The sequence below is a fragment of the Semicossyphus pulcher genome, unplaced genomic scaffold, assembly GCF_022749685.1.
Source record: "Semicossyphus pulcher isolate SPU_LCO1_2020_fin unplaced genomic scaffold, fSemPul1.0.p SCAF_18, whole genome shotgun sequence".
NCBI lineage: Eukaryota > Metazoa > Chordata > Actinopteri > Labriformes > Labridae > Semicossyphus > Semicossyphus pulcher.
The window spans coordinates 3,481,023-3,625,201 of NW_027211691.1; the positions used below are offsets into that span (position 1 = coordinate 3,481,023).

General features: G+C 43.6%; 3 protein-coding genes across 5 annotated transcripts; all 3 read left to right on the top strand.

The window, feature by feature from the left end:
- Nucleotides 1–9,462: 9,462 nt before the first annotated feature.
- On the top strand, nucleotides 9,463–76,886 carry nrp1a (neuropilin 1a). Of its 2 annotated transcripts, none has more exons than XM_069667172.1 (18): nucleotides 9,463–9,951; nucleotides 11,197–11,618; nucleotides 13,020–13,194; nucleotides 28,717–28,898; nucleotides 38,643–38,870; nucleotides 41,457–41,612; nucleotides 44,344–44,510; nucleotides 57,607–57,762; nucleotides 60,226–60,370; nucleotides 64,357–64,688; nucleotides 66,718–66,862; nucleotides 68,805–68,915; nucleotides 69,575–69,625; nucleotides 71,949–72,092; nucleotides 72,221–72,498; nucleotides 72,611–72,707; nucleotides 72,836–72,889; nucleotides 73,746–76,886. In XM_069667172.1, exons 2-18 carry the CDS (start codon nucleotides 11,552–11,554, stop codon nucleotides 74,030–74,032), a joined length of 2,775 nt encoding a protein of 924 aa, XP_069523273.1. In that variant the 5' UTR covers nucleotides 9,463–9,951; nucleotides 11,197–11,551; the 3' UTR covers nucleotides 74,033–76,886. The 2 variants fall into 2 exon arrangements, with proteins under 2 accessions (XP_069523273.1, XP_069523274.1); XM_069667173.1 differs by having other exon boundaries at nucleotides 68,805–68,894.
- An 8,341-nt stretch (nucleotides 76,887–85,227) lies between these two features.
- Nucleotides 85,228–124,693, top strand: itgb1a (integrin, beta 1a). 2 transcript variants are annotated; one of them, XM_069667017.1, is made up of 17 exons: nucleotides 85,228–85,538; nucleotides 106,805–106,871; nucleotides 107,247–107,332; nucleotides 109,348–109,567; nucleotides 109,660–109,830; nucleotides 111,465–111,703; nucleotides 111,996–112,151; nucleotides 112,273–112,368; nucleotides 113,286–113,375; nucleotides 113,587–113,727; nucleotides 115,572–115,774; nucleotides 115,897–116,135; nucleotides 116,224–116,446; nucleotides 119,376–119,611; nucleotides 119,804–119,970; nucleotides 122,133–122,210; nucleotides 122,711–122,798. In XM_069667017.1, exons 2-16 carry the CDS (start codon nucleotides 106,805–106,807, stop codon nucleotides 122,208–122,210), a joined length of 2,412 nt encoding a protein of 803 aa, XP_069523118.1. In that variant the 5' UTR covers nucleotides 85,228–85,538; the 3' UTR covers nucleotides 122,711–122,798. The 2 variants fall into 2 exon arrangements, with proteins under 2 accessions (XP_069523118.1, XP_069523119.1); XM_069667018.1 differs by lacking the exon at nucleotides 122,133–122,210 and having other exon boundaries at nucleotides 122,711–124,693.
- Nucleotides 124,694–125,554: 861 nt separating this feature from the next.
- On the top strand, nucleotides 125,555–140,031 carry rab18a (RAB18A, member RAS oncogene family). Its single transcript, XM_069667345.1, has 7 exons — nucleotides 125,555–125,711; nucleotides 127,831–127,886; nucleotides 133,264–133,325; nucleotides 134,611–134,683; nucleotides 136,279–136,397; nucleotides 136,933–136,999; nucleotides 138,171–140,031. Exons 1-7 carry the CDS (start codon nucleotides 125,644–125,646, stop codon nucleotides 138,338–138,340), a joined length of 615 nt encoding a protein of 204 aa, XP_069523446.1. The 5' UTR covers nucleotides 125,555–125,643; the 3' UTR covers nucleotides 138,341–140,031.
- Nucleotides 140,032–144,179: the final 4,148 nt, after the last annotated feature.

Genomic DNA, 144,179 nt, shown 5'->3' on the forward strand with positions numbered 1-144,179 from the left:
GGTGTTGGCACTCCTAATCATGCCACTGTACTGGGATTGATTCTGGTACATCATTCATCACTGGATCCAGCAATGAGGCATACTGCATTTAGGCTGCCATTAGTCTTTAAAAGAAAAATATGTCACAGGCCACAAGTTGTACTAATCTAGATAAAGGAAGGATGGTTATCCATAACTGGACAACATATTCCTCACTGTAACCACACTTTTAAATCCAATTTGTCCGTGCTGAGGTGTCAGGAGAGCCTATTTTTCAGGTTAAAGCCAGATTAATTTATAAACTGTATTTCACAAAGTCTTTCCCGTACGCAGCCTGAGGAAGGTGATTCATCCTGAGCAGCATCTGATGTGAAATGTTGTGCATCAGTTAGCTGCTGCAGGAGTTCCAGTATTGTTGACACGTGAATCTATTACTCCGACTGCATTATTGTGGTATTTTGTACTTTGCCTGTTGGATTATTCAATTTTGATATAAAGTCTATTTTACATTATTGTCACTACAACACATTCTTCATGTGCAGCACAAATACATGTGATGTGAAAAATCCCCTCCGTTGTTCTGCTTTCCTGGAAAAACAACTCCAGATAGTGAGCGTCAGTCTTGTGATTCATGTTTTATGACAATGAGTTATTATAGTTTAACTGCTACTTCCTGTCCGCGAAACATCAGCTGTCATCTCAGCGGCTCAGCCTCTGAGGTCACTTCCTGTCTTCTGTCACATCCTTCTGTAAACAATCCAAGACAAAACCACCAGACCTGTCACATGGTGCAGCCTCATGACAACAGTGAGGCCGGGTGACAAAGACTCACAAAGGTGTTAAAATAGCCACATGAAAAATGGAAATATGTATCTCAGCATGAGTGTGACGGCCCACTCACTCAAACTCAGAGAGTAAGACTGATAAGGTACCTCCCATCCCTCTAGCAACACACACACACACACACACACACACACACACACACACACACACACACACACACACTCATGTACAAAGGGCAGCGTCTCATGTTCCTCAGTAACCCATCTCACTGTTTCAGCTAATCTTTACCATCACAGGCCGGCCGCCATTGTTGGGATTTCCTCTTCTTAATTACTATGACACTGGGCTTTGTGCTCATTGAGCTGCTGTTTCAGGCTCCATTTCTGACCCTGTTGTGTGTGTCTTTAACCCTCCGTGAGGGCCAGAGGGGCAGCTAGGTTTACCACCTGTTGTGGCAATTACTAACTGAACAAAGCTCAGAGGGCAGGGAGGGGCTTTAAACTTTTTGCTTCCTATTTTAACAAGAAAAAAGGCAGAAAAAACGTCTTTATCCAGTATATAAAGCAAAGTGTAAACAGCAAGGAGGGAGTGCTTTAAAGGGAACAATGACACGAAAGGGAATATTTCACCACCTTCAACCTTCACCATTCGCAGAGTTCTGAGGTTAAGGGTGTGAAGTTTATTGGTGTCGTGTTTCATGATTTTATAACACTATTAATATAAAGGCCGAAATAAAAAGCAGTTTCATTGTCCCTGACAGTTTCAACCTTGGTGTTTGGTCATTTAAGTTCAAAGCAGAAGAGAAGAAGCAAAGCAACTCAAAGAGAATAATTCATGAATAATTTCCAAGCCAGCAAACATCCGTTATTTATATTCTGTACTTCTGTTTTCTGTTCTGCTCTAAGTACTTTGGCACTCATCGTCCACCTGTTGTCCAATATCCTTTGAGCGGATGTATAAGCCAGGCTGATGTGGTGCCTCTTGTTTGAACCTTAAATCCTTTTAATCATAACTTCCTGTTGCTCCTGTTTGTGCAAGCTCCTGATGTTTGTTTGCATTTTTATTTCATACAGGTTTAAAGATGAAGACCCTCTCTGAAAGAAAACTACAGTTTGTTTCTTGACTAAAAGACACAGAATCCTCTTAGTGTATTTGTGTGAAGGGCATCTAAAAGGATTGGACAAAGTTCCCAGTTATAATTTCAGCTTTCTGGTTTTATGTTAAGCAGACTGTTTCTCGCTGCTACCTTCTTGCCTATGATGTGGCCTCGCAGATAGAATTACCCCTTGAACTCACTATTTTTCTTCGGAAAAAGAGTTTGGATTCAACAAAAGTCATTGGGAATTAGATTTGTACTGGGTTATTAAAGTAATAGTCTCTAAAATTTTCATTTAGGGTCACTAACCCACAACCCTCATTTAGCGTTCCAGTTAGTGACGCGTTTTCCATCAGCCAGCAGTGGTTGGTCTGCCAGAGAGGGTAGTTGGAGCTAAGCGGCTGCTTTTCCGCTCTCTGCAAGTGTTGCGAGTAAACAGTAATCTACTATGGCTGAACAAACAAAGAAAAGATGGATGACTACAGATACAACTTCAACAAGAAGTGAAAATCCAAAGAAAAAGAAACAAACTCGACGCTCAGATGAAGCAAACAGTCTAAAAAGGAAAGCGACCGTCAGCCAGGAAAATCAAGAGTTACAACCGGAGCCAACCGTGGACGTCACACATGCAACACTGTCTGGATATCTGGGAAGCGTGCTCCCGCAATTACTGTTTTGTTACCATAGGTGCCGCTGAAGAGAACGAAACTGACAACTTTGAGATAAAAACTTGCTCACATCCTGATTTACAAGAAGTACTGTGATCTAATGCCCAGTTTAACAAAACGCTCTAAATCTTCCCCTGAGCAAACTTTAGTTTCCACACAGAGATGTTGTTGCAGGAACAAGTTTAGGATTAGCTGTCATTGACTTATTATGAGGTTTTGGAGAACAGACAGTGTTGCTGTCTGGCCATAGAGTTGCTCTTTCACTTGCCTTTTTAACACAGAGATCCCACAATTACGCTGAAAGGAAGGCCCATCATTATGCCAGCTCTGCTTATTTAAACCGAATGTCAGCGTATTGCTGCCTGAGTGTGCGATTTTAGACTCTTCTGCGCTCTGGAAGCAAACAATCCACCTGCAACAACAGCAGCACCGGCATCTGTGCTAAAAGACAGGCAGCGACACTGCTTTCTAAACAACACTTATGGTCCTTTACAGTGGGGGACGATCTCGCCCTTGGACCTCTTCTCAAACCATTTTCAGTTGCTGTTTGTTAGCCTTTAAATGCTGCCAGGTCGCACATACAAAACATCCTCAGAACTTCATCCCCTTGTTCCGCCCTTTTCACAAACTGGGATTCATTGTCGCCATTCCATCTTCATCCTCTTTTTTCAGCTTGACGAGGCAGAATACAGGTGCCACATTCCCGTCTTGATCAGGCTAAAAGCGGCTTGTGACTGTCTATCTAATATAAACACAGTAGGAACGTAATATACATACAGATGTACACCAGACATCCTCACCCACTACATGCCGGTGTATATTAGGACACACCTTCCCAATAAGGAAACTGTCTGACTTGGCATCCTTTGAAGAACTTGGACTGACTTTAAGGATATATATTAGCCAATATGCTGGTATAGATTTCTATGTATAGATCCTCCTGAGAGCAGAGGGTGTCTACTGCAGTCACCAAGGTGATTTTAGGAAGGGTAATCTCTCATAATTCAAGTCGGATGGATCCACCGGAAATCAAATCAGCTTCCCAGACTGTGAGCTGAGGAGGCAATATCCCAGTGCAATTCTTCATTGACCTACATAGCATTTCTCCCTGACAGTTCCCTCCCGCTCTGCACCTCCCTCCCTTCCTCTCCTCCATTGCCCTGATCTCCGGGGCTTCTCCCTCCGCGTTTGATGATGAGCAGCACAATATTCATCGTCTCAGCCTCCCGACTGGGAAAAAAAAATAAGTGGAGAAAAGAACATTAACCCACCCAAAGAGAAAAAAAATGTATCTACACCCAAAATGTGAATTTGCCAGGCGGCTTGCACCCGAGCTTTCCAGAAATGTAATTAAGCATCAGAGACAATCGCGAATCTGTGTGCCTCCAAAAAATGTTCGCTTGATTAGGTATCGAGGATTGGGTAATTTCCATCAGTGATGATGTGAAATTGGGGTGCTGCTAGAGTGAGTTGGATACGTGTGTATGCCCCAAGTTCACACACACACACACACACACAAATCCATTTGCAGTTAAACGCTGTCACATGTGCAGACACTCATACAGACCCACGAGCACACCCAGAGACAGACAGTAGGCTCCCTCATCATTAATTCAGGAGCCATCACTCTCACCCTCCTTCTGCCCCTGAGAAGCTCTCGATGCTTCCCGGCAACATTATGCATATTTATTCATACATCCCCGCTTCACTAAATGTCACTGTAAATGTTTCTACTTCTAATGAAGCCATTTCTTTATGTTTTTGTTCTATTCCCTCAACCCCGCCCTCCTCCTCCTCCGGCTCCGTGTTTCCCCACGCCTCCGTTTGAAACAGGAATATCCCTGAAAATGTTTCAGGTTCGTTGTTCCTTCCACATTACCATAATGTCTCTAAACTTCACAAGCGCTTTATTCAACCCACCGCTAATTCCACTCACACTTAGTTTCACCTCGCACCAAACGCCTCAGAGGACAATTGCTGCCTTTGTAGCAATTACTCCAGACCTTGATCTGACTGAGCCCCGTCCCTCCACCAGCACCCCGCCCCTCCAGAGTCAGCCGTAACGGGAGTTTTCCTCCTCACCAGCAGCGTCAGAAAGTGAGTATAGGAGAGCCAGCTCATTTCGGCTTATGTTGGTCTCCCTCGGATTCCTTTCACCTCTCCCTTCCCCTGCTACCTCTTGCTTCACACAAACACGCACATGTGCGGTTCACGCTCCTGCAAACAAAAAAGCCCAGATTACGACACACTGACCGAGTTAGAAGGTGTATCGTTTGTGCAAGCATGCCTGTTCAAGAGTGCATGAAACATTCTTTGGCTGGTAATTATCAACAGCTGCAGAAACTGTGAAACAGGTAGAGCAGCTTGTATACTGTGGGAGCTTTTTAGCCCCTATTCATGTGCACAACAACCATTCAGCCCGTGGCTGTCTTTAACAGCGGTTGTCATGGAGGACAAACTGGAACACTCCAGTAGGTAACAAGGTCTTTTAAAAGTTCATGGTCTGCACCTCTAATCCATTTTGTAATGCAGTGGAACGGGAACATACATTTAAGTATTCCTGATGGTGGATCTGTCATCTCCCATGGAACGTATGAGTCCAGGGTATGTGCTGCAGTGATGTCCCTGATGCACTCAGTCAGAGGACTTGTTGTTTTTACAGAGAAAATCCTGCCAACATGGATATGGTTGAACTCAAACCAAAGGTTGGGGTTTTTTGCTCATAAATCCATGGAATTAAATGGTCCATATGATACCAGCAAGAAAGACCCAGTGTCTGACTGAGATCAGTGCAACATGCGTTGGATGATATGACATCAGGACTGGCATGTTGCACCCAGTCATTTTGGGCAGCAGGGCTGAAAATATCGAGCCTTGTTGTGCAGCTGTGATTGGAAAATGGACAAACTCTCTGTATGGGTGGCCGAGCTCGCTGGATTGATTCTTCATCCGTAAACTGTTGGATACAGTTATGAACTATGAGGGTAACTAGGAAAGTTATCAGGCAAGTTGTGATGGGAGCTCGTATTCTGCACTATTGTAATTCAGTGTTTTAGTTGGTTCACTGAAAGCCACTTGAGGAAGTTCACTCAGCTAATTGGTTGAACGGGTCTGTGGCAGAAGAACAAGGTAAAAGTTTTTCATTGCTTGTCCAGGCCAGACGCTGAGCCATGCTTCGGCTAGCTACTAGCAACTTGAGATTTTTTGGCTTGCAGAGTCCACCTTACAACTGAACCATCCAGGTGCAAAGGGGAGTGTTTCAGAAGAATCACAGATCAAAGATCATACTGACACAATTCCCATTTGATATCCTGCCTATAGTTGTCCTAATATCCTTGTATTCCACTGGTCCAGTCTCTCAAAGAATCCCAAACCTTTTACGATTCTGCACTTGCCAAAACCAGGATCTTTCCCAAACCTTAAGCATACCATAGCTGCCATGCACAAAGGTTTTAGACAGCCCGATTAATGTCCTCATTCTGAACTTTGTAGATCCATCCAATATTGTAATGACTTTATCCCATCTACCAGTGGGGTTTTCATTTCCAGATTCCGGTACACCACAGGCCTCAAGAAAAGCTTCAGTTCTCCTTTTCATCGATTCTACGAGTCTCTTGACCTGAACCAGAACGGAACACCTTTCTTCTGAAGTGTACTTCCTTATTTGGTCTTTTAATATTAGCGGACAGCACTGTCTCACATGATGATGCACAATGTCTCCTGCAGTTGTTTAGTTCTGAAAGTAAAGGCCATAACTTCAAACTATTCAGATGGATCTGGCAACTTGTAAGAAATCAATCTTGTTTGCTGCCTCCTGGATGGATTATAGTAACTCTTATTATCAGGCTGCCTGAGCAAGTCTCTAAGAACCCTTTAACTGGTGCAAATGCAGCTGCAAGTGTACTGCCAAGAAAATACATCATATTCCTCTCATATTACCTTCTCTGCTTTGGCTTCCTGTAAAACATTTAGTAGAGTTGAAAATCCTTCTTCTTGCCCAATTTGCCCTTCATGGTCAGGTATCTAATGCCCCTTTCCCACCAAAATGAGTGCGTTGACGCAGGTTTTTCAGACCCGGGAAGACCAGCTAATAAATGCTGATTGTCTCTTTTCCCATTGCCAGTGGAATATACTCCTGTCGGTCTCTTTTCTGCTGCATCACCTACTAACGTCTAAAGCCAGAGACAGTTAGTAAACAGTGAAGATGTTACGGTGGTTAGGTCTTTATTGTATCTATTACTCATTCAGTCTGTGTATCAAACCTGGCGCCAACAAATTTGGAACGATGTTCTAGCGCTGCTCGGACGGAGACAGGTGGAATTTGTAGCTGAGATGACGAGTCATTTGACCCTTGTCTGAATGCAGATTGTAACCTTTCCCAATAAACAAAAAAGCTCGGTGTTTGCAGGTTTTTTTGACCAGTGGGAAAGCGGCTTCAAAGAGCCCATTGTTTCATATTCCCATACTACAACTTTGCGTTTGCAGAATGAGGACCTGCTTGTGGTACCTAAAGTCTACAAAAGCAGTATGAGAGGCAGAGCTTTGATTTTCAGGCTTCTCTCTGGTCCAACCATTTACAGGTTTAGGTCCAATAGGTTGACACCCTCTCTTCTGATATATTAAGGCTTAAAAGCGCCCTTTTAAAAGAAGCTGATTGTTTGGGATGGCTCAAGCTTGGGCCGGAAACTATGACAGGGCATACAATTCTTGGCGAATGACTCCAACAACAGACGTTTCAATCAGAAAGTGAGAGGGAATGGTCGTAGGGACTTTGTGCCAAATGGTTTGAACCTGTACATTTCACTCTGACTCACTCACTCACTCCGGTGAATAAAGGCAGAGCTAATGAAATCAAGTCAACTGCTCACAGGAGCCATAAAATGTCTGCTTTTGTACCAGAACTAATTATTCATCAGGGCTGTACTAAAGATTAGTGCGGATATATATGAAGGAGCAAATCCTTTAAATGGCTCTTTTATTGTACCCCTACAATCCTTCCCACCCTCATTTTAGATACGGCGCAGGCAGGGACCCTTGTGAAATGACTCCCAGCCATTGTTCCTGTGTTATCCTGAAGAGACGAAAGGCTAGTTAGTGCTGCTTTTGATAGAGATGCCCGGCACCGTTTTTACATTTGTGCTATCTGCAAGACAAAGAATTACCAGGGCTGGAATGGAAATAAAGCCACTCAATCCTCTGTCTGCCTCTCTCTAGGAATCAAAAATAATAATGTGAAAGGATTGTGGGCTTATCTTTCTCTATTGTGTCACAAAAACTTGTCAGGAAGGGGACGTCTCAATTTACCATGTGCATAATGCATGTCAAACGTATGTAGTGACATATTTCTCAACAGGCAGCACAATAAGTCATTTCTGAGAACAAAAGATCAAAACAATCAGCACATGAAGATTATTATTTCACCCAAACCACAAAGAAGAAGAATGCAGTTCAGTCTGACTCAAATGTTTACTGAATTTACTGATGAAGTCTGCTAAAAACCTTCAATCAGCACACTTGTTTGCAAACCCAGCTGTGCAATCTCATAGACTTACAGTAAGGTGAGCCAGAGGAGCAATGGGTGTCTCTCTCTGAGCCACTCACCAGCTCTGACGCCCCCTACAGGGCAGAAGGCTCCTAACCACAGAGAGCTGCAGCTGGAAGCCTCCAGTTACTGCCATCAATAGAGCTAAAAACAGCAGAGAACTCCGGCAGTGTGTGTGTGTGTGTGTGTGTGTCGGGCTCAACCCTTCAGGCCCAGTGACAGTTGTTAGAGAAACATGGTCGGGGAACTTTCAGCTTTATGAGAAGGAGGCTGTTTTAGTTTCAGTTCCCTGTTGGACAGTTGCACAACAGGAGAAAATATGAATGGATGTTTTGACCAAATGTTTTGCTCTTTCCACTGTTAGTTCCAAAGAGCCGTCAGGTTCTGCTAACAGTCGTTTGTAACAGCAAAAATCAATTGAGACATTTCCTGGATTACATATTTCAGATGTGGATTTGTGATTGCGTTCATTTACAGCGTGATAGTTGCAACTTTGAGGACAATCGCTCACAAGTTAGATCCAGAATCCTTCATCACAAAGTAAAGACACGCCAATCACAACAAAAGTTTTATTTTATCACCGTTAATCCTTTTTGAATCATCAATAAAATCACAAACAGGCACTTTTACTGCATCAATCTGTTTGCTTTGATATTGTTTACTGATATTGTTCTCACACCTACAGTGTTATGCCACTGACAAGATCCTGGTCATACTGACATGCTGCTGGGCAATCAAATGTTTGTGTGTTTGAGGTACAGGCAAATACTATGTGTGACTGATATGCGACAGATTTCCGAACAGAGGACAGCTTGTTTGTTCAAAACAACACTGCACACTCGGTGACCCCTTTGGGCCCCTGTGGACTCCCAGAAAGGAGGGCATCAGCCCACATAGCAGCTCTATGAAATTCTTCTGATAGCTCTGTAGGAACACATGGTGTCCTTCACAGGCTTCATTGTTTATGTTTTACAATCCAGTTCTCCTTTGCAGTCACTGATTCACAGCTTTATTCCTGTTGCACCCTCACATAAGTCGTTATAAAAGTAGAGCAGTATATTTTTCCAGAAGAGCAAATCTTTTCTTTAACTCCATAACAGAAAAGAAACCTCATGTGAGATGTCTTTCTGCGCATCCGTCAGGTCAGCGCATTTTCTGTCTAATGTGTCTTTCTGATGCGTCCACTAAAGGCTTCAGGCTGATAGTGAGCGAGAGGCAGCTGGGCGAAATCTGCATCTCGATTGCAGACACTCTTCACCACACACACCACCACACGCACGCACGCTCACTATCACGCGCGCCCGCGTACTCATCCCTCGTAAAGGGGCGTGTGGGGCTGGCAGGGACTCAAACCTTCTGCATTTGCATCCGTGAAGCAGCGGAGAGCGGTGGCGCACGGAGAGACGGACGGGGAACAGAAACTTGAATCATATCAACTCGGACTTTTCTGTGTCGTTACATTATTCTTTCTACGCCTTTGACATTTTGAGGACTGCCTATTTTTCCCCGCACTCCGGCCGGATTTGACTTGTGACAGCGCTGAATGAAAGGCAGCGAAACAAGGAGAGAGAGACCCTGAGAGATCGGCGGGGAGGAGACTAGTCCGTACGCGGAGAGGAGAGCGAGTCTCCGGGCATCGGCTGTGCGTCTTAGCGCGGTGTGGACCCAGCAGGGAACAGCGTTTTGGTTCTCCCCCAGAGTAAAGGACGATTCGGGGCGGGAAAGGAAATAAGTTGACTTTCTTTGTTGGGCTCTGGAAAAAATCTGATGTGATTTTCACAGAATCAGGGGAAGCCCATCGGATCGTACACTCTGCTCCACGCATGCTGGAAGTGGCGAGAGGAGGGCTGGATGCCTGCGGGGTTGCGATCCTCAAGACGCAGGTGAATGCAGCTGTTTTTATTCGAATTAGGAGTAAAATAAATATTAGTAATAAAATACATGTTACTGCTTTGGAAGGCGCTGACATGATAATAGATTTTTAACCATGTTCATGAATAACTTGACTGACAAATGTTCAAATCTTGTTGATTTGATCCCATTGTTGTTTTACAGTTAAATATATTAAAAACCTGAAGTAAAATGTGCATATAAAACATTTTACATAATTAAGTACTGCTATGCGCTGCGTTTATGAAGGATTTGGGTTCGTTAAATACAAGCTTGCTCCGTTCCTTTTTTGTGCAGTGTGACCCACTAAGGGCAGCCTCGAGGCGACTATAATTTACGCTTTAATTGATTTCCCCTAAATTTGCAGAGTGCCGGTTTAATGGTGTCACTGTTGTGGGGCAGGCTTTAACAATCGGCGCATCTGGAGAGCTACTGGTGCATTAAAGAAATCCACAAGGACTAAAAGGGGGGAAAAAACACTTCTATTATTTAGCTCCTGAGCAAGAAGTGGGCCTGTAATAAGCACTGCAGTACAGACAGGCTTCTCTGTGAGCTGGGGGATCTGTGTGAGGGGCAAATGGATTGGAAGACACAAAGGGGAAGTTAGGTGGTTCAGTGTGTCAGATGTTGTGATCAAACCCAAACAGAAGCGGACATCCCGAGGAAATACCCCGACAGTGTTCCTTAAAATTCAGCCTTAAAATTGCAAAAATTCGTGTGATGATGTGGTCTCAAATATAATCCTAATATCATATTTGTTTTTTCCCCAAAATGTTTTTAAATGTTGCTGGAGGGAATCCTGTTCGTTTACTACATGTCCCATGAATGTCTCGCTCCTTTTTGTAAGAGAGTGAGGGAGGGGAAGAGAGAGTAAGTGCGTAAACGAGAGAGGGAGAGAGAGGAAGAAAGAGAGAGAGAGTCATGTCACTTAACGGACTGCCGGTGCTCTGTGACTCAGTGTGCAGCTCCGCTTACATATAAAGACACTGTGCGTTTCCCCACATAGGTTGGCTATAAGTAATCAAGCCAATCATCATCCTCTCCGACTCCCCACTCTGAGCCTATAGAAGCAAAGTGGTCACAATTTTGGGGGAAGGGGTGTACCCGTGCCTTTATAGTCGTGTTTGTATCAGCAGCAGCAGCGCGTTAAGACAGACTGGGGATCCGTCCAGAGCGCATAAACGCAGCCAGCATTCCTAACCTGCTCACATCTCCTTCTATCTCTTTTCCCTCCACAGCCAATAAGGATTACCCCGCTGCCTGATCATTTGACGGAGTAAGAACGAAAAAAGGGAGTGAGTCATTTCTTCATATATCTCGCGCTTTTGGCTTCTTTGGAGAGGATATGGCACGGCTGACGACGGAGAGAGGAGCGCAGCCGGCACAGGCGAGAGGAAACAGGAGCTGAATGACAGGATGCCAGCGACCTGAGCCCACTCTCAGATCAACTTCGCTAAAAGAGACACTTCTGCTTTATTGGTCGAGGAAAGAGGAGGAGAAATAATACTTTTCCCCACGACACTTTGCTGGAGGAGTTTAATTTCGGAGTTTTTTTTATATGCGTAATTTTATTTTTTGGAAGAGAAAACAAGGATGCATTGTGGATTAGTCTTTATCCTGTTCATGGGAATCCTTTTGGTGGTCAAGGCTTTCAAAAACGGTAAGTTTGACATGTGATATCTATATAAATAAGCTTTTATGTACTCTGCAAAGCTACTAATCCCGCTATTTTTTTAAGAGATTAGCCTGCCCTGATCTCCGCTGATCTTTTGGCAAACTCGCAGGCGCTCACCTGCCCGTCCTACCCACACAAGGAAAATCCCTCTTATGATATTTTAACAGAGATTAAGACATTATTGCTCACTAGTGATTTTATAGAGATGATCGCAGCCTGCTTTAATTGTGGTTCCGTCTTTATTTCATACCTTTAACTAATATTATCCCTCCATTTTTCCTGTTATACACTTTATTAAATTGAGTAGTGGGTTTTTTGTTACCTTATTGCCGCATGTTATCTCCTATGATCAAATTTAAATATTCCTAAATAATTCCCTTTTTGTATTTACGCAGGTACAGTTTCTAAAGAAACTTATATTCTATAATATTTTTGAAATAACTTATAAAATTAATTAATTTCTGTAGGCTAAGCGTTCGGTTCAGAAGTTTTGAGTTTGTGCGCTCTGATGAAGTTCAAAAAGTCAGCCCGAAAGCGCCACTCACAGCTTCCCCTTGTTTTTCCCACAGCAGCAGTTTCGTTTCTACTTTTCGCTTTTATTTCGTTTTATTCCGATTTAATTCACATTAAAGAGGTGTGGGAGTGTTTAGGTTGGAGCAGCAGATGGTGGAAGCCTCTGTAATAAAAGGATGTTTAAAGCGCAAATGAAGATAAATGTGAGAAGCAGGCCCGTGAAAAACAAAGCTTTACTCCCTTTAATGATGAAACTGAACAGATTGTAGATGTCTGAACTTTTAACTCCGGCAGAACTGAACTTCTTCTGAAGCTTTTTCATTCAGACTTTTTATTTGTGTCGCTCACAGAAACACCCTCATATTTACACTATTCCTTTGTGTCGGTGTAACTGAAGATGAACCCATTGTTCCACTGCATGAAGTATCATTGTCTACTTTTTAAGAGCTCAACAAAAACAATATTCTTTCCTATAAGATCCAATATTTATATTTTACTACTTTATACCAAAATGCACCCAAATAATCTATGATTCTTTAATCCTGTTAAACCTCGTGTAGACACTTTAACATTTGTAGATAGATAGATAGATAGATAGATAGATAGAAAGAAAGACAGATAGATAGATAGAAAGAAAGACAGATAGATGTGTACTCCCCTTGTTAACATTGGAGTTATGTTCTCTGTTACTGACATTTAATTATGTTGAAAGTATAAAGTTTAAGATTGTAATCTACTTTAATGACAGTCTGTCCTGTAACAGCCTGTTTTTAATAACGCTCATGTTACCAAGTGCCGTCCAGCTGTTCACTTAAGCTGTAAGATTTGCCTGCGTTGCGAAACTTAAAGAAGTGTTTCCTTCCCACTCTGCAGACAAATGTGGAGGCAACATCAGAATCTCAACCGCCAACTACCTCACCTCGCCGGGATACCCCATGTCTTATCCCTCCTCTCAGAGATGCACGTGGGTGATCTCGGCGCCTGGTCCTCACCAGCGGATCCTCATCAACTTCAATCCGCATTTCGATCTGGAGGACCGGGAGTGCAAGTAAGTTAGACAAACTGAGAGTGAGTTGTCCTGTGTGTTAAAAGACAGATGTGCTTTGGGTCCCCCCCAAAACAATTCTTCATTAAATCTGATTGGGCCTCGAGGCCTCTCTCTGATGTGGTTAAAAAAACTGTATGTAAATAATGCTTTTGTTTTCATTCTGCAAAATGGGCGAATGAAACAGCAGAAATATTCAAAGTAAACTCTGGTAAACGTTGTGGCCCACTGACCTCCACCATGACAGGCTGCAGGCCACACAAACAAACACACCTATAGATTTATTCAATGTGATAGCATGTATGCATGTGTGCCTGTGAGTATAGCGCTTGCCGGTATGTGTGTGTGGTTGTGTGACACTCACCTCCCCCCCTCCCTCATGCATATTGCACATGAAACTGCTCCATCTAGTGTCCGCAGGCTCACTGAAACCGTGTCAGTGCAGCTCTCGCACTACATCGAGCTGCAGGAATGTCTCGCCCCAGCCGCTTGGTTTGGGAATGTCCTCACTTTCCCGTCCTTGTGGAGTGAAGTCACTGGGGTAATGGGCTGATTTGAGTTGCCATATTTCAGCAAAAGGCACTGAGGGAGAACTAAGAGTCCAAAAACTCACAGAAGGCCATTAACTGTGGAAAACAGTCGGGGGTTTTTAAGAGGGCATCTAAAAATAAATGGCTCCTTTAAAGCAAACAAGTGAGAATACAAAGAAAGGGACATTAAAAGTAGTTGGAAACAAGTGAAATTATCTGACTCGTGTGTTTTTCCCACTTTTATTCAAACTCAAAAACATGGTGAAATGACCCTTTAAAGGTGGATCCCTCAGTGACAGTTACTTACTGATCCTGATTTGACTTGTGAGCCGCGAGCTGTCGCATCCAACAAAAGGCTAAGCGGCTAACCTGTTGTCAGATAGATAGTTTAAGCCGATGAAACCGGAGACAGACAGTAATGTGATGAGCCTGTGTCAGTGTGTGCGCCCTGAGGTGAGCCTCGCCTGGGCAGACTGCCTCGCTCTGATTGCCTGTCTGTGTGTGTGTGTGTGTGTGTGTGGTTTTGTGCGTGTGTCGGTGCCTCTGCCCTGCTCTGTCTCAGCTGTTTGTTTACGCTGCAGGGCTCGGGAGAGAACAGGGCTTTGCTGGATCCTGTTACTGTATCTACCGCTCCACCCTAAACCTGGACCCTGCGCTTCTTTTGTGCTCCCTCCCCGCCCCCTCCGTATACGTTTGCAGGCTTTGGTGTTTTAATCCCGGATTCAATCCCACTTTAACCTTTCTTTACTGCTGTCAGAGATTTATGGCCGGCTGAATGCTGCTGTCTTTTAAAGGCTGGATGCTCCTTGACACTTCTTTTGGGTCAGATTTCAGCACCAGAGGGACTATTAAACCATCCAAGATCCACAGCTAGAGAGAGAGAGAGAGAGAGTGAGGAAGGGCAAGAGGAGGGGGGTTAGCAGTAACAATGCTCGTGCTAATCAAATTAGTCAGGAATGAATTTCCTGTGTCTAAACACACGCAGTCAAAAGAGTTTTAGGCTGGAGGAAGGAAGCTTTTTTCTGGTCTGAAGAGAAGGCGGGCTTTGGGTTAAGTGATCCGTCGATGTATCATTTACAAATTAGCGCCGCTCTTTCATTTGGCATCCTCTGAATTAGCAGATTGTGGATCACTTAATTGGGTGTTCATAAATGTTAGCAGCTGAAGTTTGTGGAGCGGATGTGTTTGCATGTCTCTCTCCTTTACATTTCTTTCAGTTCTATCTGCTTATTTACTGGATGTGGAGCCACACAGAACATCAAGAGTGATCCGTCTAGAGGACATGCTAACAAATGACACTGGTAGATGCCAGTGAAACCTGAGTAAGCCTCTGATTCATGTGGGCTATGTCGAGATCGCACCGGAAAACGGGGTCGACCTGACCCACAGCCTTTTCCTATTTTTAGCTCGGTGCACTGTTTCATATTTAATGTTTTTAATGGAGTGCTTTTCATGGGACCTTAGTTCCACTTCACAATGTATTCCACCTTTTCTGCTTCACTTTGGCTTCATCCAGCGAACACGAGCCATGAGGCGAAATCCATTTTTCCTTCTTAATTTCAAATTACGGCTCTGTGTAACTTGAGCGCGGGTTATTGTGCTAATCGCTAAGGCATGTCAGAGCTAACTTAATTATGGGAGGGGGGATAGTTACTTATGTTCTGAAGACAGTAGTTGGGTGTGATTTGTGTCGGAGCCGTCAGACTCCCTGTCGCAGCTCCACTCACCAAATCTGGCCCTTACATAATGGAAACTGATGAGAGCCAGAATGGCTTCCTTATCTGATGGACTGGCAGAGTGGGTGGAGGAAGGGGTGGGGGTGGGGGCTACAATGCATGCTTCAGTGCACTGCCTTGCAATCTAATTAGTGGGTAAATGGAACACACATGCACCACATGTTCCTCAACATGGCTGTTATCAGCAAACCAAACAAGAAGCACTCAGAGTGGCGCTCGTGAAAAGAAAAACAGGGTTTGCTGAGTGGAGTCTGGCCGCGGCCGTGTTGTTGCACGTGTGCGCTACCCTTGACAGGTTTGTTTGGGGAAGTGCAGAGGCCTGTATCCTGAGAGCTGGGGGAGGAAAACACTTCATCACAGAGATAAGGAGACTAAGTGAGCCCTTGCCATTCTGAATGCAGAACGTGTTTACCTTTCACGCACCGTTGTAGACTTTCACAGAGTGGAGTTTCAGGGGCCGCCTTCGCCGCTCTCACAGCTAATGAAGTTTGAGGGAAAGGCGCCGCCCGCATCAAGGCAAATATTTGAAGTCAATTCGGCTCTGAAAATCAGTGGAATGAGCAAGCTAAGCTCTGTTGAAAAAACAGAAGTAAATAGTTATTCTTTTGCTCCGCACCCTCCCGACCCGACCCGACGCATGCGTTCTCTGTCTGGGATCTGATAAGGGCTGTCAGGCTCGTCTGACTGCGGCGGCTCTGCCATCTGACGGGAAAACGGAGGTTTTAGTGGATTTGAATCTAAACAAGTGACAGAAAGGTTTCACGTGAAGCAGATTGAAGAGAAATATACCTGATTTTTTTTAAAGTTTGTAGACAAGGAGAATCTTTCATCCTGCAGGCTGTTCTCTGTATCTCCTCCTCTGCTGCTGACTCAAAGAGAAGAACCAACTTTCTATACACATGATGCACCGCTGACAACATTATGAATCATTGATGGCATCAGATTTGCTGACCAGACCAAAAATCAGTTCCTTCTTCAGCTCAGCACACTGAAATCCCTTACAGCGAGCCAAACAGTCAGTCAGTCAAGGCTGCTGTTTGTTCTGGAGGAGCAGAAGAGGGAGAACGAGGCTGTCTCCTGTTTCGTAGCGCTCCCTCTTTTCTTTGCTTTTCTATCTGTCTGGATTGTATTTTTCTGGACCCCACAGAAATTCCGGTGTGACAGTGTGTGCAGCAAGACAGAGGGGGGTTCAAATGAGATGTATGGCAGGGTGGTACTAGGCAGCGGAGATATTTGAAGAATGCCTCCTCAAGCGAGCCTTTGTGTGGGGGAGACTGAGGGGAGAGTCAGGGGAAGCCTCCCGCCTCGCCACGCTTCACAAAGTCTTCCAGCCCCCTGCCTTCAGGTGCCTGTAACTCAAAGCTTTGGGAAAGCACTCTTTTCCTCTTTTTAATTGTAGGCCTCTACTTTCTCCGTCCACCCGGCTCTCCCACTGAGCTGCCCCCGTGGAGCTGCTGGGCCTGCTGGGAAGGCAAACATTCTCTGCTGTGTACCCTCCACAATAGACATCCTGCCCCTCCTGGCATTCCTGTGCAGGCATGGACTCCAGAGATGACTAACAGGAGCTTGGGAAGGGGGAGCGGGGCATGATCCTGTCCTGGATCTACAGTTGGCTCTTTCTTTGTCGTGTGGAATCCCACTTACTCCACTGCATGCCCGACAAAGAGAGCCACCTGTTTCTAGGAAGTGAGAGTGCAGGTCAAAAGGGGCTTTAGGGAATAGTTCCATACTTGGCCACTTTCCCTAATTCCCCTGATACCCTTCCACCTGAATAGCATGCAGCGGCTCCATGATAAAGAGCAGTGGAGCTTCACAGCTGGAGAGGGACAGGCGATAACTCTTTAGTGGATCTGAAAACCTTCTCCCCCCCTAAATCCACTCTCACGCTCCTCTGCAAAGCAACCATGGGCAAATAAGGAGAAATAGGCCGAGTGAACGTTTATCAGCGGTTGTCATGGAGGAAAATAAATAAGGCAGGAATGCAACAGGAACTTTTAGAGGCTTTTAAAGAAGGGAAGTGCTGTGACCTTCGAGGCTTAGGGGACGGGGCTTTGGAGTGACAGGGATTGTCGGGGATACTTATGGCCTGTTAGAAGACATTTATTTCTGTTGTTGACGGGTTGCGGCTTTAAAAAGCTGGTGTCAGAGAAGCATCTGTGCAGGCGGAGTTCAAAGCGACGCCGCCAAACAGGCACAGCAAAATAAAGAGTGCGCAGGGCGACGCTGCTTCTTTTAACTAGCAGGTTCGACAAAAGCAGCTGAAATGATGCACCTGGTATTTTCCACAGCGATAGACTCCCACAGTTCAGAACAATGGAAATCAAATTACAGCTAAGATTACATTGAAACATCACGCCTTGAAAAACTAGCTTGTCAGCAGCGTATCAAAGAGCAATCCACTTTGAATATGTCTTGTTTGCACTTCACAGCAATTATGCCAAACCTTATTTTGTCAGCATGATAAAACTTCCAGAGACAAGCGCTCGGCATGCTACATTTCTATTTGCAACACATGCACACGCCAAAATAACAAGGCAGATGAGCCGTTGAAGGCGAATGAGAAATCATAAATGTTAAGTGTTGACCTCGTTAATTAACACAGGTAAGAAATGGCAAGACACAAGACAGAGACGTTGCATCAGAAAGCCGTTGACCTCCACTCTCATTCAAGGGTTACTCCCCGGCTAATGAACAGGATTAAAGTAGGTCCATGCATATGTGTGCTCGCATGCATGCAGCCCGTGTGCATGTGAGAGAGTGACTGTGGGGTTGAGGGTCTTTTTTTCATCCACCGGTGAAGTGTTTCACCTTGGCCGCGGCTTGGAAGGGCAGCCTGATTGAAAAGCTTTCTGGCCGTGGCATCTGCCATCCTCCCCGCTGCTCTGTCACCACTTTGATTCATGCACAACCTGACCACAACCGGGAGGCGAGCCACTCTGCCTCACAGCGGGAGGGCGGTCCACTTCACAGCGGAGGAGTAGGGAAAAGGGAGGAATGAGGGAGGGAGAGGAAGAGAGAAAGAGACGAGACAAAGCTGGTGCTCATAAATAACCCGCTGGATTTCATCCGCTGTGTCACATATCTGCTGCGGCACAAAAGCATCGTACGCGCTCACGTGTCAGCATGTTTTGTTTCTCATCGTGATGTGGGAGGAAGCGGCTTGTGTTTGCCAGGGATTCAGTGTCACCATCCGTTTCTGGCACACAGCTGTAGAATTCCTCTTTTTATTTCTCTCTTATTATTCTTCTTCTTTTCAGCGCCAAACCAATACAAGCGTCCCTATATGGAAGTTCTTGTGGAGAGGAGCCGTCGCCCACGCGGCTTGGATATCTCAGCCGTATGCTCAGAGCAGATTGTTCAAAAAGGAGCCGTGTGAGACACTCGTGATTAGAGGACAACATTTGGTTTTAATCTCGGCTCTCTATCTCCACACACATCTTTTCACTGTAAGGAAACTCGTTGTCGTTTTCCTTCCAGCGCCAATGAAAAAGCATTAACACTGAGGCTATGATTCAATTATGGGTTTCTGTTTCCAAAGGACAGTTGGCAATAAGCACCGTCTCCCCCCCTCGCTGCCTCATATAATATAATTAGCAACAGGTTTTCATCTGTCGTCTTTTTTTCTCTCCATCAAATGCTGATTTCTCCTTTTATGAGGCTGTATGGAAAACAAGAAGTGATCGGGAGGGCGCAGGAGTAAGGAATTGTTTGAGTTCGCGATACGTGGGTGGCAGAGCGGCAGTGAAGGGGGGATTACTTGGAAACAGTACCTCCCAGTGTCTCACTTATCCACCCGTCCCAGAGGAGAAAGGGAAGAGAAGAGGCCGTTTGGATTGATGAGGGAGTTCTGGACACTCTAATACAGCGTGTCCAGGCTTGTCAGACATGTTGCGCTCAGTGGTCTAACCTTGAATGGGGCTCATGATTTTGATTGATGTGGCGGTGGTCCTACGCGGCCTGTTTGTTGCCCTAACGCCCCGGTGCTTACAGATCCACAAGAGGTGGAAGGCAGGAGGAGGGGGGCTCAGCGTCCACAGGGTTCTTTATTCAAACAATCAAGCAGGTCCCAAGAGGCGCTCAAAGTTTGTTTGCAGTGGATAAGAGGGAAGGTGGGTAGCAAGTACAGCCAGAGACCCTCCTGTCTCAGCGCGTGATCCCTGGGGTCATTTTCGGTCACTGTGTTCGCGCTCAGCAGGCCGTCGACTAGCTGGTGTTTCTCCGGCACTCAACTCGGCGTGATTCGGCCGGCGTAGCAAGCAGACAGTGATTGATGGGGCGGTTCCCCACTGCTCTCTGATTGAGTTAGAGCCACTCACAATCGCTTGCTTTGTCTGCTCTTTGCTTGATCTCTCCTCACTAAATTGGCAGCATTAGTTGTGGTCTTTCTTTTTTCCTCGCACCTACCACTGCATTATTTTTTCTCACGGCTTTATTCCTTTTGTTACATGGCAGTAATTGTCAAAAGGGACTGTAAATTCATCCTTTATGGCAACCTTTAGTGGCATTATCACAGTAGGGTAGTGCTGGAAGTGTTATTAGCAACCTGTACCTCTGGCGCCTGCCTTGCCGTTCCAGGATGACCCCTGCCAGGGCGGAGATAAGTGACAAGTAGGCCCCTCTCTACCATGCATACTTACACAGTCTCCCAGGGGATTTATCCAGAAAGCAGAAAGAAAATCTGGACTGACCGCCTTCAAGTTGGCAGGAAAGTTTGATTGTAGGGCCAGTAAATGGAAGAGTCACCTTGCCCTCCAAATGTTGGCAAGTGCTGGCTGCCCATCAGCACTTAGATCAGCCCTGTAAAGCCAAGCATTCAACCTCTCTGCCCAGCACCACGGAAGAGATGCACCGCCTGGCATGTGGCCCTCACAGCACGCCTTATTTGGCCGTCAAAGTGCTGCATCATTGGAAAATCTGACTTCTTTGCACGCAGCGAGAACAATGCAGCCATCAGAATAAAATAAAGGATGTGGTTTTTAAATACTAGACACTGCGTCCAAGGGCTGATCCACATTCAAAGGAAATCTGGCAACAACTAATCAACTGGCTCCGCTCACAAGTATGTGCCTGTTGTAAAAACTTTCCCTTTATTTATTTTTACCACCATCCTTTTCCTCTTCCTGTTAATAAGCAGAAATAGCTTGTCTTGTCTGAAGGTTATTGTGGCTTAAGGTCAGGTGTGTGTGCTGCTGGCTGTTTATGCATATTGTATACACTCAAGAGGACAATCCAAGTTCTCCACAATACTCTCCCAGGGCCTGTTCACAGCCTCCCCTGCCCCCCCACCGAGTGGCTGCATGTCCAGCCAGATGACCGGGTCATGAGCGCCCAGCCCAGACTGCTCAGTGACCCCCCTCCACGACCCTGCAGCCGCCTCCACAGACTGCCGGGAGGACGGAGAAAAGGAAGAGGAGGGAGAATGCTTTGGGGGACGGATGGGCCGTTTAATTGAATAATTCCCAGTGCAGTTATTACCACCATTGCCCTCCAGCTCCCTCGCCGTTGTAGAGTCATGTAAAACAATCTCAGACGGAGAAAACATGCTTCACGCCACTGAACCCTTTTGCTGGATTTATGTTGGCACCTGTTTGCCAGCCACCTCTATCAGCTATTTGCACTATTTCTCCCGATTGTTTCTGTTCCTCCTCTCCCTCTATCAGCCCCTCAGCTTACATGCCTTCACACTCGCTCTCTATCTCCCTCACCAGTCTGTTTCCTTTTAACGCTCCAGCACCACCAACCCCACCCACAGCACACTCCTTCTTTCTTCCTGCTCATTGTGGAGATGAGAGTTTTGAATAGCACCCAAAATGTTTACCTCTAGCTGACCTCAGCCTCAGCTCCCCTCCTCCCTCCTCTTCCTCTTCTGCTCTTCTTGCCTTCTTTGAAAGCGGCATGCTCCCTGCACACACAGCTCATTACGCGGCGGGGAGCACCGTTGCCTCCTCACAGCATCAGGAACAGACAGATGATTGCCTTTGTATATTCCACTCGATTATTTGGAGAGTGGAATAGAGTCTTCTTCCCATGAAATGTGAAGTTATGTAGCGTTCAGTCGGCTAATTTTAGTCCCATGTAAAGTTCAGTAGGTCACTGACTGAAGGTTGTTGACAATTATCTCAATGTTTCCTCATGTTTGTTCTTGTCACATGGTTGCAGCATGCCGGATCATGAACATCCTAGACATGCAGTCATGAACAGGATATCCAGTAATAGTTTGTCCCCTAACAAGAACCCCATTTTGTGCAGTCAAAAGAAATGGGGCACTGTTCTTGGACTCTTTTGATTAGTGTCACAAGTCTGCTTTCTTAAAGTTTAACTCTTTGGAGGTGACGATCGAAACGTTTTTTTCAAAGTTATAACGGGATGATTTCAATAGATTTGAGCATTTCCCATAGTTTCTTCGAAGTGTTTGTCTGTAGTTTCGACACATTGGACCAGAAAGTTTCGTGCTCTCAGATGATGTAAGCACGCCCCTTCCCTGCAGGGTGTTCGTGTATCCTTGCCACAGAGTCCCATAGGTTTCCCGTGAAGCCGTGTACGTGACAAGAGCAGGGCAGGGACCGTGTGTTTAAAAAGGACAGTATACGCGTCTGCCCCGCTGTGCCGCATCACACCCTTTCTCCTCGTGCCCTGTTATTTTTACCCTTGACTTCTCATTGTTGTAAGGACGGCGTATCATCCGAGCCGCGCCACAGACCCCTGTGGAGGACTCTCTCTTTGCTCACCTCTGCCTGCCCCTCTCTCCTGTGTAATCAGAGATCCTCTCAAATGTCAAGGTGGGACAAATGGGAGCCATTCCCTCCTGTAATGGCCCCAGAAATGGGCTGGAGTGCTCCTCTTCCCCCTCCTCTTCTGTCTGTCTTCCATCTTTAAGAAAACACTCGTGCCTTTTCCTCTTTCCCATCATATTGGCTTTTATTTCAATACTAACTTCCTGTTTTTCTCTCTGGCCCTTTGTATATTCTGGCTACATTGTGTTAACACTGTAAACCCTTTCATGATAGGGTGTATAACTCACACATTGCATAATACCTCTGACTGCATAATAAAGCCAACGCTGTGGCTTCACTTCTAGTGTTTCTTGGAAATGTATCCGAAGGGTCGGTTGCTCTATCTGCCGCAGTATATTTCATGTGTGAATATTCATATCAGCATAAGGAGCGCTGCTGTATGCTAAGCTATCTCATTTCCAAAGCTCACTCTGTGGGGAAAAAGTGCTAAATGTGTGTTTCCTTTTAGCCATGGGCCGTCTTCTCATTAATTGTAATTACTTATTCTCATTCTCTCACTGAACTCGGATGGATATTCTCAACTCTGCTCACAGCCGCACCTCTTTCATACAGCTGAACTGTAGCCTTGAACTTTACACCCCTGCATTGCACCGCAGGACGTTGTTTTTTCACTGATAATTTTCCTTTTTGTTAAAATAATTTAAAAGTGGTGTTTGGAAAGTGAATAAGCATAAAGAGGAAATTTGATTAAATGTTGAAAACGGCAAAATTCTTGGTATAAAAAGGAGAAGAAGACTGTCTTTGTATATTGGAACCAAAGAGTGACCAATAAACCAATCAGACGAAAAACATAGCTCGTTTTACACTGACACTGACAAGTCAATAAAAAGCAAATGTACTGCTTTTTTTGGTTACGACTGACGTAAATTCAAATCTCTATAATCATGTTTTTGTTGCCCTTTTTTCACGCTTTGCAATTTTAATGAGCAAAGAAGGTCAAACGGTTCCAAACAGGATGTGTGATGTATGCACGGCTCCGCTCGGCCCTGCGGGCTCGTCACAGTCTCCCGGGGGAGCACGAAACTAGTCAGTTAAACATACTTGAGCATGGGCAGGGTTCAAAGTGCAGCAGGCCTCATGTGAGGTGAGAGCAGGGGGGGGTTTCAGACGGCTCGCTAACAGTTGCAACTATTGTGGTCAGTTTTATTTCCCCTGCTTGTTTTACTCCCCCCCCTCCAGCACAGTGTGGGCCTCCTCTGTGCTGAGCAGCAGAGATCCCCCCTCGGGGCAGAATTCTCCCCCTGTCAGTCTGTGCTCATATTTCCAAATAAAGGATTATTGTGCTTGTTGCAGCGGGAGGGGGGGATGCAATAATTGAGCCTAAATAGCCAAATTCATTAATTTGATTGTTGGCGACAGCAGATCTCTCGACAGTGTAATTAGGAAAGCTAATGGATAGAGGCACGCTAAATCCATCAATGCTAATGATAATTGCTGCTCAGGAAAGCGAATATGCTTTACAAACGTGTGGCCAAGGCCGCCGCAAAATCACAAACAGCCACAGATCTAAAAATACGAGCGAGCTGAGGGGAACCGTGTGGGGGTGACACCCAAAGAGGCCACTCGGACGGCTGCAGCTGAGCCGCTGGGCGGGGGAATATCCATCTTTTCATCCATCTTTTTTTACATCCCCTCCATCCATCCATGTGGCAGCGTGGTGGCGAGCAAAGCAATCATGCCCTTCTCCCCTTCTCTGACAAGTAACCACTTCTGAACCCATCAGCTCTGATTGGTTGGTGGTTTTTCCCGCTGGGTGGGTTCCCGCGTTCTGAGGCCTTCAACTCCTCCAATAATTTTCTGCAGATTCAGAAGTGGAGACACATCAGCGGGGAGGGCGATGGCTAAAAAAAGCCTTCATGCTTCGTGGTCAAGCTTCTGTTCTAACAATGAGATCTTGACCTTCAGTGGGAATCTGTTGGGCGTAATGTCTTTAGCTGAGGACATTAAGATGTAGAACAAGTTTACTGCTGCTTTTTTCTTTTCATGTGTCCAGGCACGCCGACGAGAGGCTCATTACAGCTGGACTGGGCCCTAAGAAAGAGGGAACCTGTTATTCTAGTGTGGGTTAATGAATGTCACATGAGGGAGGCAGGACGGGAGGGAAGGCAGAGAAAGACAGAATTTTATTTCAGCGAGGTATGTCCCCTCCAGGCTTGGAAAAAAGTAAGGCAGAGATCAGCTTGTCTTGTGCCCTCTTGTACAAATGTTAATGATGTTTTTCCGGAGCCCCAAGTGACAGTTTGTTAACCGAGACTCTTAAACACGTAAGGCCTGCAGACCTGAGCTTTCTGACAGCTGACAACTGAGTCCGCTGAGCTTGTCCCGTGTATGTTGTTTAGGCTTTTCCTCTTGTGTTACCAGAGATGTTTTGACATGTTGTAGGTGACATGTTTTCATGAAATAGCAGGCTCTGCTGTGACAGTCAGAGAAAGAGCCGGGCATTTTGCTCCTTCCACAGCTGAACTAAAGGGAGTAATAGCAGAGAAAGCGCTTTTGTTCTGGGGGGTTTCCACAGCTTATAAATGGTCTGATTAAGAAGTCTAACCAATAGTAGGAGGCTTATACAGTCTGTCATAGCGTTATTCTGTTGCCTCGCATTGTATTGCTTTTGTAGAAGCATATCAAGCAGACATTTATAGAGGGAGGACAGATTATTTCCATGGGAAAGCTTCAGGCAATATAAGTGTTATATTGTTAGGCCGCTGGTTTGTCGCCTTCTCTTTGGCTTTGCAAGGCGGGCTAATGTTCCTGTTTGACACTAGCGGATTGCTTTCTCTCTGTGCCTGAAGAAAGGAGGCAGGCTAATACATTTGAGTCGGTGAAGCGAAGGTCGTTGAGAATTACATTCACCCCCCTCGCCCCCTCTCTTTTTTCCCTTTAATTTCCCCACTGGATTGGCAAACCGTTTTCACTATTAGCACTGTGGTAGGCAGCTCGCTGTGTGCATGTGTGTAATCGTCTGTGTGTGTGTGTGTGTGTGTGTGTGTTGTGGCGTGCTCTCAAGCCCACCCACACCCAGAGCCGACGAGACGGATAAATAGGTGCATGGCTCAACTGGATTGTGTTGTCACGAGGAATGAAAAGTACAACAACAGCAGTGATACGACATAAAGAAAAATCACTGAGAGGAGGGATCGAAGTTGAACTTGGCAGGTTGGGAGGACGTAGATGAGAGGCAAACCCCAAAACTGTAGGGTCTTAAAGTAGGCCATGTTCGTCTCCCCGATGGAGGCTTAGAATGGAGTCCCTACAGGTGTTTCAAGTAATCGATTACAGCTACATTTAACTCTGCTGGCAACAGGAGATCCTTTTGGATGCATCAAACCGCCCGGCCAAGCGTTCCCCATAATGTCTTCCAGATGATAAGGGACTGGATGGATACGTGTTAGCAGAGCGGAGCACAGTGTGGACCCACCGGTGCAGAACTGCTGGAGCTCAGGCTCACACACCAGCCATTTAGGCACAAATAGAGACACTTTAAAGGAGGAGGTCTCTTTCTTTTCTTTCTGTTCCTCGCGCAGAGAGCGCAGTGAGAGGACCCCCAGGGCGTTTTCTCCATTCCATCTGCATCCTCTCTCCCGCTGCGCCGCCTTTTACGAGGGCCATCCGAGCTGATGGTGCGCCGGAGTAAAAACGCAATAAACAGCTTTTCCGGAGGTGTGAGGAGTCGAAATGGAAACAAAAATAAGATTATTTCTCTTGTTTGGAGGAAGAATAAAGAGTATGTGAGGACAGGCAAAATAAGAAACATTGGCTGACTGTCATCGGTTTATGCCGCACATAAAAACAAGCTTTACTAATGCACACATATTCTTCATGTACACGAAATAACACAGCCAGACACACGCTCAGCTCCTTCAGCTGTACTGCAGCCCGCTCCCTTCTCCTTCTTCATCTCAGTGATGCATCTCAGCATCAATTTTTTAAGCGTCTGGCAATGCTCAGCTTTTGGCTGTGGCGGGGTGGGATGGGTCGGTGGTGGTGGGGGGAGTTGTAGCTGCAGAGACAGAGGCTCTGAGGTGAATTATAAGTCGGCTGATAGAACAGAGCAGGGCCACAGAAAGATTGATGCTTTCTGTTGTGAGCGAAAGGAGGTGAGGAGAGGAGAGGAGAGGAGAGGACAGGAGAGGAGAGGAGAGGAGAGGAGAGGAGAGGAGAGGAGAGGAGAGGAGAGGAGAGTTGAGGAGAGGACTTAAACTAAATTGTTAAGTTTTACAGTGGGAAAATGCTTTAACAGTTCTCATGCCTTCTTTTTATTAGCAAGGATGAGTTGTGTAGCTTTGGTTAGGAGCCATAAATATTTATTCTCGTGACTAAACGAGACGATGATTTCATTGCGGAGGAAAAAATAACTCCTTCACGGGACTTCAGAGACAAACTAAATAATGCGTGACTCCAGGGTCGTGTAGCCGGAGGTAAACATCGCAGCCAACATGTGAAGCGAGTATTTTTACTCTGCTGCAGCTGAGAAAGTAACTGAAACAAAGTGGTTGTTGTGTCAGGAGAGGGGAAGAAGACCTGCTCTGGAATCACAGAGAAATGAAGAGAAGCCAAACAGCTCGAGGACTTCAAAATAGACGAGAGCAAAAGTGGACGAAACCAGAGTTTCAGCCTGTTTTTGATGAGACTTCTGATCTAGTATTTTTTGGACTGCAGCTTTCTGTCCGTGTACCAAACCTTTTACCAAAGAACTAAAAGTTTAAAGGAGAGATGAAGAGAAGGCACTTGATGCACGCTGACAGCTCCATATCACCTCAGATCACTCTATCCAAGCAGAAAGACAAGTGAAGTCATCCATCTGCCGCACCTCCTCCGGGGACCCAATTTCAAGGAGCACCAGCTCTACATTTCTCCGTCCTTCTCTCTCGCTGGCTCTCTCCGGCTACTCGCTGTAATACTGTGCATATAAAAAACCCAGCAGGCACCCCTCCCACCTCACCGCATATCACTTCTGGTAACTCAATTTCTGTTTTTACAAATACATTTGAGGCGAGGAAAGGAAACCGTTTTTTGAAGAAAAAGGTGGCAAAGAGTGCGTGTGGAAACAAGTCAGGCCCCACCTGAGGGACTGAGCCCACCCTGAGCCATCATTCAAAGTGTAAATCGCCTTTTTGTGTGAAAGCCGGCACATTAAGTGAATTCTGAATCGCTAAGGAGACGTGATGTTTTGACAGTAATTTGGGAATCAAGTAAAACTATGAAAACAGGCCCCTTTGCCCAGAAGGCACATACCTTCTGTGGATACAGAAAGAGCGTGTGAGTGTGGCTGAATGTGCCCACACACCTGCGGCAAATTACACTTTCATTCAGCACAATTCATTTCTGTATTTACTGCGCGGGCTCAGATGGAGATGGAGGACCATCGCTGCAGGTCATCTGGGTTTTGGGCAGGAATATGTTCGCTAAGTGGCCTCGCAGATCTGAAAACTTGGCGTGAACGAGGCGTTATGGGCAATTAGGAAACTGTGGAAACCTGAACTGAAATCAGCGTTTGGACCGAAGCTCGGCCCCGTCACTCAGAGTCAGAACACAGCACGGAAAAGTCATCTGATGCATCATGCAAACTTACACACACACAGGCACTGAAGTAGAAACCACAAATCAAATCATTTCATATAAAAACTGCCTGAACACACGCACACACTTAGGCTGTTTGGACCACCCTCATTGGCCAGTCACTCTAATTTCTCCTTCACCAGCTTAAGTTTCTCATGCCAGATTCCATCCGTGTGTGTGTGTGTGTGTGTGTGTGTGTGTGTGTGCGTCACGGCTCCTGTTCCCAGTCCTATTTCAAAGCTGTTTTCCTCCTCTGCCCCTAAACTCTTCACTGACTCAATTAGGCGGCTGCTCCGTTCTGTAGCCGTGGGTCTGAAATTCCATTTCAATGTGATGTTGGAGTGTGTGTGTGTGTGTGTTTAACAGCTTTAACACCTGCTCTCTCTATACACAGGCCTAAGCCAAAGGGCGAGATATTATCGCTTTCAATTCCCATTTTGTCTTATACAACAGGCCCACACACACTGTCAGTGTTGTGCTGCGGTTAAACAGCAGATAGACAAGTGTTGGGCTGAAGTTCAGTGGTTGAAACAGTTACGTAAACCGACCTCCGTGCAGCTCGGAGCACAAAACCTCTGCAGCAAGCCTGTGTGTGCGTGTTTGTGTGTGTGCCAGGTCGATATAATGAAAGCCCACCTGTTCCCTGAGTTTTAACCTGAGACCTCATTAGAACACAGTGTTTCATTTCCACTACATTACCTGCACAATATGCTGTGTTGCTCTGTGTTCATGTGCTCCTCTGAGTATGAATGTATGTGTGTTTATCTGTGCGTGTGTGTTCATGCACAACATGAGCCTAATTTCCAACAAATCCAATTTTCCTCGGCAGGATCCGAGCGAGAAAAGAAGTAAAACTAAACCTGCGGGGATAAAAACTTTGACTAACAATGCTGCTCTTTCTCGTCTCAGGTATGACTACGTGGAGGTGCGAGACGGTGTGGACGAGAGCGGTCAGCTTGTGGGTAAATACTGCGGGAAGATCGCTCCCTCCCCGGTCGTCTCTTCAGGAAACCAGCTCTTCATCAAGTTCGTGTCTGACTACGAGACGCACGGCGCAGGTTTCTCCATCCGATACGAGATCTTCAAGACAGGTGGGTGGCCTAACGCAGCTGGAGCTTCACTTCATCCCTACCTGACGTGTCACATAAACCAGTAATATAAATATAGACCTGCAGCCACATCTGTATTCATCTGACATAATTGTTCATCTTCAGTTTATTTTTATCAAATTAAGTGTGTCACCTAGTTATTATTCTAATCTGAAAACCCTGCAGACACAACTGGTGCTCTCAGGGGTATTGCTCTTGCTAATGCTGTGTTTCTAAGGTTTAAGACCACATTTCTCATTAACCTGTTAGCTACTTGTTTCAAACAGACAAAAGCTTAGATATTGAGGAGATTAAAGTGGCTGGCAACCCTCACCACAAGGTCCATTAAGTGGCTGTTCCAGAGCTTTTGATCGTATCACAAAAACGTCCTCAGAAGCGGAAAAAACATCCAAATTCCACAACAACAGCTCAGAGTCTGACGACAGAGAGCTACAAAGCAGCGACCGAGTGGCACTTGAGGTTATTTTCCTCCCAACTCCTGTTTAAAAGCTTAAGAATAGACAATTATTTTGAATTAGATTATCTCTCTCTGGTTCTTCTGTCATTTTAGAAAACACTGTTAACAACGGCCTTGTCTGGTTTTGTGCAGAAATAAATTAGCAGAATTCCCTCAAAGTGAACATGAAATGCAGTGGTGACACTTGTGACGGTCTTTGTGAAGGTCCTTAAAGTTGTAATCTCAAAGATCTCAGTTTGTTCTCTTTGGCGGCACCTATGGCGATACACGGTAATTACGGGAGCACACTTCCCCGATATCCAGACAGTGCTGCATGTGTGACGTCCACGGTTGGCTCCGGTTGTAACTCTTGATTTTCCTGGCTGACGGTCGCTTTCCTTTTCAGACTGTTTGCTTCATCTGAGCGTCGAGTTTGTTTCTTTTTCTTTGAATTTTCACTTCAAGTTGAAGTTGTATCTGTAGTCATCCATCTTTTCTTTGTTTGTTCAGCCATAGTAGATTACTGTTTACTCGCAACACTTGCAGAGAGCGGAAAAGCAGCCACTTAGCTCCGCCTACCCTCTCTGGCAGACCAACCACTGCTGGCTGAAAACGTGTCACTAACTGGGCGCCGCTTGTGATTTGTTCCGCGAAAGTCACTCCCAGTCTGTAATACTGCGAATGCAAAGGCTTTCATCAGTGGGCCATCGGCTCAATCACCATTGTGTTACCTCATTCGGCGATAGACAGAGACTTAACAGACATTTATTTAAATAAAAAATCTTCGAGATTATGACTTCAGGGCGCTGGTTTGGCTTAGCGGTTAAATCGGTGACCATATACAGAGGCCATAGTCCTCAGTGGGGCGGTCCCAGGTTCAACTCCCGTCTTTGGCTCACTTCATCCCCACTCTCTCTTCCCCTGTTTCCGGCTCTGTCCACTGTCCTCTCTTCAAAATAAAGGCATAGAAAAATTGTTTTTAAAGAGATTATCACTTTAAAATTGACTCATGCCTCGTCTAGCTTTTATTATCCACTAACGGTGTACTGATGCTCACAGCCCAATCAAACATAACAGATAAAAAATAGACAAATATAGCTAATCTACAGCATCGCCCCCTCACCTCTGTGCAATAGTCATAATAGCGTCCACCACCTCCATGATTCTGTGCAGAGCCGAGTCGGAGCCGATTGTCATGTCAGCTCCACAGAAGTCGTTATCATTAGAGCCGACCCTCCCCATGATGTGGAGGGCCGAATACTTCTGAACAGCACCTGCTTCGATCAACTTTAACTGCACTTATATCCAAAAGAAGGAGTAGTTGATTTAAAAGATGTCCCTGACCTCTGAAGGTAGCGATCAGCTCATGTCACAGTGTTATCAGATTAGTCTAAACATGAAACAGACATACACACTATGATTAGATGAAAGCGTCGGGATTATTTCTGATAACCAAAAAAAGAAGCTCTCCGTCTAATTTCATGCTTTGTTTGTGATTCAGTCAAAGCAGCAGAGCGTCAAATTATGCAATCGCAATATGGCAGGCAATATGCTCCATTCAAAGCAATGAATCATGGTCCCATATGTTCCATAATCATAGCTGTTTTTATGTGCTGTGAATCACTGTACAATAAGCAAGGGCATAATTTGCTAAGCAATGAATCAACAAACATTGTTTACTGTCAGATGGCAGTCCACAGCAAGCGTATAAACCTGCCACTATAACCACTGACGAGCCTGCTGTGGAGAATTCAAGCCACTGACCTGAGATCAGGGTCAGAAAACGCTTTCACCTCCGAGTTTCCTTCCCGATGTTACAGCTAAAAATAAAACCTGTGAGTAATTTTAACCAGGAGTCAGGCATGAGAAACCCCAAATATCCTCACGGGATGTCTATCTTATCAGAACACAGCATAACATAAAGAGAATTTCCTGTCGTTGGCGGCCGCTCTTTGTTTAGACTGCAGGAAGGAGGAGGAGGACAGCACATATCTGGAGAGTGACTCGTAGGCAGACAGGTGCTACGGACTCCACTTTCATTAATTAACCTCAGCAGCAGTCTATGGGAAGGCCTCCCGTGACCCTCGGAGACATGATGAATGGCCCTGCAAGGTCCCTCCTTCCTTTTAATCTGGGATGCTGTGTTTGTGCTTGTGTTTGTGTGAATGGGGCGGTGCGTGTTGCCATCACAGCAGGGCAGCTGGTGGAGTGTGGGTCCATTTACGAGATCAAAGCGACGCTCCACCCCGACAAACTCATCCGCTCACACTGCCGCCTCATTCCTTTTAATAAGCATGTTGAATCAGCTACATTCTTCCCATGATTAGCTTGGTATTCCGCCGTCTCATTTATTAGCCAGGACTTATAATAAATGAGGCGTGTTGGGGATGCTTTGGCGATAGGGGAGGAAACTGCTGAGCACACTTGTCGGGCGATGAGATACAAGTATGAGTCTTGCAAGAAATCCAGATGTTGGTGTGAAAAACAGATTAGGGATGTGCGTTTTTATCAGAAGTCAGAATCAGAAGTGATGCTTCAGGACAGGACTTTTTCATCTGGATGTTTTGCACCGAGGGCTGTCCCCCTGTGGACAAGAGCACCATGGGTGTGCCGCTGCTTCCTCAGTGGATCCAGGCCCTCGTTCTGCTTTGAATTCACTCGGTGTTTTGACTATGCTGCACCGTTTGCCGCCAAGAGCCGGGTTCTGAGATCAATTAACATCCCTGTTTGTTAGAGCGAGAGAGAGCGAACCAAACAGAAACGAGGAATCCAAGCTAGCTGATTAGTACAGCTTATCAACAAGCAGGGTATTAGCTGGGAAAACAATGTGTTGGCTAACACATGTAACGCTAATGATGATACACAGATGCTCTGATAACGCATGGAGGAATGGGAGGCTCACGCTTGTGCATGCCAATGAGGGGAAATGCAAAGAATGCAGGCTGTTTATCAGTGTGATGAGAGGCCTGCAGATCACAGGAAGTCAACCCCTGGGATTGGTGCTGCCTTTCATCTGGGGTTAAACACAAGCAAAGGTCACGTGGAAGATAAATATACCCACAAAGCAAACACATGCACTCCCCTAAGGGATCATATTCCAACTTATACAAGTATGTTTACATGTGCAGGTTTACCCACTTAAGCCGTAAACTATGTAAATACACTTTCACACGCGTACGTCAACAAGCTGGCATTTGCAGCTCTGGCTTTCATCGACGGTCGCCTGCGAAGTGTCTAATTGGAAGAGAACAGGTTGTTTTGCGGCTCACTATGGCCGCTTCCACATCAGTCTCTGCCCCTCTCCTCTCCTCGCCTCAGTCCCAACCAAGCATCTTAATTAGCATGGGCTATTTATTTTATAGCCTGCAAATTGGCAGCCTCGCTCCGCCGGCTGAAGTCTGGCAGGAGACGAGGAAGAGCGAGATGGTGGGGGAGAAGGAGACAGACGAGAGGGATAAGTCAGGGGAGTGAGGAAAATTTGAGCTGAAGGGAGCAGATTAGGAAGCCGGTTGTGTTTGTGTTTGTTTCTACGGAGGCCTTCAGCTGGCAGGCACTTATAAAACTGTGAATAAAGAAGTCGGGCAATCTATGGCCTTGACTTGATGAATAACTATAGATGGGGAAGTGCCTTCAACCTGCATTCTGCCTCGTGGCTGGCAGGGGCCAATTCCGCTTGTTGCAAAAGATGGCCGACTATATTAAAGCAGATGAGACATAACCTTACTTGGTTTACCTCGGGGATCATTTTCCTAAAGAACTGATGGCCTCAATCTCTAGTTTCAAGAGCTTCTCAATACAGCATGATGTTCATTAAGTAAATTATGGCCCCGTTTAGAGTAATTCACCTCGGCAACCTGTCAATCAGCTCAAAGGCAAAGAAATGCATCCACCTTCTAGTCCAAATATGGTCCCTGCTGTCTCCAGAAAAACCAAGATGGCGACAGAAAGTACAAGGCTTCAAAACGGTTGTCCACAAACAAATGGGTGACATCATGGTGGCTACATCCACCTCTTATGTACTGTGTTTGTAAACAACCACCAGTATGAGCGGAAACCTCTTATGTCAGCCCTAAAGAGTCGAGCAAGATGAAATGAGGTGGGGTTAACCTCGAACCGAATCCTCACTGAACGCTGTATTTATCTGCTCAAGAGTTCCTGGAAAGATCTGTCCTCTTAAGTAGATGCACATGCACGACATGTGTTTTCTTTTAACAGCTCTGAAGTTTGCTTAGAGCCACATCAATGCTGTCAGAGGATGCATTGAAGTAGGCGAGGAGGCAGAGATAGTGCCACTGGTGCCTCCCTGCTACCCTCCCCCCCTCTGCCTACTTCCATGCACACACAAGCTCATCTCCGCCTCTTCACAGTTACTCAGCAAAAGACCAAGCCTCAACCACAGCTAGTCAGTATTAATTGGCATTTTATAATGATCAACAACAAGACACACAGCACAAAAAACAGGCACTGGTTTCTGCAGCCACAAGAGCAGTGCTTCCTGTAAGACTGATAAGAGACTCTGGACACTATCTGTTGATTAATGGCTTTCCTCCTGTGTGTGTAGACAGTAGTAGCATAATAAAGTAGGGAGCTTACCTGCACATCAGCAGCTAGCGAAGACAACAGAGTAAGCAGTGCCTTTAATTAGTTATTCATGCAGTAATAACCGCTGCTGTCGTTTTATTGTTTCCCCAAAAAAAGGTAACGTGATAGGGTCGTGACAAAGCAGGGGGGGACACGTTATGATTGATAAGACCAGATCGTCAAGCGATTGTGGATGTCTTGATCATCATTTCCATAAGTCTCCTTTTTGGTTGGACACTTCCAAAGTCTCAGAGTCCAAAGTCTTGAGGAGCTCACCAAACTGCTGTGGACGCTAGGTGTGATAACAGCTGTTTAAAAACATTAAAGGACCAGTTCGCCGGTTTTCAACCTCAGTCCTATCATACTTTTATGAGGAGCTAATGCCAATGTGGTAGGGAAAAAAATGCAATTTCGCTCTTTGCCTTTGGAGGACGCTATCCGCTTCTCCAATGGGCCCTGGAAAACCTGCCAGGCAGCTCGCTAAACTACACTTCTTCAATCTAGGACGGCCGCCTCCGACGCCGTGCCTCGTTCAAAATCATCAGGTTTGAAATGTAGACTGCAGACCTGAAGATGTTTCAGACGATCCACCGGTATATTCCCCCCGTATTTTGGATTCTGTGCCGCTCTGACCCATTGCCTGCAGCGATTGATGTCCTTGACTTAAAAACGGTAGTATTCACTCCAGCATCTCTCGCTGGGCCGTTCCTTTCAGAGGGAGGGCCGCAATGCACGCTGGGTGTTGTAGGAATGTAGAATGGGCGAAACCACAAGCTGTTTGTACAACTTTCTCCACAGCTATGGCGCCAGTTTCAAATATTTTTGCTTCTATTGATTACAGAGAACACCAGCTGTGACTGACAGGGGCTTTTTCCAGGGCAAATGTCTTCTTTAACGTGAACGTCGACTAAGTCTATGGGATCGAGGCCTATGGTGTCATTTTGTAAGCAAAAGCTCCATTTATCATGTCGCTGCGATGTGGGCGCTTTTACTCTAATCACACACCTGAGAAAACACTGTAAAGTTGTGTGCGTGTGTGTGTGTGTGTGTGTGTGTGTGTGCGTGTTGGGTGAGGCCTAATAGGGGGCACGTTCTGCTTTCACGGACGGCCCGCCCTGATGGCATAGGTCACATCTGGCACGGAGACATACTGTCATCACACACACACGGCCTTCGTGGAAACCTAAGACAACAAATCTGTTAAAAGGGAGCAAGAGAGAGACTGTAACCCCACCCCACCCCCGCCCAACCAACCCACCAGCAGTGTGTCATCCCTCATTGGATGGAGGGAGGGGACATCACAGGCACAGTAAATGCTATGTCAGGAGTGCCTGAGGGTGTGTGTGTGTGTTTATAGGTGAACCTGCCTTTCCATCTGTTTCAGTGCCTGACGCTCCGCAGGCTTCAGGTTAATGTTTGATTTAGTGTTGAAAGAGTTAATTCTCCACCGACGATTAACCCTTCTGTGAGTGTGGCATACGGTGAAGGGGAGGGGAGGGGAGGTGTGACAGGGGCTGGGGGCAGTAATGTGCGGTGGAGGGCTGTGAACTGGGCTAATGATCAGCCAGAGAGCGGCATGGAACATAAACAGTGGTGATTTACTTAGCAGTCCAAGAACAACACCTTCAACCCCTATGGCTCCGGCCACTAATGACCCTGACTGAGGAGAGAGAGAGAGAGAGAGGGATGTATGGATGGAAAAAGGAGCGAGAGAGATCTGAAAAGAGAGAGCGAGACAGATTTAAAAATGAAAATACCAAGCGGCTGACACGTCTAACGCCTGCTCCGTGGCGCGATGTTGTTGTAATGATTAACGCCCGGCCTCTGGTCTGCTCTCAGCACTTAGAGCAGCAGCTTAATAGAGGCGCAGAGGACAAGTCATCAGGGAGAGTAACAGTTGAAACTATATTTATTTAACACTTATTATTATCGATTGCTTACACTCACAAAGTTGAAATCAGATCTCCATTAAATATCATTTTGTCTGCTACAACATGTCCCGTTAAACAAACTCTAATCACTCAGCGAGCGAGTCGGAGTGACGTTTGTTTACTCCCCCCTCCAGAGGAGAGGGGCTCAATATAAACAAGAGTTAAAGGAATCCATTACTGCCAGCAGTAAATGTTTGAGCGACTGGTTGGAGGTTGTCGGTAAATGTTCGTGCGTTCAAGGTTACTTCTCTTTCTCTCCTCAAACATCCTGCCGTAAATTCGGCTGTTTGTTTTAAAGCAGTGGTTGGACTACCGGGTGCACTGTGGGCAAACAAGCTGTTTTATCACGGATGAAATGGAACAATCTTTGTTTGTGTTTTCCATCAGCCTTACCGGAGTCAAACCTTTCATATTTACAAAACCCCTTCCCCATTGAGGCGATAAATCCACCAGGAAAGACAGAACAAGGGCGAGACAGAGCGAGTTAGCATTTGGCTGACAACGGCATGTATTTGTCTCCTTGTGAGCTCCTTGTCAACACAAATGCATGCACACACACTCTACGTATGGACGCGGTCGCAAAAAAGCGTGATGGCTGTCGCTGAATGCCTCTTGCACAGACATCAGCACAAAGCATCCTGGGCGTAGCGAGGGGAGCTGGGGACAGACGGCCTCCCATGTGAAGGCACGAGATAAAAGAGATCTGTTGGATGATTATCTCAGCGGCGGGACTGACCAGAGCGCTCTGTCTTCTCTTGCTGCTCTGTTTTTGTTGTCATGTCTTTGCGCTGTCCTTTTCTTAGGGGGGGAATTAAACACAGTCAGGAACACAGGTGCTGACGAGAGGGAACTTGGCTCAGCCTCAGTCATGATCATTCAGAAAGAAAACACGGACAGGAAGACGAAATGGTGACACCATTAGAGGAGCATTGTTAAATGTAGATCGTAAAAGAGCTTTAATATCAATCCTATCCTTGTAACTTCTGATTTTATGTAAGGTATGTATGTATAAGTGGGTTGGAGGGTTTGGTCATCCTAGTTAGGGCTAGGGTTAGTACTACTACACTTTTTAAAGCCTACCCAACATCTCACAAATGCATCTGCAGAATAAACAGTCATCCCATTGTAGGATTAAGCTCCAAACTGACGAAACATTATATAAAATGTGCACCAGTCCAGGCACTATACTTGTTTCTGTGCCAGTCTAGTGCCTGGATTAAGACAGGTTTTCAGAGTGAACCATTTCCAATCACCAAATCTGTTCTGGTCAACTGCTGAGCTGAGATAAGGGTCATGGTGGAGGCTGATGAAATGGACGGAGAGTGGTGCCTTGAGCCAATATCTACAGGAAATGCAACACACTGACCTAAATTGCACTTTGGATCCTGCGGCTGTCTAGAGCACTCAGCGACTGCAGGCGCCTTTCTCCGAAAGAAGTGGCTTGCATCTGTTTTTCGAAGCCAAACTGTCTGACATTTCTCCCAAAGATGGCGAGGTAAAGTGCAGAACTGCAGCATCCAGCAACCCTGTCATCCTGGGGAACACTCGCTCTCTCTTGTCAAAATCTCTCAATTTTCCGGGGGTAAATAGGAGGGGAAGCTGTGAAATTAATGGTGCCCACTGTTCTCGAAAGCCACACTTTAGCTGCTGCACTAAATGTCAGCTCTCTTTAGAGTCAAAACGCCACTCGCCATGGCTTTCAACTTGGAAAATCAACATGGCTCTCCCTCCCTTCGCTCGCTCCACCTGTGGACGGGCTGAAGAGGGGCTGATGGTCTTGAATTACGAGCCCAGCAAGACGCTTGAGTAACAGTTTGCCACATTCATTTAAGCTACAATGACTGCAGAACGGAGGCACTATCTCGTGCAACTCCCTGCAATTTTGGTTTCGATCGTCTCCATCTGCGCCCATCACGCTGGCTGTCAGACTACCATGAAAATGACATTATCCTGGGCACATTTCTGCCACTAATGGCTCCAAATAATTGCATTTGATGGCAGCAGTCCTCTTTTCCCTGATGGTGCATATAGGGGAAGCCAGGCTTGGTTACATCTGGCCCAGTGCTTGAGCATGCAACATGTCTTAATGTGAATTTCCCGCAGCTGTTTGCATCATTTGTTATCACATGTCACTCATTCTGAAATCGTTATCTCCTGATACTCTGAGAAGTGGCTAACATGGGAAATGTGTTACAGCTCCTCATTAGCTGAAAGCCAGCTCTCCGGGGAGCTGTGAATAAATATTTTGACTCTCCCTCGTGTAAAACAGTGTGTTTAAGTGTGAGTGTACGTGTGTTGATGTATGCGGAGTCACTGCCCTCACCTTCCGTCACTGACGCTGTAATTTTGCCTGAGCTGTCGTATGTTTCACAGACATGTCTTGATGAGAGAGGGAGTAAATCCGGCTGTTTATTCATCGTTCCTTGATTCTGGTGATTGAAACCTTTCAGTAAAGTGTACACTCACAGTCCAGATGTTCTAGGAGTTATAGATTTAACACAAATACAATGATGAATGAGTTTGTGACCATAAAGGAAAAGAAACCCAGATGTAGCGATGGTGAATAGAGGTGCTATCAAGGTGGTCTCTCCTCGATGGGCCGTAAACTGTCCTCCACTCAATAGACCAGCTGCGAGGCATAGCTCCACAGCACCCACCACACAAAGCCTCCTGAAACAGATCACTTAACCAACAGTCATTCAAAAGACCCGTCCCCACCCCTTCCTTTGTCCCTGCCTCGTCTCATCTTCTCGTTTCCTTCCTCCTTTCTTCCCGCAGGTCCCGAATGCTCCAGGAACTTCACCTCCAACAGCGGTGTCATAAAGTCGCCAGGTTTCCCGGAGAAATACCCCAACAACCTGGACTGCACTTTCATGATCTTTGCCCCCAAGATGTCCGAGATCATTTTGGAGTTCGAGAGCTTCGAGCTGGAGCCTGACCAGACTCCCCCTGCTGGTGTTTTCTGCCGCTATGACAGGCTGGAAATCTGGGATGGCTTTCCGGGAGGTGAGCAAGCAGTGCGAATGATGATAGCTGTATTTAAAGAGACACTGTGTTACGTTTTAAAGAAGGGAAACAATCATTCCATTACGAATGAAAATATGTAGTAGAAGGATGTGCATGTTCGGACGTTTTCCCCTGCTCAGAAATCTGCTCTCTGCAGGAAAAGGGGAATGCAGGAAGAGATGAGTTTCAGCCTCACTACTCTTCTACTTTTGTCAGAGGAAATGAACAGTTTGAGACAATATGATGGCATTATCCGGGCCAGTGGGCTAACTGCTTTAACCAGACTTGGCGGGGGTCCAAGAGTCGTCATGAGCATAATTCTCTGTCATCACTGAATGCTACACACTTCCTGATCACAAGGGCCGCCCGCCCTTCCGTTTTCTGTCACAGGCTGCATTGTGCCCGATGATTTGTTAGCGTCTATACACTGGGGAATTTGAGGTCTAGTCTATGCGCCATGATGCATAGAAAACACAAGGAAATTATTGTTAAAGGACGGTGCTTTGAAAGTTTCCCTCTGAAGCGAAAAAAGTGCTTAAATTTGCACTGAATCAGCTCGGGCCTGATAAGAGCCAACATCACCTCGTCCCCGGGCTAAGCAAAGGTTGCTGCTCTTGCAGAGATTCATGCACAAAATAAAAAAGCATTCGCAAATCTGTTTTAAAAAATCAGCAGGTGAGAAACAGAGCCCACGAGGGCGAGCCGCGTTCAAAGCGAAGCTTCCACGGCCCAAGATGAGGCTTTGAACTCCGTGAACAAAATCACCTCTTGAAGTTTTGAGTTTTTCTCCTGGCTATTCCAACACGGGTGCAGACAAGATGAAAGCTTTTCTCACCCATCAGTGGCTGAAAATTGAAAGAATGTTACTTAGTAGTATCAACCTGGAGCCCATCAGTATTCTAGCATTTAACGATAAGGTTGAAGTGTAAATCACTGCGCCTTTTCCAGTGAGTTTGCTCAAAGTTGTTCTTATTCTGAGCTCCCCTCCAAACATCTTTGATTCAACAAAATATTTCCATAACTCATTTGTGAGTTCTCCCCTTGAGGTGGGACATGTTTAATTTTCAAGATTTGTGTTGATTAAGGAGACTTGCAAATGCTTTGAGAATATGTCACATTATTATCACCTTTTAATGCATAAATTACCTCAGGGGTCTGTAAAAAAGAAACTTTTCCTGTGCTGCTTCTCAGCGCTGATTCTTTTGTATGATACAAATGAAAAGTAAGATACTTCCTGTTCTCCTTTCTCTAACAGTGAGCCTTTTCAGGGCAGAAACTGTACCGACATGGCATCACACTCCTCAAGTGTTGTTGTATGTGACAGACAGCCTTGTATAAAAATAAGCCATGGGAGGAAAACAGTGTCGGCTTTTGCCAGGCGGTTCCTGTGGTGCCTGCTGGATCGATAGTGCATTAGCACAGAAGGCTGGAGGCATGCTAGCTGTCGGCGAGGTGTGCAGAGGCGGGACATGTCTGGGCAAATGCAAATCTCTGTGAAACACTAGGGGAATTACACCTCTGAAAGCACACCTCGCTGGACATGTCCTGTGGAGGATGAACCTCCATTCCCTCATCTTTCTTCCCAGAGGAATGGAGAGGAGGGCAGGAGGCAGAATTTATAGCGAGGTTCTTTAAAATTTCATAGAGCTGGCGAGTCATGCAGATAATCCAGTAGATGGGCTTTTTTTGTACAGCCAAGGCCTTAGCGGGTTTAAAAGCACACATATTTTCCCACGCACATACATGGGGTTATGAAGATTAATCTGAGCCATCACACACCTGCCCTGTAAGTCCCTGTGGTCTGGCCTTTGCCTTTCATGTCGGCCTGGGCTGGAAGAGGCATGTTCTGGATGACAGGAGGCCAGAGGGAGGCAGGACTGTCACTCAGCGCTGATCACAGCGTTACTAATCACAGATAAGCTGCCGGTCCCTGCACACTAACAGGAACACACAACTGTGCATGGATCATAGCACACTTAGGGCAAGGTCGTTGTGCTCCCTTGTTACCCCATGACTTTTTTACCAATGTTTCTCCACCTCTCTGTCTCCCCCTAATGACCCTCCTCCCTCCAACTCCCATTTTCCATCCATCCTGCTCTCTCACTCCACTGCTCAGTGAAACATGTCCCTCTCATGCTTTTATTACTCTCTGTCCTCCAAAGCTGTCTTATTGTCTCTCTGCCCAGTCTTTACTTGTCTGGTCTCCTTCATAAAACTCACTCAGCCACGGCTGTGTCCACCTCAATTAAATAAAAACGAGAAGACGGGATGTCTAAGGAATTTACGGCCAGCAAATAGACAGAGACCGTGACCCTCCCACAGCAAAGATCCCCCTTCCGCTCTGCTCTTTTTGTGTCCAACAGGCAAGCAGGCAAGAATGTGGGGAGTCTTTTCTCAACCATTTTTATGGGGTCAGGTTAAAAAAATGCAGCCGCTGCCATACCTCACTGACACACTAGTTTTCACAGCTCCACAGGGGGAGGTGGCAGTTAAACCAACGTGTGACATGGCTGTGGCAAAGAAACAAATATTGAGTTAACCCAAGCGACAATGTTTGCTCTTTTCTCTCCTTTCTGTTGCCTACAGTTGGTCCCTACATTGGGAGGTACTGTGGGCAAAACACCCCAGGCAGGATCATCTCCTACACGGGCATCCTGGCTCTGACAATCAACACTGACAGCGCCATCGCCAAGGAAGGCTTCTCTGCCAACTTCACAGTCATCGAAAGGACGGTTCCAGAGGGTAAGCTGGCACTCAATCGGTTTTTATTTAAGTAGTGTCGAGTTGCAACAAGAGTTATCTCATGACACCTAACAGGCAGGTACCTTGAGCAAACACTGACTCATAGGTAGATAGCCATCTGCCTCAACAACAGCTCAGTGTCCAGTCCAGCAGCAGTCTAAGGCTATAGCAGCAGAACTAGGGGCTGATCTGGAATGGAAAGTTTTAACCCTTATTTCAAAAGTAGAGAAGGCGTCTGCTGTTAGAAACCAAAGTGGTTGAAGGTTCTACAGAAGAGGAGCCTGATAAATGAACGCTATTCCTCCCAAAGTACTTTTGGAGAACATGAATCCAGATTTTTTAAGGGCAAGACAGTTTTCACAGGCTGAGCCAAACCGGGTAGTATGAAGCAATCAGTAGAGGAAAACTGCTCAAAGTAAGAAGCAGATGTTGTCCTATTATCACACATTCCCACACATTTAACAGAGCTTAAGAGTTATTAAATAAACACCTCCTGCTTCTTCATTTGGTGAATGTGTTACAGGGCACAACTCTGCCCCACCTCCTGTGGTTTACAAGACTTTTTACACACTGCGGGGCCGGGGCTGCAAAAGGAAGCTTCCCCACCAGTAACCACCCAGGACATACGCTCAAACACACACACACACACACACACACACACACCCCTCAGGGCTTTTACATGCAGCCTCGTCGTCACAGGGCTCGACCCTCTGACCCCATTTTGCAAAACGCTCTGACTAAACATTTCATTAAGGAAGACGAGCGCTGGTAGGAGTCATAAATCTGTCCAGAGGCTAGACCACCCCAAACGCACGCAGTCTTTGAGCAGCAATGCAGATGGATGACAGTCAGCAAATCCACTAATCATCTCCAAAAAAAGGGGCTTTGTCTTGCCCAAAGGGAAGACAGACGCTAAGTGGATACGCAGAAACACACACCACGAAACGAACAGTAATGAGCACAGCCGTTGCTGTTGATGTCATTTGTTTTCTCGGAGTTACTTAAGTCGCTTTAATCACACATCTAAGATCAGGTTACGCAAATCAACTTTTCACATTCCCCATTAAGAGGCATGGTGAAACATCTGACCCACGATAAGTAAATGCATTCATTTACATGAGTTTCCCAGTCTTACATCACCAACTGAGATGAATCCAAGATGGAAAAAATAATCCCCAAACTTTGTCTGCACTCCTCTAGACTTGTACCGCTTAAATCATTCATAATCCCCTTATGCATAATACACGCTGGATTTTCTCGCTTCGGTGAGAGGAAGGGTACGCTCTGATGAGAGGTGATAAGGTGATGAAAGGAGGCTTTGTGTTTTGTTCTTTCCCTGTTTCTCTTGCTCTAATTCTCTCCAATCACTCTCCTCACACATCCCATATCTACTTGGGCTATCAGCCTCGCTTTGGTCGGTAACCCACATGATCAGATAGCAGCAGACAAACGCCTTATTGTGTTTCTGTTGATCAGGATCTCCTAATCTAGATGAAGTAAGTACAAAAGTTTGACAAGAACGGGCATTCATCTGAAAGGGAGCCACCAATGATAGTGGAGAGGTGCGAGACAGTTTTCTCAGCCTCACACTGAGACTCTGACGCACTCAAACGCATGAGTACATACATATAACACACGCTGACCCAGTGACTGAGGTGTGTTAGCAGTGCGGCAGATGGGGGGACCATCTGTGTTAGCTCATAGGCTGCAGCCACATAGCAGTTCCACACTGCTCCTCATCCTGTGCCCTCTGATTGTGTTTGTGTCTCCACGTACACACAAGCACATGATGGCTTTTTTGGCAGTTTTAGTTTAAAGAAGCGGACTTGTGACCAATGGTTTAACATTTTTAACCACAGACTGTATAAAAGGAGTGGATGTAGCCACTGCAACATCAACCATTGGTTAGTTAACTTGCGTTTTGAGGCCTGAAGTTGGCGCCACCATGTTTGAGAGAGGAGTGACCATGTTTGAAAGAGAGAGTGTGAAAGTGTGCCTTCTCATACTTCTGCTTTGTTATGGAGACGTCATATGACTCCTGCCCCGACCAAAAGGTCATGCCATTCGTTAAGACCGATGTTTAGGCCTCGTCCACTCTGGTGTCAGCATGTCTGACCACCGGGGGTTAGAGAGGCCGACCCTCAGCTGACCCAGCTGAGTATTTAACCACAGAGGCAAGAATGCCTCAAAACGGCTGCCCCATGTCAACACAAACAAGGGAAGCCACCTCCTACCATGGGTGGTTTGGCCATTAAGTGTGATATATTGCCCCAAATACAGATACTAAACACCTAAACTCCCCCGAGAGACCAAGTTGTGGAAAAAAGTAACTGTGTGCAAAGAAGATAAACTGCCCATAGGGAGGTGAGGGAAATGAATCCAGTCAGTAGAAGACATAACTGGAGGGGAAGTCACTTTAACGCCTAATACTGGTGTAAACTTAGCCCAAAATGAATGTTTTATGAAGACATTTTTATATCTTAATGGGAACACTTCCATCCTCCTTCCATTAAAAAGCCGAAGAGAGAGAAACAGAAGGAATTTACTGAAGCGTCGCTGATGTGCAGTTACTTTCCGCCCAGCAGCGCTGAGTGCCTGTTGTATGGTGTCCCCTTCCCCAGAGACGAGCTCTGATTCTGGGGACACTGAAAGAGCGCATTCTGGTTGATTTCCGGTGCCTTCAGGGCTCTGAACTAAACATCTTCTCATCTATGTTTTTTCCTCCCTTTAGACTTTGACTGTAGCGACCCTTTGGGAATGGAATCAGGAGAGATAACATCAGACCAGATCATGGCCTCGACCCACTACAACCCAAGCTGGGACCAAGAGCGCTCCAGACTCAACTACTACGAAAATGCATGGACGCCGGCAGAGGACTCAAACAAAGAGTGGATACAGGTACTACATTGCTTCTTATGCCCTTAAAAGGTCGTTTCAGTTGCTGACGATGGATAGGGAACATCACAAAGTAAGACATGGCGGTGTAGAACAAGTCGCCATCTGCCTGCAGTATTTGGAGGTGAGTCACAGTCTGAGGGTGTCTGCAGTATTAGAAGTGACTCCTGCCTGCTTGAGCACAGTAGGAGTGTTCTGTGTTCGTCCTTCAGTCTCTTGTGGTGCTGAGTCTCCACACTTTGACGAGACTCAACAATTTTGATGATGAATGTCCGTCGCCCTGATGGACCACCGGGGGAGTTGGAGTCCACGCCTCACAAAAATTGCCTGTGTCCACTCTCTCTGTCACTGTCTACCTATCAGTCAGTTTCTCTTCTCTCCCTTTATCTTCCTGTCTTACCTGTTAACTTTCCCTTTCCTTGATAACAGTGGCCGCCTCCGGGGATGCTGGGATTTAGTCCAGGCATCCTGCCTAGCTGCGCACACACAAACACTCTGAAACACACAAACAGGCTCTGTCATATTTTTCTTTCTGTCGGCTTATCTTCACAAAGTGATCATCGCCCACCGGGGGAACTTTATGTGAAAAGATTAAGGATTTAGTTCTTCCATTCCCAGATGGGGATAAGTCACGTATGCCAAGTCCACTCACAAACCCCCCCAGTGCCACCACCGCAGCGGCACTACAAGATGCATGTTTGATTTATTAACCGAAAGCCTCCAGGCCTTGTAAATGCCCAGACTGTTTTTCTTTTTCTACTGTTTTTCTTCAGTCTTTGCTTCACTGCTGAAAAGTTCGGCCCCCACATATTCCTCAGGGGATGAATAACAGAGCTGACCCAAAGCCAAATATTTGCTCGGGGAGGGCCAAAAGCAAGCTTTTCTTCATTATTGCAATGAAAATATTGTCCCGAGGGTCTTTGTTGCTCCTTTAGACTAATTTAATCAGCGTTTGAGCATGAATGTGTGCAGGTTTGCACGCATTCTCCCATGATACTTTGCACTGATGTGTGTGTTCTTGACTTTGTGGTAGGGTCCAAGTTCTCCTGTAGAGAAACCAACACGCATCTGAGTCGATCCGTGGGACACATGGCCTCCCTTATCACTTAAAGATGGACAGTAAAAGTATTTGTCTCACGTACAGTACAGTCAAATGTGCTCTAGCAATGAAATAAGTAAAGCCTGATAAATACTTCTGTGTGGAAGATAAGCCTTTGGTATGCTTTTTTCTTTAACTAGGACGTCACTGTGCTTCACTGTAGTTTGTAGCTAGCTGCTGCAGCCTGTTAGCTTCAACATGAAGCTAAACCTCGAATGGTTATTGCCAGTCTCAATGTCTGAAGGCTTATGGGTATATTGTGTTGGCTTCCTGTCATATATTATTATCACCAACCAACATGATCCACTTAGTTTCAGTTGTGTTATTCTAAAGTACATGAAGAAGCTAGGAGAAGCTGAACACAGTGGTAAAGTAACCCCTCAGTCATCTAGCATTTTGGTGGTGTTGTTGCCGAGCAACACCTGTGCACAAGTATAAACACTCATAGCGAGGTAGGCCCCTTACAAACCCTTAAAGCTCTGGCACATACGTATAAATCAGGCTTCACTCTACCCTTTATATGTATGCCTTTATGTCAGCAGAAATTACAAGCGATCACAATGATTTGTTCCCACTCCCCGCCCGAGTATTGATCATATTGGAGATTTGATTTAGCAGTCAAATCTGGACGTGCTCTAATGGTCATGCTGTTTCCCCAATACTAATCAGATCAAAACCTTGAATGGTGCTCTTCTCATTTCTAATTTCAAACACAGTGAAAGAGCCAAGTCTGTGGTTGCCACATAATTTATGTTTTCTGAGGAGTGCGATGCACTTGTGCCGAGCACTCTGAGCAGAAGCCCAATTATCACAAGTGGTTTTAAAAGTGGAGAATTCTTCATTTCGCTTTCATTAAGCCTGTCCGTGGTGCTGCAACATGCTCAGGCCCCCTCGCGGCACGTACAAATCATCTCCCTGCGCCATCAGATGCATAGTAATCAATTAATTATTTATTTCATTATCATACCCCGACTGCAGTTTGAGGCAGACAGTTTTATTATTCATGACAGGCGGCCTTTTGATTCCTGGGCATTTCTCCTTTGCTCTGCTTTCCTTCTTTTTTACCGAACATAATCCAGATTTGTCATCCATTTTAATTCTGCCTCGTTCTGAGGCAAGCAGAGGGAGGAGGGCAAGAGATGCTACTCCGTGTGCTCTTCTCTGGGTAATTAGATTGGTGTGGTGTGGTTCAGCATTGAGTGCTGGGTTAGCCAGGTCATTAATCAGCTCCTTGGTGTACACTGAGATGGACAGATGTCCTTTGAGGGGGTTTGTGGCTTGAGGAAGGAGTAAAGAAAGAGGCAATAATCCTTCAAAACGGGCCTTCATTTCAATTTCTCCTTGCCCCTTTCAAATCTCCTCTCTTCCTCCCTTCTTCTCCTCCCTCCTCTTGAAATTCAGGTCTATAGATCTACATCAAGGTAGAGGGATCTTTCTGCATATTATCTGCCTGTGTGAGCCTTGGCTTTCTTTGAAGGATAAGAGGATGAATAGCGGGGGTCTCTGCAGAAGGTTGCAGCAAAAATAAATTAGGGTACCCCTGCAGACTACCAAGCTTATAGCCTGATCCCTGCCTTATCAACATAGACTGTTTTTCACAAGGAAAACCTGAACACTAAAGATTTGTGAAAAAATATCTGCATCTGCATTACAGTTTAGATTCTTGAGATATAACTTGTACTATTAAGACTAAAGTGAGCATTCATTTTCAATAACTGCAGTCTCATCCCTGCTCACTTGTGCATGTCTGAAGGTACAATTCAACAGCGACACAGCATAGCTTCTGGTAGCCAATGTTCTTTTAAAAACTCTGACGCCACTGCTAGAGTCAAAGATGATGGTGAAATAACAGAAACAAGTTTAAGAGAACTCCTCCTGCATGAAGGATACGCAGTTATCAGGCATCACAAACATCTTTAAATAGAAAAAGGAAGCAAATCTTGACTAAGGCAGGGTTTAAAATCCCAATTCTACTTCGATTTTTCTGATTCAAATCGATTCTCATTTGAATGACCCAATATCGAATCATAAATCCCGAGATTGATCTTTAAAAATATGTCAAAACCTGTCTGATCACTCACGTTTCTGAGCGCCCTTGAATGCAGCACGACTCAAGGCATCCCCTTGAAACACGGCAGTGAGGGAGACATGCCTAGACTTGTTTACTGCAGCTACTACAGCGACATCAGTGATCGCCGACAGACTCTTTTTATCGTGGGTGCGTCCATGAATATGTAACTTAGTTTTGCTCTAATGTTTATGTTACTCTCTGTTAGCGTCGGATTTGGCCGCGAGTGTATTTTCAGCATGTTGTTATACAGTATGCCTTTCCCCAGAACTCTCATGTGGCTTTTTTCTTCGCGCTATGAGATCTCGTGGCCAAATCTCGCGCAAGTTGAACCCCAGTTGGTTTAATCAAAACCATGAGCCAGATGTTCAGACTGAAAATCTGAACAGGAAAAAAAGTTAATAAGCTGTCTAATTCATAAAGCTGTTAATATTGTGTTGACTGCTGTGTGTTGGTCATATTAAATAAAAAGTACATGATGTAACTTCTGTGGGGTCAAATCTAAAAATTTTGATAATGCAGGTGCAGTGATATTGTAACTGAAATACCCCCAACAAATGAATCGGATCAAGACCCTTTGAATCGAATCGAATTGAGAACTCCATATCGATACCCAGCCCTAATCTTGACCTCAAAATCAAAATTCAAATCCAATCAAGATCCTGGAAGACCGTGACACCCCTAAGCTGCACAGCACATTCATTTCTGAGGGGAAGGTATATATGTTTAGACTGGCCTCAAAGTAACCGTCCCTCTGGGACCATGACGGCGGTAATTGTTAAGAAGCTATCATAGTGTGGAAAAGCTTTGTCAAATATGTGGGAGAAAGTATCTGATGGCCTCCAACAGTCACCACAACATCTGAGTGATGCAACAGAAGCAAGGCTGGATCTGTCGGGGGGCAGCTGCCATTGATCGCACACAAACATGAATAATTTAGAGACTTGGAGGGAACCCAACTGTCAATACCTGAAAGCCTCTTTATTGAGTATCTCATAATGGAAATATACAGTACAGTACATGTTATGCTTTTTTATCCATATGAGCCTGAGTGGATTTTGCTCTTCATATCTATAATTTAGCTTCATTGGCATCTGCCATTATCTTCCATCTTCTTGCCAGGAAGCATTATCCCTGATTACTTCATTGGCATTTATGTATTTATCAGCCTCTATATGCGAATGATAACCACACTTGTTTAATCACAAGAGGCTCTTACTTATAATGAGAGAAATGCTGTAATCATGCTCGTCTGACAGATGTGAGCCCTAAAACATGATCAGTGTTTGTTTACACTGTTTGCTCCTTTGCCTCCAGCATGTGATACCTATCTGAAGGTAAAGTCAACCATGTACAGAGGAGCTTGCCACAGTTTTCCAGGCAACTTAAAAGCGTTGTATTTCCTCTTGCGATCAAAAGCAAACAGCGCTGTGAAACCCGGACCACTTAGCAAAGATAACAGGTGTAGTTCCACCGCCTGACCAACCAAACAGCCACTAATTGCACACTTCCTTGATGAAGACACCGCTCTGTCCCCTGTAGCGTTTATCTTTTCCACAGCCCCGAGTGCAGAGACTAACGCTAACGCTAAACAAGCCTACTCTCCTGTATCCTGTTTTCCTTTTCATCCAAATGTGCTTTCAATTACCGCAGGTCAGTGGGTTGCAAAAATGCCCCCTTCATCGCCATTGTCTCTCTCCCCACTTCTGTCCCTGTTCCAGGGCTTACCGCCGCGCAGTGATGAGTAATTAAAATATGGACTGGTAATTAACAGCAGCTTCTCAGTTGATGAAGTCTCGTGAAAAGCAAAAGGAGCGAAGGCTGGCATGCGGCCGCCGGTGAGATCATCATCATGTCGTACAAATGGAAACAATGGATGCCGTCTGTGCCTCGCTGCTCCCAGGCCTCAGCTCTCAATTGGAAAATCAATGCCAGGATAGAGACCCACACTCGAGTGGAGTTACCCAAAAGTGGGACTAGAAATCGAAACGTGAAGTATGGCATGATGTAATGAAGAGAAACAGTGCTGCATAAGAACCCTGAGACAAAAAGTCAGTTAAGGCGTAATCAGTGTTTTCAGTGTCTGCGCTGAAGACGAGGAGGAGCGCTGTAGTCACTTAAGGCTCATCCGCAGCTGTATATCCTGTGATATGATCATCAAGCTGCTTCCAGACATGACCGCCGTCATTTCCCTCCTGATAAGTGTTTCTTAGTTTCAGAATCATTACTCACAGCCTAACAGACGGTTAGTCATGTGTGTTGCAAGCATGGGAATGACCCTGGAGTTAGAATCTTTGAGGTGACTCAGAAGGAAGGAAACCTTAAAACCTGACTGTTCCACTGCTTCCTCTAACAGAAACCTTTAATCATGCAACAATACATATCCGGGCTTGAACACTAAAAACAACACAAGACAACTTTTATTTTAGCTGCGGTCTGACCTATACATGCCTCTGTGGTCAGGAAAACAGAGGATGGATCCATGGGAAGACATGCATAATTTAACGCCACCAAGGAGGTGTAGGGGGCTAAAAATAACCTGTAATTCTGTCAGGAGAATATTGTGATAAATGGAAGGTCGTGAGTGGAGCTCATAGGTCCTGCAGCATTTGAGTAATACAATTTTCATGAAAGGAGAATTAATTACACTTTCAGGTAATGGAGCTATTCCAAAAGAGCTTCCGTTCCCGAAGTACTGCAGGTGAAATTGGTGAACGGATAACCAAAAGCTAGTTTAGAGATGCAGCATCTGGGGCGGGAAACACGTCGTTTCAGCTGCGTGGCAAAGCAGCTGTGTGCATTTCAGCGCACAAAAATATCACACAAAAGACGTTCTAATCATATTTTATATGCATAAAAACAGGTGACTAGAGGCTCTGCATCTGTCTGATGGCCCAGAGTAATTCCCGGCTATCTTTCGTCTAACTATGAGATCCATCAAGCATTACCAGAGGTTGTGACGTGGATGGGGGGTCTCTGTCTATGTTTACCAGCTACTCTTTGACTCTGGAACACAGAGGAGCGCTCCTTCCTTCTCTCACCCTCGGCATTTCTCTTGCTGTTGTTTTTTAGTGAGGGAAAACGAATAAACCCATTCCCCAGAGGCCTCAGTTATTCACTCAGCGGCCCACACGCACACACAAACGCATGGGAAGCCTTTTTTTCCCACTCTTTGTCAGAGGAAGCAGAGAAATGGATTTAAAAGAAAGTATTCAGTAAAGTTCTCCCAGAGAACGGCCTGCTGCATACTTCTTGGCAACTCAATTATAAGCCAATCAAGCAGCGAGAGATAAAGCTTTTGAGCCTTTGCTGTTCCTTGAATGCCCCTCCTCCTCCTCCTCCTCCTCCTCCTCCAGCCTTATAAACCACACGTCTCCTCCCTGCACCCACACAACAACGACTAGACTCAAATACGTATCATGTGGCCCTGCTGCACATCTGAGTCACACAGCACTGAGACAATACACTGAGTATCGGATAGACCTAATGATCACGCCCACCGCTGCCACTGCTGTTGTGGGATAATTGGAAAATTATCTCTTCAAACTTGTACAAACAAGCATAAATACATAAATACACTGTCTGTGTGTCATTTATTCCCACAGTTGCGCACACGCCTCATTCAAATTCCTGATGTGGATTTTCAGTATGTTGATCTAATTGCATGCACACCAGGCTTTAACTGGCTGATGTTACAAGCCCGAGCACGACTAATTCTTTTTCTGCCTCTCTGGTTTCATTAGTCTGTGAAACGACTGGAGCCGTGTACACTGGCTGTTGTGAGGAAAGGGGGCTTTGACTCATCAGTTTGTCTCACAACAGGAAGTTAGAGCACACCCTAAACAGTGAAAATGTTTTTTTGAGTAAAGCAGGAAAAACTCAGGAAAGTAGGAAAGACTCCTGGGAGGCAGGGACACAGAACCGGCAGCAGGGATATTGGAAAGGGGGGGTCTGGCAGGAACAATAAATGGGAACAGTAATTTTTCTCAGTAACCAAATCAAGTCCTACCACATATGTCGTCTGCAGCCTGCAGGCTTACACACTTATATAAAAGTAATAAAAACCAAAGAAAGGAATGAGCTAACGTTTCTGCTATTTTCAAATTGTTAATGCTTCCTTCATGTGATCCTGAAAGATCGTAAGCAATTTAAAAAAACATATGTACAAAGCAGTTTACAACAATATACAACACGCCCTGTTAAAATCAATGAAGCAACAGGCAAAAATAAAGGCCTACTGTGAACCCCAGAGCACGAGATCTGAGCTGCAGTTACAGAGCAATGATGCCAATTAGACACTAATATTTCAATTCAGCATATAAGAAAAGTTTTTTAGTTAATTTGGAGGCGACTGCATCATTTGCATCACTTTCTTTTGCTTTCTTTAGCCTGCTGCTAGCTTCACGTTTTTATTGTATGGCTACAGTCTTAGGTTCTTTATCGTCCTTTCCAGGAAAGTTGTTGCCAGTCTGTACTGTGCATCTCAGTCACATAAGCCCCTTTTACACTGCCAGTTCAAGGAGAGATTATTACGCATCTGTTTCCGTCTTCTATTAAAAACGCACAGAAGTGGAAAGGTGGGCCGAAGTTGTTCCGCCTCTGTCCCGGTAACGGAGGTAGTAATAGAGGCGTAACAGAGGCGAAACGGCGTCTGTGTAAATAGCGGACCCGGCAGGGTGGAACAGCGCTGTGTGTGTGTATTTGAAGTACGTTTACACCTCGCGCACGATTACTTGCTTGGTCCAATGTAAAATGGCACAGACTGCATGACGGCGGAGCTTTGTTACAGCACTGAGGCAGTGTAAAAAGTCTAAATGGAACATAACATAATGACATGGCACATACACACATTACAGCACTTTCCCTCCCTTCAGTTACCGATGGTGCTATGGCGGAGGGAAGAACGCTCCTGCCATAGCGTGCCCTTTCACAGGCCTGTATCTGCGACCTGATGGAGGCAGTGTGAAAGGATGAATTGACGGGGTGTCCGGGGTCATGTGCAACGACATGTGCTCTGTGTGTGATGGCTTTGATGTTGAGGTCTGAAAGGTCGGGGGTGGGGAGGCCAATTATTTTGGAGGCGGTTTGTATTAGACATACGAGTTTGTTCTTCGTAGAGACACTTTACGCTCACTTGAAAATGTTGCATTAATAATCTGCTAACTACTACTGAGGGCAACAGATCAAGACAATACAGTTTTATGTCCATCTCTTGAAAGAGACAAAAAAGGAGAGAAAAATAGAAAAAATAAAGAGGAAAAGGTAAAAAGATGGATTTAAAGATGAACAGGAGAGGAGGGGATGGAATAAGATGCAGCGAGAGGGCACAGAGGTCAACCGGGGCTGCTCTGGCCACCAAATACCCGCCAATAAAGGCGGTTGTGCAAGGACACGCTGAAGTTCTGCCCACATATCAGCCTGCCGTCACTTTATGGAAAGATTCAGAGAATCGTGGGTGATTTCTTACCCGGCCTGGCATGTTTATGTCTCAGAGTGTGCTTGTGTGTGCTTCTCCAGATATGAGTAAGTGTGCGCCAGCATGCCAAGAATGTATAGTGTCATTCGTCTATAGGTGGGCTTCAGTCCAAACACGCACTCGTCGGAGAAACAACAGACACAACTTTCATTCTGTCAGATCAGCAGCGTCTCAAAATGCAGCACATCCCCGCAAATGATAAGGAGTCATAATTCACACCTTTCAGCGCACTGATTACATCACCCATTAAGCATGATTCAGCCTTTCACGGCTCGATGACGAATAGTTTATCATCTGAGAGTGATTTATTTACCCAAGATCCACTGTGCCGTGTTTGCTGTTTCTAAGCGCTGGATATTGGTTTATGTATATGGGTCAGCTGGTGCTGTCTGTGGCTCTGGGCTAAAAGGAGTCCCACTAGTAATCATTATCTGGGCCTGTTTGTTTTCACTGTGGTGTCTGCGGTGTGGGACGGACCGTGCTTTACATCCAAGCGTCCTGGCAGCCCGTCCTCTCTCCCTGACCCATGTAACCCCGGTGTGTTAGCGCAGCCTCTGCCTCGTTCCTCTGCCTACAACAAGCAGCCATTAATAAATCATGCTTTGCTCATTACCCGGGCCCTGTTATCAGCCCGTGTCTGTGAAATTGATCTAGTCTGCGCACTCCTTCACTGGAGACCCCACGCTTCTGTCCTTCAAATCTTCCAAGGCATCACTGTCAGCGGCTTGTTCCCCCCGCTGACCTCCTCCTCCTCACTTTTCTCTTCATCTCTTCCTCTTTTCCGTCCCTCACGCACTCCCCCTTCCCTTTTTCTCCTTGTCAGATCAAATTACAGCCGCTCTGATGCCACTTCTACTTAAGTTTCAAATATTCCATCATTAAAATTTAGCTTTTGTGCCAAAAAGGTCCAAAAATTACAATAATTTTCTATGCCCGAGCATGTCTTTGGGTTTTGTGACTCTCAAACTACTGAACCACAAACTAATGAAAGTACGTTAGTCTTTCTGCTCTTTAAACTGGGCAGTGTACCGCACCCAATGGCAGAGAACCCCTCGAGAAATTGCTACCCTTTAAATAAAAACATTAATTTACAAAGTTTTCCAGTTGGACAGAATATTGATTAAAGCCGTACATCAGTCCATCGCTCTGCAAACTGCACATCTTTCAGCCTCTCAGCCTCTCAGATTGTGAGTCTGAGCACCCATCAGTGTTCCCAATTAGCACCAGCACTCATGTCGCTCCCAGAGGCTCCTCTTCTTCTCCATTACACCTAATGAGATCCTTTCATAGAAAACATCCCAAGGCCAAGTCGTCCCATTAGACCTTTTTTTAGCCTTTTTAGTAAGCCGCTGTTCCATTGGTCCAGAGTGGCCGTTTGAACACAGATGTTAGAGACCTGCCCGGGCTAATAAATGCCGGCACGTGTCTCTCTGCCATCCGCTGTGCTTTCTTCATCACACATGTGGCCCTTTACCCGGCAGAGAGGAATCCAGCTCCTGCGTTATTAAATGGGAACCGTCTGAAGCTGAAGGGATTTGATTTTGTCTCTATTTGTGGACCCACAAGAAATCTGGGACTTACTGTATAAGCCTCTTGAGCCTGTAGACAGGAACAAAAGTATTCTGTCTCTGTATCTGACTGTCTTTTTTGTTAGTCTCCATCCATCCAAATCCTTTGAGTAGCCGAGAGAGGGAGCGAGAGAATAGCATGGTGGAGCCTCATTTATTGCTCCCATCTGTTTATGTCTTCTTACATGTGGAGGAGAATTTGAGGAGCAGGAATGGCCGGCGTTTTGTGGCATGCAGATGTTTCTTTCCTGCTCTTTGCTACGAGTCATTAAGCGTGGCGCAGTGCTGTATATAAGGCTGGCACACAAAGCTAGCTGGCACTGGCTGTATGGTTTTAACATGCTGGAGGAGTTCTACGGAGATTTTTGGCTGGCTTTGATTTTCTAAAATATGTGCACGGTTCGGTGTCTGTCTGCTGAGTCTCACATAAAGGATTTCACTGTTGTCGCTCTTTCTTACACACCCTCGCACATGCACATACCCATGATCTCCTCCGCGTCGATTCAGTAATCTACTCAAGACTCTGGTCGCCATCCATCAGATCCCAAGCCCGTCTCACGTCAACATCAAAGGCCCTGTGTCTCATCACGATCTGGAAACCCGTTCCACCAACGCCCCGGCTTCCTGCATCACTCCCGTGTCTTAGCGGCGTCTGCACGCAACACCATTACTCCTTATTAACGTCAGCTCAGCCTGTCAGAGACGGTGTTAACGCTTGTTAAAATTAAGCACGCTACTTCATACTCGGAGGAGTCGGTGTTCGTTTGAAAAGCCTTTCAGTTTCACACTACACCTACTCTGTTTCTCTGTTATGGATGAAGGGATGGTTAGGGGAGGTTAAGTATCCCCCACAGAGGTCAAAGAGAGACAATTTGTTATCACTGGTGGCTGAAAAATAGCTACACCTGACCTCACCTCCGGGCTGCTGGTCAGACCATTAGTGTGACAGCCACTTTAACTAGGGGAGCCGTCGACTAGTCCTCGCATGTATATGATTATATAGATATATTCTTGGGCCTCAGACTCAGGTTTGAGTTCCAGGTCTTATAAAGAGAGTAACACAGTAGTTGTGCTTCATTACAGAGAAATTAAAGCTGTAGCAATGACGCTTTAAAATATGAACTTTACAAACGCAGGCACGGAGGGAGCTGCCTGTTAGCGACGATCCAAACACCAAGGCATCGATCAATGATTCCCGAAGTTTCAGAGCAGTCAGCGCGGATACTGATACTGACCCTCCCCATCTTCAGTCCTCTGTAGTTCGGAGACCTCGTTTGTTTTGGCTGATTCAGTTGGCTTCAGCTCACAGCTGCTGCAAGCCAGTGAAGAATGGTGGTGAGTCATCGTTGTGACGTTGCATAAAACAGGTGCATTATTCACTCAGTGCAGAGAACACAACACACAGCCCTTTACACATTAGCTGGACATGAACCTGAGATTATTTGGACGATGACTGTCAGGGAGACACTTACCTCCCATAAAAACTATGTCACGTGTTTCCAACAAGGCTGCCTTTCTTAAAGCTTGGACAGTTACTGGGAATCTACACCGACACTGTAGCGTCAGGCATCATCTAATTTGCAATCCACACCGGCTGCGCCTGCGGCAAAGATGAGTCTCAAAGTTAGCCAATGGTAGCCGCGATTCCTGGCCATAAATAGGGACAGCAGTGACGCCAAAAACTGTGCAGTCTGCCGTAAAAAGTAGAAGAAGACAACTTTGCAACCGACTTAAAGACTTGGTCCTTGGTTGTGGGCATGTATTTACATAGCAGTCGATGGCTTTCTACGCTTCACTGACGCGCAGCAGCGGGGAAAAATAGACTAGACGGGTAAAATGAACAGAGCAGCAGAAAAGTACTTGTGTATTACGGCCACCTCCCGCGCTGTGTACACGGCTGGTGGAGATTGCAGCATTGGAGCGGCTCTGTCCCGGCACACCCGTGTCAAAAATACGCTTCAAATACATTCCCTGTGTAGGTTACCCTTACAGACAAGTCTCAGACAACAGACGAGGTGCAGCTCCCGGATGCAGTTTGAGACACGACTATTATGGAGCGACCCCAACGTTAACCTAATCAAAAGCCTGTTTGAAGTCTATTCTTACAGCAGAGACAGAAACCAGGGCGACATATAGAAGACAGTGTCTGCGTGTGTTTTGTCCTCCCTGGCAGTGATGGTCATAGTTATGATGCTTGGCAGACACACAGCTCTCCTTCACCAGGTCTGATGCAAGCCAGTGAAGTTCTCTGCCCAACATGAGCACACGCCAGCTACAGAACAGACCCTCCCTCACGTGCCTCTCTGACCCGGCCGCCTCCGGCTGTCTCCTTGTTAAAATATAAAAGCCCTGCAGTAATGTTCCGCAGTTCATGATTACTTCATAAAGCCCTGCATATTTTAAAAGGTACAATATTTGATATTCAATCTGTGGCTCCCTTTCCTCCTGGCCAGTTTTGATAATGTGATTGCAGACCCTGCTCTATTCAATATTCACTTTTAGCCAATAAGCTCTTGTCTCCCATCTCAGGAAATTAAGTTGTCATCCTGTGTCTCTTTCATTAATGTGGATATCATTTCATTGCTGTTTATTAAATTCCAGGTAGCAGCACGATGAGACTCCTGCCAGAGGTGAATCTAATACTAGGCTTATATTTTACCTCTCAGGCTTGTCAGCGTTTTATTAATGCAGGCCGTGCAATGAAAGCCCGTTTCACTAAAATGATTCATCTGAACAGGCACTTTATTTCAGCTCAGCCAATCAGTATTCGCCTAAATACGACGAGGGGAAATCTTGTCGTTCTTACAGCTGCTGAATTCTCTCATGTTAAATCACTTTCTTTTTCTCACATCGAAGCCTAACCCTCTCTCTTTCTTTTTCCTCCTCAGGTGGACCTCGGGTTCCTGCGGTTCGTCTCAGCCATCGGCACGCAGGGCGCCATTTCCCAGGAGACCCGGAGGATTTACTTTGTCAAGTCCTACAAGGTGGACGTCAGCTCTAATGGAGAGGACTGGATCACTTTGAAGGAAGGCTCCAAACAAAAGGTACGAAACAGGCCGTCCAATGACATCATCTCTCTGGGTTTTTAAAACTGAAAGTCTGGCGATAAGAAATACATCACATAACAGAGGTTAAAGTTATAATCTCGAGGTTCTCAGTTATGTTCTATTTGGCGGCACCTTATGGTGATATAGGTAAATTGTGGGCGCATACGTCCCAGTTAACCAGACCTCTACGGATGGCTACCTTTGAAATGGTTGTAACTCTCGATTTTCCTCGCAGATGGTCGCTTCAGATTTGTGTCAAATTTGTTTTTTTTTCTTTGCTGTATTGGTAAAATCTAAAAAAGCAATTAAAAATCAATACAGTGTTTTTAAAGGTTGTTATGGTACCACAAATCGTGATACTGCATTGCTCAAGTGTTTTGATATTTTCCGACATCATTACTTTGCAGTTTAAAAAGTCAATTTCTCTGAGACAAAAAGCTGTGATAACTCTTCAGTATAATCTCAAAGCCCGTAGCTGTAAAGATAAGAGTGTGCATGATGTTTATTTTTGCCTCGGCCTGACCAGTGGCTGCGTCATAAAAGCCACTCTGCACATGTGCAGCACTCGGAAAATCTGATCTTACTAAAGATGCCAGCTGACTTGAATTGTGGTCTCTTCCAAGTTGCCTTTGAGCTCAACAAAAGGGGGAAAACCCAACGATACATATTCGAGTCTCTGCCTCCAAACATACAATTATACACTTTAAACCCACCGTCGTTTTAAGTGGAAGGTATTTCCAGCACAGGCTGTGGTGCTACTTCAACACTGCAGTAGCCATAGGGAGGATTATGTAAGGAATGTGGCCTCTGTTTTATGTCAGGCAGCCGTCAAGTCGTCGTAAAACAGGCAGGGATGACAAAAGACTTGACAAACAAGAGTTAAAGGGGATATTGATAGAAAGAAACAGGAGAAGCTGTCATGTTTGAGCAGCTGGCGGAGGGAGAGGAGGGGAAAGGATGGGAGGCATGGTATGCTTGACCGGAGCGTGACAGGCTGCAACCATCGATTGCTGATCAGCCTGTCAAACAGAGCAGGTTTTGTCCATCTGGAGGCAAACACACCCTCCGCCGTGTGTGTCCGGAGGGTCAGATGGGCGACATGTGTGCGTGACAGATCTGCGTGTGTGACATGTAAATACAACAAGGCTTTTTTTTGTGGTTTGAAGAGTCACAAAAAAGTTGTCAACCACATCAAACCATCCAAACATGCGTGTTTGTGCCGCAGCGTACACACGCCCCCGGGCGTGATTATTTTATGGTCTCTCCAAAGTACACAGTCCCTTCTGTAAAGTGGGAGCTTAAAGGTGCCGCCGTGAGCCTGGCCTGTGTTTTTCCGCACTCTAAAGTGCTTTTGTGCAAAGGGGCACCATTTGCTACATGCTGAGCTTGCAGTTTGGAGCAGCGCTAGGAAAAAGCCACTTTACAGTTCGCTTGTAGAGAGAAGACTCTGCGTGACATTTTTAGAGAGTGGATGACTTTGTCGCTGGGTCTCTTAGTGACGTAGCTGACAGGTATTGCTCAGGGACTGGGCTGCAGAGGGGCTAATGCTTCCCTGTTGGTGTTTCAGTAGAGCTGTTATCTTTCTATTCGTCTGTCCATCCCGCTCCTCACCGCTGGATTCCTCTCTGCCCCATAGCTACTCTGTAAGGGAGGTCAGGAGGTCATTTGGTCACCAGTGTGATTCAATTACCCAGAATGAACTGCAATGGACTGTGGGGAGTTGTTTTGCCGGGTGGCCGGCCTCCTCGTATGGTGCTAGTAAACTGTCAACGGACCCCGGGGGCGAGACATCTCTGACCTTTAAACAAGACAGTGCAGTAAAACCTCCGTCAAATCTGGAAGCAGAGGACGGAAGGAGGGCATCTTGAGCCAATCTGGTCGTGTCAGTGTTTCACATACCGCCTCAGGTTTCACAGTCACGGTTCACAGCCGGTTTGTGCTGCTACATGTGGCGCAAGAGGAAGTGTTAGGGAAAACTGGCCAATCAGTCTCGCATATAAAAGATCAGCACAGGACCAGGTGTTCAGCTTGATCTTGTGTTATTTAGATTTGCAACAGTACTTCATGTAAAGCCAGAATAAGAATATGTCGACGTCGACGGTGAAGTCTGTAGTTTCTTTCTAAAAGCATTTAGCAAGCTGACCTCCCTGATATTTACAGGTAGTGTGTTTAACTGAGAGGTCGAATCATTGATTTTCTGTTGCTGCAACCTCCAAATAACCAGCAGCAGGTAAATTATTCGACCAGGAGTTAGCAGTGTAATGTAACTAATACTTTAAGGTGTTTCTAAGGTGGAAAAAAAACACCTCTCATTATTTAATTCTTTAAACTTTGAATGTGTATTTTTCCTGCCTCGGCTCTCTGCCTCTTGTTTCAATACGGCAAGGTCTCGGAGCGTCCCCCTCTGCATCTTAACTCAGCATGTTCTGTCAATAATCCACTTTACTCCCTTTATCACAGGTTTTCCAAGGTAACACAAACCCAACAGACGTTGCCAAGACGAAGCTGCCCAAACCAACGCTGACACGCTTCGTCCGGATCCGTCCCGTTACCTGGGAAACAGGCATCGCACTGCGCTTCGAGGTGTATGGATGTAAGATATCAGGTTGGTACTGCTGAGATCCCTGCTGATCCGCACACACACACACACACACAGACACACACACACACACACACACACACACACACACACATCTCTACTATATTTTGGTTAGCAGCTGAAAACCATATGTTCTACTCTAAATAAATACTAAACTGTTTAAAATGCTATAATCTGATGATGCCACATGTCCCAGTGTTGGTTCAGCTCTCTTCTTGTTGCATCACTTGGTATATTACAGCCAGGCCCTGGGTGCACAAACACCTTCCCCCTGCCAGGTGTGAGATGAAGCTCTATTTCTGTGAGTCTTCCTCTAAGACTGAAGCAATCTGCTGCATAACAGAGAAGTGGCCCACCAAGGAGGATTACCTATTTATGTTACCTCCGTGTTTAGATGTACTTCATTCAATATAGATGGAGCCAACAGCTGGGTGGGATCTATACGGTCCCATCCCTCCTGCTGATCTGGTCTCAGCCTCCACTTTAGCTGCAGTCTGTGTTCAGCGCACAGAGCTTTGATTTTGGCAAAGCTCTCCTCATCCTTGCCTTTTTGTCAATCTTATTTAATGAATGGTTACTGTGTGTGTGTGTGGGGGGGGGGCTCACTTTCATATGGTTTTAGCACATCTGTCTGCATCTCTGTGGGTTTATGAGCACGTGCATTGAATGGTAATGAGTGCTTGCCTGTGTGTTTTGTTGTTCTGTACGTGGAGAGGGGGTTTATCCTACAAGGACAGGAAAAAGAAGCATTTTTGTGAGTTCAAGTTTAATCCTAGGATTAAAGTTGGGGCTGGGATTAGTTGTAACCAGCCAAATGTTTGAGTGCTGTGTGCGTGTTTGGATGTTTTTTTCTGTGCATCACATATGTGTGGCTGCTCATGTAATAGCAAGGCACAAGGCACTGTGGGTACAGCAGGGTTACAGCTGGGGCGTGTGTTTCGGGCGCACAACCAGACCGCTGCACAGAGCGTAAACACATCACAGGATCCAAGTCACCACTGGGCCTCCGAAAGGACGTCAGGACCCCTGGGTGCTCTGAAGGCACTGCCAGCTCCACTACATGCTAGCTATGCTGTTGGAAAGAGAGATACTTTTTTAAGGCTCCTGAGGACTGCATAAACTCAGTGACTCACTCGGTTCTTCCTGGAGTTATGAATCCCTGATACTTGAACTTACTGAAAAACTTTTGTTGAAAGAAATGTGGAGAGCTTTTTAGTGCTGCTCCACTTTCCCTGAAAAATTCTGCCATAGTAGCATCTTAAATATTTCACCAAAATGCGACAAAAACAGGGCTGCAGAGGAGGGTGAGCATGTTTTCACACTAAATTTGAACCGTTAAATTTAGCTCACATTCACATACATGCACATGTGCTTATGCATACACCATCTGTGTTTTCACCAGGATGGGGGACTATTTTTTTGCACTTAAAGGAGCAATTCGCCCCTGGAAAAAGCCACTGTCAGTCAAAGCTCTGTAATCAATAGAAAAAATAATATTTGAAACTGGCGCCATAGCTGTGGAGAAAGTCGTATAAACAGCTAGTGGTTTCGCCCATTATAGATTCCTACAACACCCAGCATGCATTGCACCCCTCCCTCTGAAAGGAACAGCCCAGCAAGAAACGCTGGAGTGACATACTACCGTTTTCGCTGCAGGCAACGGCTCAGAGCGGGACAGAATCCGAAAACCGACGAGAATATACCGGTGGATCGTCTGAAAAATCTCCAGGTCTGCAGTCTACATTTCAAACCTGATGATTCTGAACGAGACATGACATCCGAGGCGGGCGTCCTAGATTGAGGAAGTGTAGTTTAGCAAGCTTCCAGGGCCCATTGGACAAGCGGAAAGCATCCTCCAAAGGCACAGAGCGAAATTGCATGTTTTTTTCTACCATGATGACATTAGCTCCCCAGAATAGCATGATAGGGCTGAGGCTAAACATCGGCGAACTGGCCCTTTAACCGACCGGGACTCACATCTTGAAACTTGGTCAAGCCTGGACAAACAGGGACATCTGGTCACTGCAGTGTGGAGATAAACAGAATTAATCAAAGACGTGCCCACCTTCCACTTTAGATGTCAGGAGCATAAATCAGGCATCCGATTAGAGGAGTTGTCCTCCAGAATGTTGCAAGATGTTTTAACCTAAATCATCATGGTCGTGTGGCCCGGCTGATTCAAACAGCTACTCATTAATAAAAAGATCCACCGCCCTGTTGTTTGTAAATACTCCACGGTGTATAAATATCTCTGATGAACCACTGATGCTCCACCCAAACCCTAAATGGGACCCACAGAACCATATCACCATCTACACACACACACACACACACACACATGTTTGCTCCTCTGGGTGTGTCATTGCGTGCATGCCATCTCTGGAGCTTCTGTGATCACAGCTGATGTCGATTTAGAGCTCCAGATGAAGCGGGGAGTTCACCCAAGTGTCTGAACTCAGATCAGACTCAAACACATACCGCTCATATACCTTCCTCGTCTATCTCCCCACTTCAAAGGCCTTCAGTTTGCCGTTCCTCGGCTTTCCTCTTCCAGAGGCTCGTCTTTGTGATCGCTCTCAGACAGAGCTCAGCCAAAGACGGAAGAAAGACGAGAGAATACCCTGAAAACAGTCTGGAAACTTCCACTCCACCAACATCTGCTCCTTTAAATACAAATGATCTACAACACAGCGCAGGACCAGACATATAGCTGCCTTAGATAACCTGAGAAATACAAGTCTGAATGAGGCCTTGTTCTCCAAGTCTTGGCTCTTTTTTCCCAGATACTATACTTCCCGTGTAAAGCGAATCCTTGCAGCATTACAGTGCACACTTTGTCTCGAACAGACACAGAGGATGTAACAAGGACTGGATTTATCCCTTCGTAGGAGCCAGTAAATATGTTGTTGCTTTGCACAGGTCAGTGACTCAGTGTCTTGGGATTAAGTGTTTCAGGACGGTCAGGAAAAGACAGACAGGAAGATTTACCACTAATACAAGCTTGTGAGTGTCACAACATAGAGGAACTTTTGTGAGCTATTCAAAGTGGCTTCACAGACTGCAGCAGAAGTGTGTGAAGGGATGGCATAACATCCAAATTCAATGCAAGTGTTTGCTTTTGTTTCTTTAATTGGATGCACACAAAAGAAGACACAAAATTAGCACTTATGATAATGATCCTCTGCTAATTAGAAATGTTTATCAGGTTGTGATGTTGGATCTGCAAAGCTAGGTTGAAACATGAGAAAGCTTCTGAGCTGTAGCAACAGGTTCTTATCCTGTTAAGCTCTTGATATAAAGGGAAGGAATCATAAAAAAGTGGATAAAAAAAAGTCTCCTTTTGAAAATGTATCCAAAGATGCTTAAACCCACGGAGAGTTAGGGAAGGATGAGATCAGAGAAGTAGAACAAAAGGAGGAGAAGAAAGTTTGAAAATGCGGACAGGAAACGACAAGGTGTTAAAAGACCCAGTCCCACAGATGCTGACAGCTGTGGAGCAGAAGGTAGATGAGTGCAGCAGCAGATAAAACACAAAGAGAATCCGTTTTTGTGTGTGAGTGTTTTCGAGTCTACAGAGGGAGGAGGGGGTGGATGAGGGAGATGAAAAGAAAAACGCGCTCCCAGAATGCAGGACGTGGAAGCACCAACCGAGAGGAGGGTTTTAATTGGCTGCCTGGAGACAAGCGCTTCAGGCAGAGGAATTAGTATGCATGAGATCTGCAGACGGAGAGATGGAAAAAGAGAATAGAGGCAGAGATCACAGAAACATCACAAAGAGTTTGGGGAATTGTCCTCCTCACTTTGACTTTCAGTATCCCTGTTGCCCCTGTGTGAACCTGAAACTCGACAAACTAGGCTAGTGGCATTGTAAATGATGTTGAACATCAAGCTGTCGGATATAGATCAAGTCTTTCACTGCCTATGCATCCATCATCTCTGCAGGCTTTATCATCAAAAAGCTAAGCACTGTTTGCTTTCCTTTTGTCTTTCAGAGTACCCTTGCTCGGGTATGCTGGGCATGGTATCAGGTTTGATCACAGACAACCAGATCACTGCGTCCTCCCATACAGACCGGAGTTGGGTACCAGAGAACGCCCGTCTGCTAACCAGCAGGACTGGATGGACCCTGCTGCCTCAGCCCCAGCCCTTCACCAATGAGTGGTTACAGGTGGATCTGGGTGATGAGAAACTGGTGAAGGGGTTGATCATCCAGGGAGGGAAGCACCGGGAGAACAAAGTCTTCATGAAGAAGTTTCGCCTCGGCTACAGCAACAATGGTTCCGAATGGAGGACGGTCTACGACACCAGTGGGAACAAGCCAAAGGTTGGTGTTCTTTGTACGTCTGTTGGTCCAATCCCAATTCCACCTCTTGACCCAATCCCTCCATTTAGTATGCTGCTCCGGGTACGATATGCTGTTTCTTTAGGAGATCAAGTAACATTAATCCTACCAAGAAAAATCACTATACACAGTGTTGATAGAACTCTGTGTGGATGAATACTGTACACTTCTTTACAAGTCATGTCAATCCTTTCATCCATCCATTATCTATACCACCTATCCTGGTCAGGGTAGCGGGGCACCGAAGCCTATCCCAGTTGTCATTGGTCGAGAGGCATTGTATACCCAGGACTGGTAGCCAGTCAATCACAGGGCTGACACATAGAGACAATGTTTTACACTCACACCCACACCAACGGGCAATTTAAACTCACCAATGAACCTAACGAGCATGTCTTTGGACTGTGGAAGGAAGCACCGGAGTACCGGGAGGGAACGCACACATGCACTGGGAGAACATGGAAACTCCACACAGAAAGGCCCGCTACGTCTGAACCTTCTAGCTGTGAGGCAACAGTGCCAACAACTGCACAACCGTGCAGACCAGTCACGTCAATGTAGTTATACAAATTTGACATAACAAGTGGTGTCACATTTCTTAGGAAATACCTTTCAGCACCTTTCCCTTGTTGCTCCTTTCTCAAGCGCCCCTCCTCAGTCAAGGGCACTCAAAAGCCTATGGATATGGCCAAGCAGGGAAATTGGGTTTGGGCTATGTTGATCACTTGCTACAATGCCCTTGAACAATACTTAGCAAAAACTATAATCAAAGAAGCGTTTCATGCTCTTTAGGCAAAGTCCTTTCTAGGAAATGGGTTGTTCAGTGTTTTGACTTCTAACAGAAACTGAAATATAGTTTTAAGCTTCAGCATTGTGGAAATGATTTGACCACAAACCTCTAAAAATGTCTCTCGAATGTATTTGAACATTGATTCCGATTATGACGCATTTAGTCAATTTTCACCAGAGCGTTGCGCCTGGCGGTAGTGAGTCATTAAGCAGTCATTGCGAGTCAATTTCAGCAGTGCTTTGAATCACATTAGGATAAGCATCTCAAGTCTCTCAGAGTCCTTTCCCAGATCTCTCTCGACCTGCTTTGTATTCTGCCCGACACACACCGTTCAACCCTTTCAGTGGATAGTGAAACCTCTCCTGAGAAGGAGGCGGGGTGAACGGAGTCAGGGGGAAACAGGCGAGAAAAGATGAGGACGAGGAGGAAAGAACGTAGAGAAGTGACCCAAGATTTATCTGCCAGTGTCACCGCACGCGCAGAAGACTTGGCTCAATGCATGCACACACTTACGCGCAAAGAATGTATATATATGAGCACATACACAACCACGCACACCTCCGAGAAAAGCTGCAACAGCCCCGTCCCCAATTACAAGCGTCCCTGACAGGGCATAAATCTGATCCAGATGGGCTGATGGTTGATTTATGAAGGGAGAACAGAGGATCCATATCCCCCCCTGTCCTAGTTAGCCGCCTCTCTCCCCTCGCCTGAGAGGTTTCCAAGTTGTACCAGGCTCCTTCACGTGATAACACCCATTAATCCACTTCCATCAATCCCCTATCTCCCACTTTGCTTGCTTCTGATGCATCCCACAGCCTCCTCTTTTCCTTCATTTATTCCCTTGCTTGCAGAGGATCTGAAGCCGAGTTGAAGGAGCTGAAAGTTGTCTTTGACAGAGGTGTGTGTCATGCTGTCTTTGCCACCAGCTCCATTCCTCGCTCTCCTAAGCAGTGCTTTAGATGTCAGCAAGATGAGAGAGATCTGGTCAGCCTCTGTTCTTTCCCATCATCTTTCCACCTACCCAGCGCATGCCACCCCATCACCCGTCTTCTGGTTTTCAGATGGCGGGAATAAGTCTGCCTCAGGGTATCTGCTTTTAGCGAGCTGTAACAGTCACACGATGAACAGTGACATTATCAGCAATATTACACTTTTTTACTTACTCTTTCTTCTCTGTCTTTGTTTCCCTTCTCCACCTTCTCTCCTTTTCCCCGGCAGATCTTTGAGGGGAACAGCAACTACGACACTCCTGAACTGCGGACGGTGGAGCCCCTGCTGACCCGTTTCATCAGAATATACCCAGAGAGAGCAACTCCTGCTGGCATGGGCCTGCGACTTGAGCTGCTTGGCTGTGAGATTGAAGGTAATCCGCCCGTTAGAGCTTCTATTAAAATCTACTGCTTTGTTTTTGTGCTTTCTAAAATTGCCACTTATGCTTGGATGCAAAGACAGCAAGTAGCAATGGTATTTCTACCTATGGTGGAGACATTTCTACCTGTGGTGCTTGTTTTTCCACCAGCAGTAATGATGTTGGTGCCAGTGGTGGCAAAGTCATTCTACAGAGTGAAAACTTTTTGCTTTTGCTGATGACATTTCCAGCTGTGGTATCGCTTTGAACCATGGCAATGAAATGTTCGCTCCTAGTGTTTAAGCTTCTACTCTCAGGTCATTACATCTTTACATCTTTTTGTCTTGATTTTTCTGCACTTTGACTCCGTACATTCATTCACAGACTTTGCTTTTATGTGTTCACAACTGACACACACTCAAAGAGGTGAACCATCGATCATCCCAGCTAATGACATGCCTGTATGTAGCTTGCACAGTTGGGGTTATTTAAAGATGTGCGTGAGGGTTCTCTGTGTTGAGCTCACAGCTGTCCAGCTCCTGCTCTTTATCCCTACAAGGGACAGTTGTCTTGTCTCCCTGTTACATCAAAGCTGCCCCCATAGATAGCCACTTGTAGAGGGGATCAAATGAAAGCCCACCTGGCCCAGTAGGATTATTGCAGCCTGGCCCCCATCGCACTTTTCACAACCTCTGCATGTCTCTCTTCTTTCAAAGGGCAGCACACACTTCGCTATCTTTAAAATTACCCCTATTTTTTTCCAGCTCCTTATCTGACTCACTGAGAGCTGACGTTGCACAGAACCGGTTCAGCTATGTGAGAGTGTATAGCGCGCTAGCCCTAAGTGGATTTACATATTGGATTTCAGGGAGGCCCATTCAGTTGTAAGCCTCGTGGACTCCCACCGGGAGCTTTAGTCAGATGATAATGCTTGTTTTCAGTGTTAATGCCAAACACACACATACTCACACAGAAGTAAACACACAGAGCAACCACAATCACCCTGCCAAACATGTGGTTACAGGCATGTATAAACAGGCTCGCACATACACAGGTGCTTGTACTAGCGCGTACACGCATGTGTGTGTGCGTAGCAAACCATAGCAGGAGGGCTAAATCCTCATTTCTGTGAGAGGCTCCCCTGACGCAGTGCTGACCCCATCCCTGACCTCCCCCACCCTGAATCTGACAGGGGCTGATCTGCCTCATATTTCATCGAGCAGAGGGAGAGAGCGAGAGCACGGGCTCGCACACATGCACGCACAATCTCGCACACAGATACTGTACGCATACATTTTTCAGGCCCTATCTGTCTACGTCTGTCTTTCTCTCCTCTGCCTTTTCCCTCCCTGTACTCTGGGGAAGCCCGTTCATTACTCAGTCAGTGTAAACACACACAAATGTACACACACCGCAGCTCTGCTGTGCAGCAGTGGAGCGTGGAGTGGATCTAAGGCCATTCCCACATCCAAGTGTAGCGGGACCATAATGATAGGGCACCATGGAAGCGGGAGGCCCTGCTTTTAGCCAATCCTAAGCAATGTTTCTGCATCTTTGAGTTTCAGCCACTGTAGCCTTATGCACTATGCTTTAGCTTCAACTCTATTAATACACCCACACCTCCACAGCATGATAACATGCTAATAGCCCAGGCCCAAATTGAAGCCTTGCATGCAACTTTGGCTGGAACATATTGAGGTTATGTAGGTCTAAACATGTTTCAGAGTTTCTGTGGTTTTTTCTATTTTTAAATGCAGTTTAAATTGGAAAAATCGTGTTGGCAGCTGTGGAGATATCAATGCCTAAAATCAAGGAAAATCTCGTGCCCACAAATTTGAGGGTCTGTGTTTCAAGGAGAGTAACATCAGTGTGCTGTAGCTGGGTGATGTCAACATGTACACCGCACCAAACATTCGCTGAACATGTGTGTCTGCTGTCTCTCTCCTTACCTTTACAGCTCCTACTCTCCCACCAACCACAGTAGCCCCCAGCACCACTCCGTCGGACGAGTGTGACGACGACCAGGCGAGCTGCCACAGCGGCACAGGTGATGACTACGACGTGACAGGTGCTAACATCGCCCTCATGAGACTGCAAGCAAACCCCCCCCTACTCCCCCTCTTGCCTTTCCTTCTGCTATGGTTCACGCTCAATCTGCTCGGCTTTCCAAGCTTTGTCGCTCTCTGTCCCAGTCAGATTGCAGCTTATCTGCCATCTACTGTTCACACTTGCAAGCACATATGCATGCACACACACGTGCGTGCTAGCATGCGCAAATCTCTTCTTAGCTGCACCTGTAGCACCCTCCTCTTTCCGTAGTCTATCTACTGTTACCTCCACTTCTGAACATCCACCGCAACTGCTTCTGCACCTTCCCACAGCCACTCTTCTTTTATCTCTCACCTGCCTTGTACTCCTGCACCTTCTTTTATACTCACTCCTCTTGGCCTCGTTTCCCACTAACACAGTGACTCTCTGAGCCTGCACTGCTGCCTGCACTCCCCATTAACCAGCAGTCTCCAATGATGAGCATGGCACTGTCTCAGTCCTGTGTTTAGAACATGTTAGAGCACTACACGGTAGCTATACCAAGACAGGAGGCTTATAGGAGCATAGAGAAAGACAACAGATTTGTTGATTAGCTTATTTTAGCTAGCATGAACATGAAGAATTGAATTTACTCTTGCCAGGCTAAGCTAACCATGCTAATGTGTTGTGTTGGGATAGGTGGCACCCTCATGCCAGAGACCACTACTCCTGAAGTGGATACCATCCCAGGTGAGCAACCGAATTTATATTTGTTTTGTTTCCCATCAATGACTCCATGTCTTAATCAGCAGTGTGCTCATGTGCTGAAGTGCCCATTAAGTCAAAATCAACACGTCTTGTGCCTACACCTTGACACCAGTATCTTGCCAAACAATAACAAAGTGATTTTGTAGATATTCATTAAGAAATGTTTATGTTTATATTTCCTGGAAAACTCATCCTGCACTCGGAAGTGTGTTCATTGTATGACATGCTTTCTTGGATATCATGTCCCTTCATAATTATGCACAATAACGACGAGTAAGCTAGCTGTTATAGGTCGTCACTGTGTTTGCATGTTCCTACATTCAGCATTATTGGCTGCTGTAAATGCCTATATCAGAAACAAGTCTCTCCTAAGCTTCCTGCTTTTAAAGGAAACATGTGAATAAGAGAAATCAAACAGCACGCAGCCTTTTGAGCTGAACTCTAAAGATAACATGGAAGAGTGTTGAAACAGAGTAAATATTTAACTGCTCAAGGTTTTTATGAATTTATTTCCATACTTTTATCAAGCGTACCTTCGCTAATGATTGCCAGCTTAAGGCAGCCTCTCTCCTCTGATGTGTGTCTGTTATTAAAGCTGATGATATGGCCCTGAGAGGCTCCCACTGACAGGGTGAGGGAGGTTGTGTGATGCAGGGTTGGCTGATGATTAGCACTGGTGCTCTGTTGCTGCCTCCTCAGCATAATCACTAATCACTGGGCCGACACACAAACACACACACACACACACTCTGCACACAACACGCTCTGAACACACAACACAAAAACAAAGAAGCAAAATGCAAATGACCACAGGAAATGAGGTGTGTGTTGGGGTCACATGCGTGGACACACACACACACACACACACACACACACACACATAGTGCTGTCTCCTATAGCAGCTGATGAGGCAGCAGCCAGCTGAGAGGCTCTGCCCCAGACTGACCTTGGCTAATGGGCCATAGGCTCCACCCAGCCCCCTTCACTCCATCAGCTGGCTCTGTGGTCTGTCTGCAGTCTGCAGGGGCACCAGCTATTATAATAAATGAGAGTTGAGGTGCAGGTGTGTGTTTGCATATTTGTGTGTGTATGAACAAAACTAAGACACTTATCAGACTTTTCATTCAAACAGCCTCAAACCAAACATGCTAATAAGTTCTGTAGATTTGTGGGCGTTTGTGTGTTTTTGGATTTTTTTCACGTCGTGCACTCTAATCACAGAGGATGTACTTTCTGCTGGCATTCATAGAAAAGGGAAAGAGATTCTTTTTCTTTTCATCAAATGGCCAAGTGAGTCATGTGGCTGCTCATCTCATTCAGAGCGTGTTGCTAGCCTCAGTCAAAGCCTCCCAAGAATGGAAAATAAAACCCTTTTAATTGGGAATGGGATGTCTCGGCGAAAAAGTGGCTTGGCGTCTGAAATGTGGTTCCACATGGGAATTCCATCCTTTGTGTTTAATGGGTACACAGAGCCGTTGCTTGCAGAAGCTAGTTAAAATCTTCCCATTATTAAAGGGAATATTGGCTCACGTATTGAGACATTTGGAGAGCTGTTTCATTGTATCTCTAAAGGCATCTCATGCTGGAGTTTAAAGCCATGGCGAATTTCCCAAACATCTCGCTCCCTTGTGTTCCTTGGAACTCTTCCTTTATCCAATTTGAAAAACACTAAAGCCTGAGCTCCCACATGCTTTCTTGCCTCTACTGAGGCGCGGCGTGTGTCCACGGGGATCGCTTTGTTGGAAGGGGGCCCCGGCACTGTTACCATAGCTGTCTTCGAAACCTCAAGTCCCCGCTCTCATTAAAATCCTGAGTTCTCTGCGGGTTGCTATGAACATTGCATTCTCAACTGGACGCCAGGATGTCCAGATTCCATCCTCCTCTCCTCCTGTCCCTCCCTTTGTGCAGGGACTTACCACTCTATACCTCTTTATGTTCATTAAAAGAGATCATTAACTGCAGCCAAGAAAAAGGTCTACATGAGGTCTATCCTGTCATGTCAGAGCCATAACTTGCTGTCTGTCCCAGTCTGTTGCTTCCTCCTGAGTTGGCTGTTTTATCTCCCCCATCTGTGGTATGGCAAACTTACATCCCACAGTTCTTTGCTGCCCTCTAGTGCTTGATTCTGATCAGGATGAATCGATGAAGCCCAAGTGTCGCCTGCAGTCATGTCATGACAGGCCCGCGGGTCATTGTTCAGTTAAAGCCCAGAGCTCTTGGCAATTTCTTCTTTTGTAATAAGGAAGAAGACGATTTATGATCTCCTCTGACACACAATCTTAAACTTTCTTTGTCACATTTGCAGCGTTTCTGTGGTTTGCCTGCGACTTCGGCTGGGCCAATGACCCGTCCTTCTGCAGCTGGACATCAGAGGACACCGGCTCCAGGTGGCAGATCCAGTCCAGTGGCACCCCGACGCTCAACACAGGACCTAACATGGACCACACAGGTGAGGACCTGACAGAGAACTGCTCAATTTAGCAAAGAATGCAAACATGTGACCCAGTCTGGACGTTACATTTCCTATCAGCCCCACATTTTTTGCCCGTCAGTGATATAAGTTCTTGTGTCCAACAGGTGGATCAGGGAACTTCATCTACACCTTGGCGACGGGTCCCCAGGAGACCGAGGTGGCTCGTCTGGTCAGCCCAGTGGTCAGCTCCCCGGACTCAGACCTGTGCGTGTCCTTTTGGTACCACATGTTCGGCTCGCACATCGGCACTCTGCACATCAAACAGCGCAAACAGACAGTCGACGGACCTGCTGACATCCTGCTGTGGACTGTCAGTGGTCACCAAGGCAACCGCTGGAGGGAAGGCCGTGTCCTTGTGCCACGCACCAACAAACCCTATCAGGTAGCTTGGTCCTCCTTTCACTCTGTGACTTGGTTTGGTATTGAGCTCTATATCTGTGCTCTTTGTGTTGTGGCGTTCAGGCAGCCTAAAAGTCCCTCTGTGCTTCTTTAAGGTGGTGATCGAAGGTCTGGTGGACGGAAAGAGCTGGGGAGACATTGCTGTGGATGACATTAAGGTTCTCAATGGACTCAGCATGTCGGAGTGTAAAGGTGAGGCTTTTAGTGGTCACAGCTACAATGCCGTCATTCAGGTCTTCATCTGAAGCACGAATTCAAAGTTTTAAAAGCAGCTTGTTTTCTTGTGGCTTTGGATATAATTGGACTTTCTTTTTGAACAGATCCTGACGTTCCAACTGAGCCCATGCTACCAGAGGATCGCCTCAATGAAATCCGTAAGTCATTTCACAGGGAGTAGCGCCACGTCTTTTTGGTACCATTTGTTACCTCCACACCAATCAGGTTTGACATTAACCATGGCCTGATGGCCTGAGGGGCTGTGTCCATAGTTACTCTGTTGCAATGAATGGTGCTCTATAAATACATTTGCCTTGCCTTGCCATTAAAAATTACATGCGAGTGGCCTCCAAATTTTAACCGCATGAGCAACACAAAGCCAGACCTGGTATTACTATGTGGCCTTAACTACAGGTGTGAACTCTCCCAGGCCAGATTCCAGACGCATTCAGATCTGATCACTCAGGCCACATACGGAGGTGACCTGGGACGCATTTATCCACATATGTCTGGCAGCGTATGCACGTGTCCCTGAAACATTAAGCACCCCCCACTCTGTCCATATCTCCAGGCATGCATAAGGCAGAAGCATTAGAGGGTCATGAAGGTATAAAACAGACTGTGAGAGAATACATTATACTTATACAAACTTGAGTTATTTGTTATTTAATACAGCAATTAAAAATATGTGTTCAATGTCTTTATTATTGAAGGCATCAGTTCAGAACGGCTGCGTTCAGTTGTCTTAAGTTAGTCTTTTTGGGGGCACCGGTTTAGCTATGGTGGTTAAGTCGCTCGTCCCAGGCACAGAGGTTACAGTCCTCGATACTTGAACTCCCGCCCTCGGCCCTTTGTCGTGTGTCATTCCCTTTCTCTCTTCCCCTATTTCCAACACTATCCACTGTCCTCTCTCTAAATAAAGGCGTGGTGGCCTATGCCTGAAATATTAGCATCTATAGCTGCTCTTCATCTGCACATCTGATGTACCTCTTCCTTTCTGTCTCGCCCCTCCAGTTGAAGACATCACTGAGTATCCAGACTTTGTGGAGACCAACCAGATCAGCGGAGCCGGCAACATGCTGAAAACGCTTGACCCAATCCTCATCACGATCATCGCCATGTCCGCCCTGGGGGTCTTCCTGGGCGCCATCTGCGGCGTGGTCTTGTACTGCGCCTGCTCACACGGAGGCATGTCGGACAGGAACTTATCAGCCCTGGAGAACTATAACTTTGAACTAGTGGATGGTGTCAAGCTAAAGAAGGACAAACTCAATGTACAGAGCTCGTACTCAGAGGCGTGAGCTGGGACTGAGTGCATCGTGTGACTGTATGACGTGCAGAGCTCTCAGAGCGTGCACGAGACTGGCTGTAGGCATATCCTCTCGTGTATCAGCGAGCAGGCAGGCTCAAAGGACTGCCATCAACCCTCAACTCACTGATGAGGGAGAGGTTCAGGAACCAATGGGAGGTTTGGACTGACCCACGCTTTTTCTCAGGAGCTGCAGTAAAAAGAACCTACCAGTAGGGGACACTGTGTACAAATAAACTACAGAAAAAATATGTACAGATGATTCAGATGATATTTTAATTTTCTATTTTGATTTTCATTCATTTTTACAATCGGATGCTGGTGTTGAGACCAATTTATTAATAATGTTTAAAGTATTTATCGTTTTCTGGGAAAGAAATCTTTTGTTTTGTTATCAGTTCATGAAGGTTGTTTATTTTCAACTTTTGAAAGAGACGTATCAAAATCTTAAATGAACCATATCCGGCAAAAACTGTAGACTTGCCCCGTGGTGTGGCATACAGGGTGTGCCCATTACCCATGTCCCCTTTCCCCTTTGACCTCCATCATCCTAAAGTGAGGGTCCCATTCATGGCAATGTATGGTTCTGACAGTGCCTTTAGTACATTTCGGTTGGCCTCTTCTGTTGATCCGGGTGTTTTTTACTGTACATGGCTTAAGTTATGACAGGAAACAGGGGCACGCGATCTTATAAATACCTGCAAATCAGGAACAATCTATCACAGCGCTTTGTTTTGTTTGATGTTGTTGTTTTCTGTCCAAAAACCACACACTGTAAATAAGTTTTAATATATTTTATTGCCCTTTTTAAAGAAAGTAAAAAGGAAAAAAGCTGCAGTATCCCTTTTTTTCATGGGTTTGTGTGTGTGTAAATACAATCTTCTGACTGTTTTGTGGAAGGTGCAGTGTTACGGTTTTTGACTTTTAGGTTTACAAGATTTGTGTGATATCACAGCGACTTTCAATGTGCATTCAAGCCATCGAGACTTCACAAAAACCATCGAAGGACGAATGAATCGAAAGGTCACAAAAACAAAAAACTCTTTCTCAACTGATCTCTCATTTCTTCATCACATCTCTGCTGTGCATTCGACTGGTCATCTGAGTATTCCCATAAAGCTTCAAACTCGCTCATATCGACGGCAGAGGAGGTGGTAAAAAATACAAGATGTCTGCCAGCATACCAAAAATCCAACAATCACCATTGCTTTGCTTTCGCTAGGCTCGCTCATCACCTCCTGTCGTCACTGTGGATTGTTCACTGCAGAAGTGCTCTCTGGACAATGCAGCTTGAATGCACTTTGTTACTGATTCCCTCCTAAAGAGGGTCAAACACACTAACTGAAGAATGGTGCTATCGTTACTTTAGCCGGACACATTTGTCTCATTCAAAAAAAAAAAGCCCAGTTTGTATCGTTCACATGCTGTATTGTAGCTTCGGGCCTCTTGGGGGGCCGCAAAGAGTTTTACGTGTTTCACGTGTAGCAGCCATAACGTTGTGATGTCAGAGCTGATGTCATTCGGACGGGACACTGGTACAGCGAGGGATCGAGGGGCGTCACCTGAATCAGGTCACCCGGCCTCCCCTTCGTGGCTTTACCAAAGGATGGTCGCCCCCTTCTTTCTCACTGGGGGCTCTCACCAACACACAAAAACAAGCAGACCACAGTTTACCCATGATTCTTCACTCTCAATAACTGACTTCTTTCTTCCCCCAAAGAGGGGGAACGATAGGACGCTTGTAGGGAGGAGCGACATGTTTTTCTATCTCTTTATAAGCTTAAAAGAAGTGCAAAAGTCACCTCAATGTGAACTCTTCAGATCTCTATTGAGACTCGTGTTTGCAGACGGATGTATCGGACAATCCCAGCACTTACTCGACACTACAAGGGGAGGGGACTCTGTGTGAACTCCATGTGAGACTGACAGTATCAGGACAGCAGGGCCCACGGGACAGGAACTCAGCGGTCTTTCTGCACCACAATCAAACAATCAAAAACTCGATCCTGAGAAGGGTGACGTCTTTTTTTACATCCGTGTGCTTTGTATGTCGTGCCGTGGTGAACACATCCTCAGCTTGTTCTTTTCAGATTTGACCTCCCACTCCTCTCGACCTCTGCACCGGACCGCCCCGCCCGCCGCGCTTTCAGCCGTAGAGGACTGTAGCTCCAGAGACGTCTGCTCAAAGTAGAGAAAAAGGAAACTGTAGCGTGGACTCAAGAGAAACAATGTTGCACTGATAAATATATTTAAGAGGTTTATGTGTTTATAGCGTTCATTTGCAAAAAAACAGAAGAAGTCAAAAACACAAAAAACACGTGTTCATTTCTTTTTATATATATATAGTTTCAGATTATGTGATATAATTCTGAAATGTAAAAATATTGAGATGTTTTCATTATTGAAAAAGGCAAATAGATTTTCCTCCCCCACACATTTACATGGCATATTATTAACGCTTCGTTTTGTACTGTCATTCAACTTTTGTGCAGATTTTGTTTTGTTTTTTACAAAGAACAAGAAAATAAGACTTTTATTTTCAATACTGCTTCTGTAATTTGCTGTTGTAGGAAAAAAAATGAATAAACAGCAAAGCCTTAAAAAAGAAAAGGGAACATTTGTGTTGTGATCCACGATCCAGAACTTTGTTTTACTTCTTATTCTGTTGCAGTCAGATGAACGTCACAGCCGTGCTGTAAAGGTCCACCAGCAGAATCACAATCGGGTCTTTGAAGCAACATCTGTTGTGTGCATCAAAGTTATGTGAAAGCACTGTTACAGCAGGACGGTGATGTGAAGGTTTGTCTAGTCTTTGTCTCACAGACATCGCTTTCCAAAGATACTAATAAAAGGCATCTTCATATGACAGAGGTCGACCATTTGTTTTGTTATTTATAAATCACATTTAGTAGATTTAATGGCAGAAATAAGTGACTGACTCTGTGTGGTAAATGTTGAATATTTATATCTCAGAGCTGTTGGTGTAAAGAATCTCCACCTGTTAAAGTAAATAGCTGTGAAAATCCTGGCATAGAGTGAAGGGTGGGCACTGAATGAGAAGCTGACGTGAGCTTCACTCAGTCACTCAGCTTTCTTTTATCACACAAACAGCAGCACAAGAGCTGGACCCGAAAGCACGACGCGTTCAAAAGGCTTTAGTCAGTCTAAGGTTCGGTACAAAGGCAGGCGAAACAGGCAGGCACACAAATCCGAAGGGGCTAGGCTAAAGGCCTAAAGGTCTGCGGGAACAAAGAGGTCTCACTTGGAAAAGGCTCGAACGTTTGTCACGGGGGAACGAAGACATCTGGCACAGAAGGGATGGAGCATGCAGACTGTGGCTGCCTATTCTCATTTCTCAGTTTGTACCTCCTTGAGTCCTTTCCTCGACTCCTCTCCTTGCGTCTTAGTCCCTCCCACCAGAGATGCGAGCGGAGGAGGCGAGGAAGAGACACGAGGAGAGAGGAGACGAGGAGACGAGGAGGCACAAAATGGAGAAGTGAGAAAGGCTATACTGTGGGGGAGGTGATGACAGTTAGACACAGGTGGACACAATCAGAGGCAGAGCAGACAACCACGGGAATCACGCAAGGGCAGGAAATCAGACACACCTTCAAAATAAAACATGAATATAACATTAGGGAAAAGATTAAAACATAACATAAGTCGAGGAGCTGGCCATGACATCTTTCTTGTTTCTCTCACATCAGGTAAAATTAAACTTTCCCTTCTACGACTTCTCTCTGTCTCCTGTCCTCCTCATCACCTCTTCTCTTCTCTTCTTTTCTCTTCCTTCTTCACGGCTGTCCTGGAGATCAATCTCAGTGCATCGCTCTATTTCTAAAATGCACCTTAAAAGGAAATGAGTCGAGACAGAGGAGGCTTTCTTTAGGAGCTATGAGCGAGGGCTGACAGCTGCATCCTTTGTGGAGCTCTAACAGCACTTATGCTTAAAAGAGGCTGGAAATACAGCTAGAAGAAAGAAACCATTAATATATAAAAAAATATAAGTTGTCATAAACATTGCTCTGTTAGAGATTAAAAAAACAGCGATTGGCTCTTTGAACAGATTGGACAGATGCGACTGTGTCTCCTCTGCTGGCATCATAGGTGAGAGGGACTTAGACTCAAGGAGAGGAAGCAAGAAAAGTTTCCTTGCGTCTCTCCATGCATCTCTGGTGGGAGGGACTAAGACGCCAGTGAGGGATGCATGGATGCGATTTAAGAGACTTGAGAAGCAGCTCTTGTGTCTCATGTTTCTCCCTCCTGAGAGGAGTGCAAGGAGGTAAGATAGGACGCGAGGAGAGAGTAAAGTGATGTCGATTAAATGTGACATTTGGCACAGCTGCACAAAGTGTTCATTGTGTTGTTACAGCCTATCGCTGTGTTTTATGATCTCTGTCAGAAGAGCAGAACAGTGCTCATTCTTGTGTGTTAAGGTTTATATACTCCGGCTGTGTGTTGCACCTCCTATACCAAAAGACTACAAAAGAAACATCCACTTTCCTCCTGGTGCATGTAAGGAATTGGTAAATCCTGCAAGACGGGGCCCTGAGATCTACTTCCAGGTCCCAGGTGAGAAGATGGAGGTGACGAAGAGGCACAAACAAGAGACATGAGAAGAGCTGTTGGTGTTATTTTGGAAGGACGCTGTCTTTAAGTGTAAATGCAGAGGAGTACATTGTTTTAAAAGATTCATTTATATTCAAGAGACAAATGTTTGAATATTACTTGTGATGTTACTAAACATTTGCACGTCTTGGATAAATAGCAGCAATACTTAGTCCCCCATTATCATACACAAGCAAATTAGACTCTTAACATAATTTGGCTGCGTATCCTTCACACACAATTAACTGCAGCAGATTTGTATCCCGGCAACCCACAAGATCCTTTTTTATCTCTTCATAAACTCGCCCCGATAATCGTACAAAGCAATATTTAGCATTAATTAATGAATCAGCCGAGCGAGCAGGAGACAAAGCATCATCAGTCGTTCGTGATGAACACTTAACGGAGAATTGCAGCTTAAATTGATCAGCAGAACAATCAGAGAATTTAAAAGTGATACCCGACATTTAGACAAAGAAGCAAAAAGAACTGATAGAAGAGAGGCGCAGACAATGAGAGAATTATTATTATTATTATTTTGCATGTCGAGTATAAATGTCTGATAAATATATTAATAAAATAAAAAAATACAAAGAATTTTCCTCCTCTGATTCATTTTAACCAGTTAAATGTTTATATACTGCAAACGAATGCTAAACAGGGGCTTTAAACAAAATCAGAACTGTACTTTCTATTTTATTGTCCCAATAATCACGTCAGGACACCTCACGTTTATCGTCCGAGCACTAACGTAAACAAGCTGATTGTGTACAGTGTTTCCTACTCAAGAATTAAAAGTTAACACTTCTGCTCCAACATTGATGCATTGGAAACTAATAACATAATGTATAATAATGTATAATTTACAGGCAACATTTCACTACTTTAAGTACATTTCCGTTAGTGAAAGATAAGATGTGTAAACTCCAACTGTAGTTTTCCTTTTAACCACTAGATGGCTCTGTGGAGTGACATTAGCAAGTGTAAGTTTCTCTCTTATTCTGCATGGTTCAGCCACATCACGGAGTTAGTCAGTTATTTTCCACATAGAAGGAAGGCAAGGCAATTCAAAGTGCTTTACACAGAACAACAAAAGCAAAGAAACACATCATAAAACAAGACATTAAAAAGCAAAGTGAAGATAAACTAAATAATAAATATAAAATATAATAATAAAAAAACAGCCGCAAACAGGTGAGTCTTCAGGCTTGATTTAAAAGAAGTAAGTATTTCAGCAGACCTGCATGTCTCTGGGAGTTTGTTCCAGATATACGGAGCATAAAAACTGAACGCTGCTTCTCCATGTTTGGTTCTGACTCTGGGGACGGAAAGCAGACCTGTCCCTGACGACCTGAGGGGTCTGGATGGTTCGTACTGTGTCAGTAGATCACAACGTATTTTGGCCCTTGACCGTTCAGCACTTTGTAAACCAGCAGTAGTATTTTGAAGTCTATTCTCTGACAGACAGGGAGCCAGTGTTAAGACCTCAGAACTGGAGTGATGTGATCTACTTTCTTGGTCTTAGTGAGGACTCTAGCAGCGGCGTTCTGAATCAGCTGCACTTGTCTGATCGATTTTTTAGGGAGACCTGTAAAGACACTGTTACAGTAATCGAGTCGACTGAAGATAAATGCATGGACCGGTTTTTCTAGATCCTGCTGAGACATAAGTCCTCTAATCCTGGAAGGAAGGCACACAGTTTGATAAGAAAGTTCACAGGAAACAAATTAAGTTTCATTGTGGTTCATTCTTTAATTGTCTCTTTTATCCACAGAAATGATAGAAAGTTACATATATATCATATCATATATTTGACAACAAATTATTACTAAAGCAAATGAACAAAGTATTGTTATTTATAAAAACCAAATAAACAGCTTCATAGGTCTATTTTACAGAACACAAGGAGACATTTTCCTTATTTTTGAATTCCTTTAATTGTGCATCTCACTTTCACACTGTCGTGAATTACTGGGACACTTGTGAAGAGCAACAGAAAATGCAAACACGCTGCACTGCTTTAAAATATCAAAGGAAAACATGTCATCAAATGTTTTTATTAACAAAATGGTTTGGACAAAAATAACCTTGTCCATGTTCTTATATGTTCAGGTACCATCCAGTAATCACAGTCCGCACAGAAAACATTATCTTACAACACAACATTTTATGGTTTTCAAAGCGTACCAGTGTAAAAAAAAGCAGCAGTTCCATGAACTTTTTTAGAGTAATGTTTTACTTTTTTGACGCTTGTCCTGGTTTCCATGCAGTGAGCAACACTAACCACAAGGAGGCTCCAGAGGTCACTGAAGTACTGAAAGTGTTCAAAACCGTCAGCATGTTCTTCAAAACCAGTACACATACTAAACACCCTCACTTAGATGAGCTGAGATGAACTGTTCTTACCTTTCCTTTCATTCACATGTGTAAAAATAACTCTAAATGGGTCTTTTCTGTGGTCTCTGATTTTCACTCATCTGAATGATCCGATAACAAAACAGGTCACAGGCCAAAAATAGAACGCTGAGACCCTCAGAACAGGATGCAATCAAACACTGTAAACATTAGATACAAAAATCACATCATCATAGAAAATTGTTTTAGTTAGGGGCCTACACACAAAACACAAACACACACCCAAGACAGAAACACATCCATTAAAACAACTGTGTTAATAATAAAGAGCAGGTGAGCAAGTATTGACAGAATGAAAAGTATGAATTGGATAAAAAGCCGAGTCGCTCAAACAGAGGAGGCCAACACTGACAGGAAACCACCTGCAGAGGAGAAGAGGAGATTTCTAAAATGTGCTGTTAATCTGTTAGAAGATAAAACAGGATGTGATGTAACTCCAAATAACATCAGACTAAACATTAATCGATGAAAAGTTGCTGTATGTTGTTGATTAATAAATACAAACACTTCAGCAGCAGCTGTCTTGCTGCCTGGTTTGTACTGTCCTCATATACGTACATATTTCAATCTGCACTTTTTTTTAACAACTGCATTATTTTACCGGTAACTTTAAAATAAGCTTTAATAAACTTTTACCTAGTCAACACAATGAATTCCTCTTGTTTAACTTTTAAAAACTCATACTGTGAAAAATCCCCTCCTTCTCCTCTGACTCTCCTTTACCTGCCTCTCCACTTCCTGAATGGGCGGAGCTTCAAAACTAATAAAGGAAGCCAGCTCACCTGGCTGTCTGCATGTGGATGCCCCCTCTAGTTCAAGTTTGAACTGTGTATTTGATAGGTAAGTTTCCTTACAATGTGTTTGAAGTATTCTAAGCAGTTTATGCTTTATTTGTGACGTTTATTTAGTTCCTGTGTTAGTAATCAATCGTTTAATGCTAGATCTATACTTTAATAGTCATGAAGATGAATTACTTTTATGTTATAATAATAATTATGGTTTGGGGACTATAATGTGTAGTAAAATGTCCTGTGTTACTCTTTCTTTCATCAGAAAAACACTTAAACAATTAATAATGGGACTGGAACTCCCTGCCTTTGCTCATCTGTTCTGACCGACAATCCACTGAGTTGGTACAACCCTTAAACCAGTCTGTCTGAGGAGAAACAGTGTTCATTTAAAGCAGATATTTTTCACACACAGTTAAGTTCAGAATCTAAACCTTAACAGGGCTCTTTGAGTTAAAGAAAATAAGTTAGTGGGAACAACTACATGGGCCTGTCACGTTTTACAGTGTATTAACAATCTTTTAACAAAATACCTTGTTTTCTTTTTGCTTTGGTATGTAAGGGAGCTTTGTAACACTTCAACACAGGGGCGGAGCCAGAGGGGTGGCCACCCCAAGTGCCACCCCTAAATCCAAACTACGGTTGGCTATTTGGCTTGTCAGAGGCGGGACTTATGTTAAAATCAACTGTTTGGGCTGTGTGTAGCTTTCTTCCCATTTCAATGTGGCACCTTTTCTACTTTGTAAATTGTAACGCTGGCCATACCTCTTTTGGTCGAGTCCTTAAAGAATAAGCCTAGTTGAATGCTATTCATTTGCGTGTGTGTGTGGACACATACTTCATGCCACCCCTGCATTAGTCAGTGCCCCAGTTAGGCCACCCCAGTCAAAAAAGTCTGGATCTGCCCCTGCAAGGGACAGATGAAATATATCCTTTTGAATTATTTTGTGCTTTTATTATATATTTGCACTCTTTCTTGGCTCAAACAACCAAAAAAACAAACCTAATTGTCAAGTACAATTTATGTGCATCACCACACAAGGACTACAAGTCACCTGATCATTAACATGAACTATCATACACTTGATGAACGCTTTAAATGTTTGAAATTGCTTCTAACACCCTTTTAAGATGAAACAACTTTGACATTTTCAAGACAACTTAAGCCCTAAATTTGCTGCTTGTTGCCATATGATGTCGACATGTATTTCTTTTTTTCTTGATGCTTGCAGGTGATGTGTTGCTGTCTTAGTTTTTTCATTTGACAAACCGTCAGACCGTAAAGCCAGAAGAGAAATGTAATCAGACAATGTAAATGTCCATATGTGTTGTACATCTGGGTCACATACTGTGTGTCGGAGCCCCTGCAAGGCTTCAAATCTATTCTGACTGAGTGCGTCAGATATTCTGCTGCCTGTTGGACCAATGACTGTATGTGTTGGACGTGTTGCACATCTACACTGCCCTTATCTTCATCACCTTCACTTCCTGTTATTGAGTCATACACATTTCCTAGCATTTGCAGTAAATGTCAGAGAATGATTCATATCAGTCAAAAATCTGCTTCATCTGGGTCTGCTATAAGGAACTATAGATCCTAGGTAGGATATAAGCTGTCCGATGAGTCATTATACATAAGAACAAACTCCTAACGGTGCCAGAGAAGTGAACTATAAGGGAAAGAGAATGGAGAAGCTGTAGAGTGACACTGAAGTTGAAGCAGATAAAACTTTTCATCCATCCTAAGCGGGGGAAGGGAGACAGATAAAGAGTTGCATTCCCTGGTAAACACTCCCTGGAGACTAAACAGGATTCAAAGATCTTCCGGATGTGCTAGTTTGTTTTCCTCTCACATTTTTCCACGACGTCCTCGAGTGCTGAGGCAGAAATAACTTTCCACTAAGTTAAAGCAAATACAAAACTGGCCGGGTTGATTATTTTCATTGAAACTGATCCAAAACCTGCGCTGGATGTTTCAGGCAGCATCGAATGCTGTGGAAAAGAGGATAAAATGCTTAATTTATGTGTCGGGATAGTTAGGGGTTTATCAAATCTTATAATAGCCCTGATAATAATTTCACATGCACTTACATTTGATGAATCTTTCTCTCTAACTTTCTGCATGTATATTTATAGACAAACATGACCATTTCAAAACACCGCCTGCGTGTATGATGAGGAAAAGGTGTAGGTAATAGTGGATTGTATAAATGACACATTAAAGCATCATGAGGTAAGAAAACACAGAAAGAGGTGCTTGATAAATAGAACTTGTTTTTTGCTCAGGTAGATGTCAGCACAGAACAGACAGCTGCGCTCTGTCATTAACCTTGATAGTGTTTATACAAGGATGCAGTGCGTGGGTAATAATGTTAATGATGATGGTGATAGTGAAAGATATTAAATAGAGTGACAGACTGATGTAACACTGAGTAGACATGCGGGCAGCATCTGTATAAATAGGCAATTATGTGATGGGAGGGGGTGTTCTTAAATAGTGACGTCAGCAGGACTTTTATACTGGAGGTGCATCAAGTCAGCAAGATTAAGCAAAACCAAGACTGGAGAGCGGAAATATCTGCCTTCAAAATAAAAGTAGTTATAATGTGATACATTCCTAAACCTTTGGCAGTAGCGTTTTAATACATATACTGTGTTTGTGAGTATCTGCTTTGATTAACGCTGGATGACGCTAATTTAACTTAATTTAATTCTACCACTGCATAATTATCTGGCTTTTTTGACATTTTGAGCGTTTTGTATCTATGTTTATATATTGATGATCGTATACTAAAGCAGGCTTTTGTACAGTTTTATCCTTTATATTTATAGCACAAGTTGTTATTAAAACAGTATAAATGTAAAGCACCTTTTCGTATTTGATTTGTATGTCTACTATATTTATGGAATCCCTTTCACGCCAATGTGATGACATAAAAGGTCATTATAATGGGTAACTTTCTCCAAATAACAGCTAAGTATATAAAAAGACTCAAAATAATAAGAAACTTTTTCAAAATAATGTACCAAATAATGACTTAGTGTCTCAAAGTAATGAGTAATACAGTGTTTGTCATCATAATGAACTTAAGGTTTTTTTTATCATCTCATTGGCAGAATTGTGATTTCCATATTTATTGTGTTGAATTTAAACATAATTTATTCATGTTAATAACTTTAAAAAGGATAGCACAGAAAAAAAATTAAGATTTAAAAATGAAAGTATTTTGTTACCTCAATACTGGCTTACATGTTTTTGTTTTATTTTGAAGGTTATAACCGGAAAGGCTCTGTGTTACACTCACCTTGCTCACACCAGTGAAGTTGGAGCAGGAGGAGCGGAGCTCTGCGGGTTCGCCTCTCCGCTTTCCCCTGATTGAGACCGAGGAAAAGAGGTCCACACAGGCGCCGCGGGGATTTTGTTTCCTTCTCCAGCTTTTGAGCAGCTCCCGCATTTGGTTTTAATTTAAGCGGTGCACATTTTCTCTGTGGAGGGCAGCTGAGGGGAATGAGAAGCAGGGGAAATCTACCGTGACTTTTCGGAGGAGAGAGAGTGGCTCCCGGTGCCAACAGGGCAGATAGTTGCTGCTGTCTGTCTGCGTAGAGGATCATCACTGGGAGCTGGGAGCGGAAAGCGAGCTGAACTTCCTCTGTATGTTGCCTCGGGAATAACATCACAACGCCAAGGTAAGAAAGCTAACAAATATAAATGTAATGTTATATTTTTTGAATACATTTTTGTTATATATATTTTCAATCCCATGCCTATAAAAACAGTTTATAATTGCAAAGATATATGTTTGAGTTATGTTACTATACTCCACACTTAGTTTATATGGATGTAGGCCTGATGGTAGGCTACTGTATGTCATTTTCTGGCCCGTGTAACACTTTAATGTATCTATGAATATAAATTTGCCTGTGGCACCTGCATTAACTTAAATTCGTGGTTTACATAAAGTAACGGTATTATAATGAAGTAGGCTATTAAAGTTTCAATCGGTGTCAGCTTAAATGATTGTTTGGGATGTAGTTGTGGTTTGTTTTGGTTTAAAAGGTGGTGGTAATGATGTTTCTGTGTGAAGCTTGAATGTGTCTTGTATGCTCTGTGTGTGACTCTATAATTAACAATCTAATTTTGCTGTGGACATTGTGAACAATGATATGCTTCCCATCCATCCGTCCATCTATTTCTAGAGCAGATGCAACAGGCAGCCTCTCCTCTCCTCATTTGACGTGGTCATATGAAAGGGCTTCAACAAGTGATCTCACATGATCTGTTAAGATTACTCAGGGATCACTTGACATGAGACGCTGACAGCCCAGAGAGGAGGAGAGAGGCGGCAGAAGTTAGACACTGTTGAAAGCAGGAGACAGAGAGTGATTTAAATCCTGAGGTAGTCTGTAGCAAACAGGAAACGGAGGCATGCATTGGTTGTGGAGGACTGGATGCACAACAAAGACATACAGCAGCTTTTTGACAGCTGCTTGTTAATGCTCAGTGTGTGATGGACAGGCTGCACAGCATCTATTGATTTGATCATGCAGGGCTTTCATCTGCAGTAGAGCAGGAGGATGAAGGCGGCGTATATATAGCTGACTGCGCTGAGCAGTTTAAGGGCCTAGAAGGCACCAGTTTAATCAGGGAAATGGAGGCAGGAAGTGAGGCGAGGATGGAGGATAAGAGGGGGTGTGACAAGGAGATAAGTAAGGCAAAGAGGGCGGAGAAAGGACAGGAGGGAGCGAGGGAGGGGGTGGAAGGCTAATTGAGGAGGAGGGTAAATGTAGGACAGTGGGGGGAGTTGGGAGACGGTAGCAGAACCAGTAGCCACCAGCTGAATGGATGCGACCTCAGGCCCCCTGGGAACAGCTGCTGCTACAGGAGCCGAGCTCCTGCCTGATTTACGAGGCCACTTACTGCACACACACAGCGCGAGGGCCACACCCAGGCCTTTCTTCTGGACATGTGATGTTTCTCATGTGTGTGTTTGTCTTCTTATCCAGACATACACCCTATGTGCGAACTTGTCCCCTCAAGACGGAGGTGATGAATATGCACTTGTGATTTTCTGTGCGTCAATGTCTGTGGGACACAAGTGATGAATGTGTATGATTGCCCTCTGCAGCACATGCTCTGTGCCGAATGGGGAGATCTCTGCCATAGACACGTAGAGTGGTGCAAAATAATCACCTCCTCAAGCCATTTACCTCCATCACATGCACTCACACTTTCCCTGAGTGTGAAAGCAACTGATGATCCCTGAAGAGCAGTTATCTGTGATTTGTTAGGCACTGAATCATCTGCCTGACCGACAGGCACAAATCTGCATTCCTTCTTGCATTCTGAAGATTTAACAACACTTCAAATATTAGTCTCGCTAGGGCTTGTCGATATAGTTGATTATGAGGATAATCTTTGGGCACGATCACTCAGAAGATAAATCAAACTGCCATCACAGCAGCCAGTTAGTCTGCAGTTTTTAGCATACGTTACTGGAGTCCTACTCACTTCCTAAAGCAATGTTTGAGCTGCTGATGAAGAAAACGGATATCAAGAGAAAAAAGTGTACAAGAGTGGAGCTGATGGGTCAAAAAGCAAAGGTGAAAATGAACTCCCGTAATCCTCCAAAGGTGAGGAGACTGTTCTGCTAGCAGCCCACTCAACAGACATCCAAAGAGTGTTGAAGATTTTTTGCCTGGCACTGCCTTATTTAGAGGCGTTATCAACTTTAATCTACTGCCCAGTTTAGAGTACAGCTCTACTGATAGTAGCCTAAATCACTGTTAAAAACCTTGTTTAGCTCAGTGGTTAAATCAGCTACAGTCCCCGATGTAGCACCCCAGGCCCTCGGCCCCTTGCCGTTTGTCATCTCCCGCTCTCTCTTCCCCTGTTTCAAACACTATCTGTTGTCCTCTCTATAAATAAAGGCATAAAAGGCCAAAAAAGTATTCTTTAAAAAAAACAACCTTGTGACAGACACTGAAGAAATCCTAAAAGCCTCAAACAGGCTGAGCTAAGGCTAGCAGCAGCTCAGTTTGCAGCCCCTCCTCACATCCCGTGTCTGTCGAAGAGTGTTGGAGAGACCCTGATTCTTAGCATGAAACTATTATTTTGTGTTATTTCTGGTTTGTATTATTGGGTCCATTAGTTTTGAAGAGGAGGAGACCTCTGCGTAATCTGGCTCCCAGTTTTTAAAAAAAAGCGACAAACACTGAAAACAAACAGAGCTAAGTTAGCAGCAGCTCAGCTCGCAGCCATCCTGATTCTGGTTAAGAGAAAAAATAAGTGTAACATAAAATGCAATGAAGGTGAACTTCTGTTATCCTCAGCAGAGGAGGGTTTATTGATAAATAATGATAGACTTTTACCGGACACATCCTGTGTCTGCCAAAAAGCGTCCGAGAGACACCGACTTCTTCAGAGTTTTTAACCGCTTTTGATTACGTTTACTTAAAAACAAACAGCTTTAAATTGTGTGATAATTTAAGTGCTTGCCGATTAATTACATTCTTAATTTTAAGTAATGAACCTGCAGGTGTCGTCAGGCCTTTGTCATTATCAAGTTAAACCTAGACAGCATTATCAAATAATATAGCACAATAAATAATACAAATATAGAGATTACATTTACTTTACTGCTAGTGCTAGACCCTAAGTCACACCGCTGTCGTCTGTGCATCATGATCCTTTGCTGCTTTTTTGTGTCAGTCTTCTGAAAATAGTGTTTTGGCCCAGTTTTATCTATTTTTGCAGCTAGATTGCGGGGTGGACCTTCCTCCTGGTTTTGGTTTGTGACCTCCAGCCAAAACTTTTACTCCTCTCTACCCGCTCCTCTGGGCCTTCTTTGGGTGGCCTCCTGCTTCTAAAAACAGCCTCTGGAGCACTGGTGAGGAATGGCGTGGTTAAAGTTGACCTCTGCTCGCCGAGGTCTGCAGAGAAAAAAAAGGGCCAAACATGTTGTGCTGGTAGTAAATAGTAGCAGACTTCTGCCTGCTGAAAGTTCTGTCATACTGTGTTTATTATCATGACAGCGTGAAGCGGTCTGAATGCGAGCGCCTGTGAGCCGCAATAGAAATGTTTATGTGCCTTTCATTCACAGACAGGCTCAGTTTAGAGGATATAAAAGAGTTTTTGTTGGAAAATGTGGCTTTATTCATCAACACTTACAATAACATCGCTGTAACCCGAGTAATGCTCATTATACTCTGGAAAATTGGAATTCAGTATCAAACACAAATAGTTTTCTATTATACATTAGAATCAACAGATATGTCCTCTTTAAAACAAACAGTGATTTCTGAATTTCCCCCCGTGGATTTATAAAGTATTTCTGATTCTGATTTAAACCACAAAAAAACCCCACTAAAAACACTGAATAAAGTGGTCTTGTGTTAAAATTTCGTGTTTCTACGGTGCTCCTCTTCAGCAGACACGAGACGGTAGTTGTGAGATGAGCTGATGCAAATTTTTTTTTGTTGGTGCTCAGTAGGGATGCAACGACTTGTCGTCATTGTCGACTGAAATCAATGACAAAATTAGTTGCCAACAAATGTAATTGTCGATAATTAGTTGGTTACGTCATTAGGCGTCTTTTTCATGCTGTGCACAAATACCATCGTTTTCCTGGAGTTCTCCATCTCACATCCTTCCTATCTCTACTAACAGTTGCTCATGCAAAACAACGACTGGGAAGCGACAGGTAAAGAAAACATAGCAAAATGGCTGAAGCCGATGCAACACCATCACTTCTGAAAAAGTCTGGAAAGAAAAGGATCACCTGCAGGATCTGTAAAGCAGAACGTGCTTATCATGGGAGCACGGCACGAGCGTTTGAAGAGAAGCACGATGGACTTGTGTGCTTGATATGATTGTTTTTTTAAGTCTTTTTTTTCAGTAGGAGCCAAAACAGCTTAAAGTTTATTAAAATAAATATCTTTGAATGGAGAACTCCGACCTCCAACTACATTTAGAAGCTGAGAGCTAAATAAGTCATTAAGTCATTGTGCAATTCATCATTCAATTAGTCGATTAATGGATTCAATAATCGATGACGAGTCCACTATCAAAATAATCTAATTGTCATTAGTTGCAGCACTAGTGCTCAGGTTATTTTAATGTTTTGAGCCAACTTATCCGCAGAGGTCTCCTCCTCTCCAGAACAAACAGACTGATATGAACCGATAAAAATAGTGATTAAAGCAGTTTCACTCATACAATTCTGTGTCTCTGACACTTTCTCAGGGGGGCTTAAAGGCCTGCTACTAACTTCAGCTCAAAGCCAGTTAAAATCCTTCATCCAGTTACATGACAAAGTTAAAAATTGTGATGTTGTGACTTGAAACACAAAGTAGTTGCATTAATGGCTGGCCAACTGCCGGTGTTTATGGAAAAATATAACTACTTTTATGATAAACGTACCTCTGACAGGTTAAACATGGAGCTCATGTAGCCTGATATACGACTACCCAGCTGGACATTATTTTATATTTCTTATGAATCATATAACTCTATTTAATAACATCTTTAATTGTTATGGAAACCACTGACTGCATTTCATTGTCAATCAGTTTATTTAGCAGATTTTATTGTTTAATATACCGTATTGGTCTGAATATAAGACGACCCCCATTTCAAGATTTTTTGAAAAAGACCAAACATGAAGACCTCATTTAATTTCATAAAGAACACAATTTTATTTCACTGGTTAAATAAAATCACGTTTCAATATCTTTTTTACCTTTTAGACTAAATTGCTTTCAAATGTGAAAAAATCATTAACCATTGAATGACATCTATTCATAGAGCAGTCCTGAAACAGCTGGATAACAGCTCCGGTAACGAGCAGACCTTCGTCCTGTTTCAATAACACTCTCACCATCTGTTAGCTAAGACTGTAAGCATTTTTAAGATGGTCTTTTTGGGCTCGCCGTCTTCGGACATTAGCCTCTGTGACAGCGTATTTCTTGGCTGCTTGACAGTTGTTTAATGACTCTGCTACATTGACAACCATTATCTTAAAATTAGCATCATAGCTCTGCCCAAGTTGTTGGTTAACTCAGCCGACTTTTGAGCCATTTGTTCCGGACGATCAGCGTGTCTCTCCATCTTTCATCCCCCTGTGAGTGACGGCTGAGTGACGGCTGGCCTCAGTCATGAGGGGTACACTCGCTGTACAATTAGCGTCGGCTACTGTTGTGAATGTACAGTATATCGGCATTTAAAAGTCTAGACCCCCAATACAAGACAATCCCACTTTTTCAGATGTATGTCAAGGAATCAATCACTTCCCATGTGCTTCCCCTCTGTGCCCTGTATGTTCGAACATACTGCAGAACCAATACAATGCTAACACTGTTCTCTGTCTTTGAATGTGGTCAGTCAGACGCTGACGTCTCAGGGGTGTTAAGTGAGTCACCAGCAGTCCACCAGTTCAGAGACAAAGACATTATAGTACTTCATAGATGGACTCTTCTTTTAAGTTACTCATAGACTTTGGAATTTCCCATTTTGCAGATCTGCATATCTGATGGAGCTTCATAATAGGGGTTGATTGTTCTGGCCAAACCAACTCAATATTAAGCCTGATTAAGGTGACCTAGTTAAAGTCATTAAATAAAGCCGTTAAACATAGTTCCTTCTCTTATTAACTGGGCTTCATATCAGCTGCTGTTTTTTAATATCATTCATATGCAGCAGTGTTTGAGGAACTCTGCAAAGACAAGTGTAAGAACCTTAAATGGAGGACTAAAGCTGCTACTATCGGCATTCCCATCCGGGTCAAATGACTCCGCAGTAGACCTGGCTAACAAAACCCGGGTCGACACGCTAATCTCCGCTCCCTTTCCGGACGTGATGCTATGCTCAGTCGGTAACTTCTGCGATTCCGTCATCTCAGCTACAAATTCTGCCCGTCTCCAGCCGAGCAGCGCTCGAACATCGTTCCAAATTTGTCGGTGCTGAGTTTAATAAATAGACTGAATGAGTAATAGATACATTAAAGATCTAACCACCGTAACATCTTCACTGTTTACTAACCCTGTCTCCGGGGGTATACTCCACTGGCAATGGGAAAAGAGATAATCAGCATCTATAAGAAGGTCTTCCAGCGTCGGAAAAACCCGTGTCAACGCGCTACTTTCGGTGGGAAAGGGGTTTAAGTACCTTAAATGGAGGCAGACAAATGAGGCAGATCACCAGCAGCATGTCAGGACAATGATACCACTTAATTCACTCATTTATATTCAGCACCAGCTGTACAGTTCAGGGACTTCAAGCTTGAAAGTTGTAGAGCAGAGAAGGCTCTGTAGGAACAAGGCTTTTTCTCTCAGTCTGTTGTTCTGATTAAGAGCTACAGCAGAGCTCAAACACACTTTCAGAACATGATGTTCAGTCAGAGGCCCCTCAGAACGCCCTGAGAATTAAACATGACAGATATTCCCGTACTGTTCCCCAGAGGAAATGCTTGTTTTTTGGCATGCTTACTGTTTTAGCTCGGCAGCTTTCACTCTCCTGTGGCAGCGGAAACAGAGGCCCTCTGGTTCAAGTGTCAAGTCTGCGGCCTAATGAAAGACATCTGAGTGTCATTAATGTGCCAGTTTTCGAGGATTAGGGCCTCAGCAGAAAGTCGGCGGAGGTGTCCACAGCTGGCCTACCGCTGGGTGAAAATTGGATTAAGATCAAACTTTGACATATCTGTCTGTGTAGCGAAAAACAGCTAAGCCTAACACTTAAAGCAGCAGTTTCCATACAGTCCTTGCTACTTGTTAGCTTCTGTTGGGCAGCTTGTGTACGGTAGTTTGCTCTCTGGGCTGCTCTGCTCATATAAAATCACCATGCTGGTTCCTTCCTGCTTCCTGCATGAAGCTCACAAGTGACGGTTTGCCTTTATTCCCTCTGAGGATTGATTGTAAGGCTCAGTGATCCTATAACTTTTCATTTAACTTCTTAATATTGTCATTTAGGACCAAATATTTGCAAAAGCATGGCATTACTTATCACATTCCCATCAGCTGTAACTCTACACTTTGTGTCGTGCTAATTAGAAAATGTCACAATGCTAACAAGCTCAATTAAAGCTGAGCAAGGTGAGCAATATACTTGCAAGTCAGCATTTAAGTTAGCTCACTTTAGCATCTAGTGCTAATTAGCAAATCTTGCTTTCCAACAAGCTAAGTTAAATTGTGAACAAGTTAAACATTATACCTGCTAAACATCAAATGGATAGTGTTGGCCTTGAGTGAGTAGGGCTGGGTATCGATTAACAGGGTCCTGATTCGATTCGATTTCCAATCCGATTCAATATCGATATCGATTTTTGTTAAGGGTATTTAGGTAAAAATATCAATGCACCTCTAACCTGGTGCATTATCAAATGTTTTAATGTTTACAATAACAATTGACGCTTTATTTAACATGACCAACACACAGCAGTCAACACAACATGGACAATTTTATGAATTAGACAGCTTATTAACGTTTTTCCCAGTTTCTTATTTTCAGTCTGAACATCTGGCTCATGGTTTTGATCAAACGGACTGGGCTTCAACTTGCGTGAGATTTGGCAACGATATCTCATAGCGTGAAGAACAAAGCCACATAAGAGTTCTGGGGAAAGGCATACTGTATAACAACATGCTGAAAATACACTCAAGGGCAAAGCCGACGCTAACAGAGAGTAACATAAACATCAGAGCAAAACTAGCTTACATATTCATGGACGCACACACGATAAAAAGAGTCCGTCGGCGATCAGTGATGTCTGCGGAGTAGCTGCAGTAAACAAGTCCGAGCATGTCTCCCTCACTGCCGTGTTTCGAGGGGATGTGCTGAGACGTGCTGCGTTCAGGGGCGCTCAGAAATGTGAGTGATTATACACATTTTAACATATTTTTAAAGATCGATCTCGGGATTTATGAATTGATATTGGGTCATTCAAATGAGAATCGATTGATTTTTTTCAAAACCCAGCCCTACTTGTGAGCATTTTAGCATGCAGACACTAGCATTAAGTGCTAAATAGCAAATATACCTGTGGGACAAAATATGAATACGGCAATATATCGTCTTCCTGACTCGAGTAATATAATTATTGATAGGCGGGTGTCAAATATCTATATTTTAATTTCCAAATAAATGGCGCTCTAAACAGATTTCCCTCCCTATTTCATGACTCTTTGCGGTGGCGCTTATGACATGAATGAGGGTAGCATTAACGGAAATTAATTGACCAGAAAAAAAAGTTTGTTATATGATTGTCTTGCAATAAATCAATTATTACTGAATCACTGTATCGTTATCGTGGGTCACGAACCGCGTATCATGATTCACCCTGCGTTTTCCACCTCTACTGTGAAACATTAGCATGTTGCCAACGTTCTTATGAGGATATTAGCATGCTGACATTAGCGTTATTCTCAAACGCAACCTAAATTAAAGCTGTGAATCAGGTAAACATTCTTCCTGCTGTAATTTAGCATTAAAGGGGTTTTCTTGGGGGCATGATGGCATGCTGGGATGGCGAGCACTATTAAGCTGTAAGCCGTAATAAGCCTGTTTACAAGCTTAATTACACTTTTGAGCAAAGTAAGCATTATGCCATCAAAATATTAGCGTGTTATCTTTGTCCTTTAGTGCATATTAGCATGCTGACACTGGTATTTAGCTCAAATCCTCCCCATTTACTTCCCTACAGAGCTGCTTGCTCACGTTGTCTCTCAGTAGCAGCAGCTCCTGTCTAGTAGGACATATTAGGTCTGGAGAAAGGATCTTAATGCTTGTTTCCATCCCCGCAGACTGCTGAATAATCACCTCACTGCTGTAAATATTTGACTGCTGCCATGTATCCAAAGTAGCCCTCTCACTGTCCCATTAATGCAGGTGCTGCTCTGCTTTGTGTACAACGTCCCAGAGAACTTATGACAAGCCATTTATTCATATCAGTGAGGTCCTTGGCTTTGTCGCTAGCATTGTCTGAGTCAGTTTCAAGGTTTGTTTAGCTTTTCCCGTAGTTTAGATTACACTGATGGCCTGGTTTAGGTTTAAGAATCCGACACGCTCGGTTCACAAAGACAATATGCTGCCGTTTTGGCAGCTCGCTGCATTCTCAGCCCTCTGAGACAAGGCAGTCTGGTCCCCTCTCCCTGCGTCTCGTTGCTCTCTGTCTCTCTTTCTCTTCCTCTCACAACTGAATGCCAAATATGTCATCTTTATGGCTTCAAGAGGGAGCTGTGTCTGGTTTCCAGGCACTATGATGCAGGCTTCCTGTGTGATCCAATTGAGCTTCCTGTGTTTCAGCACGGGAAGGGCCGACTCAGCAAACACAGGGAGGCTTACAGCACAGCAGATCCCAGCTTCACAGGCTGATCTCTGAGCTCACCATGTCACAGCCAGGCAACCCCACAAAATCCTCTAAAAGTAGCCTGCATGTTGGCCTCATGGTAGGTGGTGAGGACTGGATGCTCTGCCCATCTCGAGATCAGCTTTCACAGGATCACAGATAGCCCCTGAAAGTGTTTTGTACCATCAAGCTTCTCTCTAAAAAATGCAAAATATAACAGCATTGAAGCTATTATTTAATTGAGGAACAACCTTTTATTTTATTCTCTGTGGTAAAGAGGCAAATTTGTGTATGTGTCTTGTGTGATTGAGTCCACCTTTCGGAGTGATTGCAGAGGCCAGGTGTGGATGTCAGGAGTCAGAAATAACGTGTTAGCACTGCACAGCTATTTTCAACACAGAGATGGAGCTGTGAATAGTGATATAGACTTGGCGCTCCTCCAAGTGTTGTGGTTTTGCCTCAATTGTTCCCGATATGGCAGGACATGTTGTGATGAGATCTGACACTTATTCAACATGAGTGCATTTTAGCTGCTGAACACAAACTAAACAGTTTAAGTGTTAGATTTTCTGACTGGAAAAGTTTGACATTTTTTTCCAAGGCAGTATCCCCCCACAGAGGAGTATCTTTAGCCTCCCACATACTCAAGGGGAATGTTGGCAGGCGAGCCAACAAATGTGGTTGTAAGTGTTTTGTGTGAAAAGCAGAGCAGAACTTTCAGGACCTGCAACGAGCTGTGGAGCTACTCGTAAAGGTAGCATGTAAGCTGCACCTCTCATTCTGTTTAACTATTACACGGTGGAGGATCATGGATCCCAGCTGAAGCAAAACCATTTTGGAAACAGCTTTGAAAAACACTTTTTATACTGAATGAATTGAATACTGAATTTATACATTGGTGTTATTTAACCTTTTCAATCAGCCGGCGAAGAGTACGTCAGCCATAAAGGACACTCGTCGCTGCAGAATTAAAAGGAAATTTCCGTTATTTCAACCTGGTGTATTTGCCACAGATGTTGCTAACGTGGCTCTCTTACTTGTGCAAAACATTGTTTAATGGGGAAAGTTGTTGTTCAACATTCATCAGCTCCAACTGTAAGCGGAGTCAAAGTTTAAGTTGGCATTGTTTGTAGTGCACAAAAAAATCAGAAGGAACTCCATCCCCAGCTAACGTTTGGCTTGTGTAATTGGTAAAATACACAAAAAAGTGCACTTGTAACAGTAAAAGAATTTCCCAAAAGAAATGGCTCAGTGCATTGCCTCATTAAGTTTGTGACTTTAAAGCTACTCTGAGGACTATGGGAGCCTAATTTCAAGTTGTTTTCTTGAGATCACAACTTATTCATCTCTTTATCGCGAGATAACAGCGCTGATTTTTCCTGTGATATATCCACTAGTGACATGTTTGCGTTGCCAGCGCCTATTTTCTATACAAACCCAGTGCCGTTCAGTGTTTTGCTCAAATCCGCCCTCAGTGTCAGCTGTTTTTTGTTGCTGCACTCTCAGTTGAAAAAAGCTCAACTTTTGGAACACCGACGTGCTCGTCCATGTCGCTTCTCCCTCACAGATCAATCAAATCAAGAGGGGGCGGGTATTCTGATATAAACTCTGCCGACAACGGCGGAGGAGAAGCTAATTGTTTGGTTTTCTCGAGGGAACAATTTCCAGGTGTAGAGCTGCTGCTAACGCCAGGACACGATTCCTTTCCATTGTTTTTATGTTTGCTTTGTTAAATGTCCTTGAATAAAAGCAAATATTACGCAAGCAGAGCTTAACAGTCACTACCAAGGGAAGCGGAAGTGCCGCCAGACACCTCCGTAATCTAGCAACTGGATGCTGGAGAGAAGCACTCTGAAATTGAGGTTGTGGGCGCTGCCAGCGCAAAGAACTCCTTAGGCCCTAACTTGTAGAGCTGCAAAACCACAAAACAAACATAGAAACAGGCTTAACCTACCTCATTAGTGTGGGCAATGGCTGCATGTCCTGGTCTGTGATATCAGTGACCAGCCTGTTGTTTGGTTGTCTACATCGACAGAAGCATATCCCGTTATCACGAGAAAACCAGACTTGTTATCTTGAGATAAAGAAGTCGAGATCTCAAGAAAACATTACTTTGCCTGTGGTAGAAATATTTTACAATGTGCTTAAAGTTACCTTTTTAAGTGTGTAGTAGTTAGTGAGAATATATTTTAATATTGTTCTAGTCGCCAAAATAATTGGACGTTTTCTCAACGTGTGAAAACAGCAATGAAGTTTTTGGCTACCTAATATCTGTATATTCTTTGAGACTCATAATTAGCAATGGCAGACTGAATCACACATGATCCTTGTTCACTCCAACCTGAGCTGTACATTACAGCAAGTTTCACCTTTTTTCCTTCTGATAAATGTTCTTCTGTTGAGGATTAGTTTGAGAATTTAAGTGCTCATGTAATGTGGAAACTATGATGCAGTTTCTTGCGTATCTCAGAGGACTTTTCTCTTTTTTCTTCTGTGGAAAGATCTCTTCGAGTGTCTGCCTGTTTCAGTGTCAGGGAGGCAAAGTAGCAGCACAAGATTAAAGACATTAACATCTGCCTCATTAGTATTATTCATCACACAAAGGCTCTTTGGACGGTGAGTGGGAACACTTTAAGTATCAGACCTTCTGTCATGGTTTCAGAGGGAGGCCTGATTCATTGCTTTTGTCTGCTATGAGAGGGTGCTCCGGTAAGCGGTGGGGGGGGCGGACAGAGACACAGACGGACCCTGTTTGGTATTCTCCTTCAGTTCTGTCGGGCGACTTGTACGTCTCGGAGCTCAGACATGTTCCCCTCTCAGCGCTGTTTGAAGGGTATGAGAAGTCAGGGGGCCACTGGTTTGGCTCTGCTCACAGCGGAGGGAGTGAACTGAGCAGTTGTGTGGGTGGTATGATGGAGGAGGCAGAGGGTAGGAAACAAGGGAGGGAGGATGGGAGTATAGGATGCCAAAGATATGCCAAGGACAACAGCGGGTGGACTAAACGCATCTTGGAATTTTAAAAGGAAATTATAACTTAGTTTAAGACCCTTTAAGTTTAAGATAGTTTAGCAATGAAGACCTGTTAATTTTCACAGAGCTGCCTACATAAAGTTATCTCATACATGTTCCTTTGACATTAAAAAGGCCTGAACAGCCAGACAAGTCTGCACAAATGGAGGAGGGAGGGTTACAGAAAACCAAAAAGTTCCTTTCTTTTGGACTTGCGGCAACCCCTTTTCCCCTCCGAGTTGTGCACCGCCCTTTCCTGTTTTTCCTTCTTTTCCATTCCTTCTTTTCACGGCCAGAGAAGAACAGCCATTCTGAGCGAGGGGAGCCCAGGCCTCCTCCTACAAAGAGCGCTGTGACTCTGAGCCGCCACCAGCCCCTTACTGCTGCACTGTGTCTTTTACTGCCTCCCTGACTCTGCTGGTCATTATTCATGGCGGTGCTTGCTGAAGTAAGTACTTCTAAGCACTTGCAAATGCTGCTCAGTTTAAAGGAAAGTAAATCCACTCATTCACAGCTGAGGTCTGTGTGGATCAATTAAGCTGTACACCACAGGTTTTCACACAGGGGGCTTAAGAAGGCAGAATCATAATGATGGGCTGGGTATCAAAATAATGCGATTGATTGCACATAGTGAAAATGCACTTACTATAACGTGCACCAAAGGGTTTCTTTTAGACATTAATTAGCAAATAACATTGTTGTAAATTATATTCTTGTGAATGATCGTCCTGTAAACTGTGACATGTGTAATTAAAACTATAAGTGCACCGCCACAGTTAAAGGAAATGTCATGTCAGCTGATTACAAAGTGGTTAGTGTGAAAGAAATGTTTATGTTAACCAGTTGGATCATGTGTTTAAATTTCTTTAATATTATGGAGTCAATAATCATGACATAATCAGCTAAGGTTAACTTGATGATGCATGCGTATGATTATTTTAGAGATAGTACAGTCACACCTACAAGAGGAACAGACTGAAAAAACCCTCTGCACACTTCTCTGAGGTCTTGTTGAGCTCATAAAGTAGTGTGTAAACATGATGATTAAAGTTTGTGCTCTGATTACTTGAAGCATCTAGCACTGACCTATCTCTATGTGATAACCTGTATTTTACATATGCACAAGACTGCAGGTGTCACAGGTCTGTAACACTTCCAAAAACTATACATAACAGTATATTAGGGCTGCACAATTATTCGAATATTAATCCCGATCACGATTTTAGCTTACCCATGATAAAATAATCAATTGACAGCGATATTGACGTTTAAATGCTCCACCCGTTGAAAACTAACAGCCACTCCCCCAGGGGGCGATGGAGAGGTTTTGGCTTCACCTCTGGGGAGCTGGCATGTCATGTGATGAGCGCCTACCTTGCAGCAGCAGTTTAGAGTGGAAGAGTAAACAACAGAGACCGGTGTTTCGGTTCAACAAGTGACCATGTTAACTGGTGACTTTCAGCCGAATACGTCTGTGGTTGTCGTGGTTACTGCAGCTGTTAAAATCAGGAAGAGAATACTCAGCTGTCCTCGTGAAATCCTTTTTAATTACGATCACAAAATATACTAACAGATTTAGTGTATATGAAGTGTTGCTCATGATATGTTCATGATGCCCAGTCCCGTTTTGAACGTAGCTTGTTGTTACTCTGAAACAGGAAGAGAGCAAGTCACTCGTTAAACCCAAACACAGTTCCCCCAAAGCGGCTCATCGTCGGTCGTTTGGAGGTATTTCGGGTTTAGGGCAAGTGATGTTAAGCAAGAAAAATGATCAGCAAAGAATGCATGAAACCAGTGTCTGCAAAGCAACACAAATACCTCAGTCAATAACGTCAATACTCCCCGTCCTTGTCCAGCGTCAAGTCAGACATCCCTATCCACCCACCTCCCAAAGACAGACTGAAGTTACCATTGCAATTTGCATTGCATTTTCAGGTAAGGAATCTAATTCTAAGTCTCAGTTTGATGCAAAATTTGTACCTGAACTGGAATGTAGCACAGAAATTAGAACTGAACGCGTTGCTCTGTTTATTTAAATGCGAAAGTGCAATAAAAAAATGTCAGTGATCGTGTAATCGTGCTGTCAATATTGATCAAAATAATCGTGATTATCATTTTGGCCATAATTGTGCAGCTCTCATGTCAATCATGTTTCAGTTTGAACAAAATAGATTGATATTGTGAATTCTTGTACAGGTTACACCAAGAATTAATTTAAGTATAGGTCTGCTTCTGTTTTTTTCTTTCTTGATTATTAGATCAATCTGCAAAATTAATAATTTTAATTAATTCATTATTCTCGTTTCCGATTCCACATCTGTTGTTTAACTACCTATTTTTGCTCGATGACAGTCTTTAAATATCCAAGCTTTGATTCGTTTGACTATAATAATAAAAAATACATTCTGGATTAATAGTAACAAAGTGGGTGAAAGTGGTTGTGGGAAACAGGCTGTTAAAAATACAGCTTCCCGTCATCATGGCTCTCACGTCTCACATTTCCCCACAGTGCAGTAAGAGTGCTGCAGGTTACTATCCTGGTCAGGACGCGTTCGGTCCCTCAGGAATGCCTGAGAAGCTCGGCCCGTTTTAGTCACGCACCACAGTGTCTGCCATGCATCAGCTTCTCCTGCCGGCTGATAGAGCTCTGGAAGCATGTTCAGTGCTGGGATGCCGTTAGTCACAGCTCAGGTGTGTGTGACAAGCTGACAGACTCAGGAATAAAATATGCATGTATGACAGGCAGGAAGAACGTGGGAGCTACATAAACTTCTCTACTGTAAGAGAAAAAACAGGCGGCTTTGTCTTTCTGTAGTCGGGAAAAACGACGGCTACTTTCAAACCTCATAAATCAATATGACTGTCTTATTTACAGTGATGTTACTCTGTGAATTGTGATGAAAGATTTCTTGGCTTCTATCCTGCTTGTTTAAAGTGGTACATGGTACGGTTTCCGAGCACTACAGCTGGTCCGACTCCTTCCCACAGAGGAGTATAATTTAAGGCTGTTGTCAGGGAGTGTTGCAGATATTTTTCTACAAACAAAGCTTGTTTGGAAATCTCAAAACAAAGAAGAGACTGGGAAAGTTGGAGATTACGTGTAGTCAGTAATTATTCTCTGTGCTATTGTTTCAAAGACCATTTGTGTTTCACTTCACATCTGTTTACATAATTTAGTACATACACTGGTTTAGATATCCAATTACATTTAGGTCATGAAACATTCACAGCTTTGCCTTTCAACAAGACATACCCGACATTCACTTTGTCCTCAAATGGTCCCATTAAGTAGAACGGATGGGCTTCTTCCAACCTCGGTTTAGCATTAGGTCATAATGTGGAAACAATATAGACGTTAAGGTAGTGAAACATGTATCAACATTTATGTAAACATCAACAGACAATGTAAACGTCAACAAGCAACATGATGAGACACAGGGCAACAGGTCTATGGGCGACAAGGCTGTCTGTACGCCTCAGCTCCAGTCACAACTACACCGTTACCATAGCAACTCCTGGTACGACCGCAATTTAAGCTAGCTCAAACGATTTAATACAGATCTGCTCACTGACAAATTTCACAGCAATAAAACATGTTTTTAGTTTAATTATTTCTACCTGACAGTGTCCTCACATTCACTTACCAGAGTCATGTTTTTTCATACGTTCCTTCTCCTCACCCCACTGCGCTTTGATGGCCGCCATTGTTGATACGTGTATCACCACCTTTACAAAGAAGACGTGTTCCATTTTATTGCTCAGAACTATCAAGGTCACTTTATATGTACAGCAACCAATACTGAAAACCTTAAACCATATTATAAATTACTTTAACTAACTCAATGCCAACTTTCTGTCATGTTGTACTCTCAACTCTGCAAGTCTTGAACCAAAGCTTTCACTGACTTTCCGACTGGTTGGTTTCTCTTTAGAGGAGCTTTAAGTGAACTTTACCTCTGAAACTGATTTTAAAGACTATCGAGCAACCACGTTAATGTAGGCGAAGAGTCTGTAGGCTCAGTAACTCCTCTGTGCAGCACAGCCCTTTGCTTTAAGCTAATGTCAGCATGCAAACATGTTCACCATAACTATGTTGGTATAAAGTAGGTGTAGTGCTTACCCTGCTGAGCATCTCAGTTTAGCAGGTTAGCACGATAACATCCCAGTGTGGGGTTAACCCTACGCCATATATTTGACCTGATGTAGTGCAATATGAAAGGTCAGAGGATCGAAAGGTCAATTTATGCTGAGAAGACATAAATGTCACACTGCAGCACTTGAGAAAGTCACCGGATCACCAAAGTCTGCACGATTCATCAGGTCGGCACCATGGATATCAGCTGCATACGGGTTTGTCCGATATCTTAAATGTCAAAATGTCAACCAACTGGTGGCACTGGAAGAAGTCAGCAAATCATGAAAGTCACAGAATCCTCTTGGGACCAGAAAATGTTTCAGCCATTAATCCAGTATTTTATGGTCTACACCCAAATGGACAGACAGACTTACTTGGGCTGTCACTTTTCCCAAAACTCAAGTTCGAACGAATTCTGAATACAGTTTAGGCTGTTTGTGGATAATAAAGCCTTTGATTCCTCAAGACTTGAGCTGCGCCCCCGTGTCTTGCTTGCTGCTTGCTGCTGGCGTATTAAAGTGACAGGAGTTAGCCCCGAAGCTAGCTACAGCTTCGGCCCGGGAGCAGAACAACAACAAGTCTCCCCTGTGCTTTCTGGCTAAGGTCGGGACGCTGAAGCAGGAAAGGTTAACAATGGCTTGGCTCGTTAGTTTCCTCCATTGGTTTGTAGCAGGCAGCGTATTATCTCAATCTGTTGGAATACAAGGCACACTACTTTAAACGTGAAGCATTCTGGGACTCTGGACAGCAGATTACTCATTTGTTCGTGGGCAAGCGTTTTCTGCTGCGCTTCAATATGAATTCTGTCACATCATTACAGTTCAAACTATTAATATTTCACCAGGTTCGAACGATATATCGAAAGTGACAGCCCTAAGACTTCCTGTATGACAGACAGGCTGGCAGGGTCGCAGGGTTAAAACTCCCTCGCCTACAGAGCAGGAAGCTAACAGGATATTCACCCATGTGTCTGACGTCCTCTGATAAAAGCAACTTGAAAACCGTGCTTTCCATGAAGTTTTAATTGCTGGACTTCTTCTGGGTAAATCTGCACAGCTGCTTCCTGCACAGAAATAACAAAGAGATTTTATTTGCAAAAACAAAAGTAGATTGTAGGTGATGGGAAGCTTGGTTTCAGCTACAGGGGCCCGCACAATGGTCCCATTGAGAGATGTTTTAAAGTCAAAGGAAATGCTTGGGAGGTTGCACAGAAACACAATGTATTTTCTGGTCATGAAAAGGGCTGGGTTTTGATTTAAGATTATTTTAAACTTTGTTGTTTACAAAAAATATGTAAACTAAAATAAGACGTGTGCTTTATCTGCGATGCAATTAAATATGTTTGCTAACATAATCTAATGTTGAATTGATTCCAGTATGTTTTAGTAACAGCTTCTAAAATAGTGCAGACCAAAATACATCTGTCGTAGTGCCCAAGTTAACCAAAACCATCTTGAAACGTTGACAAGTTGTATTTATGACTTCTGAACTCTGAGCTTTGGGGGTGGACTTGAGGGCAGCACAACATCCTGCTCCGAGCCCTTTCTCTGGCCGCTCTGTGTCCTGTATGTTACTGTAGTTTCTCATCGAGCATTCCTCTGTGCAGCTGCTAAGCTTCACAGGATTAAAGACAACACGGGTATTTTTCTAACTTGACACCTCGCTGTCCTTTTATAGACGTAGTTTGCATTTGAATGATTCCTTGGAGCTGAAGTTGAAACCTGGCGTGAGTGAAAGGAAAGTGTCTGAGTGTGTGGTTTTGTTATAAGAGGAATGTGAACCGAAATTCCTTCATTTTTTACTCACACTGAAATTGGTTTATCCAGAACATATTGTCTCGCATGGATCAAGTACTGTATGGATCTTCCTTTTTAAAATAAACCGTCATTACCTTGGAAGGCTCAGCCTGGTGTGTGATTGTGTAACAGTGGCAGAGCCAGGTTAAATGTGGTATTTATCTTGCTATCACACCACCCATGTACACCAGTGAAGATTCAAGCCAGCTGATCTAATCTGGGGTCTGTAGACAGGCCGTCTGCCCCTCTGTGTCTATATAAACGGACACACGAGCATGCACGCACACACAGGCACTGAGGAATGCATCACTCAACGCCGAGCGCACTGAACGTCAGAGCTGCCTTTACCACACTGTCAGAGAATGCGGTCTTTTAATGCGGCCTCTATGAATAGCCACAAACAGCTACTGGTCTAAAAACTATAAAGAGAAAAGAGTTGTTATGTCTGTCGAGCTTTAATTCAAACCTCATGCTCTTATGTGTGATAGACATTAGCCACCGGGGAGCTTCTCTTAGAAATGACTCCCATGAGATTGTGATTTATGGTGAAGAGATTTTGCAGCACATTCCACATGTAAATTAGATTCTGCACATGCTGATCTCCTGCTGGCTTCTGCACCTTAATACAACATCAGGCCATTGATTCAGTGTCTCTGCAGGAGCCGTCCCAGCTGTTGCTTATTAGACCTGCCAATAAGAGGTGAGAATCCCAGAACTGACACCGCTAACTAAGTCTTCTGAGACAAGAGCAGCACTGTGGAATTTAAAATGATGGTGCGGGGTCACTGTCAATCTTTACCTTACAGTAACCTCAGCTCTGTTCACATGATTTTTTACTGTTTGTAAAGCTGCGACCTTTAACGACAGGAAGTCTTCTCAAGCTTCTTTTTTTTAGCCATGCTAGCAGCAGGGCTCTGGGGAGGGCAATGTTGGTTGGCTGGGGGTTGGACTGAAATACATCTGCAACTGTTGTATTGATTTCAATTAAGTTATACGGACATTTATATCTCCTTACTTTGATGATCCTCTGATTTTATTTGTAGCACTAACATGAGGTTAAATGTAATGTTTTAGTGAAACACTCAACAAAGTAGGGTGGTTGGTTGGTCCATTGATGCCTAGGCCATAGACTATATTGAAAGTTATAATCTCGAACATTTTCAGTGGCGCCCAGTTAGTGACGCATTCTCCATCAGCCAGCAGTGGTTGGTCTGCCAGAGAGGGTAGGCGGAGCTAAGCGGCTGCTTTTCCGCTCTCTGCAAGTGCTGCGAGTAAACAGTAATCTACTATGGCTGAACAAACAAAGAAAAGATGGATGGCTACAGATACAACTTCAACAAGAAGTGAAAATCCAAAGAAAAAGAAACAAACTCGACGCTCAGATGAAGCAAACAGTCTGAAAAGGAAAGCGACCGTCAGCGAGAAAAATCAAGAGTTACAACCGGAGCCAACCGTGGACGTCACACATGCAGCACTGTCTGGATATCTGGGAAGTGTGCTCCTGCAATTACCGTTTATCGCCATAGGTGCCGCCAAAGAGAACGAAACTGAGATCTTCAAGATTACACTTTAACTGGAGCTAAGCCCAGCGAGTGAGCATTTAACTATGGCGCCACATTCAGTGAGGACAAGCTGAGTGAAAATCCAAAGAAAAAGAAACAAACTCGACGCTCAGATGAAGGCAAACTAAAAGGAAAACTAAAAGGACAGGAAAGTGACCGTCAGCCAGGAAAATCAAGAGTTACATCCGTATGAAAGGGAGCCAACTGTAGACGTCTGGATATCTGGCAAGTGTACTCCCAGTTTATCACCATAAGGTGCCGCCAAGTAGAAAGAAACTGAGATCTCATCTGTTTTCATGCATTTCAAATGAAAATGAACACGTCCCGCCGTCATCACGCACACGCCACGCTTCCAGTGTTGCCCACAAAAGTGCACATTGACCTGATGCGGTCAGCCACATACTAGGTCCAGACCTGGTCTTGTTGATTTTAAGAATAGTGAATTTGTGTGATCTCTAAAACCGGTATTATGAATTATCCTTATGGCTTATCAGCATGTTAGCATTGTCACTTGAAACAGCGGCCCCAATCGCTATGTTTGAGTACAGTCTCACAGAGCAGCTAGTTTCAAGCTGTACACAAATCAGCCTGTAAGTGCGGAGAAACGTCCCTCATGCTTAATTAATCATGAGCTCTGCATTAAGAGGACGAAGCTGCATCAATATGGCTGACCAGAGGCTGAATTCAAACAAGGGATCAATATACATGACAAGAGGGGCTGCCTGGAGGGAGCTGATGCTATTTACAGTGGAAGGGTTTGTGAGAAAAAGAAGGCAAGGGAAAGTCGGCGTGTTTGTGTGTGTGACTGTCTGAGTGTGTGAAAGTGGTTTGAATTGAATAAGCTTTGACCGAGTGAAAATAGCCGAGCCCCTTCCACTGGATGATTTATTATCTCCAATTATAACTGAGCCGTTTACAGATTCGCTGTGTCATCTCTCAGAGACCCGTCTGGACCCTTTTGTCCAGGAAATGAAATCAAGCCTTCAGGCCTCCAAACACCCGGGCTATCAGTGTTGACAAAGAAACCACACATGGCGTATTACTCTTCAAAGCAATGGTAGCGATTTGTTGAGACCACAAAACATATCAAATGTTCCTTCTTGTGTGTTTTCAGATGGACCTGAAGCTGCTTCTTCTATCCACGTTGTTAGGAGTCCTTTGTTACAGCAATGCTCAGAAAGGTAAGATTAACTCGATTGGTTTACATACTGTGCTGCTGTAACATCATTATTCTGTCACATGATGTCAGCTCACATACTGAACCTACTGTTCATAATGATGACTATTTCCCTTCAGAGAGAGGGGCTGCCTATTTGATCTTAATGATGTCATTGACCAGAGATCCACCTCTGCATCATGGAGCGTAGAGGATAATGGAAAAGACAGAATATCCCATCCCTGTATCCAATTACCACTGAGCCACACAGTGTTCCAGATGAACTGATGTGTAAACACGGAGGGCTTAACAGGCTGCTTACTTTGCAGGGACTGAGCTTTACCCCTGCCCCCTCTGACTCTGCCTCCACTTCTCTTCTCCTCTCTCTTTGTTCATCCAGAGGGGAACGAGTGCATCAATGCCAACGCCAAATACTGCGGGGAGTGCATCCAGGCTGGAGCCAAATGTGGCTGGTGTAGAGACCCGGTATGTGAATCTCAGCTATAATCACTGCTGAAAGATGTAGTTTGATGCCATTCGTCTTACAGCGATAGTAAGCCTGTCGCTTTGCATTGTTCCTGCAGCTTATGATGACATTTTTCAAAGAAATTAATTGATTGTTAAGCCTACGAACTTTCAGGCTAAATTAGGAAATACAATCCCAAACAAATTCCCAGAGCCCAACTTGATGCCTTTAAATTCCCACAATGAATGCTTCGGTTTGACAGGTCTTATCTTAAGCCCTTTTCACACATGCACTCTTGACAATTTCCAGAAAATGTCAAGCTAGTCTCCCACTAAAATTTTCCAGAGTTGCCCATATATGCATATCCCTCACAGCGGGAGATATTCCCTGTTGGAGGGGGGGGTCTCATGAGGCAGGACAAAGTATGTAAAAAGTATGCTGCGGTCCCTGCAGCTGGGGAACAATTTCAGCGTCCTCCCTCAGAAGCTCCCAAATCTCTTCATCCCTCCAATCTTTGGTATTCATCTTTGCTGTTGTCGTCTTGTAAATAACCCTTCTTCTTCAACCTTGTGTTTTTAATCATTTTGTTCTGTTCTTCGGGTTTCGTATCGGTCGCATGATATAAACGTCAGCACACCGCCCACTGGCTCGTGGCAATTGCTCCTGACTGTTACCGGCTATGTTCGACTTCTTGCGGATGTTTCACTCGGGGGCTGTCAAGAAAAAGTCTGCATTAAGTCGGGGTGAAAAGTCAATTACATTGTTGTTTGCAGTGCATGTGTGAAAGGGGCTTTAGTGAACAACATTCCTTTAATGTCAGAAGCTTATGGAAAGGTAAGAATTTTTAAAGATAATAGTTAAATCTTCAAGCGTTATCAGGGACACAGAGTTATTGCTTGTGAAAAACAATATCCCATTCGATATTCAACAGTTACTTCAGGCTGTGGCCGATGGTATACATGGCCAATTATATGTGCCTAAATCTTCATGTAGATTTTGGAACATGGCTGGAAAGGTAGCCTGTCTCCTTGTTCAAGGAGAAATTTGCCCATGGAAAAAACCACCATCAGTCAAAGCTCTGTAATCAATAGAAGCAATAATGTTTGAAATTAGTGCCATAGCTGTAGAGAAAGTTGTACAAACATTGTTCTACATTGCTACAACACTCAGCATGCATTGCGGCCCTCCCTCTGAAAGGAACGGCCCAGTGAGAGAGCAGGAGTAAAATACTACAGTTTTTCTGCATCCGGAATACCGATACGACGAGATAAATATATATATATAAAATCTTCAGGTCTGCGGTCTACATTTCGAACCTGACGTTTTTGAACGAGGCATGACATCGGAGGCGTTCGTCCTAGATTGAGGAAGTGTAGTTTAGCGAGCTCCCTGGCCTCTGCCAGATGACGCGTTTAACTAAGTCTGGCGGAGGTTTTCCAGGGCCCATTGGAGAAGCGGATAGCGTCCTCTAAAGGCACAGAGCAAAATTGCATTTGTCTTCCTACAATAATGGCATAAGCTCCATAATAGCATGATAGGACTGAGGTTGAAAATAGGCAAACTGGCCCTTTAAGACTACTGCTAAATTGTTATTAAGGTCATTATTTTTTGGGCTCTTTGTCTCACATTAGAAAGGACAGCTGAAGAGAGACGGGAAATGTGTGGAGGAGAGAGAGAGTGGGGAATGACATGCACCAAATAATCACAAGCCGGGGAGTGGACTAGAAACATCCCCTATTACCAAATGCCAAGTTGTCTCTCAGTTGAATTTACTGGAGTGGTGAACAACGTTTCCATGGTGTTAGGGATATTATGGGATCGTAATACTGGCACAGCTATATCCGCAAACAATGTAGGCTTTTACTTAAGACATATTTCAGCTTAGGCTTTGAAACAGAAAGCTTGAGAAAATAGCCCTGATGAAAGCTTTCCATTGCCACAAGAGACATCTCAGTCTTTAGTAGTTAATATTCTGATATTCACCTGTAAATCTGATGGACTGTCCCTTTAATTCTCCCCGTGCTGCTTCCTTTAGAAATTTCTGAAACAGGGTGAGACGGTGTCGACCCGCTGCGACGAGCTGCCGTCTCTGAAAAAAAGGGGCTGTGATGAAGATATGATCGAAAACCCAATCGGGTCACAGACAGTCCTCAAGAACAAAGCAGTGACGAACCGCAAAAAGGGCGCAGAGAAACTGAAGCCAGAGGACATCACTCAGATCCAGCCCCAGAAACTCAACCTCACCCTCAGATCTGGTGAGTTTTAATAAAACTGTTTCTGAAGATATGTATTCCTTTTCTCATATTTTATGAGACCTCTGATTTTTAATTATGGTAACTTGATGTAGGTGAGCCCCAGACTTTCGACTTGAAGTTTAAACGAGCAGAAGATTACCCCATCGACCTGTACTACTTGATGGACCTGTCCTACTCCATGAAGGACGATCTGGAGAACGTGAAGAACCTGGGAACCAGTCTGATGCTGGAGATGTCAAAGATCACCTCTGACTTCAGGATCGGTGAGGATGTTAGAATGTGATCACTTTTAAACTTGTTTGGGGCAGAGAAATAAAAAGCTTTCATTGTAGCATTTTTGTTTTTGTTCATCAAGGTCCATAAAACCTAAAAATAAAAGCAAAGAAAGGCCTTTAATACAAACCTTCAACTAAAAACATCCCAGCTTAGAAACAGCCGTGAGATTTTCGTTTTTATAATCTTGTTTCTCAGTTTTGTTCTCTTTGGCGTCCCAGATATCCAGACAGTGTTGCATGTGTGACGTCCACGGTTGGCTCCGGTTGTAACTCTTGATTTTCCTGGCTGACGGTCGCTTTCCTTTTCAGACTGTTTGCTTCATCTGAGCGTCGAGTTTGTTTCTTTTTCTTTGGATTTTCACTTCTTGTTGAAGTTGTATCTGTAGTCATCCATCTTTTCTTTGTTTGTTCAGCCATAGTAGATTACTGTTTACTCCCAACACTTGCAGAGAGCGGAGAAGCAGCCGCTTAGCTCCGCCTACCCTCTCTGGCAGACCAACCACTGCTGGCTGATGGAAAACGCGTCACTAACTGGGCGCTGCTTGTGGAAGTCGCACCAGACACCCAGTCTGTAATACTGATACCCAGACTTTATACTGATGACTTTATACTGATGGCCCACTGATGAAGGCTTTCATCAGTGGGCCATAGGCTCAATCACCATTGGGAATACAGTACTTCTGTTTTTTTAATCCCCAAAAGCCCCTAAATTAAATAAATAAACTTTTTTCCCTAAACTTCAGAGAATGATGTTCCCACCCCCAAAAAAGCAAGACAAGGAATAATAATTTATTAAGGGTCCAATTAGGTTTTTTTTTTACATTTTGAAGGCCCAGAGAGTCTCATCAACATCGTTCATAGTCAGATATTTATGTTGAATTCCTGTGTACATACAAGATGGAGTTGGGTCTACAGTTGTCTTGAATTTGTCTGAGGGGGTCTGCGGTATCAGACTTTGGAAAACCTTTGTATTTTCAGGTGTCCCTTTGTGTGTTTAAGTGCCACCCAAGTTTGAATGACCTTCTTCTGGCCTGCACAAACAAACTGAAGAAGCAAACACTTGACAGTTCATTGACCTCCTCTGAATTCATTTGGTGTCAACTTACGCTCAAACCAGAGCTCCCAGTCTCACGGCAAGCATAAAGCCACTGTCAGTCAAAGCTGGTGTTCTCTGTAATCGATAGAAGCGATAATATTTGAAATTGGCGCCATAAGTTTTACAAAAAGCGCCCGTCCTTCATTCCTACAACACCCAGCATGCATTGCGCCCCAGAGGAATGGCCCAGTGTGAGATGCTGGAGTGAAATATTACCGTTTCGCTGCAGGCGATAGCTCAGAGCGGTACAGAATCCGAAATGTGATGGGGCTCTACATTTCAAACCTGATGATTTTGAAGGAGACAGGACATCGGAGGTGGGCGTCCTAGATTGAGGAGGAGGTTTTCCAGGGCCCGTTGGAGAAGCGGATAGCGTCCTACAAAGGCACAGAGCGAAATTGCATTTTTTTTCTCCCATTATGGCTTAAGCTCCCCACAATAGCATGATAGGACTGAGCTTGAAAACCGGAAAACTGGCCCTTTGAGCCTAAAGTTAAGTTAATGAACTGTTGATATTTTTCTCAAGGTTTTGGCTCCTTTGTGGAAAAGACCGTCATGCCTTACATCAGCACCACCCCGGCCAAGCTGCTGAACCCATGCACGGGCGACCAGAACTGCACCAGCCCGTTCAGCTACAAGAACGTCCTGAAGCTGACCAGTGAAGGCAAGAAGTTCAACACCCTGGTGGGCCAGCAGCACATCTCTGGAAACCTGGACTCTCCTGAGGGGGGCTTTGATGCCATCATGCAAGTGGCAGTGTGTGGGGTAAGCAAAAAAAAAAAAACCTGTGGGAAATAATCCTGGTAATTTTCCCACCATTACGACGCTTGCTTGGAGGGATAAAGCGCCATTAAATGTGTTTATGTGGCTATGTGTGAAAGGGTATTTTACGAGTCCTCGCTCTTTACAAGGAGATTTTTGGATGCAGTGATAATAAAAAGTTAATGTGTCACATTCTTAGCAGCTCAGTTTCTCAGTTAGCTTTTATTGAGCGGACGTATCGCTGTAAGGAGACAATTATTACTCTGAGCTTAAGTGTGTCTTTCTCATTTCTCAGGAGCAAATTGGCTGGAGGAATGTGACTCGTCTGCTGGTGTTCTCCACCGATGCTGGCTTCCACTTTGCTGGTGATGGCAAACTCGGGGGCATCGTTCTGCCCAATGATGGAAAATGTCACTTGGAGAACGATATATATACCATGAGCCACTACTATGTAAGTTGATCCGTACTGTTTGGCCTGTTTTAAAAGATTTCCACATGTAGCAGAGACCCGGAAAAGTCACACAGACTTTGCATCTCATTTTACATCGTAAATTTGACTTCCTGTTTTAAAGGACTACCCCTCCATCGCTCACCTGGTCCAGAAGCTGAGCGACAACAACATTCAGACCATCTTCGCAGTCACAGAGGAGTTCCAGCCTGTTTACCAAGTGAGTGTCCCTCTTCTCTTTGTTATCTCTATCCAACACAATGTGACTTCACTTATATCCATTCACTGTGGAGCGTACTCTTCCTTATTCCTTCCGTGTGCATGCTGAAGATGCCCAGTGGTAAATATATCCACCTGGGCTGATGCATCTGCTGTGAGTTATGGTAGCATGCCCTGGAAACGCTGATTATTTTCATCTGCCGTGCTGTTGCTTTTGAGCTCGGTTCAACCCATCTGAGTTTGATAAAAGCTCTTTCATTGCGTACTCCACAGTAGCTTCAGGATGCTTTAACCCTGTTTTGCATAATCCTGTTTAAATCAATTTAAAGTGAACAATCATAGTGATATTAAGCCTTAAAAGATACACTTAGAAATTACATCACAGTATGCAAAAATACCATTGTAGGCAGGCAGTGGGGTTTTTCTATTGTGAAAGAAACCTTTGAAACAAAACCGAAACGAGCTGATGTGCAGTTCAAATTACTCCTGGTTTCTACATTTAAAATTGTTTTGGATAAATATGGAACATGGATAAACTGTTATCCATCCTGGACAACGCCCACCACGCTCTGCACAGCACATTCACCAGGCAGAGGAGCGTGCTCAGCGGCAGACTGCTGCTCCACAGACAGACTCAGGAACTCGTTTGTCCCCCTGGCCATAAGACTGTACAACTCGTCTCGGTGATGGCAGGGGGAAACAAACAACAAACACACCAAAAAGTAATTTACTCCAGGACGGTGTGACACTGTAACGCTCACTTGTTCTGTTTGATAAATCTTTATGCACATTTGCACCGCACTGTTTGCACTTACTCTGCTCATCATGTTTAAATCTGCTGTGTGTGACTGTTGTAGTGTATATTTGAATCTTTAATAGCCTTTATTTCTATTTTTATAACCTTGTTTTTCTCTTCAGGAGCTGAAAAATCTGATACCAAAGTCTGCAGTGGGCACTCTGTCTGCAAACTCCAGCAACGTAATCAACCTCATTATAGACGCTTACAATGTAAGTACACAGACAGTTAACTTTAAAGGCTCTTGTGTTTATCTGTTCTGTGCTATTTATTCTCTTGAACTACATTCAAGTGGAACAGGCAAAGCTTTTTCCAAACAGATACTCTCATTTGATAATTTGTGTATCGTGCGCTGTCTAAACAATGCTACCAGATGACATTCCAGTGCAGAAAATGACATTGTTATCTCTTGGTTTTTGGCAGTCTCTCTCGTCCGAGGTTATTCTGGAGAACAGCAAGCTTCCAGAGGGAGTGACCATAGCTTACACATCCCACTGTAAGAACGGAGTGGTCAGTGAGGGCGAAAATGGACGGAAGTGCTCCAACATCTCCATCGGGGATGAGGTGAGGACTGGGAAAATGTTTTTGTTGTAACATCAGCACCATTCAGGACACTAAGGGACAGAAAATGTCCAATCTTTTAAAAGGCTTATAAGCATTTATGTCAATGACAGTGGTTTCTCATAAAAACACAACTGGGAAAGTTAAATCATGGCTTGTTGTTACTGTTTTTCTTGCTATTCTAAAAACTGTAGGACAAAATGCCAAACCTGGAGCTGCAAAACTAAAATCCTCTAATGGGTGACGTCCTGGTGGCTATCGCCACTTCTTTTATAATGTATCTGTTAGCTTAGCAGGAACCACATTGACATAAATGTCCTAAACTTAAAGTAATATTCTCAAAGATTTTCTTTTCAATAAGTTAAGTCTCTATTGCCGAATGAGGTAACACAATGGTGATTGAGCCTATGGCCCACTGATGAAAGCCTTTCCATTCGGAGAATTATGGACTGGGTGTCAGGTGTGATCACAAACAGCGCCCAGTTAGTGATGTCTTTTCATCAGCCAGCAGTGGTTAGTCTGCCAGAGAGGGTAGGCGGAGCTAGCGCAACAAACACGTGTAAAGCAGATGCTTTTCAGGTCTCTGCAAGTGTTGCGAGTAAACAGTAATCTACTATGGCTGAACAAAATCCAAAGAACAAGACGAGGTCAAAACCTAGTATGTGGCTGACTGCATCAGATCAATGTGCGCTTTTGTGGTCAATGTGTTACATGGACTGTCCTTATGAGGCCGATGACAATGTGTTTGAAAGCAGGTGCGTGCTGCGGACATAGGTGAGGAAAGTAGACGAGCAGCGGAGGAGTAGCCCCGCCTACTCCCCGAACAAAGTATCCAGAGCCGTATAGGCTATGGCTCTGAAAGTACTGTCACTCAGTCAGTCAGTCAGTCAGTCAGTTACTCAGTCAGTCACAAACAGACCCGTGTGTAGGGTGGACCCCGGCGGTCAGCCAAAAAGAAACAAATTCGATACTCAGATGAAGGAAAACCGTCTAAAAAGGAAAGCGACCGTCAGCCAGGAAAATCAAGAGTTACAACCAGAGCCAACCGTGGACGTCACACATGCAACACTGTCTGGATATCTGGGAAGTGTGCTCCCGCAATTACCGTTTATCGCCATAGGTGCCGCCAAAGAGAGCGAAACTGAGCACTTTGAGATTACAATTTTAAATATGAAAAATGTCAGCATTTACAAATAAAGCAACTTGCTGGAAACAGGTAAAATAACATTTTTAGAGCTGAATAGATAAGTGACAAACATCCATTCATTAGCAATTTTAGTTTGTTAACCTTAACATGGAATTTCAGTGAGTTATGAACACTTTTATTCAAATTATTTCAATAAAATAAAATAAGATTATAAAATCTGACTAAAAAATAAGCAGCAATAATAAGACAGAACCTTCCCCCCTCCACACACACACACACACACACCTAAATATTTTGTAACATTAGCAGAAAAGCAAATTCAAAACTGCCGTATAGAAACAGTCTCACGCCTCAGTCAGTCTTAAATTAGCTGCTGAAAATCAAAATTCACACAACTGCACCAAACTTTTAGAAAAGCATTTTTCATAGACTTTGACAAACCTTTGCTCAATTAATTAAATAACAAACCCCAGTTTTAGTTTCTGGGCAAAACCACCAAGAACTTTTCCAAACTCTGCACGAATCAGGTTTCCAATCATCGTTTTTACAATTAACACATTGTATTGCACAAAAACTACTCCTTGTGTTAGCCTACCTGTAAGCTTTCAGTTACAATGACATCATTTGGAAACTTGTGTATTGGTTGACCTTTACAGGTGTTTTGGTTTGAGATTTTCACAGTTCAATGCTTCCTTCCTAGGTCATGTTTAGCATCAGTGTGACATCTAAGGGCTGTCCCAAAAAAGACGCGCCTGAGACCATTAAAATCAAGCCCCTGGGATTTACAGAGGAGGTGGAGATTACCCTCAACTTCATCTGCGAGTGTGAATGCCACAAGGACGGTATCAACAACAGTCAAAACTGCCACTTTGGTAACGGGACCTACGAATGTGGAGCCTGCAAGTAAGACTGTGATCACAATCTTCATAAACTATACATCTTACATAGAAAATATCCAAACACCTTAGAGTCTCATATTTAGTGTTAAGAAATGCTTCTGAATCTCACCTTTCCTTCTGTCTCAGGTGTAATGAAGGACGTGTGGGCAGACAGTGTGAGTGCAGCAGCAACGATGTGGCCACAGAGGACATGGACAGGACATGCCGTAAAGACAACGGCACTGACATCTGCAGCAACAACGGAGAATGTGTGTGCGGCACATGTGAGTGCAAGAAGAGAGAAAATCCTGAGGAGCGGTACAGCGGCCAGTACTGCGAGTGTGACAACTTCAACTGTGACCGCTCTGGAAACAAACTGTGTGGAGGTCAGTAGGACAGAGAATACTGACCATCTGGAAGTCTTTAGACAGAGAAAGGGTTCATTTAAGCTCTGTTCCTCTTTCTTTTTCTAAGGGCATGGACGCTGTGAGTGTCGAGTATGTGTCTGTGACAACATGTGGACCGGAAGCGCCTGTGATTGTTCTCTGGACAACTCCACATGTATAGCAAGCAACAAGCAGAGCTGTAACGGCAGGGGAATCTGTGAATGTGGCACCTGCAAGTGCACGGACCCCAAATTCCAGGGTCCCACCTGTGAGACTTGCCCTACCTGTCCAGGAGTCTGTACTGAACACAAGTAAGTCAGAAAAGAAGGTTACTCAGTGTACAAATGCTTTAAATTCTTCATTAATCACAACTTTTGATGTACTTACAAATATTTAAAGGGGAATTTTTTTGAAACATGGGCCCGATTTTTACATTTTTGGGAGTCTAAATGACTCATGAGAAAAGGGTTTGGAAATACCCCTGTGGATTCCTGCAGGAGGCAGACGTGAAAGGGGCAATAATGGGTGTAACATAATTCCTGGAAGCTGTTGCACTCGATCAAAGTATGTTCACTAAAGGAGCTTGTTGTTGCCACACACAGGCTTGCTTTTGTCATTATAGACGTTTTTTGTAAACCAACAGTCGTGACATCGCTCTCTTCTAAGCCACCAGACCAGACTTTTTTTTTTCTTTTTGCCGAACACATTACTTCTTGTCTTGCGCTGCCGTGATGTTTTTTGATGTGTGTGTATTCTGTACCAGGGGTTCTCAAACTTTTTGGGACCAGGGACCCCTTACGGGGGAGAACATTTTCCAAGGACCCCCTCATAATCGTAAAACCGATTAAGCAGTCTTACTACCATTTGCACTCTTAGATGCCATTGGAACTATTTGTATTATAAAACTTATCAACCTAAAGATTTCAAACCTGTTTCATAGGGATGAACAGAAAAACATTTCACTTTGAATCATGTTAATACCACTTATACTTTAAAACAGAGGCTCATTTCATACTAATTGCTTGGGGACTCAACTTGACAGCGTTTATACTTTTCAAGTAATTGATCTTAAAAGCTTTCAGAATATTCAGACAGCTGCAGGAACGGTTCGTTGCGACCTCAGTGAGTTGAGTGATTCATGACAGATTGACGTGATGTGTCACAATTATGTCAGTTTCTATTGGTCCACAGCTAACGTGGGCGGAAGTAGTGGACACTATATGATCGTTTCATTGGTGCTAATGGTCCTCATCTGTAGACATGCAGTTTTTAATGATACAGCACAATTTTATAATTTATCATAAATGTATTATAATTATTTCACGGACCCCCAGGCTGTGGTTCGCGGACCCCACTTTGAGAACCACTGCTCTATACACAAATGTTGGATCCAAATTAACCATTTAAAACACCCGAGTCACACAATAACACGAATTGCAAACCAACTAAGGAAGCTCTCAACTGTTCTGTGAAGTAAAATCGCTCCAGTGGAAATCCAGTGTTTAACCTAGTAAACATCTCCATGTGGTGTTCTTCATGTGCTACAAGACATATCAGGGACAACATCAGCAGTCATCTCCATGGCTGGGCCTGTCTGCTTTTAAACTGCAGTGTACCAAGGACAGGCTGAACAACACGTTTTCAGATTGGCAGGTTTGAGATGTCACAAACCTAAGGAGCCAATCCCGTTAATGGACGGGGTGACGCTATGCACATCATTATGTGTAACCTATAGTAGCTGTCAAAATTGGCCCAAAATGACGTTTGATTATTCTTTATAAAACAAAACATTGAACATATCGAATCGAATATATCTATTTTTGCGCAATATGTCCATAAGAGGACATACCGATACAACATGAGACAAACTTATTTGCAAAGATATATTTATTTAAACACAAACATGCCTTTTAAAAGATCAACATAGGCTCCCTACACCTCTGTGCAAAATAAACAAATAAAATAATTATGTCACGGTAGATCAGACATTCAGCGCGCTGTGCTGTGACCAGTATGTTTATTTAAACATGAACATGTCTTTTAAAAAGATCAATATACCTATACCTGTCTGTTATGCTGCAGGTGAGAATCTCTCTCTCTCTCCGGCGGGGCTGGGATTTGAATTCTCCACCCATTATTACCACACGCCACACAGTTGTTGAAGTAGCTCTTTCGGCTAGAGTAAAGTTAATTATTAACGTATCAGAGAACATAACAGAACACGCAAGAACACGCGACAGCTTGCGAGACAGCCGTGGTAGGGCAGAGTGTTTTTACATTTAATATTAATTTTAATTTCCGAATATCCGTTTTATATTACAAGTCCGTTATATATTCGATTTTAGAAGATTCGTTGACAGCCCTAACAACCTATGACAACCACTTCAGCAATGCGTGAGCCAGCTGTAACCATCATTGTAATTTTTTGCAAACTCACCACTGACTACTAACGTTAACGTTACTACTACTGATTACTTCATTTCAAGCTAGCTAAGTTTCAATAAGTTGCCACTAAACGATGGCAGAGACGCTGTTTGTTTTCGGGTGTAATTTTACGTAAGGAGAAATGTTGAACAGTGGGCGGGGCCTATGCAGATTCTGGATTTTTTTAATGAGGGAGAAGGAGGAGATGCCTTGGGAGGACTTTTACAAGGTCATATAACATATTTTGCAGAAAAAACACATCAGACACAATTTATTATTTCAAGCAGAGCATTTAATGTCTGAAAACATGACTGGAGCTGCTCTTTAAACCTTTGAATTACTGTGACCTGGATGACTGAGAACCTTCACAGACATTTGCCTGCAAGGATAACAATGCAGCCATAAGGAGGATGTTTTTCTGCTGCTGGTAGAATCAATCTGACGAAGCAATTCCAAACTTTAAATACCTGTTGGTCATTTAGACATCTAAAATATGGAAAAGAAGAACCCAAGTTTTAAAACATTGGAATTACCCATTAATAGATTACTCACCATGTGTACGAGTTGTTGTAATCATTCCTGCTCTACATTCTGGTTACAAGGTTATACCTTTGTTGAGCAACTAAACCATTTAAAATAGAGAAGGACCAAAAGTCCACATCCAGCTGAAGACTTATGCAGTCTGATTTCACCTCATCAAGTGGGTGTCTTCCAATTTAATGTAGTTCGGGAAACTTCTAACAGCTGATTTTTTTTGTAACTGAAATGCAGAACAAATCTTACAGCCCATTACTAACGACACCCTGCTCCCTTCAGAGAGTGCGTCCAGTGCCGGGCGTTTGGCACCGGAGAGAAGAAGGACATATGCGAGAGAGACTGCAGCGACTTCAACCTGATCAAAGTGAAGGACAGGGACAAGCTGCCCCAGCCCCACGACTCCTCTTACCCCGTCATGCACTGCAAGGAGAGGGACGCCAACGACTGCTGGTTCTACTACACCTACGCTGTCAACAACAACACGGAGAAGGAGGTCCATGTGGTCGACACACTGGGTAGGCAGAGAGCCTGGCTAACATGAGCCAGGGTGTGGAGGGTTTCCGTTTCACAGGAGGATAATTACAGGGGCTGTGGTGGCTGGGTGCAAAAATAGATCATTTGTTTATTCACATAGAGGCGTGTGATGGTATGTTTTCCCATGGACTTGTTATTAAGGCACCTAAACCCGCTGCTGCACTATCTTTCAGACTGCCCTGCCGGTCCTGACATCATCCCCATTGTAGCGGGCGTGGTCGCCGGGATCGTCCTGATTGGCTTAGCCCTGCTGCTCATCTGGAAGCTGCTGATGATCATCCAGGACAGAAGAGAGTTTGCCAAGTTCGAAAAGGAGAAGATGAGCGCCAAATGGGACACGGTGAGTTTTTGGAACATCAACTGGTTTGTGAAAGATGAGGGGGATAAATACTTTTGATTTTTGGCAGAGGGTTGGTTGAGAAATGTTAATGTGGAAAACAGGTGCTGTTTAGCTGTTTGGCTGCTCTGTAAAGCCAGGCGCTGTCAGAGAATTAGCTTGTGAAGAGTGTTTGTTGTTCTTAGCAGCAGATGTGATTTGCAGACTTATTGATATCATTACAAAGTGTCTGGCTCACATTCCCTGCAGACTCACATCTGCAGGCACAGATTAAATGTGTTGCTTTTGAGCAGCGCTCAAAATAAAAAGGAAATATGCCCAGCACTGTGTGGACTTTTTTGGGAATGTTATGCACTCTGAGCAGAGCTGGACTTTTTCCGGGGAGGGGCCACAGTTCCTCCCCTCCCTGCTTCCTGCCCTCTATAGCATCATCTGCCAACATCAATATGACAGAAGACTGGAGCTGAGCACAACTTGCTGTGCTGGGCTATGCCTCCACCTAGTGGTGGTACTGTGTCACACCCTCAGTGTGTTTGGGTTTGATGATGCAGATGTCCCTGATCAGCACTGCAGGCACTCCATATGTTCTTTCTTAAGGTCTTTCTCATTACGATGGGCAGGGCAATGATGGCTCCATGTCCCTTTCATTTTGAGAAATGAGAGACTTAAACTGTGACCTTTCTGACAGCATGACAGGGCAAAGCAACCACAGATGATTTCAAATATGCATCACGAGCTCCTTCCTGTGCTCGCTTATGATTGAAACCACACCATCCTTATCTGTTGCCTGAACCGTTTGAGAAAATTAAAGATGAGTAAATTAAAGTAAATTTACATCAAATGTCTCCTTATATCCAAGAAGAAGACAAGTCTCTATATGCACAGTTCTTCATGGGTCCAGGAGAGAGACCACATAATGGAAAACATTTAAGATATTATCAGCAGTGGTTATGTCTTTAAGTCTTAATTCAAAATAAAAGTTAAACAGGTTTATCTCTCACTTAAGTCCTAGATGAAAGTTTGCATAAAAGACGATTTTTATTCTTTTTCTTTATTATTTATTTTAAAAGGGACCGTGTACAATATTAAACATGATATCGGCCGATATGTCATTTTTCTGCTGATATTTTCCGGCGATAAAACAACGCTTTAATTCTGCCTAAATGCTCGATGATTCCCCAAAAAGGCTTGACGTAATGCTCGGACATTAACTCGGCACGAATGTGCGTGCGCTGCGTGAAGAAGGGTGCAAGACGTCTGCTTTATGGCAGTTTTTCAAAGTTTCCGAAACGGACAGCAAGGTTGCTATTTGCAATGGTTGCTCAGCATCGGTCGTGCGAGGAGGGGCCAGATCTCATCATACAAGCCTAAGTCTAAGTTGTATGAGGAGTTCAGTTTTATTTGAAAGAAAATGTTACATACAAATAAATATGGCAATTTGTACATAACCTAAGTTTAAGTACTTTTCTTATATTGCCCAGTGAATGTGTACATTTTAAACAGGACTGTATTATGTTATTTCTGCATCTGTCAGTGGGCCACTACAATAAGAGTAGGCATGATATCAATTACATTACATGGGAGACTTGATGTTCTCTGCAGTTAGGTGGGAAAAAAACATGTGCCTAATATATCTGTATCGAAATCGGCAATCGGCAAAAAAGCTTGGAAAATATCGGCATATTGGTTATCGGCAAAAAATCTAATATCGTGCATCCCTGATAATTATAAAGTATCACCACGTTACAAGACTTCAACACATAATAGAAAATGACACAGCAGTCAGTTCAAACACAAACACACACTCTCTCACACCCATACCCTTTCTCTCACACACACACACACACGCACACACACACACACACACACACACACACATATACCCCCAGAAAATATGTTGTTCAAGTTAAAAGCATGGAGTAGATCATAGTTGAGTAGATTTGAACAGATATGACTGAACACTTAATGTAGAATTTAATAAAAAATATTTCACTTTAAAGTATCAGCATTTTGAAAACTCCAACAATAAAGGCTGTAAAACGTATTTTACCTTACCTTCTGTTCTCTCGCGCTGTCTTCCTTTCATCCTTTTCATTTGTGTCCTTGTGATGTTTTTCTGTTGTTTTCCTGCTGAACTCTATTCTGCCTTCATCCTCTACCTGTAGCAAGAAAACCCCATATACAAGAGTCCTATCAATCAGTTCCAGAACCCAAACTATGGCCGTAAAGCTGCTGTCCTTTAAGTTTGTATTTCTTTTCCTCTCCACTTCACTTTCCTGCATGAGCTGTTTGTGTGTGACTTAATTTCACCCTGTTGCTTTATTTCACCTGTCCTTTAAACCTGTCAGGTAAGCGTAAAACAGACGAGTGCAGCCTCAAAGAGTTATATTGCCTTCATAGTTAGAAAAAATGAGTGCATGAGTGTGCTGTGGAAATCAACACAACTGAAATTTCAAGGAAAACTGCTCAGTATTTGAGAATATTAAGAGTCTTGAAGGCATAATCCTTGTCAGGTAAGTTTGATGTGTGTTTAAATATGATGATTTGGAACTTCCTGATATTTGGTACGTTGTCAGATAAGCATGGTTGTGTGATTTAAGCACAAGACAGGTGCAGTAAATGATGATACCTAAAGGTTAACGGAGTGTTTTGTGTGATTTTGTGTCAGAAAATCTAACAAAAACAACAAATGTTGCTTAATTCAGTGATAACAACATGATTGTAACTGTTTTTTTCTCTACAGGGTGAAAATCCCATCTACAAAAGTGCTGTCACAACTGTGGTCAATCCCAAATATGAAGGAAAATGATGGATTCATAGTTCAAAATGAACACTGCTATCAAGAATCATCGGACAATTGCAGTATTTACCCCGGGTTTGGGGTGTGAGGGGGAATGTAAGGTGGAATTTATGTCATTTCTTCTTGTCGCTTTACCGTTATAATGTATCCCGCGGCCACTGCATCTGTATTTTTACTAACACTTATGATTTATATGCATTTGTTGTATTTTTAAATGTACAGTATACAGTATGTGTATATACTTTGAAGTTGCATATTTGCAGAAATGATGATATGAAGGTGCTTTTTTTTTCCTGCCACAGGACTGGTATGGGCAGAAGATTTAGCTTTTTTAACAACATAATGCGGACAAAGTGGATATCCAGTATATGTAAAAGAACTCCTCAGCTTCTGTCTCCTTCTCAGGCTACATTCATACTGCAGCTAAAAGTGTCCCAATTATTCCCCCTATGTGACACAGATCAGATGTTTTCAAATCAGTGTGAACAGCAAAAAGTTGCATGATGTCACTTTTTTTTAATTCGGAACTGGGCTACTTGAATATGTGGTACTAAATCGGAATCCGGAACATGCGACTTGTATTTGATCATTCAAATCAGAATTGGTCCGTGTTGCCTCGGTAATACGCACATTTCCTGGCTTGATTCTAAAGAAGAAGAAAAAGACTTCCTTTTTCCGCTTGACCATGGAGGACAACAACACGCAGCAGTGGAGAGACGGCGAAATAGCAGATTTAATTGCTATTTGGGGAGATGCCTCTATCCAATCGAAACTAGAAGGCTCATACTGCAGCCGAAGTGTGTCCGAAAATATTTTGAGACATATTTGCCGCTCTTGTCCGTTTTGCCCGTCTCTGATGGAGATGTTGCTTACTTGCACAAAAGTTCAGCAACATCCAAAGTCCAAACGCTCGAGAGACATGCATGTTTTATGGAAGACGAATGTAAGCCAATGTGACGTGTTTTGTTATTGTTGTTTGCGCGCACGTCTTTTTAAAAGCACTTTCTGTTCACATTGATATCTAACCTGGGCCACATTCTAAACCAGATATTAACAATGACTCCAAAAAAATCTGATATGAGCCCTAAATCGGAATTGAGCATGAAGGCCTGCAGTATGAATGCAGCCTCAGACACTTCTGTGACTTCTCTCTGTGCACTGACTTCCCGTGTGTTTTTTGTTCCACACAGGACCTGAGTTTATATGTAAATGTCAGCCATAGCAGCACATTATGTCAATGTGTGTGTATATAAAGAAAACAACTGCAATAGGAAGTACTGAGTAATAGTTAGCATTCAACATAGATTGGACAGTTGCGTTGAATCTTTAATGCAGTGGTTGTAAATGTAGTTTTTAACTGCAGCTGAGAAACAGAAGATTTTATTGAACTCTTATCGAGTACTTTTCTGAAGGAATACATGAGATGAAGTTTAATATCAACTATCTTTTTTTGGAGTGTTGATATACTATCAAAAGGGACTGTATACCACTTGTTAAACTATTCAAATTGTAGCAGTGTAGAACAATGAAATGATTTGTATAGTTATGATTCAAGATGCAATTAACTAATAAGATATTGTTGTATTTGCTAACTGCAGTAACTTTACTACTCATTCTCAGGTCCTTTCCTGTGTTTGTCAAGTACGCCAAAAATATGCTTTCTGCTGTTCAATGGACCGGTGAGCCTATCTGTGTGGGCCTGTTACCGGTATATTAGTTGCCTTTCTTTCTGATTATAAGACTGAAACAAGAGTATTTGTTTAGACATCGTATGAATCACCTCTGAATGCTTTCACAGCCAAATGCCTCTGAAGTACCACACACAAGCCTTCACAGTATTGTTTTCAAAGTGCCTTTTATTTCAATACCATGTTCTCTCCCAATGCTGTTTATGAGTTATTTATTAAATAAAGTACAAAAACTGTCTTTGACTTTCTGTGTGGCTGTGGCTTTACGATAAAAAAGTAAGTATGTTTTTTTATTTAGATGTACTTCATTTCATTAATTCTACGTTTTAAATACTGAGGTACAAACAGCAGTAATGACACTTCCAAGCTGAAGGCAAGAATCTAGTTTGCCTAACCCAGGTGCAGTCATCAATATAATGATATGGGCATTCACAGTTTAAGCATAATAAGCTACAGTGTAAGGCAATGTTTTTAGTACACTGCTTGTTTTTAGTGAAGTATGTGGAGCATAAAATCCTTTACACATCCTGTCATGGTCTCAGGGTCACAAGAGTTTTTCCTACTATCACTTTTACTGAAAGGTCTTATTCAGAGCAGGACTGGCTATTGAGCTGTTCTGAATTAAAGACAAAATCCCATTCAAAGATGGAGATATTTTTTGACTTGACTTCATAAACGAAATTTATAAATTATAATAAAGTGACTTATTTCAGTAATGTATCCTTCATACCAAGCTTTAGTCCTATTTAAATAATATTTAATGGTTTTTGTTTCAATTATGATAAACATGTTGTAACTAATGACTAATGATGATGATAAAAATTACTCAAAAATTGGTTAGTATTTTTAATGAGTAAATATATTTCACTAAGTTATCAGAAACTGGTAGGTTCCCATTTTGTTCCACTAAGGTTAAAAAAATATGCTTATTAAAATTCTATTTATTAAGATATTAATATAGTGTCTGCTATCTCGTGTAATAATAAAGATAACCTCATCCTTTAACCATGTACATGCACTAAGCGGAAGTGCCAAAAAGTCACACCGGATATGGTTGGAGTGAGACATCTCACCCTATAACTCTCTGTTGCAAGCTGTAAACAGGAGCGCAAGTTACTCAGGCACGTCAGTTTAAACAGTCTGTTATAGCTATTTATTGACAGTAACGCCGCTAACCGTGAACGGAAAATGGAGGACGATGTACTAACGACGCTGAAAATACTGATCATTGGTGAAAGTGGAGTTGGCAAATCCAGGTAAGCTGAAGATATCTCCTAAGAAAATGATGTCGTGGCTCACTGTTAACGTTAGCTAGCTAGCGTTAGCTTAGCAGCAGAGCCAAAAATGTAAAGTTGTGATATTATAGAGCGTTTAAAAATGATTCAGGAGGTTGTCCTCTTCTTTCTTTTTAAAGAGGCTACACTGTCTTTTTTATATAAAGCGAACATTAGGCTTAAGTTGTGCTGCCTGTCCAGCTAACCTCAGCTAGCTGACGGTAGCTGAATGTGACATCATCTTTGTTAACGTCTCATGTAGCTGTTTGAAGATGTTGCAATCGAGACCACTTTTCTGCCATGTCTAATTGGCTTTAATGCCCCATGCGTGGGCAGTTATCTAAGTTGTACCTGAGTGTTAGCAAACATAAAAAAATATGAGTAGTTATAGGAACGGTTTTTGTTGCAGATATTTGTGTTATGCAAGGAGCGATCACTGTATCTGATCTCATTAACTGTATTGGCAGCGGTCGTTTGCTCAACCATGTGCTACAAAAATTAAAACAAGCACAACCACACAAATATCTAATATATGGAATAGCTTGATCAGAGGTCATGCTTCAGTAAGCTTAGCCTCTCCAGATGGATTAAACTGCATGACTTTTAGCACACATTTTTTCATTATGTGGTAATCAGAAATCCAAGTTGGCTAACTCAATTCAGTCTAATATTTAAAGCAGTATATTGCTCAAACCCACATTAGTCTGGCTGTTTGCCAACAGAGAGGAGTGCACTTTCAGGTTGTTGGATCTACATGAATGTGGTCCAGACAGCATGAAAGAATCCTGATAGACAGCCTGAGCCATCAACCATCACACTGTAAACTCGAGGTAACGAGTTCAGCATGCCTTCCATAGTTATAATACAGTACACAGGTAATTTAGTGCCTGAAGCTCTGTTTGAAGCCTTTTGACAAGTCATCTGTCTGATGACTTCGCCTCAGATGCTCAAAATAACAAATGATATACGGCTTTCAGTGTACTAAACCCAAGACACGGATCTCCAACGTGATCAACAAGACATTAAAAGTAAAAGGGATAATTTTGGATCGCTTGTGTGTATACGACTTTCTTTCTCCCTCCATTTACTTTTTAGAGTTATCCTACTAAGATATTTTTGACAATAACACACAAGAGTAATTTGTATCTTGGGTCTGTTCCTGTTTTAGTTTTATTCTGGAAAGGTTTTTTTGTTCGTTTTTTTTTTCACATTTTGTCCAGCAGTGCAAGTTGTTTACTTATTGGGATGGCATTCTCTGTTTTGACCATGCACAGAGGAAGGTCTGTGTTTATGCCAACACCATAACATAAACCTAGGTTTGCTTATATTTCCACAAAACAGTACTGGTTATGACAATTTTTCCAGAAATCAATATGGTATGATTATTAAATAGGCTTCTGCTTAATACAGTAAACCAGTTCAGACTATGATTAGTCTTAAATGTCAGTATTTGAATTACCTAAGCCAGTTGTGGACTGACTGGACTCATTTTTGAGTAGCAAACAGATATTTAATTTGTTTCCCTGCAATTTGTAGAAGCCTTAAATCATCATGGAGATGTCTGCCTGGCAATGACTACACAAGTTTCATTTTACCCGAACAGATGAGCCACAGAGAACGCATTTCGAAACTTGGCTGTCTCCAAGCATAGTTCATATGTTGTGTGGACCCTAAACAAGAAACACTCATTGCTCCAGCATCCCTCCTCATGAGCAAAAATAAGAGAGTCATGCTTGGGTCAGAGGAAAGCAGTGAGCTTATCCCAATCATCAGCGCTGTGATTAAAGTCTATGCAGTTGATGAGTCATAGCTTAGACATGAACCCTGACCTGACTGCAATCTAGCAGTGATATCATCTCCAGCTGTAACAGAAGTAATGCAAGTGAAAGACGAAGTGATCAATAGAAAGAGATACGAAATTTGATACGTCTGGTGCCGCAGGACGGGTTATGTGTACGGAGCAAAAGGATGCTTTAATCCCAGACCAAAGGCTGCCTCGAACTGTGTGAATTTGAGTTAAAACTAAAAAAGATACGCTGCTGTTTTTGTTAGTGATTCATGACGAGTCCTGATCTAAATATTACCTTCTTCCCGTCCACAGCCTCCTCTTGAGATTCACAGATGACACATTTGACCCGGAACAATCAGCAACAATAGGTGAGTCACACATCTGAGGTCACTTTATGAGAGAGGGAAAATATTTGTCAGGTATAAGGTTGCGTCACAAGGTGGTGACAACTGCAAGATAATCATCATCAGCATGTCAAAATAGGTCAGAAACACTAATGTAACTATAACTTAATTCAAAATAAATGCAAACAATAAACATTCAAATGATTATGAGCAATAATTTTTGGTTGTATAAAAAGCACTGGAAAATTGATAGTGTAGGTAGGGGACATGTAGGCTTATTGATTAATAATGAACTGAAGAATGGAGAAAATATAAACTTGTTAAGGGCCGATGTTGTGCAAGTGCAACCTATAAATATACATGATACTAAGTGGCCACTTAAATGGGTATACCTGTCAAGTCAACTTTAACTCAACTTCAAATTCAAGCCCTTAATTCTACCAAATGAATGCTACTGAGGCTCAGGTGTCTAATGTACTACATTTACAAACATGAGGGAGGAAGAATATTAAAATAACACATTTAAATATAACAGTCCATCACTACATCACCCCGAATGATGGCCTTAGCAATAAACTATAGTTCAATTACAGGTTGGGTGTCAGACATATTGTGTATATTGTTAAAAAGATCATGGTTTTTACACCCTTAGATATTGTACAGATAATTGCCTCTATATAAAGACGGATCAAAACAATGATACAGGAACTAAATTGGTAATATTTGCTCGCTTGTGGGTTAGCAGACTGTTGTCACAGTTGCTGCGTTAAAGCAAACAAGAACAAATGACAAGGACAGATTGCTGGAGCTGACTCTTCAGCACCAGACAGCCGGGATGTGATGCAACTCTCCTACTACTTGGCTTAAATCACAGCAGCATTTAGAAAGTAAGCTGAATGTCAAATGGCCAAATATTGTTTGGCTCGCTCTGAGCCATCGGTTTGAATCCCATTTATTGAACCATAACTGCGTTTAAACGTGGGTGTTATTTTACAGCGCACAGACAGAACAGACAGCTAGCAGACTGTCAGGAGATATAAACTGGATTTGACAGGAAATATATTTGTTTAGAATCTCACACCTCCCTGAAAGTGTGACACATTACTGCCCATTTTAAGCTTCATAAAGGCAGAATATTTAGTAGACCTGTTGTGCTGCATGCATTTGATTGTGTGAGTGTACCGAATCAAATGACCCAGGAGTGTACATTAAAGGGGGTATTATGCTAATTTCAAGCTTCAGATTTCACTCTGTGATACCTGTGGAGTAGCTTAGCATAATTTACAGTTAAAAGAAACCTCATTTTTCTCACACTGGTGCTCTGTGTAGGCCTTCATACAGCCTCTGCCTGAAACTCAATCAGCTCTGTCCCTTTAAGAAACCCTGCCTCTACAAGCCCACTTTCTTCTGATTTGCCAGCTCTCCGAAGCCTGCTGAGGCTGCGCTTTGTGACATCACAAAGTACAGCGTGTAGAAAAAAACTTTGTGAAACCTGGTGTTGACAGATTTGAAACTTCACCCACGTTTAGTCTGGACATCCAACATTGTAAAATTATAAGTCTTAAAATGTGAAACAGCACAATACCCCCTCCTTAATGAATTTGTCTTAAGCTCTGTTAATATGACAGTAACTTGTCCTTGAAGTTGGTTATGCCAGTGTTCAGACTTCAAACATAGTGTTGGTGCCAATAGTTTGTAGATAAGCTCATAAGGTCTGTCAGAATATTTGTGCCATCATTGTCCAGTACTTTGTATGGAGTTAAAGTTTAGGCCACTATAAAAAGAACAATGGCTCCCACATTAAGTAAAGTAGACATAAAGTGTTGTTAATTCTGCTTCCTTGTCCCCAAACCCTGATGAGGCTGCTGGCAGATTCTGTAAATTGCATCAATCCACAAAATGATAGAAATCTTCGCATCTGCTCCAGGACCAGAACTGGCTCAGTCACCATGCTCGCTTCTTGTGTCAATTGCACGCGCTGTGTGTGATGCAAATAATCTAAAACGGTCAAAGATGTTTTTTATACTGGAATCGAAAACAAGGTCACCATGCAGACATGTTGTCAGTGAGCCGCCTGGTGAGCTTGGAGTTAAAGTTACCATCATGTCCCACATTCTCACAGCCAGAAAAGTTGAGCTATTTCATTAATTTCAAACTTAAAGAGGAGTTTGGAAAGAAATCCTGCAGCAGAGCAGGCTGGTAATATGTTGAAATCATTGGTACATTAGAAGTGAAGGTTTTCTGGTGGACCTGAAAATGATGTCAGCTACTCTTAATGGTCTAAATAATTTGATTCACCAAGGACACAGGACCCGAGGCAGTAACAACCAGAAACAGCCTCAATGCTACTCAACATTTATAACCACATTGACGTCGGTTTGTCTCCCTTAACTAGCGTGATTTGGTTAACAGTTTGCAGCTCACAATGCTTACTTTGTTAAACCCACAGCACAGATTCAAGGAGAGGTTGAGCACTTAAAACACAGTTTTTTCAAGGTCAAGGCCTGGATAACTTCTGTTTTACTGGGCCAGCTGGGGATCTTTGCCAAACAGATGTCTTTATTGGAATCAAGCCTCCCTCATTGTCTGCAGCTCCCTCACATTCAGAAATCACTTTAAATCCAGTATCACTTGATGTCAATTCATCCTTTACAACTAAAGGAGTTCTGAGGTTGTTTTAGCTCTCACACTATAGTGTCACATTAGCACACAGTTTATTGGCCTACAGGTATTAGATAGGAAAGTGCATCACAGTCTAACATTGACTCACCGTTTCACCTGCTGCCAGCAACCGAAAAGTTGGAGGACTTGATGTATTGTTCTCAGTGTATATTTGTCCTACAATTAGTGCTGCCCTCTAAATGTCAATGATTAAACTTTCGTTTTGTTAGTTGAATGTGATGCATTTTAGGAAGCAACAGCATGGCACGCTGTAAACTTTGCAAACAGGGTTTAAAACCGACCTTCCAGTGCTCATTGTTCATTTCAGACATTTTTACTGTGAGCCAAATTATCCACAGAGGTCTCTTCCTCTTGTAGAGCAAACAAAAATGTGACTAAAACAGTCAAAAAACACTGAGTAAAGCAGTTTTAATGTCAAAAATCAGTGTTTCTCTGATGCTCTTTTTCAACACACTAGGGGCGTCAAGGTCAGCTGAGAGCTGAGCTGCCACTAACTTATTTAAGTAGGTTACAATACCATCCTTTGTCTATAATGCTCATCCTGTTCAGCGTCGCTAGGTGGGGCTGGAGCCTATCCCAGTTGTCATTGGGCGAGAGGCGGTCTACTGGTCGCCAGTCAATCACAGGGCTGACACATAGAAACAGTCAACCTTTCACGCTCAAATTCCAAACCTGCAGTCAATTTTAGAGTCACCAATGAACGAGCATGTCTTTTGACTGTGGGAGGAAGCAGGAGTACCCGGAGGGAACCAACGCATGCACGGGGAGAACATGCAGACTCCACACAGAAAGGCCCACTACGTCCGAATGGGTATTTGACCCAGGAACCTTCTAGCTGTAGCTATGCAGAGGTCTCTTCCTTTCCAAAACAATCAGATTGTCTGTTAATTAAAAGTGTTAAAAACACTGTATGAAGACTTTTCCTGTTAGAATTAGTGACGCTCCTAGGCTCTAAGCTTAGCTCACTTAGACCGAAACCCTGCATCTGGTTACATTACAGACTTAATAAGACGGTGACGTGACTTGAAACACTTGAAAATAGTTGGCTGGACATGTTTTAATGTCTGGCTGACAGCTGGCACTTACAGAAACCTCTGAGTCTGGTACAGCCCTGCAAACAATGGCTGTTTTCTGGTCCAACATCAACAGCTTGGCCTGCACAGATCAGCCCGACTTTGACTTCCAAGTCTTGTTGTGTTGTGATGATATGAACGTGTGCTTTACTGCGTGTACTCTGTAGAAAAGCTTGTCCTGCATAAAGCAGGACAGACTGGTCACGGCTCAGGAAAATGTTTAGTGTAAACTCCTCTCCACATGCATCTGGCAGCAGTATCAGAGCAGCCCTGCTGGACTCGAGGACGAGCGAGTGGTTGTGATTGTGTGAGCAGTCTGTCTTTTTGTGTGTGGTGCTGTATGTTATAAATCCTCGGTCTGTTTTCATGTCCACTTTTCTCCTCCTTTGTTTTCACTCCAAACTTGAACTCCTCTTCCCAGTTCCAGATGTAAAAACAAGCCCATCACAAACGTACATTTCCCTGCTAAATCTGTCAGTGGATGCTAAAACTGTGACCGACGTATCATCCAGACACTGACACACTGCACAAAGGCAATACAGGAGATTTACTTGTTGAGGTTAGGAGGGACAACACAGTTATTTTCATGTACATGTCTGTTCCTTTGGGACCTGGTAGGATTTACAGCGCTGAATCATTGCTCTCTGAGCCGTTTCACAGGTGGTGGGTTTTTATTTTTTTTATGCAAATCTGCATCGCTCTCAGTCGAGGACATTAAACCACACTGTCCCTTTGTGGTGGGTATGAATGAACAGTCACACTGTAATTTAAGTACAGGACATGGGATGGGCTTAATGCCAGTCCAAAATTTTGGGGTAAGCAGAAGTTCAGGGACGCTGTGTGGTGCGGATGTTTTTGCAATACATCATCGCTAATTATAGTCTGTCCGCTTTATTTAATATATTTAAACACAGATGAAACAGAAATGGCCACAAAAAAGAAAGATTAAAGTGAGTATTAACTGTAAATCTATGTCCACCATGCAAGCTAAAAGAGGAGTACAAAATAAGCAATCAATCAACAAGTTTCGAGGTTTATTTATGGCAGGTTAAACTATTGAAATAGCGCTTGGAGGTCCCCGTAAAGTAATCAATCAGACAGCTGCAGCTCGTCCAAAAGGCTGCTGCAGTTCTCGCCAACACCAAGACAGGGAAGCACATAACAACACTCCTTAAATCACTGCATTGGTATTGATTTTAAAATCTCGTTACTCTTCTATAAAGTACAAAAAACATCTTTTATTAACTTGAACACTGTACAGCATCCAGCCCCCAAACCAAACAAGGTGAAGCAGCCTTTAGATTATATTTTTACCTGTGGAACAAACTTCATGATACCTGACGTCTGCTAAAACTGTCAGCTGATTTAAAACAATTCGGTTTACTGCTGCTTTCCAATGATTTAGATGCATAAGTTCGATATAAACTATATATTTTTTATTGTCTTTTTATCGTCTCTAATGTCATGGTTTTTTTATACTGTATTTAAATGAATTACCTTGCGTTTCAAAGGTGCTTCATTAATGAGCTCTCTTTGCCTTGCCTTGGCAGTACATGGCAGCACCTGTAGGAGCCATTAAACTGGGAATGAAGCAGGATGAGGTTATCAGGACAGCATGAGTGACTGACTGACTTGTCATTGTCTAGGTGTCGACTTCAAAGTGAAGACCATTTCTGTGGACGGCAACAAGGCAAAGCTTGCGATATGGGTGAGTGACAGAGCGTGTTCATTCTTCTGTAACACTCATGAAACAAAAATGTGTCAGTTGGAGCAGAGATTACATTTTTTCTCACATGTTTTGGCACATTTCTTGAAACATTCTTTAACTTTTCAACACTGAAGATGCATTTCCAAAAACAGTGCATAGTTTCAGCAAAACACTGTAGTTAAGCTGCAAACGGCTGTAACTCACCCCAAACATTTGATTCATGTGTCAGAACAAAGTTTATGTGCCAATAAGTAACACATACAGTACCACCAAAATGACACGTTTCTTTGACATTATGCAAAACCAGGGTGGTTAAAGTGTTTGGATGTTTTGTCAGAACGAGTTTGGACCCGGAAAGTGTTTCATCTCTTCACTTACAAACAGACTTGTCCTGCATGTTTTTACTGACACTGAATGCTGCTTTGGATCAAAGTGGAAACTCTTCAGATTTTAAGAGTCCAATGTTTCACAATGAAGCAGAAGAGCACTAAAAATTGCCTGAATGTGAGGAAAAGCAGTTTTATTTTCCCTGCATGGTTACACAAAACACATTACTAAACAGAAGAACATATAAAATATACTCAGCGCTGCACATGTATCCTGTCAATACCAAAAAAACACACGCTTGCAGAACAAAACACAGGCCTACTATGCAGGAGTTAAATCCACTGACAAAATAAAGTTACAGTGCTGCTGTCTGTTTGGACACACCGGCAATTTAGTGATCAATTTAGCAGACTTCACGGCCACTCCGTATCAGTGCAATTATGTAATGTGGCAACTTCTTTGGTTGAACTATTCTGCATGTGATGATTTACACAATGAAAGAATTCAAAAATATGTCAGTGATTTTTAATGACAAGAAATAATCTATTTTGATCACAAAGACATTCAACAACATTAACAACCAATATTTGTTTTGTTATTTGCCTGAATGTGCTTAAACATTTGCAACTGGCACAAGTCAGTAAAAGAATATGTGAGGAATTTCACATTTTCTTTTATTGACTTGAACTATTATTTGAGAATTGAGCCCAAGCAACTGAGAAAATCTCCAACCATCAAATGCCTCTATGACTCCAGCCTGCCTGTTCCTCCAAGTAGCCAGAAGATGGCGCCTATGTCCCACTATTTCTGCCTCCGTGCTCCTTAAGGGACACAGAGGAGTCAGTTGTTGTTTCTGTCTGTCTGTCTGTCTGTCTGTCTGTCTGTCTGTCTATCTTGGTCTTCTTCTGTTTGTGTCTGCCAGTGTGTCCAGTGATGCTGAACTGGTTGTGTTTTGCAGGACACTGCTGGACAGGAGCGCTTCCGAACACTGACGCCCAGCTACTACCGCGGTGCCCAGGGAGTCATCCTGGGTAAGCCGAGCTGTTGACGCCATTATTGCTCAAACACCTGTGTGTGTGTGCGCGTGTGTGTGCGCCCTCTTCACTTCAGCGTCAGACCCCTGGTTGTTAAAAAAGAAAGTGATGGCTTTTCATCCTGTGACCCACACACACGCATACACTCCTGCCTCTCTCTCTGGAAGTTAGTTTATAGCCTTAAGTCAGACTCCTCATACGGACATTCATGTACAGTACGTTGATGAACACACACACAGGAACTCCGTTAAACCTCTTAAACAGACTTCCTTTGGTTTTTGACCGCTCTAATGATATATGGAAATACAAGATGAGCGCTCCCGTGTGATGCTATCAGAAGACTTAATGCCTTTTGACATTATTTATTCAGGCTCTAGTAGACTTCATCACTCTTTACACGATTGTTTTAAAGTTAGTATCATTCAGGATTTCTGTGTGTCATGATTTTGATAATGAATCCAAAATGAATGGGAAAGCTTTGGATTTGGATCATTAACAAAAGCCAGTATTTTAAATCCACCCTTGCCTATTTGCTCGTGTCCAAAGTTTAAAAAAACACTTAAAATGAACATAGTGTTGTTCACTGGTCGCCTGCAGCTGCACCTTTGGACACACCATGGTCACTGCTCGAGTGAGACAAAGAAAGTTAAACAGAACGGGAAAATCCTGCTGCTCTCTGAAGGCAACATTTTCTCTTCCCTTTTGGACATGATATTCTCATAATGAATTAATTTTACTTGCAATTAATCTTTGGAAAAGACAGTATTCCTACTAAGCTGTGTAAATGGCTAATGAAAATGAATACTCCACTAATATTACATGCAGCTGTTCATACAGAGATTAACTCAATCAGTCGGTCTGGTAGTTGTAGTATTACTGCAGCACTGAATAGCGCCACAAGGTGGTGTCTCTTGTCTTTTGGGTTTGTGCTCGTGAAGCATTCAGAGTGCCCGTGTGACGTGCTCCGACCAAGTGAAGAGACTCCTCAGTAACGAGTCGGTGCAGGTTATTTGTCTACATTCTGCCGCTCATGTATGATTAGAGAACCTGGCATTGTATTGTCCATTTTAAGTACAGTAAAATAAAGTGCCGTGTGGAAATCCTCGAGCTGTCTGACTCTCTGAGCTAACCAGCTCTCCTGGGGCTTCTGCTAACTGCGACATGCCGCTCCCCTCTCCACCTACACCAGCAACGTTTCACCATAAACAGACAAGAGGCCAGTCGTCACAAACTGCTGTAAAGATCCACCTCAGACAGAAAATCAGAATGTGCTGTATGTCCAAAAAATGCTCCTAAAAACTTAATAATATCAACATTTATAAATCCTCACTTGGAATATTTATACCAACAATACTTTATATAGTTTAACTCGCATCAAATGCAGAATATTTTCACATCCGGAAGCCATCACCAAAGTGGCTCATAACTGAGCTGATAAAATGATTCCCAGGCTGCAAATTTGTCCCATTGTTGAATCATTGATGCAGAGTTATAAAAATATGTAGATAATGGTTCTTACTTTGTACCTAAAGTCACTAATAAATGTGCAGTATATATATATTGATCTGTCCTCCTCCTGTGCTTTGCAACAGTTTACGATGTCACACGACGGGAAACCTTCACCAAGCTCGACAACTGGCTCAACGAGTTAGAGACGTACTGCACACGGAACGACCTCGTGAAAATGCTTGTGGGGAATAAAATCGATAGGGTGAGTGTGTTTGTGGTGATGTATGAAATGTGTTTCCACTCAGGCTAACAAGCGTGTGTGATTAAAGAGGGGCAGCACATTAGGATGTTTAAATCCAGCATGTCCCACTTGTGTCTTTGGCTTGAGTTGTTATGATCAAAGACGTTCTGAATGGAGTTAAATTCTGCTTTTCTACAAACTTAAATTTGTTTTTCTGAATTTAGAGATGCAAATAAACAGATCTAACTTTGTTTTGAACATATATTGCACAGAAGAGAAAAATAAATTGGCAAAAATAATCATCTTTTTTAAAAGTCAGCTTACAGCCATTTGACAAATGACCGAACTAAACGACGGTGGCAGACCCGCGTTCATATTTCTGGAAGCTGCTGTTTTACCAGGATAAAAATGCCCACTAAGTAGAGCATTATGAATTTATTGTGTCCTGTTCTTTCTCTGTGAAAATCACTTTTCCTCTCCACCCTGTGACGACCACAGTAGCTGACAGCTCCGCCCGGCAGACCTCAAATAAGCCATTACCTCTCTTTTGTTTTAGGAAAACCACGAGCTAGACAGGGCCGAAGGGCTGAAGTTTGCAAGAAAACATTCCATGCTTTTTATAGGTAAGTCGGGAGGATTCCCTGCTCTACAAAGACCTGCTGGGCATGAGTTACAGCAGACTGTTACACAGGGGAAACAGCTTTTGAATAACTATCATACTTGCTGAGGAATGCTCTCGAAGTTCTATTTATAAAACAGGATTCATATATCATCTACACGTGCTCTCGTTTTTTCCTTCTACGTTTTCTTTTCAAGATTTTCAGTGAATGATTTCTTGAAAAAGTTTACCTAGTTTTTTGTCATGGACTGTGAATGTTATTTTATACTGATCTTTCCTAAGCCAAGGAATTTCCTAATATATATATATATACATCCTAATTTGGCTTTTAAAACAAAAAAATCTTTATTTTTCTCTGGTTATTACTATTTTAATATTTCTGGATATCATCTTATGTTGGTGTAGATTATATCCCCAAATAACCCTCTATGGTTCACTATGAGTTTCCGGGGTTGACAGTTATTGTTACAGTATTTTCCAGTTTCCACCACTCGCTGGTGCAGCCTGGAAGCCCAGCAGATGATGACATCAAGATAAAAGAGCCCGATTGATCCGGGATATTTGAAACTGATCTCCAGTTTTTAGGAGCCATAAAGAGAATTTTTGAGCTGGAATGAAAATAAATCTTTTCTACAAGGATTGTGCAAAGGCTCCTCTCTTCATCAAATTACTTCAATAAAATCTGATGCGTTACAAATCTTATGTTATGCATTATATTTTCATATATTTGTTTCCCATGCTCTTATTATTATTGCTGCGCGGTATCCTTTTTTAAGATCACTCCGTCCCTGTTCATGTGAGGCACTAGGGGCATTTATTTCCTTACTGTAAAGCCCTTTTAGCTGTTTTTCTTATATAGAAGGTGCTCTACAAATAGTTTTTATCACTGTTATTATGCATCTCCTCGCCTGTGATGCTCTGCTGCATGTGCTGCAGACAGTGCTTCTAGAGTTGGAGCAGGCTCTACAGGAAAAACCTTGATGGCAGTGTTTCTTAATTACCACAGCCAGACAGATAAATCTCTAATGGGCCTGATAATATTGTCAGAAAATTCCAGCATTTCCAGTCTCTCATTTTTTTTCTGCCTCTTTCTCCTCTCCGCTATATCTGTTCCCTGCTCCTCCACTCCTCTTCTTTCCCTCCTTTATTCCTCCGTCTACGCTCTGTTCCTCCAGAGGCGAGTGCCAAGACCAGGGACGGTGTTCAGTGTGCGTTTGAGGAGCTCGTGGAGAAAATTATCCAGACCCCCGGTTTATGGCAGAGCGAGACCCACGGCCGAGGAGTCCAGCTCACTGACGAAGATGCAGGAGGTGGCTCCTGCGGCGGCTACTGCTCCCTGGTTTAGACATCACACACGTTCATACACAAACGCATTCACACGCACATGTTCAAACATACATGTGAATACCATACAGTCAAAACATAGACACAACACGCACACAGACAGACCCCGCCCTCCCACTGTGAGCTGTCCTGAGCTGAGCTCCCTCCTCAGACATGAAGGCAGTGGAGGTCTGAGGGTCGACCGTCCACACACTCTCCCTGTGTTCACACAGACCTTTTGCACACTTTCTAATAACAGCGCTGCGCTAAAATGCAACTGCAGCTCAGCCTTCCTCTTAATGGAATTCGAGTGAGTTTTTCTCTCTTCCGTTTTCTTTTAAGTTTCAGTTTAGTGCAGTTTTGGAACCTTAGTCAAAATGTTCAGCATTCTCACTTTTCCATGATTCGTAGACGTAGAAATGAGTCCAAAAGTCTTAACCAAAGCTCGTCAGGCACATGGCTAAATCTCTGAAATATGATAATGAGAATGAAATGTTTTGACTAAGAGTTCCCTCTCGTCTCCAGCATGCTTATCGTCCTGGGAGCACCTTGCCTTAGCGAGCACATCTGTATCAATGCAGAGCCAACTTCTCTCCAGTGTTAGCCTTTCCTCTGCCCTGTCCTGTGCTTGATCCTGCCCCTCAGACTGAACATTTTGCTGCTTATGGAGAAGCTTATCAAGCCAGGCTGTTTTGTATTCTATTCCACCACTCTCTGTCTAAAGGCCTGGATCATGTGTTTCTTTTGTTGTCCACACAACTGCCTCATTTCTTCAGAATATAATAGAGTTACCAAGTGTCTGGAACGGCGTTTTACTGCTTTTATTGACTTGGACTTCAAACCTGTGGTGTGTTTTGAAGAGTGCATAAATCAAAGAGATTGGCACCAGCGAGCTTTCCACTGGGTGCCCGAAGAAGAGGGAACCTCTTAAAATTGCACGCCTTTGTTGTAACGAGTTGCTTTAATGGAGTGCGACTTACTGGCACTCCCTCACTCAGACAGATAATATCAGTAATATCACTAGCACTGCTTCAGTTTTTCATATACATCCTTTTGACTGGACCGAGACAAAGGAAAAGTGTTCAATATAAGACGGGCCAGTGAGTCATGAGGGTGTTTCCACTGGGTTTGGAAAATCAAAGACAAAGCTGTGTGCTCCACATCGCTAATGGATTTCACAGTACTCCTATCTCTGTGTTTTTGTATCCGAGAAGCAGTTATACATGTACTGTACCCCTGACCTCTGACCTTGTCTGTTGCATTCGAATGCTGATGTGTGTTCTTGGGGAATTCTGAGAGTGATCTTGTAGCCAGGGTTTGGTGAGAATGACGTGAAAACAGGCATGTCTTATCACAAAGACTTTTTTAAGCTCTTTTTAACTGCATGTGAAACTCTGCGTGCCATCTGTGTGTTTGTCCAGTGAACGGCCTTCACAGGTTCTTTACTATAAACACTTATATTAGCTGAAAACAAGTTTACCATTTTAATTTAATGGTATTATTAAACAAAGAGGAAGTAGGCTTTTAATCATTTAACTGGTTTAGCTGTCTTTTTTGTGTTTAAATATGTTGAACCATGTATACCTTGTAAATTGTGTGTATTTTAAGGAATTCAGTGGGATAATTCCTGTAAGAATTGTAAAGCTGAATGTAAACATATTTCACTACAAACTTCCCTGTATTAAACTAAATAAAGTTCTTTTTTTAAGCTAATTCAAGTGCAACTGTTTTAGGGGTGAAAGTAAAGGTTACTTTAATTAGAAATTAATCTGCTTGATTTAACGATTAGCTCTTTTAGTTAAAGAGGCCATATCTTTTTAAATGCGTATTCTCATATTTTGCATGGGTTTCACATTTTTGGGTGTTTATTGTTCACAGTGAAAACTGCATAATTCCATGCTTTTCCAGAATGACCTTTTTAAAAAGGTCGCCTCTGAAATGGGCCGTTCAGAACAGCTGCAGGTTTCTAAATAGAAACTTGCTTTGGCTGAAATCGACCGATCCTAGAGCAGCCATGTTTTCTACAACTTTGGAGTGACAGTGCAGTGCGGCCGCTCCCCCACGTGGGATCGCACACAAGGGGGAGGGGCTACATGGTCACTCCAAATACTGTCAGCCAATCATGGCTGAGGTCTAACCTTTAAATGGCAAAACGGCTTCACTTCAAGAGGAAGGAGAGGCTCTTAAAAATATTAAAATGAAAATATGTATACACTTTTTAAAATGAAACAAACTTCACCAACGTGATTCAAAAACACATTCGAATAAGAGAAAATTGAATGTATAGCTAACTTATGTTCCCTTTAAAGGTTTTGTAAATGCTCATCACCATTTCCTGAGTTCTTCAAATGCTTCTTTAGTCCTCCCAACAGTCCAAAACTTACAAACTCCTCATTTGCTATTTTAAATGACAGAAAAGCAGCAAACGTCTGCATTGAAGGGACTGAAAAAATTGATATTTTGCTTGGAAAATGCATCATCCATCATCCATACCGCTTATCCTGTTCAGGGTTGCGGGGGGCTGGAGCCTATCCCAGCTGTCATACGGCGAGAGGCGGGATACACCCTGGACTAATCGGCAATCACAGGGATGACACATAGAGACATACAACCTTTCACGCTCACACCCACACCTACGGGCAATTTAGAGTCACCAATGAACCTATTGAGCATGTTTTTGGACTGTGGGAAGAAGCCGGAGAATCCGCAGGCACAGGGAGAACATGCAAACTCCACATTTCGTTGGAACCGGGACTCGATCTGGGAACCTCCGCCAACTATGAGCCGCTAACCCGTGCACCATCGTTCAGCTTTTTGCTTGTAAAATGAAACGGGAACAATTAATTTCCTTTAAATCAACTCACTGATTTAAGTAACCACTGTACCACCAACATGTTGCTTAAATGCAAAGTCTAAGCTGTGTTATGGAGCTGTTTACATCGGTTACTCAGAGCATCGTTGTAAAAAATGTATGAATGTTCTTTAATGTTCAGATCTTGAGCAGAGATGACCGATGGCTCTGTTCCGTCGTTGCCATGTTGGAAATGTCACTGGTAGGTGATGGGATTTTCACTGAGCGGCCTTCACATTCCTCTGTCCTCCGAATAAAGAGTTGTGTTTAAACAGTGTCCGAGGAACCCTCAGACCCCAGACGTGTGATCTATCTAAATCATCCTGTTGGCAGACGTCTCAGGAAACACCACCACAGCCATAACTTACTCTACCAGTGCTTTAACTGGGATGTGCATAATTCCTGGGCGATTATGAAAGGGTCTGGGTCTGGCAGCGAGGACCCTTCCCTTGTAGCAGATCCCTCATCTCCTGCCCGCAGTCCAGGCAGCCGTCTGGAAATATGTCTCAGTCAAACAACAACAGAGGCACACGGCGTAATAGTGCCTTCATGTGGTCCAACCATGTGCTGAGCTGTAGCGCTGCTGTTTCCTCGTGTCTGCACTGGAAAAACATCAGCTACTCCAGGCTCTGAGCTGTCGATAATCAGAGAATAATTTACAAAGCAGGTCGATTCACATTCCTTTTATTGCCATATCACAAGAAGTAGGGCAGCGTGTAGCTTTCTAAAATCCCCTGTCACTTCTCTATTAAAACTGAACAATGCTTTTGTTTGGCGCAATTGAAAAGCCAGAAAATTAGACGTAATTGAGCCGTCTTTATTACGGCTGGCGCTAAATTGTTCTTATTATCTGATGGTTTTGTCGATTAAAACATCTTCATAAAGGAAAGCAGACGTCTCATAACCCGAGGTTCAATTGCTTTATTTAATCAGTCCCAAACTTTTTATACAATCATACACAACAGATGAAAGACGGTAATCATTACATTTAAGAAGATTGCAGGAGAAGAATTATTTAGAAATCCCTTTTTAATGTTTTTCCTTAGTAATTTATTGTTGATCAATTCATCATCATCATACAGTTGCAGTGATACAGAGAGAAGCATGGAGAAATATGTGGCATGAAAATGTTAAGCGAGAATTAAATATAATTGCCAGAATAAAGTTAAATACAAAATAAGAGTTACAATGCAAAAGAGTTATTTACGAGTGAACAGTATAAGGCAGTGTTTATGTCAGCATATTGCACAGTTGATTATCTAGCTTATGTACAGTAAGAGTTTAGTGCACAGTGTGGCGTTGCGGTGCATCCCAGGGGAATGAGCCTATCACTGAATGTGCTCCTGTGCTTAACCAGCACATCATGGAGTGGGTGGGAGACATTGCCCAAGATAACAGCATCCTCCTCTCCGACACCACTGTCAGAGAGTCCAGCTCCACCCCCACAGTTGCAGTCAGTAAGATTAAAATGTGCAATGAGACCTTGTTTCAAAAAGTAAGGTCAAAGGTGGGAGTCCAATCCCTGCACAAAATCGTCTTCACTCTACAGGCTTTCCTCTGATGTTGATTTTTCCCCCCTTGCAAGAAGGCCTCTATATCTATATAAGATGTTCATAATGACCATGCTAACATGGTGACATTATATCCTTGGTGTAATGTTTACCCTGTTTGCTATCAAAGTGCTAATTAGAAAATTGTAGCACATTAGCATGCTACGGTTTACTAATTAGCACAATAAACACAACACAGCCAAGCCTGAGGGAAGTGTCGTTCGTTTTGCAAGTAATTGATCTTAATCAAAGTATGAGACAAATTAAAAACTTGACCTTATGATGGCGCTACATGAAGAGTTATTTTTATATAAAGAGGTCACCAAAGTCAGAAAGCTTCATCCTTTAGCGTCACAAATGTCTGTCCACAATTTCATGTCAATTTGTTTTGACATATTTCAATCCTGAGCTGGACTGTGTAGAACAGGGGTTCCCAACCACCGGGCCGTGGACCAGTACCGGGTCTAGGGTCGTTTAGTACCTGCCCCCCCCCCACCGGTCCGTCAGAAATGTTATAGCTAGTGTCTGGTACGTGTAGTCAAAAAGGTTGGGAACTCCTGGTTTAGAAGGAGTGGTGGTGGCCGCAGTGAAGTCACTCATTGGTTTGTTTGACAACGATTTTGAATCCTTGAGTTTTCCTGTCACAATCTGGAGAGGAGCGAGGGCTAAGCAAGCGTGAAGTTAGAGCTAACGCTAGCAGTAGCTTGACAAACGAGGTGCATCTGTAAGTCAAAGTAAATGGATGTATTGATGCTAATTTTGGCGAGCAAAAAAACAGGCTTTAAAACATAGAGCTGAAAAATGTACAGCTGAATCCTCAAAGTGTCTTTAAGCATAACCTAACAATGTGGACCCACTGCACGCAACCAATTCACCTGAACTTGCAGCCGCAGAGCCTCGCTGGTCACTTGTTAGCATGAACTGAGGTGTCTTTTTAATCCAAACAGCTCCCAGGTTGTTTTACTTTTTACAGTATAACACAGTTTTCTTGAAATGGATAATTATGACGTAATGAGCGAGAAAAGCTGTTAAAAAGTGATGCTGCCAACCTGGTGGTATCCCAGCATGCATTGAGCAGCGAAGCAGCCGCTTGCAATACACAATGAAAGGGGGGCGAATTTTTAGCCTTGTCGTTGTATACGCACCTTAACCCTGAAGACATTTTTCAGGTCCCTGTGCTGGCGACTTGTCAATCACAGTTAGCCCCGCCCTAAAACACACCCTGTTTTATTTTTAAGTTTACTCTAAATGGCACCATGATTTACAAAGAAATCAAGGGAGACGTAGGCTCATTTTCTAATTGATTTCTATACCATCACAAGTCTTTTGCATTTTTTGTCCTTGAAAAATCTGGACGTTACATCCACTGTCCATGGACCTAACACAGACAGCTGACAGACTGACATTGCCGTCCTTCAAGCCAACCATGAAACATTTTTTGGTTGCCCTGGTCAAGCACA

What these genes read in the sequence shown, in the direction of transcription:
- rab18a (XM_069667345.1), top strand. Translation starts at nt 125,644, where the DNA reads ATGGAGGACGATGTACTAACGACGCTGAAAATACTGATCATTGGTGAA. An exon ending in TGCCCAGGGAGTCATCCTGG is followed by an intron (nt 134,684 to 136,278) that starts GTAAGCCGAGCT and finishes GCTTTGCAACAG; the next exon opens with TTTACGATGTCACACGACGG. An exon ending in ACATTCCATGCTTTTTATAG is followed by an intron (nt 137,000 to 138,170) that starts GTAAGTCGGGAG and finishes CTGTTCCTCCAG; the next exon opens with AGGCGAGTGCCAAGACCAGG.
- nrp1a (XM_069667172.1), top strand. Translation starts at nt 11,552, where the DNA reads ATGCATTGTGGATTAGTCTTTATCCTGTTCATGGGAATCCTTTTGGTG. An exon ending in TGAAGTGGATACCATCCCAG is followed by an intron (nt 69,626 to 71,948) that starts GTGAGCAACCGA and finishes TCACATTTGCAG; the next exon opens with CGTTTCTGTGGTTTGCCTGC. An exon ending in CAGCATGTCGGAGTGTAAAG is followed by an intron (nt 72,708 to 72,835) that starts GTGAGGCTTTTA and finishes CTTTTTGAACAG; the next exon opens with ATCCTGACGTTCCAACTGAG.
- itgb1a (XM_069667017.1), top strand. Translation starts at nt 106,805, where the DNA reads ATGGACCTGAAGCTGCTTCTTCTATCCACGTTGTTAGGAGTCCTTTGT. An exon ending in TTACAGCAATGCTCAGAAAG is followed by an intron (nt 106,872 to 107,246) that starts GTAAGATTAACT and finishes TTGTTCATCCAG; the next exon opens with AGGGGAACGAGTGCATCAAT. An exon ending in GGAGTCTGTACTGAACACAA is followed by an intron (nt 116,447 to 119,375) that starts GTAAGTCAGAAA and finishes TGCTCCCTTCAG; the next exon opens with AGAGTGCGTCCAGTGCCGGG.